Consider the following 115,330-nt stretch of genomic DNA (forward strand, 5'->3'; position numbering starts at 1 on the left):
ACCTCACAGGGGCCAATAAATCTGGAGTGGGCAACGAATAGTCAGGTAATGCTCAGTCAATAGTATGTTGGGGGTCCGGGGGCAGATAGTCTGATATTAGGAGGATAATTGTCACTTTCTCATGTGGTTTCCAGAATTAAATGAAGTGGTTTATTCCCCATGGAGGCTGGGTGGGTGCAGGATCCTGGAGTAGCTTGTGATTGGTCGTCTCCTGCTCATTCTACGGAACTGGAACAATCGTTTTGTGTTTTGTTGTTGTTTTTCTGGTAATTAATTAGTGTTGTACGTTTATTGCCGGGGTCAGGGGGAGGTTAAGTGGATCTTCAGGCTTTTATCTACTGGCTGGTTAAGTTAATTAGCCGACTGTTTATTGGTGTGACGGTGAGACAGAAAACAGCCCGCGGCAATTATATGGGCAAAACGAAATGGAAGGAGCGTGAGGGCGCCCTCTCTAGCACGGGACATTATTCACCAGGGAGAAAAGATGGAAAGTTGAGTTTTATGGGAATCTGGAATTTGGGTCACAGTTATGAGCTAAGTAACTAACAGTCATTGGTTAATTTGTTAATTTTAATTACTTAATTGGGAGGGTAGGGCAAGGTGGCAGCAATAGCAAGATGGAGACAACAGGACAAGGCAGAGACAGTAACAAATTGGAGACAGTAGGACAAGATAAAGACAGACAAAAAGATTGAGACAGTAGGGCAAGATGGTAATAGTGGGAAAAGATGGAGGAGACAGTAGGGTAAGATGGAGATACTTGAATAAAATGGAGGGATTAGGGCAGGAGTGGCCATACTTTACTAATGTGAGGTCTACTTTTAGTGACAGGGTCGGACTGGAGTATTGGTAACTGGTGATCAGTAGATCTCAAGATACTTAACAGCAAACAGCTTGTCTATATCACCCTCCTGTTTCATGCTTTTCATTCAGATATTTTTATGTTATGGCAGTAGCGGAACTATCAGGGGTGCAGAAGGTGCAAGTGGGTCAGGGCCCACACCCCCTCAGGGCCCCCCCGGCTGCTCGCACGCCACTGAAATGCGGGCCGAAAATCGCGTACGGAGGGGGGCGGGGGGCCCGGCTGCGCGTCCCGCACCAGGGCTCATCCCCTTCTAGTTACATTACTGTGTTATGGTTATTTAAGAAATAGATGTTTAAATATAACAATATACATTTTCTCATAAATAGATATTTAAATAATATTTTCTGAGGAACAGAATGTTATCAATGCTTTTATGATGTAGATCGTAATGGGACATTACTAAAAGTAGACCTCACATTAGTAAAGTATGGGCACTTCTGTTCTGGACACTCCTGGATTAGGGCAAAATGGAGATGCTTGACTAAAATGGAGGGATTAGGGTAAAATGGAGACAGTAGAATAGCATTGAAACAGTAGGACAAGATTCAGGGTTTAGGGCAAGATGGAGAAAGTAGGGCAAGATGGAGACAGTGGGATAAGATGGAGACAGTGGGATAAGATGGAGACAGTAGGACAAGATGGAGATAGTAGGGCAAGATGGAGATAGTGGGGTAAGATGGAGGCAGTGGGACAAGATGGAGACAGTAGGGCAAGATGGAGATAGTGGGGTAAGATGCAGACAGAAGAACAAAATTAAGACAACCGAGTATTATGGTGACAACAGGGCAAGGAGGAGACAGTAGGACAAGATGGAGAGATTAGGCCAAGATGGAGATAGAAGGGTAAGATGGAGGCAGTAGGACAAGGTGGAGACAGTAGGATAAGATGGAAACAGTAGGACAATATGGAGACAGTAGGACAAAATGGAGACAGTAGGACAAGATAGAGACAGTAGGGTAAGATGGAGATAGTAGGGCAAGATGAGGAGAGTAGGGCAGAAACAATAGGGCAAGATGGAGAGAGTAGGGCAGAAACAGTAGGCCAAGATGGAGACAGTTGGGCAGGATAAGACAGTAGGGCAAGTTGGTGAAATCAGGGCAGGATGGCAACAGTGGGGTGAGATGAAGACAATGAAGCGAAGCCTCCGTCCAATTGCAGCTCTCAGCCTTCTGGTTGAGGTTTGTCAGTACAGTACATGAGGGAGTTGGCATCACCTGCCAAAGGGCACTAAAGATACCAGCCTAGTGGCAACTTTTGTGAGAGCACCAAATCATCCCTTGGTGGACATGACTAAGGCAAGTCTAGAAAATAGAATTACACAGGTAATAGGGAGCCTGGGGAATCAGGGATTCCTCTTTGCGGTTCCACAGAGTCTATAATCCCTCTACCCAAATATTGGCCTCGGTTTAGAGGAACACGTCCTACTATGCTGAGGGCTGGGAGCCTGGGGCTGAAGGGAAGCTGTAAAACTAAATGCCACTCTCATTCCCATGTATACGATCTGCATTTTATTTCCTCTTTTCTGCAATATTTAACCCAATGTCCACATTAATCGACTTGCCGGTGGCATTTAATGGGGGTGTAAATCAACTCTGAGTCACCTGAATGGCTTCTGTTCTACTGAAATTCCTTCTTCTGGCGCCTCAACAGATATTGCCATGTTGTTAGACCACTCAATAATCGTTCCCATTATAAAGCAATGTGCTCCTTGCACACTCATATTCTACACATATTCTACACATATTCTACACATATTCTACACACCTCCACATAAAGGTCCCCCTGCCACCCATCCAGTGCCCATGTGTGTCATCATAATTGCCCTTCATAAGGAACCCAGACTGGGCACTGATATAAAGTGTTCCTCTCCCTTTAATTTTTTTCATGCTGCCTCTGTTTTATCCTACTTCTTGTGCTGTAAACATTGTGCCCTGCTGTCAACCTCTTCTCCTGTCACCTCCATCTCCTTCTCAATCTTGCTCTGCAGTCTTTATCTTGTCCTTGTCCTACCATCTCCATCTTGACCTATTTCCATTATTTTGCTCCACTGTCTCCATCTTGCCCTAAGGTTTCCATTTTGTCCTACTGACTTCACCTTGCCCTAAGGTCTCCATCTTGCCTTTCTGTCTCCATCTTGCCTTTCTGTCTCCATCTTGCCATACTGACTTCACCTTGCCTTACTGTCTCCATCTTGCCTTACTTTCCCCATCTTGCCCTACTGTCTCCATCTTGTCCTACTGTCTCCATCTTGCCCTTCTGTCTCCATCTTGTCCTACTGTCTCCATCTTTCCCTACTATCTCCTTCTTTCCCTACTGTCCACATCTTGTCCTACTGTCTCCATCTAGTTCTATTTTTGATCTTGCTCTACTACCTCCATCTTGTCCTACTGTCTCCATCTTTTCCTACTGTCTCCATCTTGTCCTATTGTCTCCATCTTGTCCTACTGTCTGCATCTTACTCTATTTTCCATCTTCCCCTACTGTCTCCATCTTGTCCTACTGTCTCCATCTTGCCCTACTGTCTCCATCTTGTCCTACTGTCTCCATCTTGTCCTACTGCCTCCATCTTGTCCTACTGTCTACATCTTCCCCTACTGTCTACATCTTCCCCTACTGGCTACATTTTGTCCTACTGTCTCCATCTTGTTCTATTTTCCAGCTGGCCCTACTCCCTCAATCTTCCCCTACTAGCTAGATTTTGTCCTGCTGTTGCCATTTTACCCTTTCATGTCCACTTTACCCTACTGTCTCCATTTTCTACTGCTCATTCGTGCCCGAGTGTCACCATCTGTAGTACTGTCTCCCTGTTTCCTACTGCCTCTAGTATTCCCTACTAGGCCTACCTTTTCCCATTCTCTCTACTTCAAACTGCTACTTTGCAAGGCTCTGCTTTTTGGGGGGCCCACAACCATGAAAAGCTTTCAACCCTCCCATATCATGCAGGAGCCACCTGGATTTATACACCAGGCCTCACAGGTCACAAAAGAGGTGGGGTTTGGGAAAGTGGGTGGGATTGGACTAATTGTGGGCAGAAATTTGGCAGAATTGGGGAGCAGCTGGAGTGGATCAGGGACACAGCCAATCATGTAAGGTGTAGTTTCTTTTCATTTGGGCCACATTTTCCTTCTTGGCAGGGCCCACCACCAAGGTGACACCAGTGGGCTAATAATTGGGGGTGGGGGAGAGTCCTGCTACCTTTATGGGCTCCATGATTACTGATGGTGGCCCTGATCATGGACCACTCATGGAGTCTTGGTGGACCTACATACAGTAGATACTTTTCTGGGGGCCCCTGGGATGAAACCTCACACTCTGTGCCTGTGCGACTGCCTGACGTATGTAGAGACTGACCTTACACTCAGCACAGACACAGAATAATCCCTTACATCTCGGCTTTATGGAAGAGGCTGCTGTTCAGAAATAACAATGATAGAGATGAAAGCTAATAATTGGCTCCGTAACGAACCCCGGCCTTAATTATACAACACATTGTTCAATCTTCCAGCGCTCACAAACTGATCTGCCACAATTAGCGAGGGAACAGCAATCCCATCTCTCAGCAGTAGGGGAAATTGAGAGATTAAGCCACTAAGCTAACAAAGTGCAGCAAATAATGAGCAGCGTCTCACATAATAATAAAGGAGAGGAGGAATAAACCATAGACAGTACATGGGAAAATGCTACAGAGCTAACAAGTCTATGCTTCCTGCTCCTGGGCTGTTCTCTTTCCCATGGTCAGACAGGAACCTTCCCCTGGGTAAGTGAATCCAATCTCCCCCAGTACTTACCCAGGTACAGAGCTCTGATTCTCTGTACTTCCTGCTCCTGGGCTGTTCTCTTTCCCATGGTCAGACAGGAACCTCCCCCTGGGTAAGTGAATCCAATCTCCCCAGTACTTACCCAGGTACAGAGCTCTGATTCTCTGTACTTCCTGCTCCTGGGCTGTTCTCTTTCCCATGGTCAGACAGGAACCTCCCCCTGGGTAAGTGAATCCAATCTCCCCCAGTACTTACCCAGGTACAGAGCTCTGATTCTCTGTACTTCCTGCTCCTGGGCTGTTCTCTTTCCCATGGTCAGACAGGAACCTCCCCCTGGGTAAGTGAATCCAATCTCCCCCAGTACTTACCCAGGTACAGAGCTCTGATTCTCTGTACTTCCTACTCCTGGGCTGTTCTCTTTCCCATGGTCAGACAGGAACCTCCCCCTGGGTAAGTGAATCCAATCTCCCCCAGTACTTACCCAGGTACAGAGCTCTGATTCTCTGTACTTCCTGCTCCTGGGCTGTTCTCTTTCCCATGGTCAGACAGGAGCCTTAATCTGGGCGTGTGAATTAAATCTCCCCCACACACACACCAGTATTTACCCAGATAAAGATGTGATTCTGATTCCTAGGTCCTCACGTAAGGGAGATTGGATGATAATATGTGACAGCAGTGCACAGTTGCATGTAATTAGGTACAGGGAGGGCAGAAATATGGGGGTCCAAGGGTTGGGGGGTTACGTTATTGGTTAGTAATTACATTGCCTCTAATCTGCTGTGACAATTGCAGAAAAGAAATAATGAAATGGAACTGTACTGTGTCTGCCTCATTATTCTGTCATTTCTCAGTCTTGTTGCCATGGCAGCATTCCCTCCCACAAGGGTGATTGACAGGCCCCAAGGTTTAATGGCTGCATCCTTTTACGCTTCAACCGCTCTTGTTATTCCATATCAATCCAGGTCACTTTTCCTATAAAAACATCTTTTAAAAGTTCAGTGGTCTTGTTTGCTCTGCCTCTGCTGAGCTTTCTAATCACTCCCACTAAATCAGCCACCGGCATTCAGAAGTGCCTTTAAGGCGTATATCTAGAATCCCTGCTGTACAGCAAGACACAAGGGAAATAGAGCCGGCATTTCTGGGGTTAATGCAGTGCTCTGAGTCTATTTCTACAGTGATGGTACTGGCATATTTAAGGTTAATTCAACGATTACCAGTTTCTGCTTTGATCTTGTAGGTTTGACTGGGGCTAATTTAATGCTCTAAATCTATTTTCTGAAGTAATTTTAATGGCATGCCTGAGGTTAATGCAACGCTCCAGTCCAATAAACAGTCCTCACTGGCATGTTTGAGGTTAAAGCAAAGACTCATTAAAGATTTACTGTTTTGATCTTACTGATGTTTCTGGAGTTAATTCATGTTTTGAATCGATTATCCAGGGTGATGATATTGGCACGCCTGGGGCTAATGAAATTATCCAACTCTTAGGTAGTGTCCATACTGGCATGTGTGAGGTTAATGCAATGCTCATTATCAGTTCTCTGCATTGATCTTATCCAGTTCTCTAAATGTTAATGTTATACTTGATCCACTTTCTGCAGTGAGCTTAATGGCATGTCTGAGGCTAACCCAATGCTCTTAATTCATATTTCTGCAGTGTCCTTACTGGCATGAATGAGGTTGATGCCATGCTTATTAACAATTTTCTTCAGTGATCTTGCTGGCATGTCTGAGGTTTAAGCAAGGCTCTAAATCATTATAAAGTTTAATTTTTGGCATATTTGAGGTTAAAGCAAGGCTCCGAATCATTATGCAGTGTTCTTATTGGCATGTCTGAGGTTAAAGCAAGGCTCTAAATCATTATAAAGTATCCTTATTGGCATCTCAGAGATTAAAGCAAGGCTCTGAATCATTATAAAGTATCCTTATTAGCACGTCAGAGGTTTAAGCAAGGCTCTAAATCATTATAAAGTTTAATTTTTGGCATGTTTGAGGTTAAAGCAAGGCTCTGAATCATTATGCAGTGTTCTTATTGGCATGTTTGAGGTTAAAGCAAGGCTCTGAATCATTATGCAGTGTTCTTATTGGCATGTCAGAGGTTAAAGCAAGGCTCTGAATCATTATAAAGTATCCTTATTGGCATGTCAGAAGTTAAAGCAAGGCTCTGAATCATTATAAAGTATCCTTATTAGCACGTCAGAGGTTAAAGCAAGGCTCTGAATCATTATAAAGTATCCTTTTTGGCATCTCAGAGATTAAACCAAGGCTCTGAATCATTATAAAGTATCCTTATTAGCACGTCAGAGGTTTAAGCAAGGCTCTAAATCATTATAAAGTTTAATTTTTGGCATGTTTGAGGTTAAAGCAAGGCTCTGAATCATTATAAAGTATCCTTATTAGCACGTCAGAGGTTAAAGCAAGGCTCTGAATCATTATAAAGTATCCTTTTTGGCACGTCAGAGGTTAAAGCAAGGCTCTGAATCATTATAAAGTATCCTTATTGGCACGTCAGAGGTTAAAGCAAGGCTCTGAATCATTATAAAGTATCCTAATTGGCATGTCAGAGGTTAAAGCAAGGCTCTGAATCATTATAAAGTATCCTTATTGGCACGTCAGAGGTTAAAGCAAGGCTCTGAATCATTATAAAGTATCCTTATTGGCACGTCAGAGGTTAAAGCAAGGCTCTGAATCATTATAAAGTATCCTAATTGGCACGTCAGAGGTTAAAGCAAGGCTCTGAATCATTATAAAGTATCCTAATTGGCATGTCAGAGGTTAAAGCAAGGCTCTGAATCATTATAAAGTATCCTAATTGGCATGTCAGAGGTTAAAGCAAGGCTCTGAATCATTATAAAGTATTCTTATTGGCATGTCAGAGGTTAAAGCAAGGCTCTGAATCATTATAAAGTATCCTTATTAGCATGTCAGAGGTTAAAGCAAGGCTCTGAATCATTATAAAGTTTCCTTATTAGCACGTCAGAGGTTAAAGCAAGCAGGCCCGGATTTGCGGCAAGGCTGCATAGGACCGGGCCTAGGGCGGCAAAAAAAAATAGGGGCGGCATGCCGCCCAGCCGCATTATGGGGACGTGTGTGTCCCCATTCAATTACAGCAGCTGTGCCGGCGTTTTTTCGCCGGCGCGCTGGGAAGGTGTCGGTGGGCGCTAGGACCGCGCGGCCGCCTGATCGGACCGCGCGGCCTAGGGGCAGCCGGCAATGAAATCCGGTGCTGAAAGTATGGCTCTAAATCATTATAAAGTATCCTTATTAGCACGTCAGAGGTTAAAGCAAGGCTCTAAATCATTATAAAGTATCCTTATTGGCATGTTTGAGGTAAAAGTAAGGCTCTGAGTCACTATGCAGTGATCTTACTGGCATGTCTGAGGTTAATCCAATGCTATTAACTCATATTTCTGCAGTGTCCTTACTGGCATGACTGGGGTTGATGACATGGTCATTAACAATTTTCTACAGTGATCTTGCTGGCATGTCTGAGGTTAAAGTAAAGCTCTGAATCATTATGCAGTGTGATTACTGGCATGCTTGAGGTTAAGGCAATGCTCTTTATTCATATTTCTGCAGTGTCCTTACTGGCATGACTGGGGTTGACGCCATGCTCATTAGGGGACTTCCGGTTTCGGCGCCCACCAAGATGGAGGCCCAGGGTTAGATCGCTCGCTAAGAAGGGTCAAGAATTGGAATTTTAACTCTGATTTTTCCCTTCCTAGACTGACTCACCAGGTCCGGTCCTAGTCCGGAATCCTCAGAGGATGAGAGAAGATTCAATCAATTGTCGGAACCCATTTGGACTCGGATGGAACTGCCTCGTTGCTCCCCTCAGCGCCCGCCGTTTGGTGCGATTGTCGCCGCTTGAAGTAACTTTGCGGCTGTTGAGCCTTATATTGGCAGACTTGGGAAGGCTCGTTACAGTGATTTGAGTGGCGATTCTGCAAAATGACTGTCCTTCGGATTTTTAAAGTCCACCAATTGACTCCAAACAGGTTCTAGGCGGTTCCCCATAGGCTGAAACAGCAATTCGGCAGCTTTTAGATGGCAAATGGTCGAAGTCGAATTTTTAAAGAGACAGTACATGATTCACATTTTTTTCAAATACAAATCGAATACGGACTATTCCCTATTGAAAGTACACAAAAAATAGCTTGAAATTTGAATTTTTTTCATTTCAATTTTCACTTTGATAAATCTAGGGATGCACTGAATCCAGGATTTGGTTCGGGATTCGGCCATTTTCAGCAGGATTCGAATTCGGCCAAATACTTTGGCCGGACCAAATCCGAATTTGCATGTGTAAAGTAGGGGCGGGGAAGCAAATCTGCTGACTTTTTGTCCCAAAAGGAAGTAAAAAATGGTTTCCCCTTCCCACCCTAATTTGCATATGTAAATTAGGATTCGGTTCTCGGTCGAATCTTTCGCCAAGGATTCGGGGGTTCGGCCGAATCCAAAATAGTGGATTCAATACATTCCTTGTTAAATCTGTCCCCAAGTTTAAGCCGTCGTTCAGAAATACATGGTCACATGACTCCAAAAAACAAAGATCAAATCTTCAAATTTAATTTTATGCAAATTTATGAAAACAATGATATTTTTCTTTCTTGTTTCTTGATGTCCACTGGGTGTATCTACATCTCTCTCTCTCTCTTTCTATATCTCTATATTAGGGATGCACCGAATCCACTTTTTTGGATTCGGCCGAACCCCCGAATCCTTCACTAAAGATTTGGCCGAATACCGAACCCTAATTTGCATATGCAAATTAGGGGTGGAAAGGGGAAACATTTTTTACTTCCTTGTTTTCTGACAAAAAGTCACGCAATTTCCCTCCCGCCCCTAATTTGCATATGCAAATTAGGATTCGGATTCGGTTCGGCCAGGCAGAAGGATTCGGCCAAATCCGAATCCTGCTGAAAAAGGCCGAATCCCGAACTGAATCCTAGATTCAGTGCATCCCTACTCTATATATATATATCTATGTGATTAGTTACAATAAATATTGATATGTCCCTATTGATTGACGACTCGTTGTCTGATTTTTGACACTAGTGATATATGTTTTTATATGTTTTCATGACTTCATCTTTTTCAATTCTGCGGGTTTTATGGTAAAACTTCAATAAAATATTTGAAAACATTTTCTTCAGTGATCTTGCTGGAATGTCTGAGGTTAAACCAAGCTGAGTCATTATACAGTGAGCTTATTGGCATGTATGAGGTTAACCCAATGCTCTGAATCAATATTCTGAAGTGATCTCACTGGCATGTCTGATGCCCAAATACTCGCTCTCAGAGAAGAGTCTGTAGTTGCAATAAACACAAGGGAACACAGTATCAATACAGTTTATTGACCAGAAAGCAAAATATAAAGTTTTTAAAAGTATTTACATGAAATTGTGTGTATGTACAAGCTCCTCCCACTGATGGGCTTCTCCTAAACGCAACCAGGGCTCTCTGATTGAGCCGAGGGCATAGGGCTGCCAATTCTTGTACTATAAGTACTGGCATGAGATTGGATTCATTGACTCAGGGGAGGTTCCTGTCTGACCATGGGAAAGAGAACAGCCCAGGAGCAGGAAGTACAGAGAATCAGAGCTCTGTACCTGGGTAAGTACTGGGGGAGATTGGATTCACTTACCCAGGGGGAGGTTCCTGTCTGACCATGGGAAAGAGAACAGCCCAGGAGCAGGAAGTACAGAGAATCAGAGCTCTGTAGTTGGGTAAGTTTTGGGGAGGTTGGCTTTACATAGCAAGAGGGAGGTTCCTGCCTGACCATGGGAAAGAGAACAGCCCAGGAGCATGTAGTACAAAAACATTAGAGCTCTGTACCTGGGTAAGTACTGAGATACACTTAGAAGTGGGCTTGCATGCAGGGCATGATGGGTAAATGACTATGACACAAATAAGATTCTGATGAGTGAAAACAAGGCAAGAACAACAATAATAATACAAATATATCTACACTTATTGAGCAGAATTCACTGCTCCAGATCACATATTTACAGAAGATCCGTCCGTACAAAATATAAATACACTGCAGAGCTATTTGGGGGGAGGTTGCATTATACGGGTGGGGGTTAGTGTACAGCAGCCTTGCAAGGAATGCACCCAATCACAATGATGAGCTTGCTCTGTGTTGAACTACAACCCCCAGAATCCTTCATGGTATCACTTGTTTTCCATAGAATGTAAATGGTGACACCTGGTGGCCATAACCTGATTGTACAGAAGGAACATACCGGGCCCCTAATACTCTTCTGAGAGCTCCCCCTGGTGGTCAGAATTATCAGCCGCTCGGAGAGGTTTCTGCCATAGTTGAACTATACGTCCCGCCCTCGATCATTTAATACAGATTAACCCCCAAGAGCCTGCAGCTGGAAGATGCACCAGTCTTCAAATGAAAGACATCGCAGCAGGGTGGGGGTGGGCGCATCATTTGGGAATGTAAAAGAGGGAAAAAAAGAAATATAATTTAAAATTGTTACTTTTTAATTAAAACTATAAATAAATAAGGAGGATGCGGGGCAGGTAAGGGGGGGGGCAATGAGGGATGTGGATTTGCGAAGCCTAAATTTAAACCTTATTCTTTCCATGTTGGCCAAGCGCCTGCACGGGTGACTGTCGCCCAAATATGTGCAGCGCTGTCCCGTGATCTGTTTGTAGTATTCCCTGCACCCGTGGGTGGGAGCAGCCATATTGATTGCAGCTACAGAGAAGTACAAATCAATTCAATGTTACACTGCAGCCGTATAAATTGTAGTGATACTGTGATTATAAACGTCTTCTTACATCAAGGTTTTGAAAAAAAAAAAAAGTCTGATATTCATTGAATAAAAAGTCTTTGGGCAGATCTGCCTGCTCCAGCCTTGTTTAGAGGAGTTGCCCCAAATCCCAATGACTGGGCCAGTTTACACGTAGCAGCCCTCGGGTCCCAGTCGCTGGCCACACTAGTGGGGTACAGAGTGTGACTAGTAAAGGCCCCCCTCCTCTCACTGCTCCCCAGAAAGTGTTTCATAGAGCAGCGCGTCCGTCTCATGTCTGTAGTGGGGAGCCCAGTCCTGACGCACTGCCGCATCTTTAACTCTCCGAGGATCCCCGATTCAACCCTTTCAGCTCCTGAACACTCTCTGCTTCTTCTGGAATGTCCTGCATTCTCTGGAATTCTGCAAAGACAAACCGCAAGGTGAAGGGTTAATTAGAAAAAAGAAAAAAGAAATGAACCAGTGTATGTTGAGCCCAGAAACTTTAAAAAAAAAGTCCAAAGCAAATAAACCTTTAAAATAAGTGAATGTAAAATTGACGAGGGGGCTATTCTAAGCACTTAAGCAATGTACATTCATTATTTATTTTGTTTTCATTCCAAGATATTAAGGGATACATGTACAGTTAATATGAATGAATTTAGTTACAACAGCGCCACCTGCTGGTCAGTTTCCCACCAGTCTGACCAGCAAGTAGTCAAGGAAGTTGTCAGGAGAAAGAAAGAGGCTGATGTTCTTCTGCTTAGGAATAAAATTAGAAACCTTTCTCACATCTTTCCTAAGCAGAAGAACATCAGTCTCTTTCTTTCTCCTGACAACTTCCTTGACTACTTGCTGGTCAGACTGGTGGGAAACTGACCAGCAGGTGGCGCTGTTGTAACTAAATTCATTCATATTAACAGCACATGTATCCCTTAATATCTTGGAATTAAAAATAAACAAATAATGAATGTACATGCGAAAAGTGCTTAGAATAGCCCCCTCATTCATTTTACTTATTTTAAAGGTTTACTTATCCTTTAAAGTAATAGTCCAAGGGAATTCCACCATTCACCCCAGTCCATGGGTGTATTTAACAACTGGAAAATAAAGGTATTCAGTGGATTTTTCCCAAGAAAATCAAAGACAAAAAATGTGTTAAAATGTAAAGCCGTTAACGCATTTCATGCCTGTTGGGGGCACTTACTCATAGGCTAAAGGGCACCTCTCCCCGTACACATATTTTACAGGGATTGTGGCCAATCAGAAAAATACTTACAACAACCAATCAGAAATCATCCTAGAAAAATATTTATCAAAAACACTGTCATCAAAAATCCCGAAATAAGGGGGAAATGTATATGAAATATACAGGTACAATAATATAAAAACAGAAAACAACTTTGGGGCGTAAATAAACCCTTTTGGGGCATAGTTGTTTTCTGATTTTATATTATTGTACCTGTATATTTCATATACATTTCCCCCTTATTTCGGGATTTTTGATGACAGTGTTTTTGATAAATATTTTTCTAAGATGATTTCGGATTGGTTGTTGTAAGTATTTTTCTGATTGGCCACAATCCCTATAAAAGAGGTGTACGGGGAGATGCCCTTTAGCCTATGAGTAAGTGCCCCCAACAGGCATGAAACGCGTAAGGGCAGAACCTTTTTTGTCCTAATTTTTTTGCCTTTGAATTTCATGGGAAAAATCCACTAAATACCTTTATTTTCCTGAAGGTTTAATAAGGGCCAATGGCCCCCCTGTAAGTCACACACATGATACGCATGTCACAAAGAGAGAGGTTCTAGAGCAGGGGTCCCCGACCTTTTATACACGTGAGCTACAATCAAATGGAAAAGTGTTGGGGAGCAACACAAGCATGAAAAAAAGTTCCAGAGGTGCCAAATAAGAGCTTTGATTGGCTGTTTGCTGATACCTATGGAACCTACAGGAGGCTGTTACTATGGGTTTCAATGCAGCCACAACTGGAATTCAAAAATAAGCCCTGGATCTGGGGCACTGGGAGACCAATTTGTTACTCATGAGCCACTGATTGGCGATCACTGATCTAGAGTCTCCCCATTGAAACTAACATTCGTACCAAGATTGGGACACTACGTCATCACAAGGGCCATAGGATGCTCAGAAGAGCTGACAGTCTAACCTTAGTCACATGGTGCAAAGCAATGTTGGGCTTCCCTTTCTCCCATAATGAGAACCCACCTCGTGTACTGGAGGGAGAAGCTGGAGGCCCCCCGCCCTCCTCCTCTGTCCATTCTGTGTCGGCCGGTAGTTTCTCAAGCTCCGTCAGATCACTGAAGTCGTCTTTAAGATCGGAGTCGTCCTGCAGAGTGATGATGGGGACGGGGCCATCTAGAACCAACGGGAGCCTTCGCTCCATGTGGATCTGAACGAGCGACACAGACATAGGATTCAGGGTGAGAACATGTGAAACATGGCACAGGACTCCGCATGAAAGGAAGGAGGATGGATAATTACCTGGGGAGGAGTGAATGTCTGATACAGGGCATCTCCCGCCGGCAAGCTCCGCCTACGAGGATCCAACACTTTAGGGGTCCTGGAGACCTCCAGTCCTGCATCACTTTTCTCTCTCAGGAGGGACAGCTGCCTCTTTCCATCCTCTAACTCCCGCTCCAGTTTTCCCCTGTTCTGCTCGCTCTCCCTCAACCTGGTCTCCAGTAACCCCGCCTCCTGCGCCCTCTCCTCGCACTGCCGCCGGCACCTGCGCAGCTCCTCCTGCAACAGCGTGTGCTGGCGCTGCAACAGGGTCAGATCCGTCTGTTTCTCCACCGTCTTGGATAAGGGCTCTACCAGAATTGGATCCCGAGAGTTGCTCCGGCACAGGCGTTCCTTTTTGTCGCTGACGTCCTGCATTGGCGTGTCTTGTAGCGTGTCCTGTTGTATGACCAGCGCCTGGGGAAGAGCGGTTATATAAACAACTGTATGGGGCAATATGAGGAACATCAATTGGTTATACAAAGGGAGGGGTCGCATTTGGGATGAGAACATTTGTTCTTTAGAAATAAGTCTAGTGGCCGACTGTCCATCAACTACTCTGCACATAAGACACATCTATATCTCCATACGGGCAATGAGCAATTCTAAATCCTTGCACATTCTCACCTGCAGCCTATGTAGAAAGCTGTAGATATTGACAATCCTCTGTAGGGCCTCCTAGGGAGAAAAAGAGACAGGTAACAAAAGAGTCAAAAGTAATATTAGCTGTAAAAGTCAACCAACCACCATTGATCCATGTTCCATTGCACATTTATATCACCTGGTGGGAAGTGCACAGAGCAAGGGACCCCCAACCTCATCCCCCCACCCACCCACATCAGGGTGACTGAAGAATACAACCGGCTAAATATAATGTATGCCTTAGTATCGTTCAAGGGTCAGACTAACTGGGCTGTAAATCACAAGTACAATCCCGCTGTACAAGTGGATGTTAAATTCATGACTTGTGTAAAATGATGAGTGTAATGTAGAGGGTTATGAGGAGTTTGGAAGTAAAAAAATTGCATCCCAATTATATATAGGGATGTGTGTGTGTGTAGAGCAGGGGAATAAAGAAACTGTTACCTCGTGAGGGCTTTTGTTTTGGACCTGATTCCCATTCCGGTCCTACAAGAGACAAGTTAAATCAATAAGCAGCTGCGCAATAGGGGGGGGGATGCCATGACTCGCAATGTGGAAAGGCCGGGAGCGGTTAAGGATGCCTAAAAACGGTGGTCTGTTCTATTCCCAACTACGTCTTCCCTGTAAGGCAGCAGTTAAGCTTTCAGGGGTTCAAGGATCCTGAAGGGGTTCCGAATAATTGCTGACATGGCGGCAGCTTTATGTCTCCATTTTGTATTCTCTAAAGTATCCGAATCCGTTCATACTGCATGTCTAACTAGAAGCCCCCCTTATATACCCAATGGTGGTTCAACCCTTGGCTTCCACGATCTTTCATTGTAACCGAGGACCTGTCCTATAGTTAGATTGCTAGCTCCTAGGGTCCCTTGCAAGGACCCGCGTCCCCTCGTTTGTATTTACTGAATTACAAAGGTTAGTCGATTTCTCACCTTCGGGTCGTCGTCCTTGCCGAGATCACAGGAGCCGTTGATGGTGTTTGTGTCTGTAATAAATGAAAAAGGGAGCGGTGAATGGGAATTGTAAATATGTTAAATTAGTGATTATTTGGGGCCATTTTTATATGACTGTATTTTTATTATTAGCCTTAATAAAGATTTCATGACGTTCACTAGAACCTTTTATAAACAATTGAGCAATTCTCATATTAACCAATCAGATCATGTCAACAACAGGACTCCATGGCAAACCTATCTTTCCACCAAGTCTTATGCCAGGAGAGAAGTACATGAACATTTCTGGGAATTCATTGGCCCTATACAGCCTTGTGTGCTACTGGCACTCTCTATATAATGTGGGAGAGGAATAACAGCGCCCTGGTGTGGTGCAATGGGCGCCACTCACGTGTTGAATCTCTGGATCGGCTGTGGGACGTATCTGACGTCTGGTTCTGTTCTGTCCTTAGAAGAGGCAGTTCGCTCGCGGACCCAACGATCACGTCTTTCAGGGCTTCCACTAATGATAAATGAAATAAAATAGCAGTTAGGGTGGTGGGTAACACTGACCCCACACTCCTGACGCTGCTTTTCCATAGCCCAAATCCCCACCATATTGTTTCTACCCAGCCCCTTTACCTTCTTTGATAGCCTCGCTGATCAACTTCTCTCCTCTGTAACTGTCCATCGAGTCCGTTCGGAAGAGGCACCGGGTACTGACGCCCGTCAGTGAGGAATTTTCGCCTTCCTGCAGTTGCACCACTTTGGAAAAGAGTGTCACCTTCTCCTCCAGGAGTTCAGCCACCTCTCTGTCCTTCTGCTGGATGACCTCTGTAGGTGGACAGAAGACAAGCTGATGGTAAACCCAATGAAAGTTAACGTTCCTTTGTGTGTTTATAAATGAAACAACATATTCTGAGTATTTATGGTCCTCAGTAACAAAGTAATGATGCCGATACCTCTCAGCTTCCTGAGTTTTGCCTCTACTTCTGTCTCGATCAAAGGAAATTCCTCACGTTTTGGGCACCTGAAAGGGAACAAGACCTAGTGACAAGCCATTCTGTGCAGGAGGAAAAAGAGACTTGTCCATTTTGGCACCAACCACAAGCAAAGGGTGTGCGCGTCCCATTAATATGTCGCCCCAATACCCACGTTACTAGAAGAGATTGTCAAGTCTTACACTTTGACTGATTGCGCAATGTGCTTCATCCATGTGTTGCGCACCTCCCGGGAGGCGGCATGAACCTCATACATCTCAGGGGGCTTGGCGCTTATTAGGAACATGCCTTTCTCTTGGTTGGCAATGTCTCGGACAATCAGGTTTTGCAGACTGATGACAGGAGACTTATCCTAGGGGGAGCAAACATGGAGCAACATGAAGCCACGGAAAGGCATCACAAAAAGCACAAACTGACTTTTTGCCACAGTCTTACCAGTGTTGGGAAATAATATTTCTGGTCTTTCTCTTGAAGCAGAATCATAGTGTCTGTCATTAGCAGCATGATGACATCTAGGGGAGAGAAGCGTTAGTTACAAAGGCACAACTGGTGGAACGGGGTCCGTCTAAATTTAAGTGGTCAGTGGAAAGAAAAACACTTAATGAAGGAGAGACATGTAGGAAGATACGCGCTAGGTTCTACTGCCTTGAAGGCCTATTAGTATCACTCCAGATGGTTTTATATATCCATTTACCCCAGGGTATTACCTTTGAAGCGCCCGGCAGCTGTTTTCCACAGCAACGACCCCTCGTGGATCAGTTTCCTTCTCAGCAGCTCCTCTTTGCTAAAGGGGTCTCCACCCACCAGAGCCACAGACTTGCTGTCTATCCGTTGGTAGATCTCCTGCAGGCGCAAGTTCTTTTCCAGGTTGTGCACATCTTGGTCTATTGTTGAAATCAGGTCCTTCAACAGTCGCAGGGATTCGGCCAAATCCTGGTGCTCCTCCTCATCACCTGAGAGCAGGAACATCACAACAGTGTCTTAATGAGTTTGAAGAACATCAGATGTTTGACTCCATCTCCATTGTACAGACAATCCGATATCCCTTGAGTCTTTATTTAGCGGCACCATCACTCGCAAGTGTGGAGATCATTTTAGAGCCTGACTTACCTTTAGAGTTCTGAAGAATTCGGTCAATGAGGACAGGGTACTTGGTGATCCTTTGCGTCACCAACAAGATGCACTCCTGTACTCCATGTCTGCGCAGCAGTGGGGAGCGGGTCATTTTCTGAGAAGAAGAGAAGTCATTAAAAAAAGTAGACATATGTTCTTGATGATGTAAACAGACAGCTCAAAGGCCGATGGTTGATTGGGCAAGTCAGCTTTTAGATAAGGGACTCACCCGTATCATCTGCTGGAACTTCTTATCCCTAGAAAAGAGTTCTTTGTAGAGCTTCATGGCCTTATGATGTTGGCTTGCGAATTCGGTGTAGGTTTTCTTCAGGCGTTCGCCATTGGTGCCTGAAAACTAAATACAACATGGTTGCGTTACAATTGGTGGACACAGTAAATCGGACAACTGCTTCACAAAAAAAGGACCTTTGCACCTCACCCATGGCATAATGAAGCTCTTGGCCAATGGGAAATGAAAGAACTTTAAATAAACTGTGATCTAAATCCATACAATGGATGGTCAGAAAGTTCAAGTAAGGACCCTAGCGAGAGACATAAACCCTCCCCCCCCCAGCAGTTCCCTGGATTTTGGAATTGAGAGAATCCAACTGACAACTGGTTGTGTCCATTTATATCCCACAGGCGTTGCCATATTATATCCTCAAATTTTGTGATCTAGAATTCCACCAACAGGTGGTCAGAACAGTTGCACTTTCATAAGCAAGGGATTCCATGCATGGAACGCTCCCACCCAGAGCTGCCTAAAGCCTGATGAGATATTGGGGTTACCTGGTTAATGAGGATATCCCCCAACTTGTTGATGACAAAGTTCTTGTTGCTGTCGGACGCCAACGAGTCCTTGCGCCTCTCCAGGAGCTGAATGAGGAAACGGATGTGAATGTCACTAAGTTCATCAACGCAAGGGAACATCTTATTGACCAGCGCCGGGTCCATCTGCAGATCCTCCAGCATTCCCTTCTGGAATATGTTGGTCATGATCTTGAGGGTGCGCACGTGGTGGACCTCCGTCTGAATCAGCTCTGGGGGGACAACAAAAATCAGCCCAAGGAGTAAGTATCAGCTCCTGTAGAGAAGATGCCTCCTCTGTACAATCATGGCTTATGGGTGGCCTGTTATGGTCACCTCTTCATGTGATTTGGGTTTTGTTATGAGTGAAGTAGTGCTTGAGCAAATTCAAGACCCCTCCCAACAGGTCTGGACTGAGAATTAAAATAGGCCCTGGCATTTCAGGTACACAGAGGCCCAATCAGCCCACATAGAGGCCCAAACAGCCCCCCCCCACCCGCCCACTAAATACTGACTTTCTATGGGACCTTATAGCAGCCCCTCTGGAATTTGCCAGAACCCACAGTTTGCCAGTCCGGGCCTGCCTCCCAACTGAGAGGATGACCTCACTAGGAGGGACATGGTATTAGTCTGATGGTGGATTTGGGGTGCCTGCTGATTTGCTATTATAGAGGGTACAATTTATATGGAACCAAGTTGAAAGTTGAATCCCAGAATTCATATAACCAAGGCTATGAAGGGATAAGGGCAAGCCCTCCCTTGAATTGCTGTTCTGATGAGGGCCACAGAATATGGGTGAACCCAACAAGATTTATTGAATGGGGCCCCACAAAGGCAACAAGGCGCATCTCTTACCGTATATAACGTCCTGCCGCTTCATGACGTCCTTCTTGTGCTGCTGGAGGTAGTTATTATCCACCGCCAGACTCCAGGAATCAGCCTCAAATTCCTTCTCCTCGGTGGCGAAGTCGCTCATGAGCTGACTGTATACAACCTCGGCCCCTGCAAGGGAGGTCCAGTTACACACACGTATTTATCTATATCACCCATCAGCCCCTATACTTTGGCCTGCTAGCTAAATGCTGAGGCTGATGGGAGTTGTAGTTCATGCTTGATTTCAGATTCATGGCCCTTTTTGATTTTATATATGGTTAACTGTACCTTCATCGATGAGCGACTCCACGGAGAGGGTCCGGTTCCGCATATTAAGCGAGTCGGTGGATTGGGAGAGGATCCTGCGGATTCCCAGTGGGCTCTCATCGTTCAGATTCCTGCGGGACAACACACAGGTCAGATATGATCAGACCCCCAGAGAACTTTCCCTGAGTCCTCGCTTTATAATCCACCCCACTATAATATCCAACACACACAGGGAATACAAGGCAGCGGCTCACCCTGCGATGTTGGTGGTGGAGACACTTTTAGACAGAGATAAAGATGATCGGCCCCTGCGGGAGCCCAGGATGGAGTGACGAAGGCTGTCGGAGGGGTAAATGGCTGAATTGGGACGTTCTCTAAGGGTCGTGCCTGCGGGAGGAGATACAGGAGAAGAATTATTCTACAATCTTATACACTTACTATGTATACGCACAGTTACTATGGATCGTTAGCCTTTTTGGTCAGTGGACTAGTAATAGTCACTCCATGTTGGAACGTGAACCCAGAAATAACCCCCTCTTGTTATTTACGTCCCCTATAAAACGGAGCAGGGTGCAGTTTCTCATATGTCCTGCAGGTGGCAGAGCTGCACAGTAAAGGAGCACGTAGTTAACCCTCTCTCTGCTGCTCGGAGGAGGAGATCAGCAGATTAATGCTAATTGGTGCTAACGAGAAGCGCCCATCAAACGTCACTTACTTTTGTTTCTCAGGGAGACGTTCTGCAGGGCCGAATTGTTCTTCAGAAAAGCTGTTTTCTGTTGCTGGAGAGACAGATATAAATATTATGTACAAATATGACCCAATGCATGGATTGGCTGCACTGGGCTACATTGTTTCAGGAGTCAGAAGCAGCAGTGCAGAGAATATACCGCAGCCAGAGAGACACTGTTTTCAATGCCAATTACACAGCTGGTTTGAGGTGTGTATTAATATCATCTGTAATAAAACGAATGGGTGATTTGGGGGGTTAAAGGCAACACTTACTTTCTGTTTGACCTTGGTGCAGCTGGGCAGCGCATCTTTGCAGCGGTTGTGTATGGAGACGCTACAGGCTGCGGGATACAAAGAAAAAGCTGAATTTTTATATTAATATAACACATCTGATCAATGCCCAGAACTTAGATTATTCTGGTTTTCTAAACCGTTACACGACGGAAGATATTTCAGCAAAATGATGCAAGAGAATGACATCACCATGAATTTGAAAAAAAAAAAAACATTGACGTGGCCCCTAATGAGGACGATGATGTAGTAGATTCATTATTGTTCATTAAAAAGCTCAGCTTTCTGTAATGTAATGTAGTATAATGTAGAGAGGGATGATTCTGAGTCACTTTGCAATTGCTTTTCAGTTTGCAGTTTCAGCAGTCTGGTTGCTAGGGCCCAAATTCCCCTAGCAACCATGCATTGATTTGAATAAGAGACTGGAATATGAATAGGAGAGACCTGAATAGAAAGAGGAGAAATAAAAAGTAGCAATAACAATGCATTTGTAGAAATATAGAACATTTGTTTTTAGATGGGGTCAGTGACCCCCATCTGAAAGCTGGAAAGGGTCAAATGAACAAAAGAAATAATTTAAAAACTATAACAAATAAATAATGAAGACCAATTGAAAAGTTGCTTAGAAAGGACCATTGCATAACATACTAAAATTGAACTTTAAGGTGAACCACCCCTTTAAATGTTGTTTGGTTTTTAAGAGGAATGGAGGGGGGTCAGTTCACCTCAGGGACCCCCGGGTACCAGCAAAGAAATGAATGAGACAGGCAAGAGAGGGCCCCCTACAAAAGAGTCATTGTGCTGCATTTGGCACGTAGAGAAGCAGAGACGCTTCCATGTGTCGGAGTCACGAGCTCCCAGCGGAGGAGAAACAACCCTATAGGGACGCAGCACATGAGTCAGAACCAACGGTTCACTGCAGAACTATTAACCACTGCCCTTTGCTACAGGGGGGTCCGTTACAACTCCCATCATCCCCTGACAGCTTGGGGTGGTGTATCCCAGCATCCTCAGTGCAGCGAGAGCGGTAAATTGCCCCCACCCTTTGCTGGTGCCTTTGGGTTTGAGCAAGGTGCTAGCAATCTAACAGGCAGCACGCCCAGGCATTTCAGCTTCTAAACTGTTGGTGGTGAAGAGGTTAAGGAACCCGTGCCCACTGCCCAGCAGAGGAGGAAAAGCTGGTGATCGCTGCTATGGATTCAGCCGAATCCTCGTGTCTGGCCGAACTCAATCCGAATCCTAATTTGCATATGTAAATTAGGGACGGGTATGGAAATCTTCGTCACAAAAGAAGATTTTTTTCCCCACTTTTTCCTTTCCTGTCTCTAATTTGCATATGCAAATTACGATTCAGATTCGGTTCGGTATTCGGCTGAATTTTTCACCAAGGATTCGTGCATTCGGCCGAATCCCAATAAGTGGATTCGGTGCATCCCTAATCCCTGCAAAGCATCTCTGGTTCCTGTAATTAACATATTATCATAGTAAGTCAGATTGAAAAAAGACACACGTCCATCAAGTTCGACCTTTTAAGTCTACATATAACCTGCCTGTCAGTTGATCCAGAGGAAGGCGAAAAACCCTCCTGACCCGACTCCAATTCCTTCCTGTCTCCGAGATGCAATAGGACCAGTCCCTGGATCAACTTGTACTATGAGCTATCTCCCATATCCCTGTATTCCCTCACTTGCTAAACACCATCCAACCCCTTCTTATACCTATCTAATGTATCAGCCTGTACCCCTGATTCACTTCCCAGCTCTCCCTGTAACACCCCTTTCCCTCCTCTAATCTCATTGGCTCCCTCCTGTCTGCTGGGAGGAGCTACTGGTGAATAAAGCATCCGACCCTTCCTTATACCTATCTAATGTATCAGCCTGTACCCCTGATTCACTTCCCTGCTCTCCCTGTAACACCCCTTTCCCTTCTATAATCTCATTGGCTCCCTCCTGTCTGCTGGGAGGAGCTACTGGTGAATAAAGCATCCTACCCTTCCTTGTAGCTATCAAATGTATCAGCCTGTACCCCTGATTCACTTCCCAGCTCTCCCTGTAACACCCCTTTCCCTCCTCTAATCTCATTGGCTCCCTCCTGTCTGCTGGGAGGAGCTACTGGTGAATAAAGCATCCGACCCTTCCTTATACCTATCTAATGTATCAGCCTGTACCCCTGATTCACTTCCCAGCTCTCCCTGTAACACCCCTTTCCCTCCTCTAATCTCATTGGCTCCCTCCTGTCTGATGGGAGGAGCTACTGGTGAATAAAGCATCCGACCCTTCCTTGTACCTATCTAATGTATCAGCCTGTACCACTGATTCAGGGAGACAATTCCACATCTTACAGCTCTCACTGTAACAAACCCCTTCCCAATATTTAGCTGGAACCTCTTTTCTTCTGATAGGAATGGGTGACCTCACGTGAATATGAGGTTTGGCTCATTCTATTCACAGTAACATGGGAAACAGGGAGACTGGGTGCCATCACTATGACTACATCACACACATACTAACAACAGCCACTAGGGGCGCCACACATATCAGGGCAGAAAGTTGCTATAGAAACAAGCACAAACAGTTGGACACAGGCATCCCACGAGTGAGTTACATGTGCGTGTGAGCCGTGTGTAAGGGAGGGACTTTGCCACTAACAGCTGTTGTTGCAGATGTGGAGTCAGTAACACAAGGATCCCATTAAGCCCCATCCCGGCCCCCCAGTGCAGCTGTCCGGCCCTGACATACAATACAGGTGGGAACAGCTGCCAGTTTGGGAAGGCGAGGCTGGGAAACAGGATCCGCCAGTTAGGGGCCCACTGAGATCCACAGCAGCACTCCCACAATGCCTCCATGTAACTGCGTGTAACTCCCTGTAACTGTGTGTAACTCCCTGTAACTGCGTGTAACTCCCTGTAACTGCAACTTGGAATGAAAGGGTGGGGGGAAGGAAGGGGACCATACACTGGCCAATATACGCTGCCGATTATGAAGCAGTATATGAGGCCCTCCAACCAGGTTTCCCCCATCGATTTGCCCACCTGTATTTCCTGCATTGTGATCCAATTGTTGGGATCAGCCCGATATCTCCCACCTCTATGTGATCATATCAGAGAGAGATTCGCTCTTTGGAAAATGACCACATCACTGAGTCCATGGCCAACTTGTCTCACGTGCCATTCCCTGGGCTGCACAAACACTCATGTGGCTGGAACCCAGAGACAATAACAAACTCTATCTCTCTGTCCCCTGGGGATCGGGTCTGTAGAACTGAACCCAGAGCTCTAGGTGAGACCTTACCAGAGATCTATAAAGTGGTATCACTGTCTCTCTCTGTCCCCTGGGGATCGGGTCTGTAGAACTGAACCCAGAACTCTAGGTGAGACCTTACCAGGGATCTATAAGTGGTATCACTGTCTCTCTCTGTCCCCTGGGGATCGGGTCTGTAGAACTGAACCCAGAGCTCTAGGTGAGACCTTACCAGGGATCTATAAAGTGGTATCACTGTCTCTGTCCCCTGGGGATCGGGTCTGTAGAACTGAACCCAGAGCTCTAGGTGAGACCTTACCAGGGATCTATAAAGTGGTATCACTGTCTCTCTCTGTCCCCTGGGGATCGGGTCTGTAGAACTGAACCCAGAACTCTAGGTGAGACCTTACCAGGGATCTATAAGTGGTATCACTGTCTCTCTCTGTCCCCTGGGGATCGGGTCTGTAGAACTGAACCCAGAGCTCTAGGTGAGACCTTACCAGGGATCTATAAAGTGGTATCACTGTCTCTCTCTGTCCCCTGGGGATCGGGTCTGTAGAACTGAACCCAGAACTCTAGGTGAGACCTTACCAGGGATCTATAAAGTGGTATCACTGTCTCTCTCTGTCCCCTGGGGATCGGGTCTGTAGAACTGAACCCAGAGCTCTAGGTGAGACCTTACCAGGGATCTATAAAGTGGTATAATGCCGTTTATAACATAACTATTTATAATTAATTATATGCAGAAAGTAGCTATACACTGTATAAAGTTTGCCAGCCATATGCTCACATTATATATTTAGAATGCCGAGCTCATAGGGAGGGGTACTAGGCACACATTGGGTTTGGGAACTGTTCATATGACACAGAACAATATGTTCCATAGAGTACATAGAGCACTTTTTAGCCTGAAAGTGCCAACCAGAGCATTTTTGGCTCACTTGTTTCCTGTAGATCCCTGGTAAGGTCTCAAGTCAATAAGAGGCCACAAGAGATTGTTTGGGGTGATTCTTCAGTCAGCAAAAAAAGTGCTCTGAGTTCCATTAGCCAAAGCCCCATCGTCAGAGGGTCACTACTTATGATAAGTTCCAAAATCTCAGGCACCCAATAGGTCTACACCAAGTGACAGGGTGAAAAACATGTCCACTAGATTGTGTTTTTTTTAGTAGGGTCTACAGCGAATTGTATTTTGGCTCCTCTATAGGTTGTGTTCAGATTATTGTGCCCCAGAGCTGTCCAGTCGTTGTGCAGATAATCAAGTTGCACTGAAATCAGTAATGTGCATTTTTCCAATAAAGCCTGTATTAATGATATTAATGATATTCTTATTCTATTACAATGGTTAAGACCAACAGCCACAGGGTATAGCGTATGTGGAAAAGAAATCCGACTTACTGGGACAAATCAGCGCTTCTTTAGCAGTTATACTCTTGTTACACACAAAACACATGGTGGTCCCAGACACGGTGATGGTGGTGAACAGGTGTCCATTGGTGTAGCGGGGGTCCTTCTCCTTGGAATCCTTCATCTTCTCTTTCTCTTTATTCTGTTAAGAAAGATAAAAAGGATTAGTTGATTTCCAGAACCCTTTACTTTTTGTACATTTGTCTTTCCAGAGAGCCACAACCTGCCTCGCTCAACCCCAAAGAATTGGATATTTTTGCTCCAGTGCAGAACCATCTCCCCCGATATTTTAAATTTTCAAAGTTGACCCACCTGTCCTGCAGGGACCCGCTCGCTCGGCTGCCGGCCCTTCCAGCTCATGGTCTGCAGCCTGCGAGGGGCCACATCAGGACGCGTGGAGGTGTGGATCGAGGTGTTACGGGGACCACCCTGTTGCTGCATCTTCTGCTTATAACCGCATTATCCGCAAACACAGCAGATTCCAGGAATGTGTCTGTATCCCCACTACTTCTCTACAGGTAACCATGACAACCATCAAACTCTGCCAGGGGCCGCCCTCTCCTTATCTCCCAACTGCACTGCAGAGGAGACGGGAGAGGTGTATTTTTATCTAATTTTTTTATGCAACGTTCCCAGGTTAACCTTTCCCTCCTCGGCAGGGCGTGGGATTCCCTGTGTGGTTTTACTGGCCTGGAATCTCAGGGTCTAACAAGTTAAGGAGGATTTAGTAGATCTTTTTGACTCTAGATTATAGCAAATTATGGGTTAATGCCCTCCCCCCAAAATAAGATAAGTACCCCAGAACCCTCCCCCCAAATTAAGATCAGAACCCCAGTTATCTAATTTCATTCAAGGTCAGAGAAAGCCACAAGGGTGGAAGAGGTTGCACCCCACAACCTTATAGTGATGAGCAAGTCAGGTCCTGTGGGTTCAGGAAGGCTTGGGTATAGGTTTGGGCAGGTGGCACACCAAATATAAAGAAGACAGCCCCTTCACCACTAGTGATGTCTCCATGCTAATTCCACCAAATTTTGACATCATTGGATGCAATTTAACAACATCGGGGAGGATTTTAGGGGCAACAAAATAGGGTCAGGGCTGGACATTTTCCATCCCAGCCATCACTGGAGAAAGCTATGGTCCAAGAAAGCAGCTTTGTCATGAGAACATAAAGGCTACCAAACACTGGCCGATAGTCTTCAGCTTCTGACCAACCCATCTTCACTATCCATTCTCTACAGCAGTGATTCCCAACCAATGGCTCACAAGCAACATGTTGCTCCCCAATCCCTTGGATGTTGCTCCCCAATCCCTTGGATGTTACTCCCCAAACCCTTGGATGTTGCTCCCAGTGGCCTCAAAGCAGTTGCTTATTTTTGAATTCCAGACTTGGAGGCAAGTCATTGTTGCATAAAAACCAGTTGTACTGCCAAACAGAGTCTCCTGTAGCTGCCAGTCCACATAGGGGCTACCAAATAGCCAATCACATCCATTATTTGGCACCCCAGGAACTTTTCCATGCTTGTGTTGCTCCCCAACTCTTTTTAAATTTGAATGTGGCTCATGGACCCCACTCTACAGTATCCAGACTCTTCTACCCACAGCTCCTCTTTGCTTTCTGCTGCGGATCATCTGCCCAACCTACTTGTACCAAAAACTACAAGGAACATCATTTGCTATGACTTATGTGTATGGTTATGGCCAGTGTAAGAATGTCGGAGCACAGGAGCAATTCAGATGGGTTGACCTTCCAGTATGAAGAATATCAAGGAGCCTCTTGGAGCAACATTGTATGGGCCAGGGAGCAATGGCAGCCATGTTGATGACACGTGTGATACGTATATATGAAACATTTCCAGTCTCAGCTCCCCCTGCACCAGTTACCGTTCTGTTAATGACTGTGCGTTAATCAAGGAATTTTCTACCTGTTATAAACCAAACACGTCCCACTCGGCAGGGGCTGAGCTCTTTCCCCCTCCAGGCCCCATCATCTCTGGGGGCTGATTATAAAGATACAGAGTACGATGCTGAATAAATAAATACATGATGGTTCAGCTCCTTTCCATACGTTACAGGCGGTTTTATTTTTCCTAACACCCACACATACACACTGAACTGCCTACCCACACCCCTACTTGTGGTGCATTCCCTCTGCCGTCAGCACCTTCAATTTATCCAGCCCATCTATGGCAACATCTTAAAGGTAGACAACCAAAGGGTCACTAAAGAATTCTTGTTGGTACGACTGCTGCCCCACAACTCTCAGCCAGTCCACAATTCTGGCCTCCTGTATAAAGCTCCTGGATATTTGAGTTTGGACATGTGTTACTTTAAAGGAAGGCAAGGGTTAAGTGGAAGGGTTAAGTGCTGTTGGGCAACAATGAGTAGGTTACCATGGTTTCCTGGTAAAAGAGGAAGTGTGGGTCTTGCATTTCCTATTAATGGTTCTTGAATAATGACGTCCTTCAAGTAGGAGATGGTCACAGATTGCAGCAGAGAGAATATCTCCATTCTAGGACCTTGGTACAAGCCCACCAGGACAATAAAGTATATAAAGTGGCTCCAAAGGCCTTTCTAAAGGGGACCTTCCTCTGCTTTCTGGGTGAATATATGGAAAGGAAGAGTCAGTAAGAGATAGAGAATCATGGTTAGATGTTGGTCATGGACAGCAGAGGTGCATCAGAAATAGAAAGAGCAACCTGGAGATGCACAAGGAGCACATAGGGAGATATAGTCATTAAAGAGATGTTGGAGAATGGAGATGTTGACGTCTGATGTTGAAAGGCGAGACAGAAGAGGGTCAATGACAAAGGTCAAGTAGAGAAGTGGAAAATATAAAATGAAGAGTCTGTGGAGGAAGAGGACAACAGAGTTCCCTAGAAGGCCAGTCAGCACTTTAGGTGGGTGGCAGTCGGCATCTTTGGAGGGGGGGGGGGGTATGTTTTCTTCCTCTTCATCAGCTTGTGAAATGTTTTGGAAATACAGCATGAAAAAGAACATTACTGACACACTGGCCCAGGGCTAGGGCAGGAGGAAACGGGCCGGTGCTATCGGAGCAGAATTATGGCCGGATATTAAACTAAGAGCCATCTTCCTGTTGCTTCTCAGGCTTATCCTCTCACAACAGACGGTGACTATTTTTAGGCCTGCAAGTTCGGCACGGAGTGAAATTTTACCACCAAGGTGCTCTTCACAGAAAAGTACCAACCTCTCTGAGTAGGTCTACACTCTCTACCGGTCAGCTGGTTGTCACATGACTTATATGGCATTTAAAGCAAGGTTACCTATAAGCTGGGCACCGTATGTAACATAGTAACATAGTAAGTAAGGTTGAAAAAAGACACACGTCCATCAAGTTCAACCTTTTTACTTTTTTTATCTGCCTAACTGCCAGTTGATCCAGAGGAAGGCAAAAAAAAACCCATCTCAAGCCTCTCCAATTTGCCTCAGAGGGGGATAAAATTCCTTCCTGACTCCAAAATGGACTAGTCCCTGGATCAACCCTATATTCCTTCACTTGCTAAACACCATCCAACACATTTTTAAAGCTATCTAATGTATCAGCCTGTACTACTGGTTCAGTACAGTCTGGGGCTACATCAAAGTGCAAAGTCATTCCGCCTGACAGTCACACAATCTGCACCGTGAGTCATAATTATCTGCATGTTTAAATGTATTCCAATGTGTGGGAGCTGCCATATTGAATATTAACTACTATTCATAGGCAAGCAATGTCAAAATGCCACTTGGTGGCCAAGGTTATTGGGGAAAAATGGCTTAAACTGAGCAATAACATACCAAAAATCTCTCATAACTGGTCATTATAATGTCACTTCATTGCCCTTTTCTGTGCCTTTCACTTGGGAACATTGTTCATTAGCGCCTCTTGCTCTTGACTAGGGTGGGCAGTAATTCTTTCTGATGTCCCCATAAAAGCTGCCTGTGCTTGGGAACATCAGGAGCCCTGTTCTGTGTCACACTGATTACATTAATAAGACAAGAAATGATACAGAGTTTAGTGATGTCTGGAGAGCTACTCAGTCAAACATGACATAGGCCTACTAAAAAGATCCCATCCCAGCTGATGTTCCTTCCCAAACTGTGGGCCCGGCTCCACTAAGGGAGGTCAAAGCAGTGGATGAGGTGCTGAGCTGTGGTTGAATGTTTAGATATTGCCTTGGCTATACCTGCAGTTCTAGGAAAGAAGCCGTTTTCATACCAAATGTTGGACCACAAAGGTCTCGGCTCTACAGACTCTGCCCCTGAAGACCAAGCTACCAGCCTATTGAGCCATGTATGAGACCTTCCTAATAGCCTGCCTCACCCATATCTACCTAATACGTTAGAAAATCACATTAAGGTGATGACCACATTAGGGCATTGATTGGGTCCTCTCTCTATGGGTCTCCATAAGTCCTCAGTATAATCCAACTGGTCAAAGGGCCACTTGTTTGGAGTCAAATGTGCTTTTGTCCATGACCCGGGGCTGTTATTAAAGTCTTCCCTGTGTAGAAGTTGCCTAAAATGGGCTCCATCACAAGGTAGGAGCCAAGAGGGATGATATTAAGCAGTTAAGGGGAGCACAGAGGTATGGCACCCTAACAAGGAGCAGCTGGAGAACATCAGCATCACAAGCAACTTCAGAGAAAAGGCCCATCCATTGTGCAATAAACCAAATCCCCCTGTACCAGGTACTGAGAGCTGCGTGCCCTGCCTGTGTCTATATTATTACTCACTCGTGCCCTCCCTCATATACACAACCCCCCCCCCCAGCTGGCACAGGAGAATGGAACGGGCACAGATCCACATACTGTAATGTCACAGAATCATCTACTTCATGGGGGGATTTCAACTTCACTTGGGGGCACTGCAGCTCCTCAGCGAGGGTTCAAGCTGCTCCTCATACTGACGATTGTTACAATAAAAATACATTCACATCTTGCATAGTAATAAGGACTGTAAACTAACTTTATACTGTATACTTTATACTATATACTTGATACTATATACTTGATACTGTATACTTTATACTATATACTTTATACTGTATACTTTATACTATTTACTATATACTTTATACTATTTACTATATACTTTATACTATTTACTATATACTTTATACTATTTACTATATACTTTATACTATTTACTATATACTTTATACTATTTACTATATACTTTATACTATTTACTATATACTTTATACTATTTACTATATACTTTATACTATTTACTATATACTTTATACTATTTACTATATACTTTATACTGTATAGTTTATACTATATACTTTATACTATTTACTATATACTTTATACTATTTACTATATACTTTATACTATTTACTATATACTTTATACTGTATAGTTTATACTATACTTTATACTATTTACTATATACTTTATACTATATACTTTATACTATATTTATACTGTATACTTTATACTATATACTTTATACTATATACTTTATACTGTATACTTTATACTATATACTTTATAATTTATACAATTTACTATATACTGTATACTTTATACTGTATACTATATACTTTATACTATATACTTTATACTATATACTTTATAATTTATACAATTTACTATATACTGTATACTTTATACTGAATACTTTATACTATATACTTTTTACCACATACTTTATACTATATATTTTATACTTTATTCTTTATACTATGCACTTTATACTATATACTTTATACTATATACTTTATACTATATACTTTATACTATATACTTTATACTATATACTTTATACTATATACTTTATACTATATACTTTATACTTTATACTATATACTTTATACTATATACTTTATACTATATACTTTATACTATATACTATATACTTTATACTATATACTTTATACTATATACTATATACTTTATACTATATACTTTATACTATATACTTTAACCTCTTTGCCACCAGCCCAAGTGTATCAGACTGAGCTGCAGACGGATTTCCTAGAATGGGTGGTGGCTGCAGGGACTGGCCCTTCCAACAGAGAGAGTAGGGGGAGAAATTAAACACCATCTTTTGGCATAACAAATGTATTATTTGTATTGTTAAGCACTAACAATGTGTAAACTATTCTAGTTTTTGGTTTAAGGGCTCATAACAAGGTTAGAATTATATATTAACATTTGGGGTAACAGTCAACATAGTTCCAGGGGTACCCAGGGTACAAATAAGCCCTCACCCCAAATCTCCCCCTAACTGGCCTTCAGACTGGGCCCCCTTAGCTCATAACAAGGTTACAGATATATAGAAACATTGGGGTAACAGTCACCCTGCTATAGTTCCAGGGGTACCCAGGGTACAAATAAGCACTCACCCCAAATCTCCCCCTAACTGACCTTCAGGCTGAGCCCCCTTAGCTCATAACAAGGTTACAGATATATAGAAACATTGGGGTGTCACCCTGCTATAGTTCCAGGGGTACCCAGGGCACAAATAAACACTCACCCCAAATCTCCCCCTAACTGACCTTCAGACTGGGCCCCCTTAGCTCATAACAAGGTTACAGATATATAGAAACATTGGGGTGTCATCCTGCTATAGTTCCAGGGGTACCCAGGGCACAAATAAGCACTCACCCCAAATCTCCCCCTAACTGACCTTCAGACTGGGCCCCCTTAGCTCATAACAAGGTTACAAATATATAGAAACATTGGGGTGTCACCCTGCTATAGTTCCAGGGGTACCCAGGGTACAAATAAACACTCACCCCAAATCTCCCCCTAACTGACCTTCAGACTGGGCCCCCTTAGCTCATAACAAGGTTACAGATATATAGAAACATTGGGGTAACAGTCACCCCAAACTAGAATGAGCTTGTTAGCGCTTGGGCCAGACTGAAGCAGTGATTATTAGTGGAGCAGCAGTGAATGTGGAAGGCTGAATATTAAACTAATTGGTAGAAAACAGAAGAATTTGGACTAATGGACCTGCTGTGAGTTTAGGGGATTTGGTTGAATATCCGGTTGGTTATTCCCAGACAGGATGAGGAAGAGGAGGATATAACAGGGGCTTTCAGTGATTTTAATGATTTCCAGTAAATGAATCAAATACACAGGAGGTGTCAGACCCAACTCTTGAGGCAGATTTCTAGTTCTTTTGTCCTTTGGGGCAAATACAGTGACCCCAGCACAGATTCAGCCTTGTACAGCAGAAGCCATTGTTCACTTCTTGCACCCACACAGCACATAGACCAGTACAAGTACTTTACACAAGGGCTGCAGGTTTACTTGTGTCTGAGAAGTGTCTAAAACTGGATCAGTCTATTCCCCACGCTTGAGCAGGAACAGCCCATTTACACTGACTGCAGAATGTGAGCAGAACCAGAGCTGTAGAAAAGGGCGGAGCACATGGGCCAATGACTTCATCTGTGCGGTTGCCCTTTCCTTCCTCACCCCCTCACTTGTGATCTGCTGATTTGTGATCTGATTGTGCTCACTAGTCAAACGCCCAGGGAGTGGTAAGAGCACGATGGGAACCTACTTAGCTGGCCCTGTCTCCATGCAGTAGCAGTTGCACAGATGCAGTTGTACAGATGCAGTTGTACAGATGCAGTAGCACAGATGCAGTTGTACAGATACAGTAGCACAGATGCAGTAGCACAGATGCAGTAGCACAGATGCAGTAGCACAGATGCAGTAGCGCAGATGCAGTTGTACAGATGCAGTAGCACAGAGTTGCACAGATGCAGTAGCACAGATGCAGTAGCGCAGATGCAGTTGTACAGATACAGTAGCACAAATGCAGTAGCACAGATGCAGTAGCACAGATGCAGTAGCACAGATGCAGTAGCGCAGATGCAGTTGTACAGATGCAGTAGCACAGAGTTGCACAGATGCATTAGCACAGATGCAGTAGCACAGATGCAGTTGCATAGAGTTGCACAGATGCAGTAGCACCGATGCAGTAGCACAGATGCAGTTGCACAGAGTTGCACAGATGCAGTAGCACAGATGCAGTAGCGCAGATGCAGTTGTACAGATGTAGTTACACAGAGTTGCACCGATGCAGTTGCGCAGATGCAGTTGCACAGATGCAGTAGCACAGATGCAGTTGTACAGATGCAGTAGCACAGATGCAGTAGCGCAGATGCAGACGTTGGTATGGCCAGTGCAGCTGCAGCAGGAGAGAGTTAAGTGCCAGGCTGGGTGTGTGGGTGAGGGGGAGGCTGGTATGGAGTGACTCTCCCAGGCGGCATCGGAAATGAGCTGATAAGATTCATTATCTGGGCCTTGAGCAGCTCAGGAGCTCAGGAAACTGTAGTCAGTCAGGGCCAGAGCCTCAAACAGATAAACTGGCATCTTTGTGCTGCACTTGTATCTCTGGTGCCCACTCATTTACTCTGGGTTTGCAAGGGCACCGAATGAAAATTGTCCTTATTTGGCCTTAAAATTCCTAAACGGAAAGTCACTTTGCAAAAGCTGATGTCAGTGGGTGACTGAGGATGCTGGGAATAGTGACCTTAGAACAGTTTATGGGGAGAGGAGCAGAGAGTCTGTGACTCAAGCAGTGGGTGGGACTAGAACACTTTAATGGCAACTGACAGGTACCTGTTGTTAGTCCAACAGTAGAGCAGACTAGAACATGCCATTGGAGCTTAATAGGGGGAGGAGCATGGAGACTTTAGATAAAGCCGTGAGCTGAACTAGAACACCCTGATGGCCTCTTACATGGAAAGGTGCTTTTAGCTCAGCCAGTGTGAATGTTATAGGCCAGGGGTGTCCAAACTTTTGGCTCGCCGGGCCACATTGGAAAAAGATTAAATTGTCTGGGGCCACACATGACATACACAAAAACACGTTTGATTTGTAAAAGTAAAGGAAATATACAGAAAAGAACTAAAATGCCAGTTGGATAACCAGATGGAGCTATACACTGGAATATGGGACACCTGGATATTAAATAGACTTATTATTATATTATTATTACTAACTGGGCAATGGGCAGAACCCCCCCTCCTCCTATTTCCTCGGGAACCAAGCGTTTCAAACTGGGCCGCATTCATATGCATCCTGGGCCGCATGTGGCCCTCGGGCCGCAGTTTGGACACCCCTGTTATAGGCCTAAGAATTTAAAGGCAAATTCAGGTCACTTTGTATTAGTTAGAGACACAGCTTGGAACTGAATGTTACACTACTTAGTGCTGGGACCCAGAGTGAGCTGCGCAGTCACTTAGCAGACCTGGCCCTACGTAGACTTGTACTGATATACCAGGCGCATTTGGCAATGCCAGTCCATAAAAGGGAACGGCTTCCAAAATGTTAGACAAGTTATTTTTGTATTTGCAGTCTGGAAAAAAATGTTTCCTTCATCCTCCTGAACTAGAGAAACAGGGTAATTATTATTATTATTATATGATTATATGATGAGGGAACAAAAATGAGTAGTTACACCGAGGGTCCTAGCCCAAAATCAACAATTACACCCCAACTTTCCAATGGCCTGTAGCAAGGCTCAGTCTGAAGTTAGGCTGAAATTTGGGGTGAGTGTACTGCCCTGGAACTATAGCAGGGTGACACCCCAATGTTTCTATATATCTGTAACCTTGTTATGAGCTAAGGGGGCCCAGTCTGAAGGTCAGTTAGGGGGAGATTTGGGGTGAGTGCTTATTTGTACCCTGGGTACCCCTGGAACTATAGCAGGGTGACACCCCAATGTTTCTATATATCTGTAACCTTGTTATGAGCTAAGGGGGCCCAGTCTGAAGGTCAGTTAGGAGGAGATTTGGGGTGAGTGCTTATTTGTACCCTGGGTACCCCTGGAACTATAGCAGGGTGACACCCCAATGTTTCTATATATCTGTAAACTTGTTATGAGCTAAGGGGGCCCAGTCTGAAGGTCAGTTACGGGGAGATTTGGGGTGAGTGTTTATTTGTACTCTGGGTACCCCTGGAACTATAGCAGGGTGACTGTTACCCCAATGTTTCTATATATCTGTAACCTTGTTATGAGCTAAGGGGGCCCAGTCTGAAGGCCAGTTATGTTCAGTCTCTGGGTTTGTATGTGAGAGGGAGGAGGGAAGTTTCAGACAGTATATATAATATTATACAATTATACTGAGTCTACTAGTTCACCTTTATGAGACAAGACCAGTCCAGATACAGGGAAACTGCACAGACACTGGGGACACGGATGACCGGTGACACGGATGTGTCTGTGGATTTTCGAATGACATCGTGGGGGAATCTCCAGGCTAAGGAATCCCTTTATAAACAGGATTAGCCCTGGGAAAGAGACTCGCAGCAGCGCGACACTGTATCACATTGTAATGAAAATACGAGGCTAAAGTCCTTATTCTGAGCAGACAGTAACACCAGGTATCTGCAGGCTGCTGGGACAGGAAGTACCTTTATGTCTATAAACTATAAAATTCCTGGAGCAGGGTCTCCCAATATACCACTAGAGTGTAAGCTCCTTGGGACAGTGTCTCCCATTATACCACTATAGTGTAAGCTCCTTGGGGCAGGATCTCCCATTATACCACTAGAGTGTAAGCTCCTTGGGACAGTGTCTCCCATTATACCACTAGACTGTAAGCTCCTTGGGACACAGTCTCTCCTTATAATACTATACTGTATATTCCTAGCAACCATCTCCCAATATACCACTAGACTGTAAGCTCCTTGAGACACTGTCTCTCCTTATATAGTGAATAAAGTACCCCCTCTTGTAAAATATAAGGATATTATAAGTTACCGAGGAGTTTCATGACCATATAAAAGCACGAGGCCGAAGGCCGAGTGTTTTTATACAGGTCATGGAACTCCGAGGTAACTTCTAATATCCTCATATTTTACAACTGGGGGAACTTTATTTATTATAATACACAAGTTTCAGTGAGTCATGTGACAGAAATGACATCAGAACTCACCGTTTATAACTGATGACATCAGAACTCACCGTTTATAAGGATATAATTTACAAGATATTCATGGCTTTTGTGTATTATAATACTATACTGTATATTCCTTGCAACCGTCTCCCAATATACCACTAGACTGTAAGCTTCTTGGGACACAGTCTCTCCTTATAATACTATACTGTATATTCCTTGCAACCGTCTCCCAATATACCACTAGACTGTAAGCTTCTTGGGACACAGTCTCTCCTTATAATACTATACTGTATATTCCTTGCCACCGTCTCCCATTATACCACTAGAGTGTAAGCTTCTTGGGACACAGTCTCTCTTTATAATACTATACTGTATATTCCTTGCAACCGTCTCCCAATATACCACTAGACTGTAAGCTCCTTGGGACACAGTCTCTCCTTATAATACTATACTGTATATTCCTTGCAACCGTCTCCCAATATACCATTAGACTGTAAGCTTCTTGGGAAACAGTCTCTCCTTATAATACTATACTGTATATTCCTTGCAACCGTCTCCCATTATACCATTAGAGTGTAAGTTTCTTGGGACACAGTCTCTCTTTATAATACTATACTGTATATTCCTTGCAACCGTCTCCCAATATACCACTAGACTGTAAGCTCCTTGGGACACAGTCTCTCCTTATAATACTATACTGTATATTCCTTGCAACCGTCTCCCAATATACCACTAGACTGTAAGCTCCTTGGGACACAGTCTCTCCTTATAATACTATACTGTATATTCCTTGCAACCGTCTCCCATTATACCACTAGAGTGTAAGCTTCTTGGGACACAGTCTCTCTTTATAATACTATACTGTATATTCCTTGCAACCGTCTCCCAATATACCACTAGACTGTAAGCTCCTTGGGACACAGTCTCTCCTTATAATACTATACTGTATATTCCTTGCAACCGTCTCCCAATATACCACTAGACTGTAAGCTCCTTGGGACACAGTCTCTCCTTATAATACTATACTGTATATTCCTTGCAACCGTCTCCCATTATACCACTAGAGTGTAAGCTTCTTGGGACACAGTCTCTCTTTATAATACTATACTGTATATTCCTTGCAACCGTCTCCCAATATACCACTAGACTGTAAGCTCCTTGGGACACAGTCTCTCCTTATAATACTATACTGTATATTCCTTGCAACCGTCTCCCAATATACCACTAGACTGTAAGCTCCTTGGGACACAGTCTCTCCTTATAATACTATACTGTATATTCCTTGCAACCGTCTCCCATTATACCACTAGAGTGTAAGCTTCTTGGGACACAGTCTCTCTTTATAATACTATACTGTATATTCCTTGCAACCGTCTCCCAATATACCACTAGACTGTAAGCTCCTTGGGACACAGTCTCTCCTTATAATACTATACTGTATATTCCTTGCAACCGTCTCCCAATATACCACTAGACTGTAAGCTCCTTGGGACACAGTCTCTCCTTATAATACTATACTGTATATTCCTTGCAACCGTCTCCCATTATACCACTAGAGTGTAAGCTTCTTGGGACACAGTCTCTCTTTATAATACTATACTGTATATTCCTTGCAACCGTCTCCCAATATACCACTAGACTGTAAGCTCCTTGGGACACAGTCTCTCCTTATAATACTATACTGTATATTCCTTGCAACCGTCTCCCAATATACCACTAGACTGTAAGCTCCTTGGGACACAGTCTCTCCTTATAATACTATACTGTATATTCCTTGAAACCGTCTCCCATTATACTACTAGAGTGTAAGTTTCTTGGGACACAGTCTCTCTTTATAATACTATACTGTATATTGCTTGCCACCGTCTCCCATTATACCACTAGAGTGTAAGCTCATTGGGATACAGTCTCCTGTTACTGAACTAGAGTGTAAGCTTCCTGAAGCAGGGTCTCCTAATATGCCTCCTGATTGCAAGTTCCTTTGATGAAGGTCCTCATTGGGGCTCCCAATACCCCATTATTGTGTTCAACCAGCTGTACTAGCAGAGTGTTAGCTCTGCTGGTACAGCTGATTGGACGCAGTACGCAGTGGTGCAGGGTGGTTCATTATAATGGAGTAATCCCTAGGAGGGAGACACACTCTTAAAGGCCTCTCCAAACTGTAAGCAGCTAAGGGCTGCTCTCATCCCATGACACAGACAGGGGGGAGGGGCTTGAAGTGGTGTGAGTGTGTGTGAGTGTGTGAGTGTATTTCCTATCTCCACCCTACAGACGGGCGGCCACCCCTCCCCCAGCACAGGTTGGTGGGACAAAGGACCCGTCTGAACGCTTCTCCTTTATGTCACAACAATGAGTGTACAGTCATGCGAGGGTAAAAAGAGATTAACCCTGTGTCTCCCATGCATCCTCCTTATATATATCTATATACTGTATATATCTGTATTATTCCCTTGTATAAGCTCCTGTGCCAAGACGCTTGGGTGGAGATGGGGAACGTTAATGGCTTAAAGGTTTTACGTTTTACGTCAATTGGTTTCCCAAGGAGCGGTCGGTCTAGACTAAACGAGTGCTTATTAGCCCCTCTATAGAACCCCAGGAGCGGCTCAGCACACACATCTCTTTCTTTTGCGGAGGCAGAGCCCAACCATCCAGGTGCCACAAGTTCCTTTACTCACACCCCACGTACTTATGTACTTATGTACTCACAGTGTGGGGGAATGGAAAGTACAGACATTACACTATGAGTCACGGCCTGATTCTACTCCGTTACAGCCCTCGTGTAAATGCTTCACTAGCCACTTCTCCTCCAGGCCTGTTCTGTTCTACTTTGTTTCAGGAGTCAGAACCAGTAGTGCAAAAGAAATGTAAGCAGACAGATGCTAGTCTCAGGGTGTCAGGGGATGCTGGGAGATGTAGTTCCTGTGAGTGCTGCAAGGTCTCTGGCTGAGGATCATGGGAGTTTAGGAAAAGATCACAGTTTGGTGTAAGGCCCAAACCTTCTGTCCTTTATTCCATGTGTCTCTGTTTACTCCCAAACACTGATTCACACTGTTGTGACTCCCAGCAGCCTCTAAGTAGCCAAACTGGTTAATGATTAGCCAATCTGCACAACATACACATTTATACTGCAAATATTTCCCACCCTGCCTTCCCTCAGGCCCAAGGTGACCCTCAGCTTCTGTTTCTCAAGTCCTTCTGGACGGCCTGGCCCTGCGCGCACTACCTCTCAAGTACTCAGAGTTGTAGGTTACACTGTACCGTATCTAGTGGCCCCAGAGACTACAGGCAGTCATGCCCCCCATTTAATAACCACAAGCTTTATTCTTGCTGTGGTTACTTCAACCTGCTCCCACTTAGATTGTAAGCTCACTGGCCAGGGTACTCCTTCCTCCTCCCTGTCATCCTAAATCCTTATAACTTACATCTATGACAATTTGTGTGGCATTTTTGCCTGGGCAAGAGGTAGGGTTGCCACCGAACCCCTTTCAAACCAAATACATATGGAACCCACAGCCTGCCTGGCTAATTATTCATTCATTTAGATTAGGCAAGTTCGGGCGAATTCGGAAAGCGAGGAGCACGATTGCCATTCCGCCGGCCATTTACATTCTAGCCGGCGGGAGGCAGTTTGGGGAGATTAGTTGCCCCGAGGAAGAGCCGATTTATTGACGGGCGACTAAATCTTCCAGAATCTGAGTGTGTCTCTGCCTTAAAGGTTGGGGCAGATTCGGGGAAATTAAGTCGCCAGGTGACTAATCGCCTCTTCTGCGTGGCAACAATCTCCTCGAACTGCCTTCCGTCTGCTTGAATGAAGAATGGCTTGCGCTAATGCACTCGCGGCGATTCGACTTCCAAATTCGCCCAAAACTTCAGCAACTTCGGAAATCTAATCGCCGCGAGTGCATTAGCGCAGGCCATTCTTCATTCAAGCAGACGGAAGGCAGTTCGGGGAGATTGTCGCCACGCAGAAGAGGCGATTAGTCACCAGGCGACTCAATCTCCCCGAATCTGCCCCAACCTTAAAGCTGCAGGTCAGGTTTTCCTGTCATTTCCAAATTGCTCTCTCTCTCCTAATCCCTAATTATTGGGAGCCCCCTGCAGAGGGCAGACAAAGAGATGGGCACGGCTTTCATAGCTGCCCTCTAATCTCTTTGTGCGCTTTGGAAAGGGGGTCAAGTGCCGCCCCCTCATGTTACTGGGTCTTTATTTACTGACAGTAGTAAAACAGTTTTGCCCCTCACCCAAGAATCCAGATTTACAAGCCCTCCTGTGCCCGCAACTCCCGGCATCCTCGGCCAATGAATGAGAATGCGATGGAGAAGAGCAGGTAGTAACATAGAGATCACACCAACATTCCTAGGTTGATACAAGTGTAGATACATGGAACTAGGGATGCACCTAATCCACTATTTTGGATTCAGCCGAATCCCCGAATCCATCTTGGAAGATTCGGGCAAATACCAAAACGAATCCTAATTTGCATATGCAAATTAGGGTCAGAAAAGGAACAAGTGGTTTGCTTCCTTGTTTTGTTTTGACAAAAAGTCACGTAAAATCCAGCCCTCCGCACAATTTACATATGCAAATTAGGATTCGGATTCGGTTTGGACAAGCACAAGGAGTCGGCCGAATCCTGCTGAAAAAGGCAGAATCTTGGCCGAATCCAGAACTGAATCATGGATCCGGTGCATCCCTACATGGAACTGCATTGGGATTTCTCCTTCTTATTCACATGGTGGGGAAGATATTTCTCTTGCATGGCAGGAAGTGAGCAGTGCGCTGGAAATTCACTTCCTCTGCTACACGAATAATAAATAATAATTATTATATAATTAAATAACACCTAGATTTGTGTCCCCGCCTCAAAAGTCTGTATAATCCATCACACCAAGAACCCGGCTTCGGTTTTTCTTTCAATCAGGAGATGAAAGGAGTAAAGCCGTATGGCAGCCCCTACCCGTATTAATGACCAGAGATTAGTACAGTGCTGAGATCTAAATCTACATATACAGAGAGGGAGAACTGGCAGTTAGTGCTGGTGTCAGACAATGCTGCGGGGGGAATAACAGGAAGGTGACGCAGGATATCAGCAATAGGAAGTGACTTTTCTGACTTACTGTTACGCTTAAAGGGGTGGTTCACCTTTAAGTTTACTTTTAGTATGTTATAAAACGGCCAATTCTTAGCAACTTTTCAGTTGGTCTTCATTATTTATTTTCTATAGTTTTTTAATTGTTCGACTCTTTCCAGATTTCAAACGGAGAGGGTCACTGACCCCCCCCATCTACAAACAAAAGCTCTGTAAGGCTACAAAGTTATTGTTATTGCTCTTCAGTCCTCTCCTATTCATATCCCAGTCTCTTATTCAATTCAGTGAATGGTTGCTAGGGGAATTTGGATCCTAACAACCAATTGGCTGAAATTACAAACCGGAGAGCTGCTGAATAAAAAGCTAAATAAGTCAAAAACCACAAATAATAAAAAAATGAAAACCGATTGCAAATTGTCTCAGAATATTCCTCTCTATATCATACTAACAGTTCATTTAAAGGTGAACGACCCCTTTAAGGGGGTCGGCATTTTGCTTCTAACCCCCCCCCTATCAGTGTCAGACCTGCAAGGTGGAGTTATAAGGGCAAATACCCCTGTGCTCACAAATAAAACACTAAATGAGAAAGGGTTAAAAAGGATGAAGGTTAAAAGCTATAAATATAAAACAGGAAATTAAATCTAATCGTCATCACCTTTTGATGTTATTCCACTTCCAAGTCAGGTCCTACCACCTCCGCTGGGTCTCTCTGCCATGCAACCACCACTCAATAGGCTTCTGCCACTGAATTAATGGGACGGTAGACTTGGGTTTATATTCCCTTTAGCGATGGTCGAATCTGTCCCGTTTCGGCGAATAATTCTCGAAACGCATTTAAGTCAATGGGCGTCAAAATAATTTTGACATGTGACAATTTTGACGCGAGCGTCAATTTTATACGCGCGACTCTTTTGTCCGAATGCACTAAAGTCAACGGGCGTCTGAATAATTTTGACGCGCGGCAATGTCTTTTTTGACGCAGATACTGACGGATTTATTTGCCCAATACTAGCGGCGTCCCTTTCAAGGGCAAGTGTTTCTCTAGAATATAATATAAGTGCACTTGAGCTCTATAGGAAGGTACAAGAACTTTTTGGCATTATAGGTTACGCTCTAGAGCTTTACGCTTTTCATTCTGTTCCCAGAATGCCCCACTGATGGGATTCCCCGCAGGCGGGAACACATAATTACCGGCAGCAATTAAGACCCCGGTGGGCTTTTTATTTCATCTCTTTTTCCAAAAACAACTGTTTCACGGTCCCTCCTCTTCCTCCTGTACAACCAGCAGCTGAAATAACAGAGGCTTAACCCCCTCATTGCCAGGGGGCATTTTTCTTTTCCAGGTAAAACACGACCATCTGCAGCCCAATGAATGGCTTGCCTGTCTGGGGGCCCGGAGCGTTATTTAAAGGGGTTGTTCACCTATATGTTATAGAATGGTCGGTTCTAAGCAACTTTTCAATTGGTCTTCTTTATTTTTTGTTTTTTATTGAAAGTATTTTATCTTATAACATTGCATTTGTCCGACTCCCAAACCTTCGTGAATTGTCTCTGTGTGTCAAGAGCTCTGCTAGTTAATTTCTCCATAATAAATACTTGATCTATTCTAGTTTCGACATCCGGAAAAGCCAAATGTGGGGTTAGCCAAAGCTTTTGCAATAACTCGTTTAGTCGCGTGATTATTTTGTATCGTTTTTTAATTATTCGCCCTTTGCTTCTGACTCTTTCCAGCTTTCAAATGGGGGGGTCGCTGACCCCATCTAGAAAGCAAATGTTCTGTAAGGGCAGAGTCAGGCTGCTATTTCTGGAGATTGCTTCTTCTTCGGGCGACTGATCTCCCTGAACTGCCGAATGTAAATCGCCGGCGGGATGGCACTCCAAATTCCAAAGTCGTCGAAAACGTTGGGCGACTTCGGAAAGCCAAAACGACCCCGCCGCCGATTTAGATTCTAGCCGGCGGGTAGGCAGTTCGGAGAGATCAGTCGCCCGAAGAAGAAGCAATTTGTCGCTGGGCGACTAATCTCCCGAAATAGCAGCGTGTCTCTGCCCTAAGGCTACAAATGTATTGTTAATGCAACTTTTTAATACTCCTTTCTGTGCAGGCCCAGCCATTCATATTCCAGTCTCTTATTCAAATCGGTGCAAGGTTGCTAGGGGAATTTGGGCCCTAGCAACCAGATGGCTGAAACTGCAAACTGGAGAGCTGCTGAATAAAAAGCTAAATAATAACCACAAATAATAAAAAATAAAAACCAGTTGCAAATTGTCTCAGAATATCCCTCTCTACATCATACTGACAGTTAATTTAAAGGGGAACGACCCCTTTAACGCACAAGAGAATAGTTTCAAAATATTACTTCCAGCCCTCTTGGCTAGACGGGGTACAGACGCTGCCAGCGCTTTCATCTGCCCCGTACAGTAACCAATGCATGTTGTTCATTGTATAAAGAATTGGGAGGGAGCCACGGGGGCTGTAACTGGCTCTGGCTTTACTGTAACAATGTTTAACCCTTTCACCTCTTTTGACAGTTACTGCATTACAACCAGTGCTGGCAGTTGTTCAGCTGGAGGGCCGCAGATGGGACTTCCCTTCAAACTGGCACAAGTAAGATTTCCTCTTAAATGGGAACTATTGTGGAAATGAAAACAAACAAAATCTAACACAATAACTGCCTTTTGCACAAATCCTGCATGTAGAGAGACATGATGTCTGGTGATTTTAAATGGGTGTCAGATAGTCATTGACAGTTAGATCCAATATATCTTATAGGGGGGCTCCTTTTGCCTAGAAGATGTATTAGAGCTCACTCTATTAAACTCACCAGACATCATGTCTCTCTACATGCAGGATTTATGCAAAAGGCAGTTATTGTTAGATATGGTTTGTACTGGAATCAGTTATTTGAGTGAGCTCTAATACATCTGCTAGGAAAGGAGCCCCCCTATAAGATATATTGGATGTAACTGTCAGTGAATATCTGACACCCAACTGCTGCATGAAGAGAGAATGAAGAGAAACAGATGCCGAGAGAGGAATAGTGAAGATAAACTTGATTATTTCAGAAGCAGTACAGAATATTTAATTGATTGTATTTAGAAAGTTTCTTATTTCAGTATGAGGAAGCTTATGTTACATTTTTATTTTCGCCATAGTTCCCCTTTAATGAGGTTTTATTTGACAGTGAAACAGTGGGGGAAGTTGTTGTAGTGGCAGATACAGTAAATAGCTTCAAGGAAGGGTCGGATGCTTTTTTTTTTATAGCAAATGGGTTAATAAAGGGTTACTGACACACATCCAACCTCAGCTGATATATATCTTATCTGTTTGCCTGTAGGCAGTGCAAGGGTGTGTGTGTGTGTTAATAAAGGAAAACCGCAAGCCAACCAATCAAAATGCTTTATAGCTGCCTATTCCTGATCATTAATAGAATTCACACTATTTTCCCCTGAATTTAACACCCGAGTCACAAGACGAGAATATCCCATGGTGCATCTGTACCGGCGGCCGATAGAGTAACTGTCATGTCTCGCTCAGGATGGGGCTGAAAAATGTCATTTATATATAAGCCCCCCCATAGCAAATATAAACATCAGGTTATTGATGATTTATGGGGGTAAACAAAGCAGCCATGCAGCTACTGGAGAGGGAGGTTGTGCAACGTGGGACTCACAAGCCACATGGCTACGGCGCGGGAGTAGTAGAGCGATGGCACGGAGCTAGGGGAGAGGCAGAGTTTCTTTTAAAGGGGATGTAAAGCCAAACATATCTGTTTAAATGTATCTTTTTCCAAACAATGCAGCAGAACTCATGTACCAGATCTACACTGGGAAGCTGCTCTCGGGTTTCTATACAATAAAGCGTTTCTATGGGACTAGGGACAGCGAGGGAGGGAACGAGTTAACTGACAGTTTCAGAATTATCTTTTGTTGCACCTTTCCGGTTGTGACAGACTCAGGCACTCGCCCTTAACCCTTTCATGGACACAGGGGGGGCTTTGGCTTCTAGTAGAGTGCCACCCGCAGGGTTAGGATGACAGATGGCAGTTAGTCCTGAGCTGGAACAATAGATCCAATCGGAGGGGTCTCCTTTATGACAAACGGGAATTCTCCACACTGGGGTCCCCAAAACGCCCTCCCGTTATCATTAAAGGGCAACTGCCCTTTCAGGAGGGTGACAGTTTGAGTGAAATAAAAAGGACTGACCTTGAGGGGTAACTCCTTGGTGCGCTCCACTCGTGCTTTAGAAGAGGACTCAATCCGAGACATATTCTCCTGGGGTGAAGATCGATAGGGGGGTCCCTCTCTCTCTGACCCCCTCCGGGCCTTTTATTTGAATTTTAATCCAGTTTGAGGGAGGCAAGAGTGATATTCCCGGGGAGATGGAGCTTACAGGCTGCTAACTGCCAGTTACTGTTTATTCACAGGAAGTCACAGCCTCAGTGCAGTTGAAATTATTCAAACCCCAACCCCTCCACCTCCCCCCTCTCTAGGCTTCCAAACCTCAGCAGTCTCATCCCTCCACCAGCAGAGGGGGTGGGGGGGAGCCGAATCCTCGCACTCTGGTGCCTCTTGCTCTGCAGCTGCTCCATGTGCTTTAACCCCAATGTGACAGAGAGGAGAGGTCACCCACCAATCATCTGCTCCTCTCCTTCCCCATAGAGTCTGCATCCAGCAGAGGGCAGTGCTGAGCTCTAGTGCCAGGGCAACAGACAAAAGGGGTAGTTCCCCTTTAAGTATAGTTCTAGCATGTGAAAGAATGGCCAACTGTAAGCAACCTTTCAATTGGTCTTTGTTTTTTTTTATATAGGTTTTTTTTTTTTAATTATTTGCCTTTTTCTTTTGACACTTTATTCCAGCCTCTTATTCAAATCAATACAAGGTTGCTAAGATAACTCGGACCCTAGCAACCAGATGGCTGAAATTAGCAGAGCTGCTGCTGAATAAAAAGAGAAATAACTCAAAAACCACAAATAATAAAAAAATAAATGAAGACCAGTTGCAAATGGTCTTAGAATTAGGGATGCACCGAATCCACTTTTTTTGGATTCGGCTGAACCCCCGAACCCTTTGCTAAAGATTCGGCCGAATACCGATCCGAACCCTAATTTGCATATACAAATTAGGGTGGGAAGGGGAAAACATTTTTTACTTACTTGTTTTGTGACAAAAAGTTACGTGATTTCCCTCCCCACCCCTAATTTACATATGCAAATTAGGATTCGGATTTGGTTCGGCCAGGCAGAAGGATTCAGCCGAATCCGAATCCTGCTGAAAAAGGCCGAATCTAGAACCGAATCCTGGATTTGGTGCATCCCTACTCAGAATATCACCCTCCACATCACACTAAGCAGGTTATTTATTAAATAACTCTAAAAAGTTTTTTTTTTTAATTCTAAAATCCAAATTTTTAGCAGGAAAAAAAACCTAACATTTTTCAAGATTTATTATACCCCGAGGATGTTAAAGGTCTGAATCTGAAAATCCACATTCTGCAGAGGTTGTATATAAGTTACGGATGCACCAAATCCACTATTTTGGATTCGGCCAAACCCCGGAATCCTTCACAAAAGAATCTGCCAAATACCGAATCCGAATTCCAATTTGCATATGCAAATTAGGGGTAGGAAGGGGAAGACATTTTTTACTTCCTCGTTTTGTGACAAAAAGTCACGGGATTTCCCTCCCCGCCCCTAATTTGCATATGCTAATTTGGATTATGTTTGAATCTGAATCCTGCTGAAAAAGGCCGAATCTTGGCCAAATCCCGAACCGAATCCTGGATTGGGTGCATCCCTACTCAGAATATCACCCTCTGCATCACACTAAGCAGGTTATTTATTAAATAACTCTAAAAAGTTTTTTTTTTTAATTCTAAAATCCAAATTTTTAGCAGGAAAAAAAAACTAAAATTTTTCAAGATTTATTATACCCCGAGGATGTTAAAGGTCTGAATCTGAAAATCCACATTCTGCCGAGGTTGTATATAAGTTACGGATGCACCAAATCCACTATTTTGGATTCAGCCAAACCCTGGAATCCTTCACGAAAGAATCCGCCAAATACCGAATCTGAATTCCAATTTGCATATGTAAATTAAGGGTAGGAAGGGGAAGACATTTTTTACTTCCTCGTTTTGTGACAAAAAGTCACGGGATTTCCCTCCCAGCCCCAGATTTGCATATGCTAATTTGGATTATGTATGAATCTGAATCCTGCTGAAAAAGGCCGAATCCTGAACCGAATCCTGGATCTGGTGCATCTCTAATATAAGTCAGTGGGAGAGGTCTCTATACCATTTGGAATTTCTGTGGTCTGCACTGGAATTAGTCCAAAATCCATCTATTTTGGAGAAATAAATCCGCAAAATTTGGATGTTTCGGGCACAAATCCCAAAAATTTTCGGGGGAAAAAAAAAAACATTAGATTGGGAAAAAACTCAGATTTTTGCTCGGTTTTATCAAGTTTTTCCACAATCCGATTAAATCAAGCTTTTTAATAATAAATAAGGTCAAATTGTGGATTCTATTTTGGTCTGACTTTTTTTTAAAGAAAATATAAGAAAATTTCGGATTTTGATAAGTAACCCCCTAAAAGTTAACTCAAAAACCCCTTTAAATACAGGGTTCCCTTAGCAGATTTGTGGTGAATATTGGCACTATTATTGCTATTGATGGCCCCCAAAAAGTGTCATTTTGCTTTACCCCTTTTTTCTTTCTCTTGCACTTGGCTGCACCAACACCTGCCCAACGCCCCCGGTTGACGTATGTGATGCGACCGATGGAGCAGAGCAAAAAGCGCAGGCGGAAATTGCTCCTCACTGTCTTCTCGCACCTGTGACTGCGGCGGCGCAGGAATTTTCTATTTTTAAAGCCCGTGACTTATGTCTTTGTGCCGGAGCCTTTATGTTTCCCAAAGTGTTTTTTTTTAACTGACAGTTTTAGTAAACTGTTTGGTTTCTGTTTGTTTTGTTCCTTTTTTTTCTATGAAATGTGGTAATTTAACATTTTTTTTAAAGTCTGGGTGTTTACAATCAAGTTCAGAGCCGAGTGGTGCGACACACTGAGGCACGAGGGGCCACTAGGGAGTATTCCACGGAGACATAAGCACTAACTGTCTATTAAAGTGTTTATTTAATTCATAATAAAATGCTGATGCTCTTGGCTCCTGGGGAATTCAGCACTTTCATAAGCTTTTTTCTCTCCCTATCTAAACTCTCTCCGAAGTATAACACATGTTTGGTGGCTAGGGTCTGTGGCTGATAGAATGTAGTTTGGTACCAATGTCTGACTAAGACTAAAAGTTCATTATAAGGTTAACTTCCCCTTGAAACGTCTGTAATGAATTATTGTGAAACATATAGCATGTCAGTGCATGATACAATTTTGTTTCTTCCTCTACTTTTTCACGGGTGAAACTTTAGTTAGGACATAGGTTTTGAAACTTGGGTGGAGGATTTATTCATTAACACTGTATTTATCCTGCTGTGTGTTCTGGGTATTATACATGGAATTGGCCCTGTATTTATCTGCTGTGGGTTCTGGGTATTATACATGGAATTGGCCCTGTATTTATCTGCTGTGTGTTCTGGGTATTATACATGGAATTGGCACTGTATTTATCTGCTGTGTGTTCTGGGGTATTATACATGGAATTGGTCCTGTATTTATCTGCTGTGTGTTCTGGGGTATTATACATGGAATTGGTCCTGTATTTATCTGCTGTGTGTTCTGGGGTATTATACATGGAATTGGCCCTGTATTTATCTGATGTGTGTTCTGGGTATTATACATGAAATTGGTCCTGTATTTATCCTGCTGTGTGTTCTGGGTATTATACATGAAATTGGTCCTGTATTTATCCTGCTGTGTGTTCTGGGGTATTATACATGGAATTGGCACTGTATTTATCTGCTGTGTGTTCTGGGGTATAATACATGGAATTGGCACTGTATTTATCTGCTGTGTGTTCTGGGGTATAATACATGGAATTGGTCCTGTATTTATCTGCTGTGTGTTCTGGGGTATAATACATGGAATTGGTCCTGTATTTATCTGCTGTGTGTTCTGGGGTATTATACATGGAATTGGCTCTGTATTTATCTGCTGTGGGTTCTGGGGTATTATACATGGAATTGGCCCTGTATTTATCCTGCTGTGGGTTCTGGGTATTATACATGGAATTGGCCCTGTATTTATCTGCTGTGGGTTCTGGGTATTATACATGGAATTGGCCCTGTATTTATCTGCTGTGGGTTCTGGGGTATTATACATGGAATTGGCCTGTATTTATCCTGCTGTGTGTTCTGGGGTATTATACATGGAATTGGCCCTGTATTTATCCTGCTGTGTGTTCTGGGGTATTATACATGAAATTGCCCTGTATTTATCTGCTGTGTGTTCTGGGGTATTATACATGAAATTGGCACTGTATTTATCCTGCTGTGTGTTCTGGGGTATTATACATGAAATTGCCCTGTATTTATCTGCTGTGTGTTCTGGGGTATTATACATGGAATTGGCCTGTATTTATCCTGCTGTGTGTTCTGGGGTATTATACATGGAATTGGCCCTGTATTTATCCTGCTGTGGGTTCTGGGGTATTATACATGGAATTGGCCCTGTATTTATCTGCTGTGTGTTCTGGGGTATTATACTTGGAATTGGCCCTGTATTTATCCTGCTGTGTGTTCTGGGGTATTATACATGGAATTGGCACTGTATTTATCTGCTGTGTGTTCTGGGTATTATACATGGAATTGGCCCTGTATTTATCCTGCTGTGTGTTCTGGGTATTATACATGAAATTGGTCCTGTATTTATCCTGCTGTGTGTTCTGGGTATTATACATGAAATTGGTCCTGTATTTATCCTGCTGTGTGTTCTGGGGTATTATACATGGAATTGGCACTGTATTTATCTGCTGTGTGTTCTGGGATATTATACATGGAATTGGCACTGTATTTATCTGCTGTGTGTTCTGGGGTATAATACATGGAATTGGTCCTGTATTTATCTGCTGTGTGTTCTGGGGTATAATACATGGAATTGGTCCTGTATTTATCTGCTGTGTGTTCTGGGGTATTATACATGGAATTGGCTCTGTATTTATCTGCTGTGGGTTCTGGGGTATTATACATGGAATTGGCCCTGTATTTATCCTGCTGTGGGTTCTGGGTATTATACATGGAATTGGCCCTGTATTTATCTGCTGTGGGTTCTGGGTATTATACATGGAATTGGCCCTGTATTTATCTGCTGTGGGTTCTGGGGTATTATACATGGAATTGGCCCTGTATTTATCCTGCTGTGTGTTCTGGGGTATTATACATGGAATTGGTCCTGTATTTATCCTGCTGTGGGTTCTGGGGTATTATACATGGAATTGGCCCTGTATTTATCTGCTGTGTGTTCTGGGGTATTATACTTGGAATTGGCCCTGTATTTATCCTGCTGTGTGTTCTGGGGTATTATACATGGAATTGGCCCTGTATTTATCCTGCTGTGTGTTCTGGGGTATTATACATGGAATTGGCCCTGTATTTATCCTGCTGTGGGTTCTGGGGTATTATACATGGAATTGGCCCTGTATTTATCTGCTGTGTGTTCTGGGTATTATACATGGAATTGGCCCTGTATTTATCCTGCTGTGTGTTCTGGGGTATTATACATGGAATTGGCTCTGTATTTATCTGCTGTGTGTTCTGGGGTATTATACATGGAATTGGCCCTGTATTTATCTGCTGTGTGTTCTGGGGTATTATACATGGAATTGACCAAGTATTTATGAGTAGTTTTATTTTGTTAATCTCAAAAAATTGAGTGTGGGTCCATACAAATCACTACGGTTGCTATATGTCCTATACAAATAAAATCAGTTTTTTTTTGTTTATCTTCCATGTAATATTGTACGTGGGAATGTGCAGCAGATACTGGGGGCAGAGACACTTGATCCATTCAGCATTTACCCATTAGACAAAAGGCCCAAGGTGTTATAGGGTGGGGACATTATAATGAATGAGGCCGCGTAATAAAAAGACTTTGTTTACAGCGTCATTAGCTCATTGAGATGCAGACGATCCCGGGGGAAGTTCTTCTTTAACCTTTTGTTGGGCTGGACGGGGGTGTATGACACATAGTTATTAACTTTACAATAGGCATTTACTAACCCAGGGATGGAAAAGCAATGGCTCATGGCCTGATGGAGGCTGAACATCACTGACTTCATATAAGGCTGGAGATCTGGTTGGGCACATAAATGCCCATGTGGGATAACATCCATTTGTTGCCTCTTGGAGCCGCTGATTGGATAACACAAAGGATAGACCCCTATTTGCAAGGGAGAGATTCACAGTGATTGGCTGCTTGCAAACTGAATTGATAGAAAGCCGCTCTAAAAGGATAAGTAAACCTTTAAAATAAATGAATGTAAAATTGATGAGGGGCCATTCTAGAATGAAATTTGTTACAACAGCGCCACCTGCTGGTCAGTTTCCCACCAGTCTGACCAGCAAGTAGTCAAGGAAGTTGTCAGGAGAAAGAAAGAGACTGATGTTCTTCTGCTTAGGAATAAAATTAGAAACCTTTCTCACATCTTTCCTAAGCAGAAGAACATCAGCCTCTTTCTTTCTCCTGACAACTTCCTTGACTACTTGCTGGTCAGACTGGTGGGAAACTGACCAGCAGGTGGCGCTGTTGTAACAAAATTCATTCATATTAACAGCACGTGTCCCTTAATATCTTGGAATAAGAAATAAATAATAAGTGTACATTGCAAAAGTGCTTAGAATAGCCCCCTCCTCAATTTTACATTCACTTATTTTAAAGGTTTACTTATCCTTTAAGGAATGGCCTCCCTGCAAAGTTGACAGCAGATGACGACACAATGGAGTGCAGTAAGGCCATGCAGGCTTTGGGCAATACCTGGGCACAGATCACGTCCTTGTAACGCTGAGAGCTATCGTAAACTCGTCTCGTAAACGCACAGGTGGGGAAATTGCTTGGAAACACAAATCCGCTGATTGCCATAGAAACGGACACATATCCACCCACTGAAAAGCTCATGTATATTGTCCTTGGGCATTTCAAGTAATCGTTGTGTCAACTCTCCCTGCACAGAGCTGTGTATACTGACAGCTTAATGATCCAGGAAAAGGCACACAGTGACGGAATCCCTGCAGTGGACAGGTGTGTAGACAAGCAGGGGGTACCGATTGCAAGCTCAGTGGCCAAGCACATTCTAAAAGATTTGTTCGGTGTGCTTAGCAAAATCAATCTGGTGTAAAATGTATACACATGTAATCACTATTAAAAGCAATTTGTCTGTTGGCACTGCTGGTTCTGACTCCAGAAACAATATCTTAAAGGGATAATGTCATGGGAATTTTTCAAAACACATCAGTTAATAGTGCTGCTCCAGCAGAATTCTGCACGGAAATCCGTTTCTCAAAAAAGCAAACTGATTTTTTATATTTAATTTTGAAATCTGACATGGAACTAGACATATTGTCAGTTTCCCGGCTGCCCCAGTTATGTGACTTGTGCTCTGATAAACTTCAGTCTCTCTTTACTGCTGTACTGCAAGTTGGAGTGATATCACCCCCTCCCTTTCCCCCCCAGCAGCCAAACAACAGAACAATGGGAAGGTAACCAGATAACAGCTCCCTAACACAAGATAACAGCTGCCTGGTAGATCTAAGAACAACACTCAATAGTAAAATCCAGGTCCCACTGAGACACATTCAGTTACATTGGGTAGGAGAAACAACAGCCTGCCAGAAAGCAGTTCCATCCTAAAGTGCTGGCTCTTTCTGAAATCACATGACCAGGCAAAATGAGCTGAGATGCACCTACACACCAATATTACTACAAAAAATGAAATGTTATATTGTAGAGTAAATTGTTTGCAGTGTAAACAGTTTCGTTTAGAAATAAAAAGTACATTGTAAAAATCAAGTCCATTTCATTAGGAAAAACAGACCTGGAGAAGTGACCTCGGCGACATTGTTTCAAGAGTCAGAACCAGAGAACAGCAAGGGATTAGCAACTAAATGTCAGTCTCTCTTTCTGTTGCACCTGTGACTGTATTTCAGATGTTGCTTCTCGCCTCTCTCCGGCGACCCCTGTCCCCTGGGGCAAGTTACCTGCTGGGTGAAGTGATGTTGGAAAGTCCCAGAGGGAGCGGTTTAGAGAGAGTAAATGTGTTAGTACCAGCTGCTCCCAGAGCCCAAACTAACACATCATAAGGGACCCCTGGGATTCCTCCTCTTCCTCCGAAGCTGAAGCCGATTATATGCAAATGACTGGCATTTACCATAAATGGAGGATTTGCCAAAGGCCAATTTATAAAACATCTGCGCACCCCAATGGAACACAACATTCCATTCCCATTCTATTAGCCTAAGCACACATCTCAGAGGTAGTAGTTACAGGTACTGGTGTCCCTGCTGTGGTGGTACAGACTAGAGGTACTTGTGAACCTTCCCTCCAGGCTCTCTCCTGGGTATAAAGATTTTATAAGGAATCAGACAAAAGGCTTTTGTATATTGTGTTACATTCTGCGGCTTCAGCTTTGTGTAACGTGGTCTCTCCCTCAGCGGCGCTGGCAGGGGCTTCTATAGGCGGCGGCGTCTTCAACAAACTGTCACAATCCCAACATGAGAAACTGGCGCCTCTCAGCAAACACTGGTCTCTTTATAACTGCGACAGGGAGTCTCTCCCCGAATTTCATGTATAAACTCTTATACCAGGGGTCCGCCGCATACACACAGAGGGGCCAGAGTTCAGCAAACATAAGCCTAAAGTTTAAATAAATCTGCTCCTCCTCACCTGAGAAATGCCACTTATATGTCTCAGGTGCCAGTGTGCCACCATAAGATTGCCAGCTCTTCAGGCAAAACATCTACTTGTATAGAAGTCACTGAGGGGTTGTTCTGTGACCATATAAAGGCACAAGGCTGCAGGCTGAGTTATACAGGGAACTCTGAGTATCACTCATGTATTATAAGGGATAATGTACCCCCTACTGTAAATGATAAGGATATTAGAAGTCACTGAGGGGTTGTTCTGTGACCATATAAAGGCACAAGGCTGCAGGCTGAGTTATACAGGGAATTCTGAGTATCACTCATGTATTATAAGGGATAATGTACCCCCTACTGTAAATGATAAGGATATTAGAAGTCACTGAGGGGTTCTGTGACCATATAAAGGCACAAGGCTGCAGGCTGAGTTATACAGGGAACTCTGAGTATCACTCATGTATTATAAGGGATAATGTACCCCCTACTGTAAATGATAAGGATATTAGAAGTCACTGAGGGGTTGTTCTGTGACCATATAAAGGCACAAGGCTGCAGGCTGAGTTATACAGGGAACTCTGAGTATCACTCGTGTATTATAAGGGATAATGTACCCCCTACTGTAAATGATAAGGATATTAGAAGTCACTGAGGGGTTCTGTGACCATATAAAGACACAAGGCTGCAGGCTGAGTTATACAGGGAACTCTGAGTATCACTCATGTATTATAAGGGATAATGTACCCCCTACTGTAAATGATAAGGATATTAGAAGTCACTGAGGGGTTCTGTGACCATATAAAGACACAAGGCTGCAGGCTGAGTTATACAGGGAACTCTGAGTATCACTCATGTATTATAAGGGATAATGTACCCCCTACTGTAAATGATAAGGATATTAGAAGTCACTGAGGGGTTGTTCTGTGACCATATAAAGGCACAAGGCTGCAGGCTGAGTTATACAGGGAACTCTGAGTATCACTCATGTATTATAAGGGATAATGTACCCCCTACTGTAAATGATAAGGATATTAGAAGTCACTGAGGGGTTGTTCTGTGACCATATAAAGACACAAGGCTGCAGGCTGAGTTATACAGGGAACTCTGAGTATCACTCATGTATTATAAGGGATAATGTACCCCCTACTGTAAATGATAAGGATATTAGAAGTCACTGAGGGGTTGTTCTGTGACCATATAAAGGCACAAGGCTGCAGGCTGAGTTATACAGGGAACTCTGAGTATCACTCATGTATTATAAGGGATAATGTACCCCCTACTGTAAATGATAAGGATATTAGAAGTCACTGAGGGGTTGTTCTGTGACCATATAAAGGCACAAGGCTGCAGGCTGAGTTATACAGGGAATTCTGAGTATCACTCATGTATTATAAGGGATAATGTACCCCCTACTGTAAATGATAAGGATATTAGAAGTCACTGAGGGGTTCTGTGACCATATAAAGGCACAAGGCTGCAGGCTGAGTTATACAGGGAACTCTGAGTATCACTCATGTATTATAAGGGATAATGTACCCCCTACTGTAAATGATAAGGATATTAGAAGTCACTGAGGGGTTGTTCTGTGACCATATAAAGGCACAAGGCTGCAGGCTGAGTTATACAGGGAACTCTGAGTATCACTCGTGTATTATAAGGGATAATGTACCCCCTACTGTAAATGATAAGGATATTAGAAGTCACTGAGGGGTTCTGTGACCATATAAAGACACAAGGCTGCAGGCTGAGTTATACAGGGAACTCTGAGTATCACTCATGTATTATAAGGGATAATGTACCCCCTACTGTAAATGATAAGGATATTAGAAGTCACTGAGGGGTTCTGTGACCATATAAAGACACAAGGCTGCAGGCTGAGTTATACAGGGAACTCTGAGTATCACTCATGTATTATAAGGGATAATGTACCCCCTACTGTAAATGATAAGGATATTAGAAGTCACTGAGGGGTTGTTCTGTGACCATATAAAGGCACAAGGCTGCAGGCTGAGTTATACAGGGAACTCTGAGTATCACTCATGTATTATAAGGGATAATGTACCCCCTACTGTAAATGATAAGGATATTAGAAGTCACTGAGGGGTTGTTCTGTGACCATATAAAGACACAAGGCTGCAGGCTGAGTTATACAGGGAACTCTGAGTATCACTCATGTATTATAAGGGATAATGTACCCCTACTGTAAATGATAAGGATATTAGAAGTCACTGAGGGGTTGTTCTGTGACCATATAAAGGCACAAGGCTGCAGGCTGAGTTATACAGGGAACTCTGAGTATCACTCATGTATTATAAGGGATAATGTACCCCCTACTGTAAATGATAAGGATATTAGAAGTCACTGAGGGGTTCTGTGACCATATAAAGACACAAGGCTGCAGGCTGAGTTATACAGGGAACTCTGAGTATCACTCATGTATTATAAGGGATAATGTACCCCCTACTGTAAATGATAAGGATATTAGAAGTCACTGAGGGGTTGTTCTGTGACCATATAAAGACACAAGGCTGCAGGCTGAGTTATACAGGGAACTCTGAGTATCACTCATGTATTATAAGGGATAATGTACCCCCTACTGTAAATGATAAGGATATTAGAAGTCACTGAGGGGTTGTTCTGTGACCATATAAAGGCACAAGGCTGCAGGCTGAGTTATACAGGGAACTCTGAGTATCACTCATGTATTATAAGGGATAATGTACCCCCTACTGTAAATGATAAGGATATTAGAAGTCACTGAGGGGTTGTTCTGTGACCATATAAAGACACAAGGCTGCAGGCTGAGTTATACAGGGAACTCTGAGTATCACTCATGTATTATAAGGGATAATGTACCCCCTACTGTAAATGATAAGGATATTAGAAGTCACTGAGGGGTTGTTCTGTGACCATATAAAGGCACAAGGCTGCAGGCTGAGTTATACAGGGAACTCTGAGTATCACTCATGTATTATAAGGGATAATGTACCCCCTACTGTAAATGATAAGGATATTAGAAGTCACTGAGGGGTTCTGTGACCATATAAAGACACAAGGCTGCAGGCTGAGTTATACAGGGAACTCTGAGTATCACTCATGTATTATAAGGGATAATGTACCCCCTACTGTAAATGATAAGGATATTAGAAGTCACTGAGGGGTTGTTCTGTGACCATATAAAGACACAAGGCTGCAGGCTGAGTTATACAGGGAACTCTGAGTATCACTCATGTATTATAAGGGATAATGTACCCCCTACTGTAAATGATAAGGATATTAGAAGTCACTGAGGGGTTGTTCTGTGACCATATAAAGGCACAAGGCTGCAGGCTGAGTTATACAGGGAACTCTGAGTATCACTCATGTATTATAAGGGATAATGTACCCCCTACTGTAAATGATAAGGATATTAGAAGTCACTGAGGGGTTGTTCTGTGACCATATAAAGACACAAGGCTGAGTTATACAGGGAACTCTGAGTATCACTCATGTATTATAAGGGATAATGTACCCCCTACTGTAAATCATAAGGATATTAGAAGTCACTGAGGGGTTGTTCTGTGACCATATAAAGGCACAAGGCTGCAGGCTGAGTTATACAGGGAACTCTGAGTATCACTCATGTATTATAAGGGATAATGTACCCCCTACTGTAAATGATAAGGATATTAGAAGTCACTGAGGGGTTCTGTGACCATATAAAGACACAAGGCTGCAGGCTGAGTTATACAGGGAACTCTGAGTATCACTCATGTATTATAAGGGATAATGTACCCCCTACTGTAAATAATAAGGATATTAGAAGTCACTGAGGGGTTGTTCTGTGACCATATAAAGGCACAAGGCTGCAGGCTGAGTTATACAGGGAACTCTGAGTATCACTCATGTATTATAAGGGATAATGTACCCCCTACTGTAAATGATAAGGATATTAGAAGTCACTGAGGGGTTGTTCTGTGACCATATAAAGACACAAGGCTGCAGGCTGAGTTATACAGGGAACTCTGAGTATCACTCATGTATTATAAGGGATAATGTACCCCCTACTGTAAATGATAAGGATATTAGAAGCCACTGAGGGGTTGTTCTGTGACCATATAAAGGCACAAGGCTACAGGCTGAGTTATACAGGGAACTCTGAGTATCACTCATGTATTATAAGGGATAATGTACCCCCTACTGTAAATGATAAGGATATTAGAAGTCACTGAGGGGATGTTCTGTGACCATATAAAGGCACAAGGCTGCAGGCTGAGTTATACAGGGAACTCTGAGTATCACTCATGTATTATAAGGGATAATGTACCCCCTACTGTAAATGATAAGGATATTAGAAGTCACTGAGGGGTTGTTCTGTGACCATATAAAGACACAAGGCTGAGTTATACAGGGAACTCTGAGTATCACTCATGTATTATAAGGGATAATGTACCCCCTACTGTAAATCATAAGGATATTAGAAGTCACTGAGGGGTTGTTCTGTGACCATATAAAGGCACAAGGCTGCAGGCTGAGTTATACAGGGAACTCTGAGTATCACTCATGTATTATAAGGGATAATGTACCCCCTACTGTAAATGATAAGGATATTAGAAGTCACTGAGGGGTTGTTCTGTGACCATATAAAGGCACAAGGCTGCAGGCTGAGTTATACAGGGAACTCTGAGTATCACTCATGTATTATAAGGGATAATGTACCCCCTACTGTAAATGATAAGGATATTAGAAGTCACTGAGGGGTTGTTCTGTGACCATATAAAGACACAAGGCTGAGTTATACAGGGAACTCTGAGTATCACTCATGTATTATAAGGGATAATGTACCCCCTACTGTAAATCATAAGGATATTAGAAGTCACTGAGGGGTTGTTCTGTGACCATATAAAGGCACAAGGCTGCAGGCTGAGTTATACAAGGAACTCTGAGTATCACTCATGTATTATAAGGGATAATGTACCCCCTACTGTAAATGATAAGGATATTAGAAGTCACTGAGGGGTTCTGTGACCATATAAAGACACAAGGCTGCAGGCTGAGTTATACAGGGAACTCTGAGTATCACTCATGTATTATAAGGGATAATGTACCCCCTACTGTAAATAATAAGGATATTAGAAGTCACTGAGGGGTTGTTCTGTGACCATATAAAGGCACAAGGCTGCAGGCTGAGTTATACAGGGAACTCTGAGTATCACTCATGTATTATAAGGGATAATGTACCCCCTACTGTAAATGATAAGGATATTAGAAGTCACTGAGGGGTTGTTCTGTGACCATATAAAGACACAAGGCTGCAGGCTGAGTTATACAGGGAACTCTGAGTATCACTCATGTATTATAAGGGATAATGTACCCCCTACTGTAAATGATAAGGATATTAGAAGCCACTGAGGGGTTGTTCTGTGACCATATAAAGGCACAAGGCTACAGGCTGAGTTATACAGGGAACTCTGAGTATCACTCATGTATTATAAGGGATAATGTACCCCCTACTGTAAATGATAAGGATATTAGAAGTCACTGAGGGGATGTTCTGTGACCATATAAAGGCACAAGGCTGCAGGCTGAGTTATACAGGGAACTCTGAGTATCACTCATGTATTATAAGGGATAATGTACCCCCTACTGTAAATGATAAGGATATTAGAAGTCACTGAGGGGTTGTTCTGTGACCATATAAAGACACAAGGCTGAGTTATACAGGGAACTCTGAGTATCACTCATGTATTATAAGGGATAATGTACCCCCTACTGTAAATCATAAGGATATTAGAAGTCACTGAGGGGTTGTTCTGTGACCATATAAAGGCACAAGGCTGCAGGCTGAGTTATACAGGGAACTCTGAGTATCACTCATGTATTATAAGGGATAATGTACCCCCTACTGTAAATGATAAGGATATTAGAAGTCACTGAGGGGTTGTTCTGTGACCATATAAAGGCACAAGGCTGCAGGCTGAGTTATACAGGGAACTCTGAGTATCACTCATGTATTATAAGGGATAATGTACCCCCTACTGTAAATGATAAGGATATTAGAAGTCACTGAGGGGTTGTTCTGTGACCATATAAAGACACAAGGCTGAGTTATACAGGGAACTCTGAGTATCACTCATGTATTATAAGGGATAATGTACCCCCTACTGTAAATCATAAGGATATTAGAAGTCACTGAGGGGTTGTTCTGTGACCATATAAAGGCACAAGGCTGCAGGCTGAGTTATACAGGGAACTCTGAGTATCACTCATGTATTATAAGGGATAATGTACCCCCTACTGTAAATGATAAGGATATTAGAAGTCACTGAGGGGTTCTGTGACCATATAAAGACACAAGGCTGCAGGCTGAGTTATACAGGGAACTCTGAGTATCACTCATGTATTATAAGGGATAATGTACCCCCTACTGTAAATAATAAGGATATTAGAAGTCACTGAGGGGTTGTTCTGTGACCATATAAAGGCACAAGGCTGCAGGCTGAGTTATACAGGGAACTCTGAGTATCACTCATGTATTATAAGGGATAATGTACCCCCTACTGTAAATGATAAGGATATTAGAAGTCACTGAGGGGTTGTTCTGTGACCATATAAAGACACAAGGCTGCAGGCTGAGTTATACAGGGAACTCTGAGTATCACTCATGTATTATAAGGGATAATGTACCCCCTACTGTAAATGATAAGGATATTAGAAGCCACTGAGGGGTTGTTCTGTGACCATATAAAGGCACAAGGCTACAGGCTGAGTTATACAGGGAACTCTGAGTATCACTCATGTATTATAAGGGATAATGTACCCCCTACTGTAAATGATAAGGATATTAGAAGTCACTGAGGGGTTGTTCTGTGACCATATAAAGACACAAGGCTGCAGGCTGAGTTATACAGGGAACTCTGAGTATCACTCATGTATTATAAGGGATAATGTACCCCCTACTGTAAATGATAAGGATATTAGAAGTCACTGAGGGGTTGTTCTGTGACCATATAAAGGCACAAGGCTGCAGGCTGAGTTATACAGGGAACTCTGAGTATCACTCATGTATTATAAGGATAATGTACCCCCTACTGTAAATGATAAGGATATTAGAAGTCACTGAGGGGTTGTTCTGTGACCATATAAAGGCACAAGGCTGCAGGCTGAGTTATACAGGGAACTCTGAGTATCACTCATGTATTATAAGGGATAATGTACCCCCTACTGTAAATGATAAGGATATTAGAAGTCACTGAGGGGTTGTTCTGTGACCATATAAAGACACAAGGCTGAGTTATACAGGGAACTCTGAGTATCACTCATGTATTATAAGGGATAATGTACCCCCTACTGTAAATCATAAGGATATTAGAAGTCACTGAGGGGTTGTTCTGTGACCATATAAAGGCACAAGGCTGCAGGCTGAGTTATACAGGGAACTCTGAGTATCACTCATGTATTATAAGGGATAATGTACCCCCTACTGTAAATGATAAGGATATTAGAAGTTGCCGAGAGGGTTCTATATAAAGGCGCAAGGCTGCAGGCCAGTTATGAGTCATGTAACACAAGCGCATGTAAAACCAATGATATCACTAAGTACAGAATACAAGGATATAAATTACAGGATATTCGTGTCTCTTGTGTATTATAATACAATTATTGTTTTATTCCAGGACACTTAAGAAGCTCTAATTGGGCCACATTTGGTCGCTGGGTCTGTGCCATCCAGACAGTAACTTTCCTCACACTTAGAGACACAAGGGCCCCGTGTTTGTGCGACTGATGTTAATACAAGTAGTTAGGGGTTACTCTTGATGGGTCACACAATTTGTATTTAATCCAACCCCTGCCAATAGAAATCTCCCTTGATCCCTGACATTGTCTTGCCTGGAGTAGTGTTTGCACGGCCAGTGTGACCGGCGAGGGTGGAAAACACTGACTCAGCATAATGGAAACTAAATGAGCACATTGTGTTAAACAAACACACACAGACACTTTGGCAAATCAGAGAAATGTGTGTTGTACACAAACCACAACTATATTTATATTTATACAAATACAGAGGCCTACGCCCATCAATTAGTTGCTATCTCTGGCTGCTCACGTTACAGACGATTGCATCATTATTCTGCTAATTAGTGAACATTAACGAAGGGACCCTCCATCCAAGCAGCTAAGCAGAACATAAATCAGGAGCGGCTCCTTTCTGACCTGCACAGCTTGCAATCTAACGGAATTCTAACGTACAGCACGTTAATGGAAAGCCTGGGCTGAATTGTTTAGGGGGGGGGAGGGGGGAATGTAGGGGTGCTCCCAGTTTTAGAAAATAATATAGTAAATAAGCCCCATGTTCAGGGGTGTAACAACAGAGGAAGCAGACCCTGTGGCAGCAGGGGGGCCCAGGAGGGATTATCTAAATAATGAGCAATATATTGGTAAAACAGAACAAGCTCTGGATATGATGGGGGCCCTAAAATGGATTTGCTGTGGGGCCCAGTATCATCTAGTTACACCACTGCCCATGTTGCCTATTTACAAACAAATAACGGCTGCCTGGAATGAACTGGTGTAATGAGTAAGGGAAGGTGAATAGCTACACACTGACATCTACTGGCTGAGGCTGGTACTGCAACACTTACTCCTTTATTGTTACAAACCTGGCCTGGGGCAGAAATCCCAGACACTTTCAATAGCCCCAAATAACTGCCCTGGGCAGTGTAAGCCTTGCACCAATTTATAATCCATCCTTATCTGAGGAATAAGTGAAAAGGGAACATCCAGGGGGGCTTTGTTTTCTCTTATGATAGGAAAACCTATTTCTGTGGCTCACAACCATGAACAGCATCTTTCCATCCTGAGTGTCTCAAACAGAGATTGTTTTTAAGGCTGAGCAGCTGCCAGTCAATGAGACCTACCGGTCCGTGGTTCCATGTGTAGATCGCAATTCAAATACAGATGAGGGAAATTTTGTTACGTTTAGAAATCTTGAGATTGGGTGATTTAATAAGTAGGGTTGCCACCTTTTCTGGAAAAAAAAATACTGGCCTTCCTATATATTAATCTTTATTCCCTATTAATAACATTGGGATCACCGACCTTCCTATAGATTTATCTTTATTCCCTATTAATAACATTGGGATCACTGACCTTCCTATATATTTATCTTTATTCCCTATTAATAACATTGGGATCACTGACCTTCCTATATATTTATCTTTATTCCCTATTAATAACATTGGGATCACTGACCTTCCTATATATTTATCTTTATTCCCTATTAATAACATTGGGATCACTGACCTTCCTATATATTTATCTTTATTCCCTATTAATAACATTGAGATCACTGACCTTCCTATATATTTATCTTTATTCCCTATTAATAACATTGGGATCACTGACCTTCCTATATATTTATCTTTATTCCCTATTAATAACATTGGGATCACTGACCTTCCTATAGATTTATCTTTATTCCCTATTAATAACATTGGGATCACTGACCTTCCTATATATTTATCTTTATTCCCTATTAATAACATTGGGATCACTGGCCTTCCTATAGATTTATCTTTATTCCCTATTAATAACATTGGGATCACTGACCTTCCTATATATTTATCTTTATTCCCTATTAATAACATTGGGATCACTGACCTTCCTATATATTTATCTTTATTCCTATTAATAACATTGGGATCACTGACCTTCCTATATATTTATCTTTATTCCCTATTAATAACATTGGGATCACTGACCTTCCTATATATTTATCTTTATTCCCTATTAATAACATTGGGATCACTGACCTTCCTATATATTTATCTTTATTCCCTATTAATAACATTGGGATCACTGACCTTCCTATATATTTATCTTTATTCCCTATTAATAACATTGGGATCACTGACCTTCCTATATATTTATCTTTATTCCCTATTAATAACATTGAGATCACTGACCTTCCTATATATTTATCTTTATTCCCTATTAATAACATTGGGATCAACCATCATTTTTACCAGCCAGGTGGCAACTCTAATGATAAGGCAGGGTGGAGACATGGAACTGTATCCCAGCAGAGGTGGTAAGACTTTCACAAGTCCATATAACGGCTTCTCTCTCACTGCTGGACAGATATTTGGGTGTACTGAGTGAGGCCTATCAATAGAGAGCCTCTCGGTTGGAGACAGTCTGTGCAATTCCCACACTCACTGTGTCCCCAGTCTCTCCTTTCCTCCCACTCACAAACCCCCCAATCTTCTGGCAGACAAATGCCGTCACTGTCATAGCAACTGAACTATGTGGGAACAGGTAGAGAGAGGGGAAGAGACAGAGTTGTGGGACAAGAGACATACAGAGGGTCGGATAGAGAGACATCAGGAGTGGAAGAAACAGGAGATGCAAATGTAACTCGGCCCGTGTGGCCCATGAAATCCATCCTGGAAGTAAAGAGCTGTATCTATGGGGCAGATGGAGAGCAGGGAGCAAAGGAAAAAAACATGGCGGCCTGCACCTGAAGCAGCTGATTATTACTGTATAGTATTTATAAAGTACAGGTATGGGATCTGTTATCAGGAAACCCATTATCCAGAAAGCTCAGAATTACAGAAAAGCCGTCTCCCATAGACTCCATTTTATCCAAATTTTTAAAAAATGATTTCCTTTTTCTTTGTAATAATAAAACAGTACAGGTATGGGATCCTTTATCCGGAAACCCGTTATCCAGAAATGTCAGATTTACAGAAATCTTCCATAGACTATAGGGTCCTGCAGCGGGTCGTGTAACCTCGAGTTACCTTCAAAAAAAAAAAACGGGCACCTTGAGGAATGAGGGGAAGATTTTCAGGTGCCGATTGTTTATATTTTACGCTTTTTAAAATTTTACAAAACTTGTTTCCGTCCACTTTTGATGATGTCACTTCCAGTTTGCAGCAACATCACTTCCTGTTTAATGGGGGTCGGCAGGTTGCGGATAAAGCAGTTGTGGGTCTGGGTCGGGTAGCGGATAAAAGCTGGTAAATGTGTGGGTCGTGGTTTGGGTCGCGGGTTCGGGTCGGGTCCGGGTTTTAGAAGTTGGTTCCACGCAGGACTCTCCCATAGACTCCATTTTATCCAAATAATCCAAATTACAGAAATATCCCCAGGTCCCGAGCATTCTCGATAGCAGGTCCCAACATATCCCACAGCGCTGTACAATATCAGGGTGTAAAAATCACAAACAAATACCGACCAACAGAGAGGGGCCTGCTCCTTACAGCTTACAATCTAAAACCCTACTGGTGGGTTAACTGTCCCTAATGAAGCTCAACCTGTTGCTACGGCATTAGAGGGTGGTTACTAAATTCATGGTAGGGGCCCTTTATAAAAGCACTAAGGTCAGTTTTACCATTAACTAATGAATATGTTTTTGGAGAGAACCCAAAGGAAACCCACGCAGACACGGGGAGAATAAACAGACTCTGCAGATATTGCCCTTGCTGGAATTGAACCTACGACTTCATGGAATCCCATTGGATCTCCCATTGCTGCTGCTGCTGCTGTGTTTCTGGGGGCACAACACATGGTCAGGGAGGGAGGAAGGAAATGCCATAAGGCTGAGAACAGAGGCTGATGCAAGAAGTCGGCAATTGCTCCGTTCAATGAACAGACATAAGGGGGGACGCCGGACCCTCCAGATCACCAGCTCCAACTGTCAGCAGTCTGGGAATGTTCCTCCTGCAATTGGCTCCCCTATTACTGACCCATAACTCTTTCAAGTGCATCAAAACCTCCTCCTGAACGCCATTATCTGTCTGCACCGCCGGTTCTGGTTCCTGAAACAATGTAGCAGCATCCAGCTGATTAAGAGACGCGGAGGAGAACCGACTTCTGCTACATTTAGTCATGACTGAAGACCAGAAAATGACAGTTAGGTTTGCCCTAGTTCTATTGCTGTAAGTGCCGGCACTTTACAGTCATTTTCTTAGAAATGCAGGAGCTTCTTACGTTCAGTACATGAGCCCGGCGGCAGATGTGACGGAATGGGAAGGACAGAAAGACAGGAGGACAGTTGGAAAAAGACGAGGCCAAAGGTTTAAATACAAGGGAGGCAGACTCTGTGGCTACACGAGCACCTTCCTTACTGCACCCACCCCAAGTAATATTTACCCTAATACTTTGCATATTCTGCCAAGGACTGGGTAGAGCAAACTGTTTACTGGTTGCTATAGGTTACAGGATAGGCCCTCATCCTTTCCTGACTCAGCTACTGTAACCATACCTCCCAATTGTCCTGGTTTTTGCGGGACAGTCCCAATTTTGACAGCTCATCATCATCATTTATTTATATAGCGCCGACAAGTTACACAGTGCTTTATCTCTATTTATAACAAACGGGGAATAAATGGTTAATAACAAACAAGGGTTACAGAGTACAATGGGATTAGAGGGTCCTACGAGTGACAGTTTACAAATGAAAGGTTAGGGTACAATTCAGATATTACAATAACGGATTGTATTGGGCCGGAATTGAACCCCGACCTCGCGCGTGGCAAGCGTTACCACTGAACCAGCTCAGCCCACAGTCCAGGATTGTTACTGAAATGTCCCAAGTTTCCCTTTGATCTCCTGCACTGAACAGCCAGAAATAGATACAAAGTTTCTAAAACTTAATTGGCTTTTTGGCAGAGCCCAGAACACATGGCAGGTGCACTTCGATACATTTGTAACAATTTCAGACAAGCAAAGAAACAATTGCAACAATTTAAGATACGCAAAGAAACAATTGTAATAATTCAACATACGCAAAGAAACAATTGTAACAATTTAAGATAAGCAAAGAAGCAACTGTAACAATTTAAGATAAGCAAACAATTGTAGATAAGCAGGTCTCTTGGGGAAACTGTGACTTGCAGCTTAAAGTGCAATTCACCTTCATTAACAAAACTGCAATAACACATAAAAACCACAGAAATGTGTTCAAACTTTCATTACCTGCCAAATTTTGTAAAATGAACATGGTAATTGGGGGGGTGTGGTCAAAAATGGGTGTGGTCAAAAATCTCTGCACGCCAAATCTTTTTGTCCTTCTCTCTATTTGCAAAATGCTGGACCTGGTCTCAGCACCCACAATGACTACTGTCCTCTCGCTTTCCTGCACCCGTGATTCTTGACATTCCCTCTCCCCGCTGAGGTTTCAGATCTCTCCTCTAACAAGAGCCTCGCCTCACGCCTCTGGAATTTACTTTTTTCCCATCGAGCACCTTTTCTAGAGCCCTTGAAATTATTCTTTAAAGGGATTCTGTCATGATTTTATGTTAGGCTGCTGCGGGGTGATATCAGTCCAAGTGATACAGCAGTAAAGAGTGACTGAAGTTTATCAGAGCACAAGTCACATGACCAGGGGCAGCTGGGAAACTGACAATATGTCCCCATGTCAGATTTCAAAATTAAATATAAAAAAAATCTGTTTGCTCTTTTGAGAAATGGATTTCAGTGCAGAATTCTGCTGGAGCAGCACTATTAACTGATGTAATTCAAAAAAACCTTTTTTCTCATAACAGTATCCCTTTAACCCAACCTCACTGGGCACAAATGAGTTAAATCAGCATTACAGTCAACCAATGACGCCCCTCTCTATATACGCAGCACATGAATAGTTGTAACCAATGAAACCAGTCCAAACCAACACTTGTCTCATACAAATTTCCTACAGTCGCCTATTTATACAGTAGAAATTGTGCATCTGTCTGTGTCCGGCAGTGACTCTGCTCTGACTCTGCTGCCCCCTTGTGGTGAGCTCGGCTGGTGCACTTGTGAATAGTGAAGAGTTGGTGAAACACAAGTGATCGGTGACAGAACAAGACGACAAACCTTGACTGGTTTCAGTTCCCAGTAGCTCCGGGGAAAAACAAAATGCTTTATATGGACTCACAAATAATTCTGCACAGTTTCCAGGAAGCACAATATTTATATTTATTTTCCCTTTACTTCCAGTGTGTAGGGCTTCTGGCTCCACGTATACAGTATATATATATATACACACACATAGTTACACTTCCACAATGAAGTGAGGGGTTTTGAGAAGAGAGAGGCCTCATTGCCTGAAATAAAATAATCAGTCCTACCTTGGATTTCCCACCAGCCATTTTTCGGATGAAGCTCAGAGTCCTCCCTAGAGGAGAATCTTCCTTTTCTCTGTTCTCCTTCTCATCCGTCTCCAAACCATCAAAATCTCCGCAGCTCAAGGCACTGAATAGAGAGAAGGCACAAGAGAAAGGGTTAAACCCTGGCCTCAGCGTGGGGACAGTTTAGTGATAGGGAAACAGACAATAACGGGTCTGGCCTGTTAATTGAGATGGTAATTAGGACTGACAGTTTAGGATGTGAACTACTAGGCTAAGGCCACACTAGGCGATAGCGCGGCGATTTGACTCTCGAAATCGCCTAGCGAGGCAATTTCGAGCGACAGTAGAGAAAAGATCGGCGCGTATGTTTTTACGCTGGCGATTTTTCGCGATTCCCCATAGACGCCAGCGCAAAAGTTTCCACAGCGATTGCGGCTTAAAAGTCGCGGCGAAAAGTCGCCGCGAGTCAAATCGCTGCGCTATCGCCTAGTGTGGCCTTAGCCTTAATGTGCTTGGGAATCAAATCTGTGTGTCGCCCACTCGGGTGGGTCCTGGGTCAGTCTAACTCCGGATAAGCACAATTAGGGGGGAAGGCGCACACCCTCAGAATGAAAAAGCGGGGGGCTAATCCATAGGAGGCTCCCCATCAGGGTCTCCAAGCCAAACTGCTAAATATTGTAAGTAACGGACAGCACAACCAGTTGAAAAAAAATTATTAATTACAAAAAAGGAAAAAAATAATAAAAAAATATTAAAAAACTTAAAACATAGAAAAAAATATACAAAACAAAATATAAAAAAATATAAAAAAATACTATATTTGGCTCACAAAATATATTTTTTTGTAACTCTGGATAAGGACTATAGATCTCTCATTATCACTGTCATTAGCAAATCTCACCAATGTCTCAAACAAACGGCTTGTGTTTCCCTTTAAGAACTAATTCTACTAAGGGATAATGGATATTTTATTTAATGTAAAAGGGGGACAGGAGCTGATGTTTTCTATAGAGTAAAGTGGGTGCCCTGCTGGGTCGCACAGGATTAGGCAACGCTCCAGCAGATCCCCCAGGGGTGAAGACTTAGCCGCTCCATGGTTACAGACTGTTGCATTACTAGCCCTCCATGGTTACAGCCTGTTGCATTACTAGCCCTCCATGGTTACAGACTGTTGCATTACTAGCCCTCCATGGTTACAGACTGTTGCATTACTAGCCCTCCATGGTTACAGACTGTTGCATTACTAGCCCTCCATGGTTACAGACTGTTGCATTACTAGCCCTCCATGGTTACAGACTGTTGCATTACTAGCCCTCCATGGCTACAGACTGTTGCATTACTAGCCCTCCATGGCTACAGCCTGTTGCATTACTAGCCCTCCATGGTTACAGACTGTTGCATTACTAGCCCTCCATGGCTACAGACTGTTGCATTACTAGCCCTCCATGGCTACAGCCTGTTGCATTACTAGCCCTCCATGGTTACAGACTGTTGCATTACTAGCCCTCCATGGTTACAGACTGTTGCATTACTAGCCCTCCATGGTTACAGACTGTTGCATTACTAGCCCTCCATGGTTACAGACTGTTGCATTACTAGCCCTCCATGGCTACAGACTGTTACATTACTAGCCCTCCATGGCTACAGACTGTTGCATTACTAGCCCTCGATGGCTACAGACTGTTGCATTACTAGCCCTCCATGGTTACAGACTGTTGCATTACTAGCCCTCCATGGCTACAGACTGTTACATTACTAGCCCTCCATGGCTATAGACTGTTGCATTACTAGCCCTCCATGGTTACAGACTGTTGCATTACTAGCCCTCCATGGTTACAGACTGTTGCATTACTAGCCCTCCATGGTTACAGACGGTTGCATTACTAGCCCTCCTTGGTTACAGCCTGTTGCATTACTTGCCCTCCATGGTTACAGATTGTTGCATTACTAGCCCTCCATGGTTACAGACTGTTGCATTACTAGCCATCCATGGTTACAGACTGTTGCATTACTAGCCCTCCATGGTTACAGCCTGTTGCATTACTAGCCCTCCTTGGTTACAGCCTGTTGCATTACTAGCCCTCCATGGCTACAGCCTGTTGCATTACTAGCAACCCATGGCGACAGCCTGTTGCATTACTAGCCCTCCATGGTTACAGACTGTTGCATTACTAGCCCTCCATGGCTACAGACTGTTACATTACTAGCCCTCCATAGCTACAGACTGTTGCATTACTAGCCCTCGATGGCTACAGACTGTTGCATTACTAGCCCTCCATGGTTACAGACTGTTGCATTACTAGCCCTCCATGGTTACAGACTGTTGCATTACTAGCCCTCCATGGTTACAGCCTGTTGCATTACTAGCCCTCCTTGGTTACAGCCTGTTGCATTACTAGCCCTCCATGGCTACAGCCTGTTGCATTACTAGCAACCCATGGCGACAGCCTGTTGCATTACTAGCCCTCCATGGTTACAGACTGTTGCATTACTAGCCCTCCATGGCTACAGACTGTTGCATTACTAGCCCTCGATGGCTACAGACTGTTGCATTACTAGCCCTCCATGGTTACAGACTGTTGCATTACTAGCCCTCCATGGCTACAGACTGTTACATTACTAGCCCTCCATGGCTATAGACTGTTGCATTACTAGCCCTCCATGGTTACAGACTGTTGCATTACTAGCCCTCCATGGTTACAGACTGTTGCATTACTAGCCCTCCATGGTTACAGACTGTTGCATTACTAGCCCTCCATGGTTACAGACTGTTGCATTACTAGCCCTCCATGGTTACAGACTGTTGCATTACTAGCCCTCCATGGTTACAGACTGTTGCATTACTAGCCCTCCATGGTTACAGACTGTTGCATTACTAGCCCTCCATGGTTACAGACTGTTGCATTACTAGCCCTCCATGGTTACAGACTGTTGCATTACTAGCCCTCCATGGTTACAGCCTGTTGCATTACTAGCCCTCCATGGCTACAGCCTGTTGCATTACTAGCCCTCCATGGCTGCAGACTGTTGCATTACTAGCCCTCCATGGCTGCAGACTGTTGCATTACTAGCTCACCTTGTCTGGAACATCCCCATGAGATTTCTCAGGTGCTTAAAGGGAATTTCCACTTACCCGTTGGACAGGTTTCTCCCTTGGGAATAGAAAGTCACATCTGCAAATAAACAAGAATGTTAAAGACTTTAGTGGCATCTGAGGCCAAACATTATAAAGGTCAAATCTGCCTCTGTTTTACCTCTTAATTCCTTCTTGTCTACACAGCTCTAGTACAGCACTCAGTGTATATACAATTATCTTACAAATAGGACAGATGAAATCTCTGAGAAACACTAGAGCAGATTAAGGCCACACAGATTCCTGGGCAGGTCCAAACTATTCCGTGGCCAACTGGATATAATTATTCAGAGCAAACGCCCAACCAACAATCACATGAAACTCTGATGCCAAATAGGTAATTGAAGAGACTCATTGAGATGGTGAGTGTGAGCAATGGAAATAGAGTTACTAGGACTCATGAGAGAGCTGGTGAGTGAGGGAGGGAGCAAAGAATTGGAATGGGTGGGAGGTAAGTATTTAAGCTAATGAACTGAAACAGTATATTTTGATTGGGGTGGTGGTTTAGCAAGTTCATGTTGGGCTGGTATATTGTTGGGTGAGTGATCATGTGAATGAGCTGGGTGGTGGGTGAGTGAGCAGGTGTATTGTTGGGAGAGTGAGTGGATTTATTGTTGGGTGAGTGATCAGGTAAATGAGTTGGAGGGTGGGTGAGTGAGTAGGCTTATTGTTGGGTGAGTGAGCAAGTAATTGAGTTGGAGGGTGAGTGAGTGAGTGAGAAGGTATATTGTTGGGTGAGTGATCAGGTGAATGAGCTGTAGGGTGGGTGAGTGAGTAGACTTATTGTTGGGTGAGTGAGCAGGTAATTGTAGTTGGAGGGTGGGTGAGTGAGTAGACTTATTGTTGGGTGAGTGAGCAGGTAATTGTAGTTGGAGGGTGGGTGAGTGAGTGGGTTTATTGTTGTGTGAGTGAGCAGGTAATTGAGTTGGAGGGTGAGTGAGTGAGAAGGTATATTGTTGGGTAAGTGATCAGGTGAATGAGTTGGAGGGTGGGTGACCGAGTTGGTATGTTTTGGGTGAGTTTGCAGAAAAATGAATTGAGAGGTGGGTGAGTGAATAGGTATATTTTGGGTGAGTTAGCAGGTCAATGAGTTGGAGGGTGAGTGAGTGATTAAGTGAGTATATTTTTTGGGTATGTTATTGCAGGTGACTTGGTCGGCTAGTGAAACTCACCTATTTCACCCAAGTGGTGCGCTAAACCAGGATGATCCCACCACTTGCCACTGAGGCTAACAATCCGGTCACATGGGGGAGGGACTGAAAGACCTTTCACAGACTCAAGTCCTTGGTTTACACCCGGCCCAACTCATATCTGTTCAAGTCCTTATCTGATTAGCAAGGCCATTGTATTGGGCACTTAAACAGGCTGAGAGCAGTGTGTGCCAGTGAAAAGCAGCTGGAGTAGGTGGGCCGGTGGGTAAACCAGTGAGGAAAGAAGGAATAAAAAGTGACGCCATACAAGTGACTGTTTAGTTGATAAGTACACACAGCTGGGAGAGGAGTTACCTACTACTGATACTGATACTGATGGGAAAGGGCGGCTCTTGCTCTCACAACAAACACATTCCTTTCCTTTGTTATGGATCAACCTGGGATAAAAGCCTGTTGTGTGTCTGTAGCCAAGTGTACAACTCACACTATACTCTCACTATACTCTCACTATACTCTCACTATACTCTCACTATACTCTCACTATACTCACACTATACTCACACTATACTCACACTATACTCACACTATACTCTCACTATACTCTCACTATACTCTCACTATACTCTCACTATACTCTCACTATACTCACACTATACTCACACTATACTCACACTATACTCTCACTATACTCTCACTATACTCACACTATACTCACACTATACTCACACTATACTCACACTATACTCACACTATACTCACACTATACTCACACTATACTCACACTATACTCACACTATACTCACACTATACTCACACTCTGAGCTTAGCACTCCCCCTAGTGGGGACACTTGTTTATCAGAAAACAGCATCAGCACCTTCTCTATGCGGCACCCCTACATTTGTACGGTTTTTCCTATATGGCACCCCTAAGCAAGAGCAATGCCCCTACGTATATATTTACTCACCATCGGGGTAGCAGAAGGTGCGGTCAATGCCGGACATTGAGACGGATTTGGACAGAGGGTTGTACAGATAGTGCTGGGAGGAGAGATACGCCTGGAGCCTCTTTGCGTGTTCCTAAAATCGAAGGGGAAGACAATAAAAAAAGAGTAACACAAGTGAAACAGGGAGTTTCCATAACGTGTGCAAGTCACGAGTAAACAAAAGTTATATAGACTCTATGATACACAGAACACTCTATTCATTATACAACTAGAGTGTAAGCTCCTTGGGACAGGATCTCCACATATACCAACAGAAGATCCCTGGGACAGGAATTTATATTATACCACTAGACTGTAACAGGGACTCCTGTTTTAATTACAAATCAGGAATATACTTGGGACAGGATCACCAATTATACAATTAGAGTGTAAGCTCCTTGGGACAGGATCACCAATTATACAAATAGAGTGTAAGCTCCTTGGGACAGGATCGCCAATTATACAATTAGAGTGTAAGCTCCTTAGGGAAGGGCTTTACCTTTAAGGGGTGTTTCCGAGTAGTTCAATAAATCCCTAGTGTTTAGATATGAAATATTTATTTGTACATTTTTCGGTCGCATAACCCTCGTTATAGTTGGGAGATTCCCGTGTACTAAAAGTAGGAATGAAAGTGAAACATTCAATATAATGCGACTCCAGCAATTTGTAGTGTCACCAACACATGATCTTGTCTCTAATCACCTCCTCCAACACCCCAATGTCATCAGCGAATAGTTACAACAGAAAATGCTACTAATTCTGTCACGTTATAAGGGGGAGAGTTGGGGTGAGTGCTTATTTGTACCCTGGGTACCCCTGGAACTATAGCAGGGTGACACCCCAATGTTTCTATATATCTGTAACCTTGTTATGAGCTAAGGGGGCCCAGTCTGAAGGTCAGTTAGGGGGAGATTTGGGGTGAGTGATTATTTGTACCCTGGGTACCCCTGTAACTATAGCAGGGTGACACCCCAATGTTTCTATATATCTGTAACCTTGTTATGAGCTAAGGGGGCCCAGTCTGAAGGTCAGTTAGGGGGAGATTTGGGGTGAGTGCTTATTTGTACCCTGGGTACCCCTGGAACTATAGCAGGGTGACACCCCAATGTTTCTATATATCTGTAACCTTGTTATGAGCTAAGGGGGCCCAGTCTGAAGGTCAGTTAGGGAGAGATTTGGGGTGAGTGCTTATTTGTACCCTGGGTACCCCTGGAACTATAGCAGGGTGACACCCCAATGTTTCTATATATCTGTAACCTTATTATGAAGCAAGGGGGCCCAGTCTGAAGGTCAGTTAGGGGGAGATTTGGGGTGAGTGCTTATTTGTACCCTGGGTACCCCTGGAACTATAGCAGGGTGACACCCCAATGTTTCTATATATCTGTAACCTTGTTATGAGCTAAGGGGGCCCAGTCTGAAGGTCAGTTAGGGGGAGATTTGGGGTGAGTGATTATTTGTACCCTGGGTACCCCTGTAACTATAGCAGGGTGACACCCCAATGTTTCTATATATCTGTAACCTTGTTATGAGCTAAGGGGGCCCAGTCTGAAGGTCAGTTAGGGGGAGATTTGGGGTGAGTGCTTATTTGTACCCTGAGTACCCCTGGAACTATAGCAGGGTGACACCCCAATGTTTCTATATATCTGTAACCTTGTTATGAGCTAAGGGGGCCCAGTCTGAAGGTCAGTTAGGGGGAGATTTGGGGTGAACTTGGATACCCCTGCCTAACACAGGCAGCAGATTAAAAAGGATCACAGAGGCCTTCGGCTAGTAACTCAATGCACCACACAGTGTGTAAAATACAATATAATGGACAACTGGAGCCCGTCTCTTGCACTTTGCACAGTGTGGATATTATAAATGACCCCTAATGTTTTCAGAAACTTTGATGCTATGTAGGAGACCTAATAAGTCGAAAGGCAAATATTCTGATTTCTCACCTCCTGTGTCACTTCCAGATCTTCCCCTCGTGTAGAAAGCCAAGACTCCAGCTCGTCCGTACTGCTGATAATTGGAGTACGACGGGGGTCTCTCCTGTTGCCCATATTCCCCTCTATCTCCTCTGCGTCCAGACCCTTTAAACTCTGGCTGCAAAAGAGAAACAAGAGCAGATGAGCATAGAGTTTAATAATGGGATTGGGGTGCAGGTACCGGCCATGGATATTGAACTGAGTGAAACTGGACGATGCCTCTGGCACTGACAAGAACCAGTGAGTCTGACCGTTGGCTGAATCTCCGGCTTTACTGGGAAAAATGGTGGTTGTAGATGCCGAGAATCAGATAGTTTCTCTAGCTGTGAAATGTCACAGACACACTGGTTATTTCCAACAATGAGACAAAAAGCTCCCAGACATATTTGTCATTTTCTTTCAGCGTCAGTCAGTGGTTTACAGACCCCCAGATTCCTCAGAATGAGTATTATGAGCCTGTAAAGAGCCTGCACCCCTGTTGCTAATATCCTGCACCCCGAGGTGACATACCGGCCGTGGTATCGGGTGTTCAGATCCGTGGCCGACGCAGACAAACCCCAGCGCTGGAGACAACGGCCGCCCTCCATTGCTGTTTCCTGCAACTAAACGATGCGAGAAGCACACGGAAGAAACTACTGTCTGTGTTACGTCATCACCGTGTGTTATATAGTGAATAAAGTGCCCCCTCTTGTAAAATATAAGGATATTATAAGTTATCGAGGAGTTTCATAAAAGTACGAGGCTGAAGGCTGAGTGTTTTTATACAGGTCATGGAACTCCGAGGTAACTTCTAATATCCTCATATTTTACAACTGGGGGTACTTTATTTATTATAATACACAAATTTCAGTGAGTCATGTGACAGAAATGACATCAGAACTCACTGTTTATAACTGATGACATCAGAACTCACCGTTTATAAGGACAAAAATGGGTGAGCTGGAGCTGCTGGTGATGGAAGGAAAATATGATGTGATTGGTGTGGCCGAAACATGGCTGAATGAGTCACATGACTGGGCAGTAAATATCAGTGGCTATACTTTGTTTCGGAGGGACAGAGGCAATAGAAAAGGAGGAGGGGTATGTCTGTATGTTAGGCAGGATTTAAAAGCTCATATAAAGGAGGAGGTTATGTTAGAAAATGAGGGGCCAGAAGTCGTATGGGTGGAGTTCTTCACCAATTGTAAAGAATCCAGCAAATTAATTGTAGGAGTCACTATAGACCCCCTAATGTAAGTGAGGAGGAAGAGACAAAGCTCCTGATGCAAATAGAAAAGGCTGCTAGTTTAGGTAAAGTAATGATAATGGGGGATTTTAATTACCCAGATATTGACTGGAGCAACGGTACTGCTAGATCAGTTAATGGGAGCAAGTTTATAAACTTATTGCACGACAATTTTTTAGCACAGGTTGTTGAGGAGCCTACCAGAAAAAATGCTATTCTGGATCTAGTGATCTCTAATGACCCAGAACTTATAGCAAATGTGCAAGTCATTGAACCCCTGGGTAATAGTGACCATAATGTTATATTATTTAATGTCTGGTGCAAAACACAAATATATACTGGGGCAACAAAAACCAGGAATTTTGCAAAAGCTAATTTTAGTGCCTTGAGGGCTGCCCTACAGAGCATTGATTGGGGCATTAGGTTTTCAGCTAAAAACACAGAACAGAAATGGTTGTCTTTTAAAATGATATTAAATCATTACTGTTCTCAATTTATTCCCTTAAGGAGTAAACGTAGAAGCTCTAAGAATCATCCTGTGTGGCTTAATACAGAGGTAAAGATGTTAATGGGAAAGAAGAGAAAGGCATTTAATAACTACAAATCTGTAGGGACAGAAGCTGCATTTAATGAATATAAACACTGTAATAAATGTTGTAAATCAGCAATCCGGAAGGCTAAGAAAAGAAATGAAGAGTTAATTGCGGTGGAGGTGAAAACTAACCCTAAAAAGTTTTTTAAATATATTAATAGTAAAAAGATGCAGGTTGAGAGTGTTGCTCCATTAAATAATGGTACCAGTATGGTTGTAACAGATACAGATAAGGCAAATGTGTTAAATCAGTTCTTTTCTTCAGTGTATACAATAGAGGAGTGTGAGTTCACAGGCTCACTTTATAACTGCACGAATGGTTCAGCTCAATCTAGTCAGTGGCTGACTCAGGATATGATTCAAAAAGCTTTAATACAAATTAATGTAAACAAGGCTCCAGGGCCTGATGGCATACACCCCCGGGTTCTAAGAGAGCTTAGTTCAGTTTTAGACCAGCCCTTATTTCTGATTTTCTCAGATACACTGTCATCTGGTATGGTGCCTATGGATTGGAGAAAAGCTGATGTTATTCCAATATTTAAAAAGGGATTACGATCTCAGCCTGGCAATTATAGGCCAGTAAGTCTGACATCTGTGGTGGGCAAATTATTTGAAGGCTTGTTAAGGGATCACATACAAAATTTTGTCCTAATGAATGGCATTATGAGCAGCAATCAGCATGGCTTTATGAAGGATAGGTCATGTCAGACGAATTTGATTGCATTTTATGATGTGGTAAGTAAGATTCTGGATAGTGGGGGGGCAGTAGATGTGATCTATTTGGATTTTGCCAAAGCGTTTGATACTGTGCCCCACAAACGACTGATTTCTAAACTAAGGTCTGTTGGGCTTAATAAAGTCGTTTGCACATGGATAGGAAACTGGCTACAGGATCGGGTACAGAGGGGGGTTGTTAATGGGACATTCTCTACTTGGAGTAAGGTTCTTAGTGGGGTCCCCCAGGGCTCAGTATTGGGTCCACTTTTATTTAACTTGTTCATTAATGACTTAGGGGAGGGTGTTGTAAGTAATGTATCAGTGTTTGCAGATGACACAAAATTATCAGCCCAATTAATTCCATCCAGGATGTGGCACTTGCAACAGGATCTTGACTAACTGGCAATCTGGGCAGCTAAGTGGCAAATGAGATTCAATGTTGATAAATGTAAAGTCATGCACCTGGGATGTAAAAATATCCAAGCCACTTATACCCTTAATGGGACTGCACTAGGCAAATCCATTATGGAAAAGGACCTTGGAGTCCTTGTAGATGATAAACTTGGCTGTAGCAAGCAATGCCAGTCAGCAGCATCAAGGGCAAATAAGGTCTTGACTTGTATTAAAAGGGGCATAGAGTCACGGGAGGAGGGGGTCATTCTTCCACTGTATAGAGCACTTGTAAGGCCCCATCTAGAATATGCCGTACAGTTTTGGTCTCCATCACTCAAACAGGACATTATTGTATTAGAGAGGGGACAGAGAAGGGCAACTAAGCTGGTAAAAGGTATTGAAAATCTTAGCTATGAGGAAAGACTGGCAAAATTGGGGATGTTCACGCTGGAGAAGAGGCGCTTAAGGGGTGATATGATGACTATGTATAAATATATAAGGGGATCATATAACAATCTCTCTAATGATTTATTTACCAGTAGGTCTTTCCAGCTGACACGAGGTCACCCATTCCGATTAGAAGAAAAGAGGTTCCAGCTAAATATTGGGAAGGGGTTTTTTACAGTGAGAGCTGTAAAGATGTGGAATTCTCTCCCTGAATCAGTGGTACAGGCTGATACATTAGATAGGTACAAGGAAGGGTCGGATGCTTTATTCACCAGTAGCTCCTCCCAGCAGACAGGAGGGAGCCAATGAGATTAGAGGAGGGAAAGGGGTGTTACAGGGAGAGCTGGGAAGTGAATCAGTGGTACAGGCTGATACATTAGATAGCTTTAAGAAGGGGTTGGATGGCTTTTTAGCAAGTAAGGGAATACAGGGTTATGGGAAATAGCTCATAGTCCAAGTTGATCCAGGGATTAATCCGATTGCCATTTTGGAGTCAGGAAGGAATTTTTCCCCCTCTAAGGCAAATTGGAGAGGCTTCAGATGGGTTTTTTGCCTTCCTCTGGATCAACTGGCAGATAGGTAGTTAATAAACAAAAAAAAAAAAAAAGGTTGAACTCGATGGACACGTGTCTTTTTTCAACCTTACTTACTATGTTACTATGTTACTATGTATGTTACATCATTTACATGATATTCATGGCTTTTGTGTGTTATATGTGTATAGTACATGTGTGTGATACTTCCTACATACTATGTCTGCCAACACGTCCCACCATCACTTTATAAGCAGGGATCATACTGACTTTATATTTCTATAAACAGCCAATAGAATATACAGTGAAACCTCGATTTTAAGTCCCCTGGTTTTAAGTCTCCACGCGTTTTACATTTTTTATTTGTGGTCCCACCAATTTATAATGCATTTCAATGGGTGCATTTAGGCAATGTTTTCCCGGATTTTACATGAAAATTTTGCCCTGATGTTCTCAAAAACAGTTTTTTTTCCCTTCCTACTTCAGTGCAACTCGGCTCCTACTTCAGCAGTTCAATGGGGGCCCGGCTGATCCAGGAAATGAAGCCCCACTTTACATATAGAAGCCATCGGGCCTGGAACAATAGTCCCCCCAGTGCCCCCCTGATGGTGGCCTTTCCCAAAATTAATGCATTTTCCATCAAGTGGAGGGCCGGTTTGGGATCTGCAGTAATCATACAGTTAAAATCACAGAGGGGGGGGGGGCTGTCTAACAAACTGGCACCCTCCCCCCCCCAGCAATTAACCCTTTCCTTTTTATTTAATGCTCTTTCATACACTTGATTAAAGCATTAGTGAACACTTATATGGAAGTCACAATAACTCTCGACTGACTGGTTATCATTCCCTTTTTATTGGGGATTTTCATAGTACCTGAGTTCCTCATAGTCTGCCTCCATTTCTTGCAGTCTCTTCCCTGGCTCCCAGCTGTGTCTGCGGAATGCGTCCATCGAGTGCAGGGATGATCGAAGGCGGCAGGACCTCCGCAATGGGACTGCAATGAATCCATCCAGCTCCTCACTGTGTAAATCCTCCTCACTGGGTATCCGCGGGTCCAAGGCAGAAAGGCAGCGTTGTTTGGGAACCCTCGCCATGAAGACCCCTGCTTCCCCGCCAGTCACAAACACGTCTGCATTATTCATTCTGGAGTCCTTAAAAACATCCAAGCTGTGTTTTGAAAACAATAACCATAGGTAACCAGTAATACTTGGGTTGTTCTGTTTCCATTAAGGGAAGACATATGAGGCTTGAGGAGCTTTGGAGGAATTTGAGGGTTGGGGAGATCTGTGCCCATGAAGGAGAGACCTGTGAGGGTTGGGGAGATCTGTGCCCATGAAGGAGAGACCTGTGAGGGTTGGGGAGATCTGTGCCCATGAAGGAGAGACCTGTAAGGGTTGGGGATGATGTGTCCATGAAGGAGAGCCCCATGAGCCCTGGAGAGCTCTGTGCCCATGAAGGAGAGACCTGTGAGGGTTGGGGAACTCTGTGCCCATGAAGGATAGACCTGTGAGGGTTGAGGAACTCTGTGCCCATGAAGGAGAGACCTGTGAGGGCTGGGGAGCTCTGTGCCCATGAAGGAGAGACCTGTGAGGGTTGAGGAGTTCTGTGCCCATGAAGGAGAGACCTGTGAGGGTTGGGGAGATCTGTGCCCATGAAGGAGAGACCTGTGAGGATAGAGGAGCTCTGTGCCCATGAAGGAGAGACCTGTGAGGGTTGGGGAACTCTGTGCCCATGAAGGAGAGACCTGTGAGGGTTGGGGAGCTCTGTGCCCATGAAGGAGAGACCTGTGAGGGTTGGGGAGCTCTGTGCCCATGAAGGAGAGACCTGTGAGGGTTGGGGGGCTCTGTGCCAATAAAGGAGAGACCTTAGGGAGCTTTGTACACCTGAAAAGAACACTGGGGTTGGGGGGAGTTCTATATGCATAAAGGAAAGACTAAACTATGACTAATCTGGGGATACTCACCTACCTCCCAACAGGATATAAGATTAGGATCTGCATTGTCCAAAAGGTAAACACTCCGTTGCTTTGAGTTCAGTCCAAACGAGATGTTACATTTGTCTCATTCCCTTTCCTGCAGACAGAAAAGGAAGAGTCAATATAATCTAGTAATGAGCTCACTGCTGTACATCTGATGGCAAAGGTTTATAAGTCCCTTTCTCTCACCCTCATAAACATCTCCACAAAACAAACAAAAACAAAAGTATAATCGAAGCGATACCCATATTGGCTAAAAATAAAAATACATTTGAGCTTCCGGAGGACCAAGTCCCCTTTGGCAGACAATATATCTGACGAAAAAGTACCTCTGCGCCTCATGGTATCATTACCCACATTTTGGATTTATTGATCGTATGCTCTGGATGGAAGCGGGGGTCCTGATACCAGAACAAAGATTAAGGGTAAATATACCAGTTATATTGACTTTATGCTCTGAAAGCTTGCAATGCATTTTTATTATTAGCCAAATAGCCAATATAGGTATCGCTTCTACAAAACTTTTGTATTTGTTTTTTTATTTTACATCTCTACAGACACTATTTTCAATTTTTTTGGCTTTATATTGATATAATTAGTGTTAGCTGATACGGTAACAGTTTTTACCAAAGCAATAACCACTACCAACTGGATACACATAATATAATGATATATATCCTATTATTTTAACGGTGGCCATTCAAGGACCAATAAAAGCTGCCAACTCGGCACCTTTCCAACCAATATCCACAATATCTCAGAATCATAGAGGTTTGGAGATCCTGTCGGACCATGACCACATTGGGGCATTGATGAAGTCCTTTTCCAAGAGGGTCGTCCAACCCAATTTGACCCAGCATATTGCTGCTAAAGCATATGTCCAGCTATAAGTTCAACAATGGGGGTCCCCAACCTTTTTAACCCATGAGCCACATTCAAATGTAAAAAGAGTTGGGGTGCCAAATAAGGGCAGTCATTGGCTATTTGGAAGCCCCTAAAATTAAAAAATAAGCACCTGCTTTAGAGCAGTGACATACGGTAAGATTTGGGGAGATTAGTCGCCCCCTTCTTCGGGCAACTGATCTACCAAAACTGCCTTCACCAATTGCCGTCAGGATGGCACTCGGAGCACTTCATTTTCCGAAGTTGTCTGAAGATTCCTCATGAGACGACTTTGGAAAATGAAGCGTTCTAGCCAGCGGGAAGGCAGTTTGGGGAGATTAGTCGCCCGAAAAAGAGGAGATTTGTCGCTAATCTCAACTAATCTTAGCGTGTGTCACTGGAAGCAAAATGCAAGGGATTGGCAAGCTACTGTTGGGGATCACCGTTCTGGAATGGCCAATTTTATTTAAAACTTTTGTATATAATTAGCATTGGGGTACTGTGGTTGAATACCCCCAGCACAATGAATGAGGTTTATATTTTTGTTTGCTCCAGGTGCTATGACTTCCTCCCATGGGACAAACACATACCTGGAGCTGCATTATTATATCCCCCTCCCAGTTGTAGCCAATAGGAACACTGGATTGTAAGCTCCACTGGACAGGGATGTGAATGATGAAGAGTCCGTGCTGGTGCTTCTCAGTAACGACACTCCAGTGAGTCCAACTCAGCAGGGGCATTACCCAGGGGCAGATAATTAAATGGTAAGTTTGATAGAGGGACTGGTTTAATATATCCGTGGGTGAGGCACATCCCCAGCTCTGGACTGGTTTGTGACACCGATTTCCAGTCTAATCCCAGTAACCCAATAAGATGTGTGACGTCAGGGAGAAACTATCACTAGTGAAGCCTGACAGTAAGTGATTACTGGAGAATAAAGGACCAGTCACTCACTGAAGGCTCCAGGCACTGATAATTAACCTGCCCAGAAAAAGACCGGTCGGCAGGTGATTATTAACCCAGAGGTTTGTGGGACTGAGGGGGGGATGGAAGAGCTGGAAAAAACTAGTAATATTATATTTATTATTATTAACATTATTAGTATGTATTTTTAGAGCGCCAACATATTGTGCAGCGCTGTATTTATATAGAGTCACACAGCGCAGAGATTACACATCCCAATGGAGCTTACAATCTAAAGTCCACACACTATGGTCTGTTTTGTGCCTGTATGTAATTAAATGAAAGCACCAGGACACAGGGAGCCCATAAATATGTCCTACAGATTGCTTTTGTTTTTTTTCTTTTTTAAAAAGTTTGGGAACCCCTCTTAATTCTTTGGAGTTTTGTTTATCATTGGCTGAGCTTTCAAAGTAGCAACTTCCATTTAATATATAACTTGCCTTATGGGAACAGTAGTATTTCAGCAGTGACATCAAGTTTATTGGATTAACAGAAAATATGCATCATAACTAAATTAGACAGGTGCATAAATTTGGGCACCCCAACAGCGATATTACATCATTACTTAGTTACAAATGTAACAGCCTCTAGACGCCTCCTATAGCCTTTGATGAGTGTCTGGATTGTGGATGTGGCTATTTGTGACGATTGGTCCATACAAAATCTCTCCAGTTCAGTTAAATGTGATGGCTGCCGAGCATGGACAGTCTGCTTCAACTCATCCCATAGATTTCCATGATATTCAAGTCGGGGGACTCCAGAATATTGTACTTGTCCCTCTGCATAAATGTCTTTGTAGATTTCCAAGTGAGTTTAGGGTCATTGTCTTGTTGGAATATCCGACCCCTGCAGCGGAACTTCAACTTTGTGACTGATGCTTGAACATTATCCTGAAGGATTTGTTGATATTGGGTTGAATTCATCCCACCCTGGACTTTAACAAGGGCCCCAGTAGTCCCTGAACTAGCCACACAGCCCCTGAACTAGCCACACAGCCCCTGAACTAGCCACACAGCCCCTGAACTAGCCACACAGTCCCTGAACTAGCCACACAGTCCCTGAACTAGCCACACAGTCCCTGAAATAGCCACACAGCCCCTGAAATAGCCACACAGCCCCTGAAATAGCCACACAGCCCCTGAACTAGCCACACAGCCCCTGAACTAGCCATACAGCCCCTGAAATAGCCACACAGCCCCTGAACTAGCCACACAGCCCCATAACTAGCCACACAGCCCCTGAACTAGTCACACAGCCCCTGAACTAGTCACACAGCCCCTGAACTAGTCACACAGCCCCACAGCATGATGGGACCTGTCGGTAGCAGGTGTTTTTCTTGGAATGTCGTGTTCTTCTCCCGCCATGCAAAGCGCTTTTTGTTATGAGCAAATAACTCCATTTTTGTCTCATCAGTCCAAAGCTCTTTGTTCCAAAATGCCTGTGTCTTGTGTAAATGATCTTTTCCATAGAACAAGCGAGTGTGTTTGTGTGAGTGCAGAAAGGGCTTCTCATCCCCCTGCCATACACATGTTCTTTGTGCAAATTGTGCTGAATTGTAGAACGATGTACAGATACACCTGCATCTGCAGCAAGATCTTCTTGCAGGTCTTTGGAGATGATCTTTGGCTTGTCTGTAACATTCTCACAATCCTCCGCATATGTCGCTCCTGGATTTTTCTTGGCCTGTCAGACCTGGGTTTTACAGCAACTGTGCCTGTGGCCTTCCATTTCCTCATTCCATTCCTTACAGTTGGAACTGACAGTTTAATAAACCTCTGAGATGCTTTTTGTAGCCTTCCCCTAAACCCTGATACTGAACAATCTTTGTTTTCAGATCTTTTTTGAGAGTTGCTTTGAGGATCCCATGCTGTCACTCTTCAGAGGAGAGTCAAACAGAAGCACAACTTGCAATTGGTCTCCTTAAATACCTTTTCTCATGATTGGACCCACCTGCCTATGAAGTTCAAGGCTTAACGAGCTAATCCAACCAATTTGGTGTTGTCAGTAATCAGTATTGAGCAGTTACATGCATTCAAATTATAAGGGTACCCAAATTTTTGCACAGCCAGTTTTTCACATTAGATTTAATTCCATACAACTGAATACTGCTTCACTAAAAATCTTTGTTCAGAAAACACCCCAGTACTCAGAGGTTCCATGAGAAATGAAAAGAGTCAATTATTTTTGCAGGCTGAGAGGGGTTCCCAAACTTTTACATCGGACTGTACAAAAAACACTGAAAGATTCACATGAGCGTATGTTGGACAATTACATTTCATAAGGCAAAAGTTTATTTTTGGGAATACATTTGCTTTAACATTTTCGAGGCTGAAAAGACACACAGCTCTGAATGATGAAACTGCCCACAATCTATAGCTGCAATTTATCATACAAATGTAACACAATGTCCCTGCACAGATCCATACTAGAGACCCACAACATGTACAACTTACACTCATAGGCGGTTGTTCTCCTTCTCACCTTCAGCAATAAGATCCCTTACCTTCCTCTGCTGCACACCTGGGACAATACACCTAAAAGCCCCGCCTCCAGGATCCCACTCCCTGTCTGGTTGGTTGCCAATACCATGGAAGAGCTGAGCTGAGCCAATCTGTGACAAGCAGGAAGTCCTCCTGTAAACGTATCCTATTTAAATGGACTGGAGATTTAAAGGGTCCGGGGGTCATTCTCTAGTGATGTGGGGTATTATATACAAACTCCTATTTAGTTTATTATTAATTACATACAAGCATTGAAGACTGATAAAGAAAGTAAAATAATGGATGACTACACAGGGATAAAACAAAGGTCAGGATGAATTATATCCAGAATAGAAGTTTATTGGGAGGAAGTAGTAGGAAATCATTGTGTAAAGCTGCCCATAGACGCACAGATCCTATCGTACAAAACGAGGATTCGTATGATTTTCGGATCGCGTGCGGAGAGTGCCGACTTCTTTCGTCCGAAGCCCATTGCGCATCGTAATCGGATCGTTCGGCCATATGCCCAAACGTTCAGATTACCCCCGATGTAGCCACGCTCGTTAATGGCATATCGGGGAAAGAGCGCTCGTTTGGCGATGTCGGATCTTTGCGTCTATGGCCACCTTAACCCTATAAATGTAACTCTGGAAAGCAACATGGATAACATCACTCACAACATTCGAAAATTGTGGAGAGGGACAAAACACAGAGTTTTAGGGCAAGGCCAGACGTGGCGTTTTTGCTGCGTTTTTACATTGCGTTTTTAAAAAAGAACAGCCAGGCGTAAATACGCATAAACTGCACTACCACTGAAACGAATGGAAAACGCACTATGGCAATTCACACAGGGCGCTGGCAAGCTGAAATCCGCCACGGGACGCCAGTATTTTAGCAGAAACGCCAATACGTCAAGAAACAACCAAATCAATAGACTCTATGGGATCTGCACGTTTGAAACTGCACTTTGCCTTAATACGCAGCGTATTTTAAATATGGCGTCCAAATTCTCAGTGAGAACAATGAGAAGTGCATGTTGGGAAAAGAATCCTACAGCTGAAAAACGCATGTTGACGGTCACATGTGGTTTCAGTGGCGTATTTATGCCTGGCTGTTCTTTTTTAAAAACGCAAAAATAAAACGCCGCATATACGCCACGTCTGGCCTTGCCCTTAGGGTCATGATTTATGTGTTATAACAGTTTTGCTAATGATGCTGAAATTGTCCTTCAAGCGGTGGGTCACAGTTTCCCCCCAGTTTCTTTGCTTATCTGTAATTGTTACAAATGTATCTCAGTGCAGCTGCTCAGTGTTCTGGGCTCTCTGCCAAAAAAAGCGTCTTATTTTAAAGGATAAGTAAACCTTAAAAATAAGTGAATGTAAAATTGATGAGGGGGCTATTCCAAGCACCTTTGTCATTTACATTCATAATTTATTTTGTTTTTATTCCAAGATATTAAGGGATACATGTACTGTTAATATGAATGAATTTTGTTACAACAGCGCCACCTGCTGGTCAGTTTCCCACCAGTCTGACCAGCAAGTAGTCAAGGAAGTTGTCAGGAGAAAGAAAGAGGCTGATGTTCTTCTGCTTAGGAAAGATGTGAGAAATGTTTCTAATCAGTTTTAAACATTTATATTATTTTATTATAATGAAGTCTATGGGAGTTGGCCTTTCTGTACCTTGGAGCTTTCTGGATAACGGGTTTCCGGGTATTGGATCTCATACTGGTATTATATAACAGGGCACTTGGTACCCATATCGACTGCTCTTTGAACTGCAGCCCCCGCTATGATCCTGTAGTGTAAGGGGCCCAGACTCACAGTCTCTACTCAGAGCAACTATAGGGTTATTTGTACAGGAGTAAAAGTCTCTGTGTAATCTCTTGTCTGCCCTGAGAGCTCTCTGCCTGGAATGTAAAGTGCCCACTGTCTGGCACAGACTAACCAGCCCTTCTGTGCCCTCTGCACTATCACCATATACATCTGTGTGCCACCAAGTCTACACACTGTGTAACTACTACTGCTGGTTCATTCACACACATACCTAATGTGTAACTCTACTCCTGTATTCCTACCCTGCACATCAATCTAATCCCTGTGTATATAATGTGTACCAACACACTAATCCCTGTATATATCTACTGTACATACCACTACTAATCCTAGTATCCACTGTACATTCCAATACTTATCCTAGTATCCACTGTACATACCACTACTAATCCTAGTATCCACTATACATACCACTACTAATCCTAATATATACCTACTGTACATACCACTACTAATCCTAGTATCCACTGTACATACCACTACTAATCCTAGTATATACCTACTGCACATAACACTACTAATCCTATTATATACCTACTGTACATACCACTACTAGTCCCTGTATGTACCTATTGTACATACCACTACTAATCCTAGTATCCACTATACATACCACCACCAAACCTAGTATCCACTGTACATTTCAGCAGTTGCGCATTTCATCAGTGGTGCATTTCATCAGTGGCGCATTTCATCAGTGGCGCATTTCATCAGTGGCGCATTTCATCAGTGGCGCATTTCATCAGTGGCGCATTTCAGCAGTGGCGCATTTCATCAGTGGCGCATTTCATCAGTGGCGCATTTCAGTAGTGGCGCATTTCAGCAGTGGCGCATTTCAGAAGGAGAGGGACCGGCATGAATAAGAGCATCTGGGTTTATGGGCACAGGGATTTTTGGGCTGAGGCCACTTACAGTCCTTTCGGAGGGTGTTGTGGAGTCAGTTACTAGTGGTGACTGATAACAGGGACCATAATGTAACCCCCCCCATAAACACACACAGAGCAATTGGCGCTTGTGTATAACAAAGTGGCACAATCAGTCCTGGGTCGGCTTCCATTCTTCCCGGCTCTTTAACCTATCTTTCCTATCTGCACAAGCAGAGCGATGGGGGTGGGGTGGATGTTTCACCTATTTGCCAGAATGAATGCTACATCCCCTATTTTGACTTTTCCATATACATCTATTTTCCCTAAAGAAAGCCTTTTTTTCCAGAAAATATCTTAAAACAACCTCAGTACTGTTTCCCTGGCTTAAAGTGACACTGACACTATGATATCATTGGCCAATGAGCACGTCACTTTAAATACATCCCCTACAATACGTTTTGGTCTCCCCTCATCTATTAATTACCAATATCTGAGAAGGCTCCATTTCTGATGGTAGGGGGTTTCTCATTAAGCCATTAATCATTAAAGGGATGGTTCACCTTTAAGTCAACTTGTAGTATGTTATAGAATGGCCAATTCTAAACAACTTTTCATGTGGTCTTCATTGTTTATTTTTTTTATAGTTTTTGAATTATTTGCAGTTTTTTCTGATTTTTTCCAGCTTTCAAAAGGGGTCATTGACCCCATCTATAATCAAATGCTCTGTAAGGCTACAAATGTATTGTTATTGCTACTATTTATTACTCCTCTTTCTATTCAGGCCTCTCCTATTCATATTTCCGTTAGCCACAGGACTAGTCACCTCTAGTAACCATGCATCATGTAGCATTTACTAGTTACCTGTTGGAAAGCAAACATACTATTGGTCGATGTCTTATTACTACACCTGGGCAAAATGTGTGTCTTTCTTTCCATATGGGGGTTAGCTCTTTTGTATAGGGTACTAATACTGTAAGCTCCTGGGGTTAGGGTCACCCAATATTCTACTAGACAGTCAACTTTGTGAAGCAGTGTCTCCAATAGATTGCAATCTCCTTGGGACACGATCTCTTATGTCATCAATAGATTGCAAGCTTCTTGACACAGGGTTTCTCATTATACCACTAGACTGTGGCTTCTTGACTTTGACATTCCAATATAACATTAGATCGTAAGCTCCTTGGCACAGAGTGTCCAATTATACCACTAGGCTGTAAATCCCACTAGTTCTATGATCTTTATGGGAGGGTTTCCATTACCCACATTACTCTGCTAGTCAGTAAAATCCATGGGAAAGTCCCCTCATTGCTCAGTTCTCAGGTCTAACCCCACATAAAGGGAAAGCAGAGAAGCTACGGACCGTTAAGCCCCAAACCTTTGATCAAGCCCTTCCCAGATCCATTAACTCTCGACCTGCACAATCACTGCACCATAAAGCTCATTTGTTTGGGAATTATATGAGTGAGGATATTGGCCGGAGGTTTATGGGTCGCTGTTACCTGGGTACCTGGCCCATTTTGAGTTTTATTTCTTGTTCAACACCTGGAGATGGGGGGTGCAGATGCCTAGCAACAAGACCCCTGGAGAGTGCCCTTTAAATGCATTCGGAAACATGACCGTTCTTTAGGTCATAAAGGAAGATCCCCCCCTAATAAAGAGGATGGCATGGCAACTAGTGATTCCTCATTCTCCTCTATTTTAAATTGATAATGGTTATACATGGCGCTGTACACTGGTTACTCAAACTCCTGTCCCACAGAGCTTACAGTCCAACTTCCTTGAGCCTATGGGCACCCATATCATGCCTAGGGCCATGTCCATTGATCACAAATGAGCTCCTATGTGTTTTGCTGAAGAGCAGAAGAAGGAGTTGACCACTTCATTCACTTTTGAAGGACCCAATAAGATATTCTTCTTCTTAGTATTTAGGCACAGGTGTGTGGTGTTTATACAAATGGCCTGTAGGTGTCACTGTGCACAATAGTCATACTGTGTACATAGTACTTTCTATACTGCATAAAAGTATTAGAGTTGAAGCTACTGTTGAAGTGTAATGGCTGCATGAACCTGCTAATAAAACCCTGTTTACTCTACTCATCCTCGGCTTCCCAGAAAGGGGGTCTGGGAACAGCAGATTCGGGAAGAGGTTGGACATTCCTCTTCCCGAACCATAAAGAGTCCACTGGATGATACATTCCCATAACACCATTCAGCAGTCAATGTCATTGAGATGCAACATGAAGGTTCCGCGTTCTGTGCTCCCAACCACAAGGTCTTCGCTCCTCCCCTTCCATGTAAAAGTGTCACTGGGATTCTGTGGTTTCTCCATGAAACAATAAAACAATAGCGACGAGGGTGTGACACGAAATGTCTCCAGCCTTCTTATGTCACATATCAAAGAGGGAAACAAAGAGAATAACAAGGTGCCCCCGTTTGTGTCTCCTTCATTGATGATATCATGTTTGGGAAATGTGCACCCGCTTACTGGAACGCCCAATGAAATTGGCACAGGACAAAGCCCAGACACTATCTCCTATGTTACACTCTTGCCTAAACTATTATTATACACCCAATATGGTCTCTCCCATAGCTTTACTCTTAGCCTGTACAAAGACCGTAAAACTATGGCAGCATAGGTATTCCCTGTACTAAGCACAATTCAGCAGGAACGGTCCCTAAGTTTGCTCATAGTCTGTACAGAGAGATCCAATAAAAAATGGCAGCATAGTTATTCCCTGTACTAAGCACAATTCAGCAGGAACAGTCCCTAAGTTTGCTCATAGTCTGTACAGAGAGATCCCATAAAACTATGGTACATAGGTATTCCCTGTACTAAGCACAATTCAGCAGGAACAGTCCCTAAGTTTGCTCATAGTCTGCACAGAGAGATCCCATAAAACTATGGCAGCATAGGTATTCCCCTGTACTAAGCACAATTCAGCAGGAACAGCCCCTAAGTTTGCTCATAGTCTGTACAGAGAGATCCCATAAAACTATGGCAGCATAGGTATTCCCTGTACTAAGCACAATTCAGCAGGAACAGTCCCTAAGTTTGCTCATAGTCTGCACAGAGAGATCCCATAAAACTATGGCAGCATAGGTATTCCCCTGTACTAAGCACAATTCAGCAGGAACAGTCCCTAAGTTTGCTCATAGTCTGTACAGAGAGATCCCATAAAACTATGGCACATAGGTATTCCCTGTACTAAGCACAATTCAGCAGGAACAGTCCCCTAAGTTTGCTCATAGTCTGTACAGAGAGATCCCATAAAACTATGGCAGCATAGGTATTCCCTGTACTAAGCACAATTCAGCAGGAACAGTCCCTAAGTTTGCTCATAGTCTGTACAGAGAGATCCCATAAAACTATGGCAGCATAGGTATTCCCTGTACTAAGCACAATTCAGAGGAACAGTCCCTAAGTTTGCTCATAGTCTGTACAGAGAGATCCCATAAAACTATGGTACATAGGTATTCCTCTGTACTAAGCACAATTCAGCAGGAACAGTCCCTAAGTTACAGAGAAATCCCATAAAACTATGGCAGTATAGGTATTCCCTGTACTAAGCACAATTCAGCAGGAACAGTCCCTAAGTTTGCTCATAGTCTGTACAGAGAGATCCCATAAAACTATGGCAGCATAGGTATTCCCTGTACTAAGCACAATTCAGAGGAACAGTCCCTAAGTTTGCTCATAGTCTGTACAGAGAGATCCCATAAAACTATGGTACATAGGTATTCCTCTGTACTAAGCACAATTCAGCAGGAACAGTCCCTAAGTTACAGAGAAATCCCATAAAACTATGGCAGTATAGGTATTCCCTGTACTAAGCACAATATATATGAGGACATGTGATGCAACATTAGACATCCCAACTGCTCAGGTCTCTGTGATACAACTGACAACTTACAGCCGCAGATAAGGACTGATTTCCCTGTATCCATGGAAATAATGAAAGGCCCTGCCTTAAAGCAAGATTACAGACTCACACGGAACCTGAAATTGAATCGTTAAAGTTCCTAAATCTGCAGATTTACTAAGGTGACATCTTATTTTATACATTGTGTGGCAGCCCATGAAGTTTCAGTTGAATGAATCGTTATTTTTATTTGGACAGAGAAAGAGACTTCGAGGTATTAATTACAATCTGCATTCGCTGGTGACTTTGCTGTAAGACGGGCGGGTGCAGTTTTTTCATAGCTACGGGGAGATTAATAGATTTATTATGTGTTGTTGAAAATCCGGTTCTCTGGCAGCGGGTGCAAATACACACACACAAGCACACACACACACATAAAAAGGGAGCAAGAAAAAGGTTTCAATACAGTGTATGGCCTTTTTGTATCGTATTAATCCATTCAGCCCAGGGGCCGGACACTCAGATTCCATTAAGTATCAAAGACACTTTAAAGGATAAGTAGACCTTTAAAATAAGAGAATGTAAAATTGATGAGGGGGCTATTCTAAGCACTTTTGTCATGTACATTCTTTATTTATTTTGTTTTAATTCCAAGATATTAAGGGATACATGTACTGTTACTATGAATGAATTGTGTTACAACAGCGCCACCTGCTGGTCATTTTCCCACCAGTCTGACCAGCAAGTAGTCAAGGAAGTTGTCAGGAGAAAGAAAGAGGCTGATGTTCTTCTGCTTTCTCAAGTCTTTCTCAATTCTTTCCTAAGCAGAAGAACATCAGAGCTAATTCTAGTGACTATCCAGAAGGCTCCTTCCTGGCTGCAATCATCTTCATCAGCATCATACTACCCACTGGTGTCCATGAGCAAGTGAACTCACTACCTGATTCTGGACAGCTTCCTTCTTCCAGATGTTGCCCGTTGTGTCATTCTCTAGACAGTACAACAACTAAATGAAACTCATTTCCAGGAAAACAGTTAGATAGTCCAAGTGTGAGCAACCAATGACCACCATCAGCACCTTCACTCCATAGCACATTGCAATCTAGCTGTTCCATACTGACCTTCCAAGTTTGTGGTCAAGTCATACGCTATTCAACCAATCGGCCACAAAGGCAGAAACATCAAGAAAGTCACCAAAGGAGATCTTTACCACTGGGTCTTCATGAAGGACTATAGAAAGTGTAACAGAAAACCACATAAATCTTGAGAAGATCATGACCAACATAAGCTATGGGTCGTGCTTTTGGAGTAAACGTTGATTTCATATACCGAACAATTATGGCCCATTCCACTGCCGCACTAGCTGAAGTCATCTCATGCATGTAGATGGAGCAAATGTGCCAAAGTGCAATTGTCCAAGGCCCACAGTGGAAAGCTTCCTTCTTCCAGGTGTTGCCCATTGTGCCATTTTCTAGACAGTCCAAAAAATTCATGAAACTTGTTTCCAGACAAACAGTTTGATAGTCCAAGTGTGAACAACCACTGACCACCATCAGCACCTTCTTCACTCCATAGCAATCTAGCTGTTCCATCGTGACCGTCCAAGTTTGTGGTCAAGTCGTACTCTATTCAACCAATCAGCCCCACAGACAGAAACGTAAAGCATCAAGAAAGCCGCCAAAGGAGATCTTTTCCACTGGGTCTTCATGAAGGACTATGGGAAGTGTAACAGAAATCTTGAGAAGATCATGACCAACACAAGCCTATGGGTCCTGCTTTTGGTGTAAACTTTGATTTTATACATTGCAGAATTATGGCCCATTCCACTGCCACACTAGCTGGAGTCATCTCATGCATGTAGATGGAGCAAATGGGCCAAAGTTATTTTTTGAACAAAACAAGAGATGTTGAAGCACAGTTGTCCACGGCCCAGTGTGGCCTTCCAAAAATACTACCTTCCAAAAGTGACCCCAAACATGGTTAGTTCATGTAGTTAAAAACACACATGTCAATGCCGTATCATTTAATGCCCTCAGGAGAGAATGGCTTAACCTAATGACGGTGTAATCAAGTAAGCTGCTCAGCTGTAGAAGACTAGATGGGTGGGTAGATTAGAGATCAGAGATTTCTTTGTTTCCAGAGCAGTACAAGTGACTGATGGATCTTATCTCCACTCTTGCCTCAAACTCTGTTGTCTTCCCACTGCTTGAATGGACTTAAGCTGGCCATAGACGTGCAGATTTACCTTCACATCGGACGATCTTTCGGTGCCATCTCTTGACCTGCCACTAACCATTCAGATCACATAAAGTAGTAAAAGAACAGATCAGCCGATGTTCTGCACCCGACAGAAATAGTACCAAAGTTATGTCCAACAAAAGCGAATGAGAGTCTCCCACTGATCTTGTCAGATCAGCAATACACACACAGATATTATCGGAAGCCGACAGAAATTTTCTAACCTGTCTGATCAACTGAACGACTGATCGCCATGGCACGAAAAAAGTCGGGACACTCAACACACGGCCCGAAAATCATATGAAACAGATTCATATGATCAGATCTTTGCGTCTATGGCCAACTTTACTTCTTCCAACTCCCCCATATTCCTGAAAACTCAAGATGATCTACCACTTGCCATGTTCTCTTGTTGTTTCAAACTCTTTCTACCGTGCTTATCAGCCAAGACACTCCCCAAACTCAAACCATGTACAGCCTATTGTACTATTAATGAGTGAACCTTTACCCACATCCAACAGTTAGTCATAATGGGTGGACCCCCACCTCAACCTTGGTCTCATGAAACTATTTGTCAAGTGACAGAAAAATTGTTATAGCTTCCTTGTGGGGCTGGTTCTGGCACACAATAAAGGTGACCATAGCACCATGTTGCATCATCATATTGCTCTACTCTTCTTATCTTGACCTAGTGTCTCAGTCAATTTTCCATCATCTTGGCTGCTCTACTGTCTCTGTCAATGTCTCTATCTTGGCCTACTTTCTCCATCTTGGCCTACTGTCTCCATCTTGGCCTACTGTCTCCATCTTGGCCTACTTTCTCCATCTTGGCCTATTGTCTCCATCTTGGCCTACTTTTCTCCATCTTAGCCTACTTTTCTCCATCTGGTCTTACTGTCTTCATCTTGGCCTACTTTCTCCATCTTGGCCTACTTTTCTCCATCTTGTCCTACTGTCTCCATCTTGTCCTACTGTCTCCATCTTGTCCTACTGTCTCCATCTTGGCCAACTTTCTCCATCTTGGCCAACTTTCTCCATCTTGGCCTAGAGTCGCATATTTCTGTGGATATACCATTAGGACTCATATATTCATACTTTTAGAAGCTATCATACTGATTGCTTAAGTAAAATTAAATATTCTTTGGCCTCTAATGTAGCAGCACCCCTTAAAGAGATACTGACACCAGAAATGTAACCTTTTTTTTTACATCTACCATAAAATTGACTTTGCATGCTTCTTATAATTTTGCCATTAAGTATTTGCCAAGTGCTTTTACATTACCTGTTTGAGACCCTGTGATCGCCTATGAGGGGCTGCCATATTTGTGCAACAGAAGTCTATTATCATTAAAAACTCTAACTGACAGGCTGAGTTGGGACAGTCAGGTTGGCAAAACAGTCAGGTTTAGGAACTTCAACTAGCATGACTTATAGGTAACTTTTAATGGAGATTCATAATTTAAAAAGTAGTTTTTTAGTGTCAGTATCAGGATAAAGGAGAAGGAAAGCTACTGAGGCAGTTAATTGGCAATAGATTAGCCACAATAGTGCAAGCTTAAATGCTATATATTTTTAATGTAGAATGTTTCACTATACCTGAGTAAACAGCTCTAGAAACTCTGTTAGTTTAGGATAGCAGCTGCCATATTAACTTTGTGTGACATCACTTCCTGCCTGAGTTTCCCTGCTCACTTATAGCTCTGGGCTCAGATTACAGCAGGGAGGGGAGGAGGAGAGAGAGGAGCAAACTGAGCATGCTCAAGCCCTAGCCCTGGAGGTTTAAGATGAAAACAGGAAGTCTGATACAGAAGCCCATGAGTACACAATAAAAGGAAAGAAATGTGCTTTTTCTTTTGACAGAGGACTCAGAGCAGCATTACTTTGAGGGGTTACTGGTGTATTTATATAGACCTTTCTGATAAAGCTTACTAACTTTTAGCCTTTCCTTCTCCTTTAAATTGACATTAGATGGGGCTCGTGCTATTGTGGCTAACAATGAGGCAAGGAATACAGCAGCTCCAATTCATATGTCTGGTTACAATTCTATAGAGACAACATTTTGGGAAAAATAAAGTCCTCGTGCTTTACTAGAGGACAAACAAAATACTTGTAATTCACATTTCTGCAGTAATCTCATAAGGTTTTCCTCTGAAAAGAACACAAAGCTTTTCGGATCAGCTCAGAGCTGAATTGGGAGTATAAATGAGCCACAGGCAGATCCGAGGGTTGAATCCAATGATCCCGACTATTAACCTGAATTTTCACAACAGAATGTGACTTCTCAGTTAATTCCTTGTTATCTGCTCAGCAGCTGATCAGTGGGAAAAGCCTCAAACATCAGGAATTCTATCTCGGCCGCGGGACAAGTAGGTTGAGCAGTTCACAAAAGATTAACACTTAAAAGAACCGCTCGATCGATGTCCCTGTGCCATTCAGACCCTTGACTACAGCTTCCAATTCATTTCAGTATTGTGTGCAGATAAATGCTCATTTGTTGCTAGGATCAATGACCCTGGTAACTAGGTGTGAATATGAATGACAGAGATGAGTCTGCAGGAACATATGCAACATCTAGCTCAAAGTCAGACAGCTTTCAGGTTGCCAGGGTCACTGTCCTTAGCAACTGGGTGCCATTTTGAATCTGTGAGGGGGAGATAAAGAAAAGGAAGCATTTCAGAAAAGATTGAAAATAAAGTCCAGATCCAAAGCTGCTTCAATGACTTCCATCTGGAAGAAAACTTTCCCTGTCATCTCACTGATCCTGAAGTCCCATTACGTAACAGTAACAGCCAAGGGTGTAAATCTGCATCCATGGGCTCCCCAGCAAGGTTAGATTTCTGGGCCCCCCAACAGGACTGGCATATAAAATTGGGCAGGGTGTGCAGGCAGAAAGTAGGATCTTGATGGGCCCCAGTGTGGCCCGTTGGCTAGAATCAAAATTGACACTCGGATCACTTCTTTTTCCGAAGTTGCCCAAAGTTTCCTTGTGAGGCATTATCTGTGCCAAAGTGTAGTCACCAGCTACATTATCTATGCCAATGTGCCATATGTCACTGCCTGAGAAAAATGCCTGGAATAGACATTGCAACAGGGAGGTGAGCCATAGACAAACAAACACACTATTTACATGAACAAATATATCAGAGCTTTTCCATCGCATTGACGTGGAGCTGGTGGAAATATCCTGTAATATGGGACTTATTGGGGAAAACACAATTATCTAGTCCTGGGGAAGTATTGGTTTTCCCTGGGTATGTAGGTGGGAGAGGGGAGGGATACACAGTCCCAGTACAGTAGGTACAGTAGGTATGTGGGTAGGTAGTTTGTGTGCAGGTGGGGGAGGGGAGGGATACACAGTCCCAGTACAGTAGGTACAGTAGGTATGTGGGTAGGTAGTTTGTGTGCAGGTGGGAGAGGGGAGGGATACACAGTCCCAGTACAGTAGGTACAGTAGGTATGTGGGTAGGTAGATTGTGTGCAGGTGGGAGAGGGGAGGGATACACAGTCCCAGTACAGTAGGTACAGTAGGTATGTGGGTAGGTAGTTTGTGTGCAGGTGGGAGAGGGGAGGGATACACAGTCCCAGTACAGTAGGTACAGTAGGTATGTGGGTAGGTAGTTTGTGTACAGGTGGGAGAGGGGAGGGATACACAGTCCCAGTACAGTAGGTACAGTAGGTATGTGGGTAGGTAGTTTGTGTACAGGTGGGAGAGGGGAGGGATACACAGTCCCAGTACAGTAGGTACAGTAGGTATGTGGGTAGGTAGTTTGTGTACAGGTGGGAGAGGGGAGGGATACACAGTCCCAGTACAGTAGGTACAGTAGGTATGTGGGTAGGTAGTTTGTGTACAGGTGGGAGAGGGGAGGGATACACAGTCCCAGTACAGTAGGTACAGTAGGTATGTGGGTAGGTAGTTTGTGTACAGGTGGGGGAGGGGAGGGATACACAGTCCCAGTACAGTAGGTACAGTAGGTATGTGGGTAGGTAGTTTGTGTACAGGTGGGAGAGGGGAGGGATACACAGTCCCAGTACAGTAGGTACAGTAGGTATGTGGGTAGGTAGTTTGTGTACAGGTGGGAGAGGGGAGGGATACACAGTCCCAGTACAGTAGGTACAGTAGGTATGTGGGTAGGTAGTTTGTGTACAGGTGGGAGAGGGGAGGGATACACAGTCCCAGTACAGTAGGTACAGTAGGTATGTGGGTATGAGGGGTAGGTACACATATAACTGATGCCGGGAGCCAATTAGACTCCGTTTGTTGCAGTTGTTCGTGGAAATTGTCAATTTGTTAATTGTTCTGAGACACATTGGAGAGCCAGAGAATACTGGAGCCCAGAAGGCATAATTTTCCCTTTCCATTAAATGAAACATTACAATACTCTGCATTATATTTCCCTTGACAAAGTCAGATGAAGAGATTGGGAGGGAGGTGGATACAGGGAATGACTCCCAACAAGCAGAGATAAGATTCCCTGAGCTGAAAGAAGTGGAACAATGAGCTGAGGGTCAATAAGTGTCTCTGGGAACAGGGAGAGACAAGAGGCCGACATACAATGGACACGAGAGTGTGAGTGTGTGTCTGAGTGTGAGTGTGTGTCTGAGTGTGAGTGTGTGTCCGAGTGTGAGTGTGTGTCTGAGTGTGAGTGTGTGTCTGAGTGTGAGTGTGTGTCTGAGTGTGAGTGAGTGTCTGAGTGTGAGTGAGTGTCTGAGTGTGAGTGAGTGTCTGAGTGTGAGTGTGTGTCTGAGTGTGAGTGTGTGTCTGAGTGTGTGTCTGAGTGTGTGTCTGAGTGTGTGTCTGAGTGTGTGTCTGAGTCTGAGTGTGAGTCTGAGTGTGAGTCTCCCAGGCTGTATCAAAGGGGCAGGCTCATGACTCCAGATCACAGCCACATACTGATTAATCCTTACGTGGTGTTAAAGGGGAACTTCACCCAAAATACGATTTTCTGCACATACTGAGCAGTAACAAGTCTGAAATCATTAGGATTGTAACACTGCGTCTCTCCCACCAACTCTGCCCGCAGGCTACGCCATGTATGAGGTCACTGTGAGGTCACTTCCTACATCAGTTGTCTATGAACTGGCTTCTGGAGTCAGAACCAGCAGTGCAGAGAACATAAAGAGACTACCTGACACAGCTTTCAGTAATATCAGTGGTTTCTGGTGACAATAGGGCTTGTGTAACCCCTGGTGAGGTAGTTGATGCCATTCCTCAGGCACAGGCAGAGGTGCTGAGCAAGGAGCGTGACTTGAGCACTAATGTGAGATAAGATATTGGGGCGGGTGAGGGATTTAAAAAAACCTGCTATTGTACTGGGAGAGTTTCAGGGCTTTATTGGCAGAGCTGTAACAAAGGGGTAACAAGTCACTACAGTAACCTGCCCAGGTTTTTTTGTTGATGTGATCACCAGCTTTATGGCTGTGCTGCTATTTGTATTTCAGCTGCCGTTCCCCAAACATGAACTGAGCAATTAAATTCTCCTCTCAGTATCCGGGCCTTCCAGCGGCATAAGCTAGTCTAGCAATCAGATAACAAGAAATGCAAGTTCTGTACAGTCAGAATGCAGTAAATCCAATAGCAAAGACTCCAGTACAAGTGTATTTAATATACTGTAATGTTAGTTTTGAGCTTAATTTGCCCTTTAACCCAGTCCATGGAAATCCAATTGCAAAGACTCAAGAACAAAATTATTTAATATAATAAAACTAAGTTTTGAGCTTAATTTGCCCTTTAACGCAGCCCATTGAAATCCAGTTGCAAAGACTCCAGTATAAGTGTATTTAATATAATAAAACTACGTTTTGAGCTTAATTTGCCCTTTAATGCAGCCCATTGAAATCCAATTGCAAAGACTCCAGTATGAGTGTATTTAATATAATAAAACTAAGTTTTGAGCTTAATTTGCCCTTTAACGCAGCCCATTGAAATCCAGTTGCAAAGACTCCAGTATAAGTGTATTTAATATAATAAAACTACGTTTTGAGCTTAATTTGCCCTTTAAAGCAGCCCATGGAAATCCAATTGCAAAGACTCCAGTATGAGTGTATTTAATATAATAAAACTAAGTTTTGAGCTTAATTTGCCCTTTAACACAGCCCATTGAAATCCAGTTGCAAAGACTCCAGTATGAGTGTATTTAATATAATAAAACTACATTTTGAGCTTAATTTGCCCTTTAACGCAGCCCATGGAAATCCAATTGCAAAGACTCCAGTATGAGTGTATTTAATATAATAAAACTAAGTTTTGAGCTTAATTTGCCCTTTAACGCAGCCCATTGAAATCCAATTGCAATGACTCCAGTATGAGTGTATTTAATATAATAAAACTACGTTTTGAGCTTAATTTGCCCTTTAACTCAGTCTATGGAAATCCAATTGCAAATATTTAATATAATAAAAGCTGATTTTGAGTTGAATTTGCCCTTTAACCCAGCCCATGTCAACTTGGTCTCTCTCTTTTTCGAAGTCTAGACACTCTCTATTTTTTCCAGTGACCCATGATCGGTCACTTCTTGTCACAGCAACTAACCCAAAGAGCTTACAATCCTAAGTAAAGTGCAATAAAGCAGTTGCTTCGATAACCTACCTCTCATGTTCTACAGCGAGGAATAATGTTACAAGTAGAATCATGAAATCATTGTGTTATTATCTAAGAAATTTGGACCCCTCCCCAGTGTAAGCAAAGCTGATATTAATTAGACGAGTCAGTGTAAGGGTTAATGAGCTGGCACCCAAACGATTAACCCCTTGCACACCCCTCCAGCCTGTCCCTTACCTGTAAGAGTGTGTGTAGGAGAATCAGCCAGTGAATCCCGGTGAGAGTTCAATACACACCCTGCCGAGTGCAGATCCTGGATCTTTCCTGGTGACTAAATCCCAAATTCGGAGCAGCCCTCACCCCCCCCCCCCGACTCATTGTCCTTTTCTCCGGCCTCACTTGTCCATATTCCAAAATTTTGTAGAATTCTTTTTAATTCCCAGCTGTGATTCTGTCTGTTCACTTTCCCTTTCTCCCGGCTGAATCCAGCAATCCCTGAGCCAAACTGATCTCCTCCTTCCCCTCTTCCCTCTCTCATTGACTAATCTGCCTCGTCTCTCCTCCTCCTCCTCCTCTTCCTCCTCCTCAGTTTGGATTCTTGACAAGTCAACTGATCTCTCTTGATTCAAACTTTGCTCTTCCCTGAATCAAGAAGTTAAGAGTCAGGGGAACCTGTGAAATATACAATCTACCCAATTATGTGGGCACTATTTACTATTGTTGGTTCTGTTTGATTGTAAGCTCTTGCGTGCCCTCATTCATCTCATGTATCGGTTTGTTTGTATGTCGGTTGCTACGTAGCATTATGTGCAGCACAATGGAATATATTTAAGCTTTATAAAGGATTGTAGCAATAATATTAGAAAGAATTCACAGTCGGGATGCAGTAAATCCAGTTGCAAAGACTCCAGTACAAGTGTATTTAAAGGACAAGTAACCCTTTAAAATAAATGAATGTAAAGTGCAATTCATGAGGGGGCTATTCTAAGCACTTTTGTCTTTTACATTCATTATAAATTTAGTTTTCATTCCAAGATATTAAGGGATACATGTACTGTTAATATGAATGAATTTAGTTCCAACAGCGCCACCTGCTGGTCAGTTTCCCACCAGTCTGACCAGCAAGTAGTCAAGGAAGTTGTCAGGAGAAAGAAAGAGGCTGATGTTCTTCTGCTTAGGAATAAAATTAGAAACCTTTCTCACATCTTTCCTAAGCAGAAGAACAAGAGGAGCCGAAGTAGAGTTTCAGTGAGTTATTTCTTAATAAAGGCTTTGCGATTTCAACGTTTCATTTGTCTTTGTGGGGTTTTTTTTTCATTGTATACCAACGAATTTTTTTTTTAAAATTGATGTTACTGGTCCTTTAAGAGCGCTTTACTTATAAAGTTATACATACACACAAACATCCTTTTTACATGACCCCATTTGAATACTAGAAAGAGTCATAAATAATGAAGATCAATGGAAAAGTTGATTAGAATTGGCCATTCTACTAAAAGTAAACTTGAAGGGATCTTGTCATCGGAAAACATGTTTTTTTTCAAAACACATCAGTTAATAGTGCTGCTCCAGCAGAATTCTGCACTGAAATTCATTTCTCAAAAGAGCAAACAGATTTTTTTATATTCAATTTTGAAATCTGACATGGGGCTAGACATATTGTCTATTTCCCAGCTGCCCCTGGTCATGTGACTTGTGCCTGCACTTTAGGAGAGAAATGCTTTCTGGCAGGCTGTGGTTTTTCCTTCTCAATGTAACTGAATGTGTCTCAGTGGGACCTGGATTTTACTATTGAGTGCTGTTCTTAGATGTACCAGGCAGTTGTTATCTTGTGTTAGGGAGCTGCTATCTGGTTACCTTCCCATTGTTCTGTTGTTTGGCTGCTGGGGGGGGGGTGATATCACTCTAACTTGCAGTACAGCATTAAAGAGTGACTGAAGTTTATCAGAGCACAAGTCACATGACTTGGGGCAGCTGGGAAATTGACAATATGTCTAGCCCCATGTCAGATTTCAAAATTGAATATAAAAAAATCTGTTTGGTCTTTTGAGAAATGGATTTCAGTGCAGAATTCTGCTGGAGCAGCACTATTAACTGATTCATTTTGAAAAAATTTTTCCCATGACAGTATCCCTTTAAAGTTAAATCACCCCTTTCAATCATCAGCAGCCCTGACACAGGCACTTGCTACAGGGCCACAATGGATTGTAGGAGTGGCCAAACTGTGTAGTAGCCAAGTGTCAATGTGTGTCTCATTGGATGGCTCAGATAACACAGGCAGGGCTCTTTGCTTTTCTACGTCGCCCTGGCACCATAGGCCACACCTCCCCAACTGTCCTGTTTTTCATGGGACAGTCCTGATTTTGACAGATCAACCTGCAGTCCCGGATTGTTACTGAAATCTCCCAACTTTCTCTTTGATCTCCTGCACTGAAAAGCCAGAAAACGATTCTAACTTAATTGGCTTTCGACATGCGGCAGGTGCACTTGGATACATTTTTAACAATTTAAGATAAGCAAAGAAACACTTGTAACCATTTAAGATAAGCAAAGCAACAATTGTAACAATTTAAGGGAAGCAGGTCTCTTGGGGAAACTGTGACTTAAAGGGCAATTCACCTTCATTAGCAAAAGGGGAACAACAGATAAAAACCACAGAAATGTGTTCAGACTTTCATAACCTGCCACAGTTTGGAAAATGAACAAGGTAACTAGGGGGTGTGGCCACACAAAAAATGGGCGTGGTCGAAATAATTTCTGCCAAAACAAATCTTTTTGTCCCTCTTTCTAAAATGTTAGGAGGGATGTTATAGGCCAACATATTTGTACCAAGTGAATTTTGTTCTACGTGGGCGTCATTTCTAATATCCCCATTAATCCAGGAGGTCAGGTCTGGGGAGCTGTTTGCAGAGGGGGATCAAAGCTGAATTGTAACTGGGGCTCATTTATCAACTCTGGGCAAATTTGCCCGTGGGCGGTTACCCATGGCAACCAAACAAATTGTTTCACTTATAGTTCTACTTGTAGCTGCTTGGAAAGAGCCAAGCACTGATTGGTTATTGCTATGGGTTACTGCCCACGGGCAAATTTGCCCAGAGTTGATAAATGAGCCCTAAATGATCTATACTTCTTGGGGAGTGCTCTGGATATGTTGGGGGCCCTAAAATTAATTTGCTTGAGGAGCTCAGAAACATCTAGTTATGGGTTAAAAATGTTTTGATGGGGAGACCAGACAGACAAAGCTCGGGACCAGGGTCTTCTGTATAACGGATCTTTCTGTAATTTGGATCTTCATTCCTTAAGTCTACTAGAAAATCATATAAATATTAAATAAACCCAATAGGCTGGTTTTGCCTCCAATAAGGATTAATTATATCTCAGTTGGGATCAAGTTCAAGCGACAGTTTTATTATTACACAGAAAAAGGAAAGTTTGAATTACTCACTTACAATAAAAGTCTATGAGAGACGGACTTTCCGTATTTTGGAGCTTTCTGGATAATGGGTTTCCGGATAACAGATCCCATACCGGTATAGTATACGGATATATCTGCTATTTCCTAGTGATATAAACCCAAGGGCAGAGGATTTAGGCAACCGCCACGTTCATTTCGGCTGATACAGACGATGGAACGGGGGAAAAGAACGGGGCGAGGGATTAGTGATGGGCGAATTTCTCCCATTTCGCTTCGGTAAAAAAATTGCGAATTTCCTGTGAACTTTTTTTTGACGCCGGCGACAATTCCGACACCAGCGACTTTTCCAATGCACATTAAAGTCACTGGGCATTGGAAATTGTCACCGGCGAAACGTGGACATTTGCGGCTGGCGAATAAATTCGACCATCACTACGAGGGATTCTATGGAACAAAACCAGTTCAGTTCATCCTTGATGGCCACACAGATCTTATTGGTTCCTTTTCTACTTGAGACTGGCAGTTCTTTCAGCTCCCATCAGATTCTTTGTACCCCCAGCGACATCACATCAGGATATAAGTCACAAGCAGAGCCACAGCCTCACACGAGGCACATTCCAGCTTTTACTACATTTACATTAAGAATTAAATGTTCTTTCCACTTTAAGAAATAAAAAGGTGCCTCTACACCAATACCTATTGTATAACATAATCCTGCAGTAGGAGAAAGAAATTTTATTCCTAAACAGAAGAACATCAGTCTCTTTCTTTCTCCTGACAACTTCCTTGACTACTTGCTGGTCAGACTGGTGGGAAACTGACCAGCAGGTGGCGCTGTTGTAACACAATTCATTCATATTAACAGTACATGTATCCCTTAATATCTTGGAATAAAAACAAAATAAATAATGAATGTACATTGCAAAAATGCTTAGAATAGCCCCCTCATCCATTTTACACTCACTTATTTTAAAGGTTTACTTATCCTTTAATAACCAGCCTTTTATTAGCATTTCCTAAAATCCTCACTAGACGGAGCTAAAACTAAAGTCAATATTTAAAAGTATCCTTCACCAAAAACCGAAATAAATAAAGTTGGGGACTCCGGATCTTCAAAATTGCCCCCCAGCAGCTCCCAATCTTTTATGTGTCAGTGGCACTGCACATGCTCAATGGTCTCTGGGCTGCAGTTGAGAATCGAAGTTCAGGGGTTGTGGGAAATTAGCGAAGCTTTAGCAGAAAGTGCAGCTGAAATACGGAGATTTAAATCACGTCTATTCTGTATATTTTGAGCAGGTCCCTAAGCTCAGATAATGGACAGTCTGCATCACATGACTCTGTAAAGGGGACATTTACCATTAATTTAATCTTGTCAAATTTGTATAAACCCCGTCACTAGCAGCAACATTGTGACAAGCCCATGAATAAAGGCAAAGCAAATTGATTTTTTATTTTTTATTACAAAACCAGTCCCTTATGGCCCATGACTGTCCAACCGTGAGAACATACAAAGGTGACATGTTGTGGCTCTGTACAGTAAGAGGAATGCTGTGGGCCAGGTACAACTCAGATAAAGGCTCATGACTCGGGTGCAGTCTCTGCTCTGGGGTGTAACACGGGTGCCACCGGGAGACGTGTCGATATGAATTCATTTGCATAAGAAATACAGTCCAACCAATCACAGCTTGGGAGGCGTCGGCTGTGTAATCAGCCACCAATGAGAAGAAGATTATAAATAGAACTCAGGGATCCATAGCCGAGGGTCTGACTTCTTCCCACCCAACCTGGGTAACCCGTGATTTGATCGACCAATCAGAACGTGGTATGAAAGATTTGGGAAGGACAAGTCAGTTGTAGGCGCCGCACCCCACTTGCCGGGGGGTTCAGATTATGGGACGACAGACATTTTGTTTCAATGAGCAGAGGCGGAGTCAATTCTGCTGTGACTGAGGTTCCGGTCAGTGGATTGGCCTTAGTTCTTCTTGGGTTTGGGAGTGTCGTACTTTCTCTTGCTCGAAAACCACAGGAGGAGGGGGATTCCGATGGAAGGAAGAGTCATCACCCCAAAAGCTGCCCAGTCCAACTAAATGAACAAGAGACATGGGGGTTAATGGTTAGTGTTTACCCCAATACACAGATTGGATTCTCTCTACTTCCTGCTTTTAATTCATTTTATTTCACTAATTCAGGGCTGTTCTCTTTCCCATGGTCAGACAGGAACCTCCCCCTGGGTAAGTGAATCCAATCTCCCCCAGTACTTACCCAGGTACAGAGCTCTGATTCTCTGTACTTCCTGCTCCTGGGCTGTTCCCTTTCCCATGGTCAGACAGGAACCTCCCCCTGGGTAAGTGAATCCAATCTCCCCCAGTACTTACCCAGGTACAGAGCTCTGATTCTCTGTACTTCCTGCTCCTGGGCTGTTCTCTTTCCCATGGTCAGACAGGAACCTCCCCCTGGGTAAGTGAATCCAATCTCCCCAGTACTTACCCAGGTACAGAGCTCTGATTCTCTGTACTTCCTGCTCCTGGGCTGTTCCCTTTCCCATGGTCAGACAGGAACCTCCCCCTGGGTAAGTGAATCCAATCTCCCCCAGTACTTACCCAGGTACAGAGCACTGATTCTCTGTACTTCCTGCTCCTGGGCTGTTCTCTTTCCCATGGTCAGACAGGAACCTCCCCCTGGGTAAGTGAATCCAATCTCCCCCAGTACTTACCCAGGTACAGAGCACTGATTCTCTGTACTTCCTGCTCCTGGGCTGTTCTCTTTCCCATGGTCAGACAGGAACCTCCCCCTGGGTAAGTGAATCCAATCTCCCCCAGTACTTACCCAGGTACAGAGCTCTGATTCTCTGTACTTCCTGCACCTGGGCTGTTCTCTTTCCCATGGTCAGACAGGAACCCCCCCCCCGGGTAAGTGAATCCAATCTCCCCCTGTACTTACCCAGGTACAGAGCTCTGATTCTCTGTACTTCCTGCTCCTGGGCTGTTCTCTTTCCCATGGTCAGACAGGAACCTCCCCCTGGGTAAGTGAATCCAATCTCCCCCAGTACTTACCCAGGTACAGAGCTCTGATTCTCTGTACTTCCTGCTCCTGGGCTGTTCTCTTTCCCATGGTCAGACAGGAACCTCCCCCTGGGTAAGTGAATCCAATCTCCCCCAGTACTTACCCAAGTACAGAGCTCTGATTCTCTGTACTTCCTGCTCCTGGGCTGTTCTCTTTCCCATGGTCAGACAATAAATTGTGTTCTTAAGGGGTTGTTCACCTGTGAGTTAACTGTTAGTATGATGTAGAGAATGATAATCAGACAATTTGCAACTGGTTTTAATTTTTGTATCATTTGTAGTTTTTTAGTTCGTTATTTAGCTTTTTATTCAGCAGCTCTCCAGTTTGCAATTTCAGCCATCTGGTTGCTATGCTTCACATTACATTAGCAACCATGCACTGATTTGAATAAGACTGGCAAATGAATGAGAGGCCAGAATAGAAAGAGGAGTAATAAATAGTAGCAACAACAATATATTAGTAGCAATACAGAGCATTGGTTTTTATACGGGGTCAGTGACCTCCATTTGAAAGCTCAAAAGAAAAGGTAAATTATTATAAAACTATAATACAATATACAACGAAGACCAATTGATAAGATTCTTAGTAGTGGCCGTTCTAGAACATACTAAATGTTAACTTAAAGGGGCGGTTCACCTTTACGTTAACTCTTAGTATGTTATAGAATTGTCAATTATAAGCAACTTTTCGATTGGTCTTCATTATTTTTTATTTATATCGTTTTTGAATTTGCCTTTTTCTTCTGACTCTTTCCAGCTTTAAAATGGGAGTCGCTGACCCCATCTAAAAAAACAAATGCTCTGTAAGGCTACAAATGTATTGTTATTGCTACTTTTTATTACTCATCTTTCTATTCAGGCCTCTCCTACTCCTATCACAGTCTCATTCAAATCAGTGCATGGTTGCTAGGGGAATTTGGACCTTAGCAACCAGATGGCTGAAACTGCAAACTAGACAGTAGAAGAATAAAAAGCTAAATAACTCAAAAGCCACAAACAATAAAGTCCAATTGTGAATTGTCTTAGAATATCTCTCTCAATCATACAAACCGTTAACTCAAAGGTAAACAAACCCTTTCAGTTAAACTTTTATTTATTTATATAGAATGACCTCTTCTTAAAAAACTTTCAATTAGTCTTATTTTTTTTAAATATCAACCTCTTGACCCTTTCCAGCTTTTAAATGGGAGTCGCTGACCACAGGAGCCAGAAAATGACTGTTCTGGGACTACTTTTATTGCAATTGTTACTTTTTATTCATTATCTTTCAATCCAGGCCTCTCCTATTCATCTTCCAGTTTTATTTCAAACCACTTCCTCGTTGCTATGGTAATATAGTCCCTAGCAACCACACAGCTGCTGAAATTCCAAACTATAGAGCTGCTGAATCAAAAGCTAAATAATCCAAGAGCCACAAATAATGAATGCAGACCAACTGCAACTGGTCCTAAATCTTACTCTCTACGTCATGCTAAAAGTTCATGTTTAGTAGCCCTTTAGCTCAACACTATGAGAGGATTTTCAGTTGGGGTAAAAAGCAGGTTGTGCAGCTTTGGACATGAGACGGAGCATTTGCTCCATTAAACTGCTAAACACTGGCTTTTCTACAGCCATAAAGATCAATGCAAAACCCTTTTCAACCCTTTCATCTGGGACTAAGCTCCACCCCTTGCCTGACCATAGGAAAGAGAGCAGCTCAGAATCAGAGCTCAGTCCCTGGACTAGTCCTGGAGGTGATTAAATAGGCCCATCTCAGGTAGCCATAGGCTATTTGCACACAATGATAAGTGGCCACACATAATATCATTTGAATTCTAAATCGTGTGTATGGTGGGAGGAGCCAACTGATATTGGCAGGGGCTTGGCGATTGGTCGGCTGGTTGATCAGTCACAGTCATCACTGAATCATAAGATACAAGTCGATTTCTATTGTTTCTCCCTGTAAATATCTGACCATTCAGCGCTAAATGTCTGTATTGACCAATAGGGAAAGATCAGAATTGTTATGTCTGTGGCCCCTGGAGTCTGTCTGGGAGTCAAAGGGATCAAGGAAATATTTAAATGAATCCAGTGCTACAACTGGGAAATGTACCCCTTAAATACAGTCCATAGTGCAGTGGACTCTCACTTTAAGAAGCCCCACCCCCTTACTGGGGGAAACACATGACTTACGAAATGTGGGGAGAAACGCCTGTCGAATTCCCTCTGGGCTAGAATTCCTCCTTGTCCGGGTGCGCTGGTGTATCCCACCTGTAACAATATATTCACACTTACTCACACACAGGACACAAACTTGCAGACGGGCAGGGGTCGCCGACCCTTTTCTACCCATGAGCCATATTTATATATAAAAGAGTTAGGGAGCAACACAAGCATGAAAAATGTTCCTGGGGGGTTAGAGAGTAACATGTTGCCCACGGGCCACTGGTTGGGGATCACTAGTCTATGGCAACTTACAGCAGCCCCAGTGGCATTTGCCAGAACCCACAGATAACCAAAAGTCTTGAAGAAGAAGAAGGGGACAGATCTAAAATGTTTTTAAGTTTTAAAGAATAAGTAAACCTTTAGAATAAGTGAATGCAAAATTGATATGGGGGGGGGGCTATTCTAAGCATTTTTGTAATTTAGTCATTTATTTTTTGCTCATTACAAGATATTAAGAGATACATGTAGTAGTGTAGTGTATGTATCCTTTAATATCTTGTAATGAGAAAATAAATAAAATAATGAATGTACATTGCAAAAATGCTTAGAATAGTCCCCTCATCAATTTTACACTCACTTATTTTAAAGGTTTACTTATCCTTTAAAGAGAAAGTCCTATAGGCATGAAAATTGGCCCATCTTTATAAACCTAAACAGCTCCACCCTTTTATATTTAGCCAGGTACAGATCTGCAGTTTCCTGTACTTCCTGCTCCGGGGCTGCTCTCTTTCATATGGTTAATCAGGGGGAGGTTCCTGTCTGACCATGGGAAAGAGAGCAGCAAGTACAGAGAATCTCTGGGCAAATACTGATGGAATATTGGATTCAATACAATGAGACGTGGCTTGGGGAAGTTTATTGGTTCACCTTTCAGTTAATTTTTAGTATGTTATAGAATGGCCAATTATAAGCAACTTTTCAATTGGTCTTCTTTATTCTGCACATGTTTGGGAATTATTTGCACGTTTTCTTCTGACTCTTTCCAGCTTTCAAATGGGGGACACTGACCTCGTCTATTAACACATGTACTGTAAGGCTACAAATGTTATTGTTACTTTTTATTACTCATCTTTCTATTCAGGCCTCATTCATATCCCAGTCTCTTTTTCAAATCAATGCATGGTTGCTAGGGTCATTTAGACGCTAGCAACCAAATGGCTGAAACTGCAAACTGGAGAGCTGCTGAATAAAAAGCTAAAAAAAATTTAAAGGTGAACAACCCGCCAGCTCAACTTGCACCAACCAAAGGCTTTACAGCTCAGTATCAGGGGAGACCAAGAGACTTACCACTACTTCTCCACCTTCCTGAGCCAGGTATGCGACTGTGGCCGAGGTGAAGTTAAAGTATCCGGCTTTCAGCGGCCTGAGAACTACGGTGTGGGAGACATTGCTGGCGCTGGAAGGCAAAGGGTTAAGGAAAGGACATGTGGGGTAGAAGGGCTTTGGGTGGCCAGAGACCCAGAATTAGACCTTAAAGGGATACTGTTGGTTAATAGTGCTGCTCCAGCAGAATTCTGCACTGAAATAAGTTTCTCAAAAGAGCAAACAGATTTTTTTATATTTAATTTTAAAATCTGACCTAGGGCTAGACATATTGTCAGTTTCCCAGCTGCCCCCAGTCATGTGACTTGTGCTCTGATAAACTTCACTCTTTACTGCAAGTTGATATCACCCCCTCCCTTTCCCCCCAGCAGCCTAACAACAGACCAATGGGAAGGTAACCAGATAGCAGCTCCCCAATACAAGATAACAGCTGCCTGGTAGATCTAAGAACAGCACTCAATAGTAAAATCCAGGTCCCACTGAGATACATTCAGTTCCATTGAGTAGGAGAAAACAGCCTGCCAGAAAGCAGTTCCATACTAAAGTGCTGGCTCTTTCTGAAATCACATGACCAGGCAAAATGACCTGAGATGCACCTACACACCAATATTACAACTAAATACACTTGCTGCTTCAGCAATAAATTATTGTATATGGCACAGTGAATTATTTGCAGTGTAAACTGTCATTTAGAAATAAAAACGACACCATGAAAATCATGACAGAATCCCTTTAAATATACACAGGATCACCCCCAGGCCAAATCTCATTCTCTTGAGTTTTCCCAGACCCAATGCCTCAAGTACTACATTTTATAGCCCCACCCTTCATGTGACATCATAGATGGGAGGGTCAGACAGAGCTATATAAACAGCAGCAGCAGGATGGGCTGAAACAGGGAGGTACAATTATACCTGGTGTATCACTAGGGGGGCACAGACTGGCAGTGCCAGTGATACAGACAGGAGACCGGCAGCAGAAAGGATACGGAGCAATCCGGTCCCACTTCACACTCAGCATTCCAGACACAATCCCAAAATCCTCAGGGGGGAAGGAGTCGTCCGACAGCTCCACTTCCAGCGCGGCACTAGCGAAAGAACAAAGCATCATGGGATGGGAGTTAATTAATAAAAGTTAATCAATAATTAAAAGGGTTGTTCACCTTCAAACACTTTTTTTCAGTTTAGTTGGTTTCAGATAGATCACTTGAAATAAAAGACTTTCTATTTTCTACTTGTGATGGATTTTCCAATATTGAAGTGAAGTTTAAAGTTTCATTTTTCACATTCTAAAGCAGCTCTGGGGGGGGGGGGTCGGCGACTTTTTAACTGTTCTAAATTGATACATTTAGTTGATACATTTGTTATGTGTGTCCCTGCTGAGCAGAATCCCTGAGTTTCATTACAGGCAACTGTTAGACTTGATACAATAGATGTTGATATTCCACAGATACTGCTGAGAAATGGATCGGCTCAAATCGTAACCGTTCAGAATCTGCTCTTGGGTCACTGAGCTGCCAGACTGAAACACCAGAACATTAAACTTCAATGTTGGGGAAACAATAAAAAATAAAATGATGTTTCTGGTGAATAATCTGAAAACAAAAGTGAAAAATCTGTTTGGAAGGTGAACATCCCCATTAAGACTAAAGTCCCAAGAGACAGACTCCGTCCTACCTGGAGCCGACATTGTAGATGTTGTACTGCAGAGTCAGGTCTTTCCCTTCCACGGCGAATCTGTTCAGCAGAGATTTAGACGCCAGCAAGCGGGCCCCCTCCTCGCACCTCACCACCACCAACAGGCCCAAGAGCGCCACAAATATGGACTTCATCTAAAGGACAGAGAAGGTTGAGACGTGAGTGAAACACTGGAGCAGCTGCCGGCCCATCAACTCACTGCTGCTACATTAGTTCAACAGTCACAACCAAGGAACTTCTTTCGTCATTTACAAATAAAGTTAAAATGTATATTGGACACTCAGCCAGCGTTGGATTTGCTTTTATCAGGACAGGGTTGAGTTGCCCTTTAACGCTCACTAGGGATGATGTGGCCCTAACTGGCGGCCATTGTGTCCCTAACTCTGATGAAAGGTGGGGGAGGCAGCGACCAATATCCGTCCGACTCACAAACCTGATTGGAACGAGGTCCCGTCACCTGCAGAGCTTACAATCTACTCTTCCCTCTATAAAGTTGCACCTACATGTAATGACGCTGCGCCCAATGAGAAGCCAGGGCTCTGTCACATGTGACCCTCCGGCTGTTGCTGAATTACAACTCCCAGCATCCTCTCTGCACTGAAGCTCTAGAAAACCTCCATGGCCAGTACTAACCCAGGGGGCTGTGTATGAGGGAGTAGCATTGAGAGTGGACAGAAGAAGGGTTGCAGGGAGTTGTGAGGCTACAGGGAGTTCCTCCTGCACAAGCCAATGAATGAAGCAGCTGTATTTGGTCCCATTCCCAGGCCAGGGCTAAATAGCAGGTAAATAAGAGACAGAGGGGGAGAGACAGTCCCACTTACTACAAATCTGCAACTCCCATCACCCCGGGGTCCTGCCCAAGCTCTAGTGACTCCCGGAACCTCAATCCCCCAATAAAGCCAAAGACAGAGCTGCAGAATCCCTCACAGACACGACAGAGACAAATCCGAACCATTACACCCAGCACTATAGCCCCGACTTACCCCGCCGGCTTCCACAGCTCAACTAATCACCCAGCAACCTCCTCTCTCCCAGAAGCGCAAAGGACACGTCAACTACAGCCTGCGCCGGATATCCGCTCTAGCCACCGCGAAGTGCGTCGGGAAATGTAGTCTTTTGCACGTGGCGCAAGAGGAAAGGATTGCGCGGCTACACAGGTAGTGAAATGGCGGGAAAGGAAATGATCGTTTGAGTCTGTGACTGAGAGTTCAGTATCAAGCAGCCATTTTCCCTGACTTGCATCAGCTTTCTCTCATGACGTGCCAAACAGGACAAAAATTAAATAAATATTGTAAATATATAATATATATAAATATTGTACGAGAATGAATCTATAACATAACTTAACTTGAGAAACATGTGTAACTGCTGGTTACCTACACAGCTGCTTCACCTTAACTCAAACTTATAGTATGTTATAGAACTGCTACTTCTAAACAGCTTTTCAATTGGTCTTTATTTTTATAGTTTTTTTTTAAATTATGCGCTTTATGACTCTTTCCGGAGTTCAAATAATGGTCACTGACCCCGTCTTAAACCAAATGTAGGATACAAATGTATTGTTATTTGTATTGCGTTTTATTCTATTCAGGCCTCTCCTATTCATATTCCAGTCTCTTATTCACATCAGTGCATGGTTGCTAGGGGAATTTGGACCTTAGCAACCAGACTGCTGAAATTGCAAACTGGAGAGCTGCTGAATAAAAAGCTAAATAACTCAAAAACCACAAATGATAAAAAAATGAAAACCAATTGCAAATTGAAAATATCACTCTGTATTAAAAGTTGTCTCAAGCGCGAACAACGTTTTTAATCCAGAGGAAGACAAAACCCATCTGAAGTCTTTCAATTTGCCTCAGGGGAAAAAATTCCTTCCTGACTCCAAAATGGCAATGGGACCAGTCCCTGGATCAACTTGTACTATGAGCTATCTCCCATATCCCTGTATTCCCTCACTTGCTAAACACCATCCAACCCCTTCTTATACCTATCTAATGTATCAGCCTGTACCCCTGATTCACTTCCCAGCTCTCCCTGTAACACCCCTTTCCCTCCTCTAATCTCATTGGCTCCCTCCTGTCTGCTGGGAGGAGCTACTGGTGAATAAAGCATCCGACCCTTCCTTATACCTATCTAATGTATCAGTCTGTACCACTGATTCAGGGAGACAATTCCACATCTTCACAGCTCTCACTGTAACAAACCCCCGCTGGAACCTCCTTTCTTCTATTTAACAAGCAGTATTTCAATACCCCGAGGCGTCTCTGATCACTAAGGATGTTAAAAACCATACATTGTACAAAAGTTGTCTAAAGAAAATAATGTCAATTTATAAGGTCAAATTGGAATAACAGAACCACAGACATAATTTAATGTTCTTACATTAATGGTAAGAGCAGATACTCGCTCACTTGTCCTCTTTGAAATCGCTCCCAATTTCCCTTGACCAACCATCTTCTCATGCAGTAAAGGTGGTTTTCTTGGAGACATTTTACATGGCTTTGGAAGAGCTAAAAAGATAATAAAATTATTTCAATTAATGATCTAACAAATAATTTAGTAACAGAATGTTTGAGCCTATGATTAAGTGTCCATTCGCGACACGAAACGCGTCAGGCAATATCCTTTTAGATGTAATGTAAAACAAAGAACTATAGATTTTTTATACTCAATTTTCGGCTCTTGGATTCTATTTCTGTTGGACGTTCCGGGTTGGTGCCTGCCTAATGCTGTTTTGTCGTGAACAGAAGGTGGGAATATGATTTACCGAGGCTAATATGTTGGCTAAATACAAATGCAGTGTTATCTGGTA

The 115,330-nt window shown here is 43.3% G+C and overlaps 2 protein-coding genes across 11 annotated transcripts; both read right to left on the reverse strand.

The window, feature by feature from the left end:
- Positions 1–9,961: 9,961 nt before the first annotated feature.
- arhgef2.S (Rho/Rac guanine nucleotide exchange factor 2 S homeolog) lies at positions 9,962–101,319 on the reverse strand. 8 transcript variants are annotated; one of them, XM_041574542.1, is made up of 28 exons: positions 101,054–101,318; positions 81,147–81,251; positions 80,053–80,346; positions 75,244–75,391; positions 73,286–73,397; positions 71,170–71,209; positions 68,037–68,160; positions 25,180–25,330; positions 20,528–20,595; positions 20,241–20,304; positions 19,780–19,912; positions 19,547–19,656; positions 19,241–19,387; positions 18,368–18,618; positions 17,808–17,933; positions 17,576–17,693; positions 17,173–17,418; positions 16,901–16,977; positions 16,648–16,817; positions 16,427–16,494; positions 16,107–16,298; positions 15,877–15,987; positions 15,465–15,517; positions 14,980–15,021; positions 14,521–14,571; positions 13,876–14,310; positions 13,600–13,783; positions 9,962–11,795 (listed from the first exon to the last, which is right to left on the reverse strand). In XM_041574542.1, the coding sequence occupies exons 2-28, from the start codon at positions 81,176–81,178 to the stop codon at positions 11,710–11,712; spliced, it is 3,633 nt and encodes a 1,210-aa protein (XP_041430476.1). In that variant the 5' UTR covers positions 81,179–81,251; positions 101,054–101,318; the 3' UTR covers positions 9,962–11,709. The 8 variants fall into 8 exon arrangements, with proteins under 8 accessions (XP_041430476.1, XP_041430478.1, XP_041430477.1 ...); XM_041574544.1 differs by lacking the exon at positions 101,054–101,318 and adding an exon at positions 85,453–85,468 and having other exon boundaries at positions 80,053–80,330; positions 81,143–81,251; XM_041574543.1 differs by lacking the exon at positions 14,980–15,021 and having other exon boundaries at positions 101,054–101,319.
- A 4,347-nt stretch (positions 101,320–105,666) lies between these two features.
- ssr2.S (signal sequence receptor, beta (translocon-associated protein beta) S homeolog) lies at positions 105,667–113,550 on the reverse strand. 3 transcript variants are annotated; one of them, NM_001086212.1, is given in 6 exon segments: positions 105,667–106,314; positions 109,466–109,543; positions 110,786–110,894; positions 111,810–111,908; positions 112,498–112,652; positions 113,502–113,550. In NM_001086212.1, coding segments are annotated over 5 exon segments (552 nt in total). In that variant the 5' UTR covers positions 113,502–113,550; the 3' UTR covers positions 105,667–106,203.
- Between the last annotated feature and the right edge of the window lie 1,780 nt (positions 113,551–115,330).

This window comes from Xenopus laevis, chromosome 8S (genome assembly GCF_017654675.1).
Source record: "Xenopus laevis strain J_2021 chromosome 8S, Xenopus_laevis_v10.1, whole genome shotgun sequence".
Lineage (NCBI taxonomy): Eukaryota > Metazoa > Chordata > Amphibia > Anura > Pipidae > Xenopus > Xenopus laevis.

What these genes read in the sequence shown, in the direction of transcription:
- arhgef2.S (XM_041574542.1), bottom strand. Translation starts at nt 81,178, where the DNA reads ATGCAGATCCTAATCTTATATCCTGTTGGGAG. An exon ending in CGTCTCCCTGAGAAACAAAA is followed by an intron (nt 19,913 to 20,240) that starts GTAAGTGACGTT and finishes CTCCTCCCGCAG; the next exon opens with GCACGACCCTTAGAGAACGT. An exon ending in GCGGCAGGACGTTATATACG is followed by an intron (nt 18,619 to 19,240) that starts GTAAGAGATGCG and finishes TTGTCCCCCCAG; the next exon opens with AGCTGATTCAGACGGAGGTC.
- ssr2.S (XM_041574074.1), bottom strand. Translation starts at nt 112,652, where the DNA reads ATGAAGTCCATATTTGTGGCGCTCTTGGGCCTGTTGGTGGTGGTGAGG. An exon ending in ATCTACAATGTCGGCTCCAG is followed by an intron (nt 111,909 to 112,497) that starts GTAGGACGGAGT and finishes TTCTTTCGCTAG; the next exon opens with TGCCGCGCTGGAAGTGGAGC. An exon ending in GGCGTTTCTCCCCACATTTC is followed by an intron (nt 106,315 to 109,465) that starts GTAAGTCATGTG and finishes TTGTTCATTTAG; the next exon opens with TTGGACTGGGCAGCTTTTGG.